The sequence below is a fragment of the Lepisma saccharinum genome, chromosome 7, assembly GCF_977018435.1.
Source record: "Lepisma saccharinum chromosome 7, izLepSacc3.1, whole genome shotgun sequence".
Lineage (NCBI taxonomy): Eukaryota > Metazoa > Arthropoda > Insecta > Zygentoma > Lepismatidae > Lepisma > Lepisma saccharinum.
The window spans coordinates 49109660-49244301 of record NC_139235.1 but is presented as its reverse complement, the minus strand read 5'-3'; the positions used below and the strand labels follow the sequence as shown (position 1 = coordinate 49244301).

The window sequence follows — 134642 nt, the reverse complement described above, 5'->3', positions numbered from 1 at the left end:
ATTCATCATCAATTTAGCTGTGTTCTGTTTGGCGTCTATTTCGAGCAGTTTGCCCGGCGGTAAAGTCTTATTGTAACAATCGGAGGTGTATATTGGCTGCACTGCATTCTGTTTATTGCAAAAATAATCCACAGTGGGTTGGATATTACAAACAATACGAGTTTGAGTTTTGAAAATGTAATGTCTGGCATCGAATACCTGGTGACTATTTCTGATACATTAAAATTTGAAATATGAGCACGAGATGCAGAAGAAAAACGCTTAATCATCAACGTGTATTCCTATACGTTGGATAAACATGTCGTGCATCCCGTCAGGATAAGCGATGTCGACGATGATGATGCTCGTGTGATTAATCTTCTTCTAATTTCAAACGACAGTGTTCACTATTACTGTCTCAGGAATGTTATGCTTTTTTTTCTCTATAAAAAAAGAGATTTGTGTTGATTGTTTGGTAAAAAAAATTTCCTAATTATTTGTTTTTTGTCACAAGAATTGTTTGAATTTCAAACATTCCTAAGTGTTTGCTTAAAGATTGATGTATTAACCTGTTAAGAATGTCATATTAATAATACCGGCTCGGAAATGTTATGTCCTCTTCCTCTATAGAAGGTCATATAAATGTGCTAATTGGTTGGTTAGGGGGGATTTTTTGATTAGTAAATTGAGGTTATAAATACGTACGTATAAAGGTTTTGCTAATATGGAATGCTAAAGCTTAGTACTTGGCTTTCTCAGGAGATTCGAATTCTATTAGGTTAAACAGCATAGAAATTTCACAGCAAGAATTGCGTATACAATGTATATATTTTGAGAGGGGGGGTTATAGTTTTTTATGCTGTACGAATACTGGAAGCTTGACAGTGACAACCAACAGAGTAGGTAAACCTACATCCAGGAACTGGCAACACTAGTTTCTGACAGTGAATTTGAAATAAAATATTAAACAAAATACGATGAGTAAGCACTGTGATTACAAATAGTACCAGTGTTGTGCCCCCAACTCCAACTGGCAACTGGGGGAAATAATTGTACAACAATTTGTACCTAATTGTACAATACTTGTACCTAATTGTACAACATATACACAGACATAAAAGAGAGAGCCTTCCCGCAACTTACTTCATGTACAATTTATATGATTTTACAACTGTGAAAAGAAGCATATGTGTTCTGTATGCACACATTTATTCTTATTTTTCGAAGTTGAATGAAAGCACATGTTTTTACGCTCTCGTAATACTAACCTTGCTCCACTGATTTTAAATTGCTTCCATCCGCTTTTTTTTCTGTGTTATTTCCGTATGCACGCAACATTTGCTTTCAATAGACAGAAGGAGTGTTAGTATAGCAGGCTCCGAGTTTACAATTTATTAAATTAAACAATAATTTATGTAAGAATATACTTGTACTTACCGAATACAAAATAATAAAAAGCACATGTGAATGTTTGCGTATTATCTGCTTTCATGTCAGATTTTGCCGACCTGTGAGCTGTAGTGTTTAGGTGACAAGCGACCTGCTCAAATATGATACTGTTGACAATATTGTACGCCCGTGAAAATTACATATAAATAAGACTTAAGCGTATTATCTGCTTTCATGTCAGATTTTACCGACCTGTGAGCTGTAGTGTTTAGGTGACAAGCGACCTGCTCAAATATGATACTGTTGACAATATTGTACGCCCGTGAAAATTACATATAAATAAGACTTAAGCGTATTATCTGCTTTCATGTCAGAATTTTACCGACCTGTGAGCTGTAGTGTTTAGGCGACAAACGACCTGCTCAAATATGATACTGTTGACAATATTGTACGTCCGTGAAAATTACATATAAATAAGACTTAAGCGTATTATCTGCTTTCATGTCAGATTTTACCGACCTGTGAGCTGTAGTGTTTAGGCGACAAACGACCTGCTCAAATATGATACTGTTGACAATATTGTACGTATATTGTATTGTATAGGAGACTAGAAGCATATAATTTGGCGAAAAAAAAAACCAAATAAGGTCATAGAAAATAGTTAAAAAAAAATTAACAATTATATTTTGCATTGCACAGCATTAGGTATTAAATAACATACCCCCCAAAAAATCTCTGCATTATGCGTTCTGAAAAAAATTGCCCTACGTGCCAAATTGCTGTGTCAAGTAAACATTTTCAAAGGCACTGTCGTACTTGTGTGCCGGGAAAGCGAATATGTGCGACCAAACTGTGCTCTAAGTGTGGAAAAAATATTTCTATTGCCAACTTCAAGTTTTTTTTTTTTGACACGTATATATATTATTATTTTTTTTAACAGAGGAAGAAAGTCCGTGCTTCGGAAAACGCGATGATGTGCGTAATGATATCTTCCGTCTCTGCATAGACTTGTACCAATCTACTGTGTACCATCTTCTTCCCTGCCTTGCCTCGTCAGTTCGTCCAACCTCTTGTTCAATTTTCCCCTGCAACCGAAACAGAATGTTGAGATTACCGCACCTCAGGCCGCTGATCTCCCGAAGATGGTCCTTGAGAACCATTTCACAAGGGATGCGAAATTCCGGCGTCGTTCTTGCTATGATTACAAGTTTCCCTACATCCTTACAATCTCCGTTTACTGCGTGTTTAAATATTTTACATAGTAGCTCGGGCGGCAAATCAGTTATACGAGACATGTTGTTATTATTATTATTTTTCATTCTATGTTATTTATATACCCTACCCCAATTTTTGTTTCGTGTTCATGGCGATGGTGGTAGAGTGCCACACACGTAAATTTGCTGTTGCGTAGAAACGAATTTTCGTTTCGTCTCCCTCTCTCTTAGCATCATGTGTTCTACCCCTGCTCGATAACCTTCGCTATTGTTGCCATATTGTTATTCTATTCCTGGACACACTCGCGCAAAACATCATTGAAAACAATTGAATAGCGCTCCAGCTCGCGGTTCCCACCGTTCGGTAGGGACGCTAATGTGGCAATATAGCACGACGTAGTGCTTGCTTTTTTATGCAGTGCATGTTCATTGGCTAGCTAGTAACTAGTGTTGCCAACTGTAATAATGAAGTACTATTTCTGTCATGGAAGGGGAAAAGGCAGGTAAAGTGGCGGTGAGTTTTGTTGGATTGGAAGCACCATATTTTTATTTTATACTAAGTATTTGACCGGTTTGATGTTGTGTGCGTGTATTGCGTGTGTGTATGTAAAAGTGTGTGTTTGCTAATGAACGTTAAATTCCATAATGCCTCCAGTTCTGTCGAAGTTGAAATCAAAAACCTTGCATAGCCAAGCTCGGGAAATTCTAAGCAACGTGCACGAGTTCATGAAGGAGGAAGCCAGTCATGGTGTTAGCATCCCAATAAAGCATTTTGGCAAGAGAGCAGCGAACAGCAGCAACAAATTGTTCATATTTCATAATTTTGGAATTATTCAAAATAAATAAATTATGTAGCTCCAACATCATTTCAACTCTGGCTCCGGCACGTGTTCTTGTCAGAAATTGCATAGAGGAGGCTGTCATTTTTGCTGCTTAATGCGATACATATTGTTTTCTGTGTTAAAATTGCCATGCTTTGATGGGTGATAAGCCTATTGAAAACTGTGATCGAGCGAGAATATTTTTTTGCGCTGAATAGTATTGAAATAACATAAGAAGTCTTATTATTTATTTTATATTTTGATGTTTTAGTTAGGAATATATTGATTTTCAATTTTCCGTTGCTGCGTAATGACCGGGGGGGGGTCGACATAGCGCGGCATCTGCCGCCACCTCCAGGGAGGCAAAATGACTAGCGCCGGCCCTGGTTCATAACAAAAAAAAAAGCCGCGCAGCTTATCGTCTAGTGGCAGTATATGTACTTGTTATTGTTGTGGAAGCCGGCATCTTTTGTAAATGTACAACAAAGGCAACCGACTGTCGCCGATCTCAGAGAGGAAATAATAATACTGCTTCAGGAGGAGTGTTATGGTGCAATTGTAGCGGTTTAAACACGTTGGCATGTTATTATCTGCCGTTGCAGTTCCATACCAGTGTATACGGGTTTTGGAAGTGAAAAGTTAGAACGCCACCAGTGCATTAATGCAATGAAAAATAATATATATATTTTTTTATTTTGTTTGAAATCACTCAAATAAGGAATCGTATGAAGAAGTCTTTTTTGCAGCATTTTTGGTAATTTTACTTATGTGTTAGTTCATATTTTGCGAATTTTTAGTCCATATGTATGTAGCTACATACAAAGTCACTTGTTAGTACATATTAATCCTAGTCCTGGTATAATGCATGACGTTTAAAACTCAACGTTAGATAGACCTGAATTCTCTAATTTTATTGTTGTACGTAACAGCTGTGCATCGGCGCACTGCAGCGATTTTTCTATCTGCTCCATTAGCAACACTGTTTTTTTAGTTGTTTCGCGTATCGCACGGTAGAATTATCTGTGCTGGACTCTACCCAGTGCGGCGACCCGTTCACCCAGCGATGCGTCTCTGCTCACGAACCTTTCGAAAGCTGCGTGCTCTAACTTTCTGTCTGCTTCGTGACGTGCATCCAGATCCGTCTGCGTGGTGTTGTAAGCGATGTCGTGATTTTTGCATGCGGCGTCCAACGGATTCACACCCTTGTCCCCTCTCTCCAATTTTTTCTCGAGTTTGGTACCCGGTCCGCAGTACTGGTAGCCAGGTAAATGCATCTCAAAAGGTAACTTGTCTGGATATTGCAACGTTCGCCTCGGAAATAAAACCACTCGACGATTGTCGTGAAAATTCAGTCGTTGTGTTCGACGACGCCATCCTGGAAAATCAAAATGAAATTCGCAACTTTTTCACGCAAGGTCGTCACACAAAAAATGGATTGCTTCTACCTAGCTCAAACGTTTTCCAAAATTCCAAAACAGTTAGTACGCGACAACGCTAATTTCATATGTTTGTTTCGTCAAGATTATACCAAGCACGCGTACGATGACTACGTAGGCGGAGACATGAACTACAATCAATTTTCGGAACGCTGCTGCCCTACTTGCTGGAACGGTGACGATTTCGGATTTGCGACGATCGACATGACGAGGAAACCCAACGACGGAAAATATAGAAACAAAATCAACGACTTTCTAAACGTTGCAACGTTGTGAGAAACGACGTATATAAATAAACGTTTATTTATATACGTCGTTTCTCACAACGTTGCAACGTTTAGAAAGTCGTTGATTTTGTTTCTATATTTTCCGTCGTTGGGTTTCCTCGTCATGTCGATCGTCGCAAATCCGAAATCGTCACCGTTCCAGCAAGTAGGGCAGCAGCGTTCCGAAAATTGATTGTAGTTCATGTCTCCGCCTACGTAGTCATCGTACGCGTGCTTGGTATAATCTTGACGAAACAAACATATGAAATTAGCGTTGTCGCGTACTAACTGTTTTGGAATTTTGGAAAACGTTTGAGCTAGGTAGAAGCAATCCATTTTTTGTGTGACGACCTTGCGTGAAAAAGTTGCGAATTTCATTTTGATTTTCCAGGATGGCGTCGTCGAACACAACGACTGAATTTTCACGACAATCGTCGAGTGGTTTTATTTCCGAGGCGAACGTTGCAATATCCAGACAAGTTACCTTTTGAGATGCATTTACCTGGCTACCAGTACTGCGGACCGGGTACCAAACTCGAGAAAAAATTGGAGAGAGGGGACAAGGGTGTGAATCCGTTGGACGCCGCATGCAAAAATCACGACATCGCTTACAACACCACGCAGACGGATCTGGATGCACGTCACGAAGCAGACAGAAAGTTAGAGCACGCAGCTTTCGAAAGGTTCGTGAGCAGAGACGCATCGCTGGGTGAACGGGTCGCCGCACTGGGTAGAGTCCAGCACAGATAATTCTACCGTGCGATACGCGAAACAACTAAAAAAACAGTGTTGCTAATGGAGCAGATAGAAAAATCGCTGCAGTGCGCCGATGCACAGCTGTTACGTACAACAATAAAATTAGAGAATTCAGGTCTATCTAACGTTGAGTTTTAAACGTCATGCATTATACCAGGACTAGGATTAATATGTACTAACAAGTGACTTTGTATGTAGCTACATACATATGGACTAAAAATTCGCAAAATATGAACTAACACATAAGTAAAATTACCAAAAATGCTGCAAAAAAGACTTCTTCATACGATTCCTTATTTGAGTGATTTCAAACAAAATAAAAAAATATATATATTATTTTTCATTGCATTAATGCACTGGTGGCGTTCTAACTTTTCACTTCCAAAACCCGTATACACTGGTATGGAACTGCAACGGCAGATAATAACATGCCAACGTGTTAAACCGCTACAATTGCACCATAACACTCCTCCTGAAGCAGTATTATTATTTCCTCTCTGAGATCGGCGACAGTCGGTTGCCTTTGTTGTACATTTACAAAAGATGCCGGCTTCCACAACAATAACAAGTACATATACTGCCACTAGACGATAAGCTGCGCGGCTTTTTTTTTTGTTATGAACCAGGGCCGGCGCTAGTCATTTTGCCTCCCTGGGAGGTGGCGGCAGATGCCGCGCTATTTCGACCCCCCCCCCGGTCATTACGCAGCAACGGAAAATTGAAAATCAATATATTCCTAACTAAAACATCAAAATATAAAATAAATAATAAGACTTCTTATGTTATTTCAATACTATTCAGCGCAAAAAAATATCTCGCTCGATCACAGTTTTCAATAGGCTTATCACCCATCAAAGCATGGCAATTTTAACACAGAAAACAATATGTATCGCATTAAGCAGCAAAAATGACAGCCTCCTCTATGCAATTTCTACAAGAACACGTGCCGGAGCCAGAGTTGAAATGATGTTGGAGCTACATAATTTATTTATTTTGAATAATTCCAAAATTATGAAATATGAACAATTTGTTGCTGCTGTTCGCTGCTCTCTTGCCAAAATGCTTTATTGGGATGCTAACACCATGACTGGCTTCCTCCTTCATGAACTCGTGCACGTTGCTTAGAATTTCCCGAGCTTGGCTATGCAAGGTTTTTGATTTCAACTTCGACAGAACTGGAGGCATTATGGAATTTAACGTTCATTAGCAAACACACACTTTTACATACACACACGCAATACACGCACACAACATCAAACCGGTCAAATACTTAGTATAAAATAAAAATATGGTGCTTCCAATCCAACAAAACTCACCGCCACTTTACCTGCCTTTTCCCCTTCCATGACAGAAATAGTACTTCATTATTACAGTTGGCAACACTAGTTACTAGCTAGCCAATGAACATGCACTGCATAAAAAAGCAAGCACTACGTCGTGCTATATTGCCACATTAGCGTCCCTACCGAACGGTGGGAACCGCGAGCTGGAGCGCTATTCAATTGTTTTCAATGATGTTTGCGCGAGTGTGTCCAGGAATAGAATAACAATATGGCAACAATAGCGAAGGTTATCGAGCAGGGTAGAACACATGATGCTAAGAGAGAGGGAGACGAAACGAAAATTCGTTTCTACGCAACAGCAAATTTACGTGTGTGGCACTCTACCACCATCGCCATGAACACGAAACAAAAATTGGGGTAGGGTATATAAATAACATAGAATGAAAAATAATAATAATAACAACATGTCTCGTATAACTGATTTGCCGCCCGAGCTACTATGTAAAATATTTAAACACGCAGTAAACGGAGATTGTAAGGATGTAGGGAAACTTGTAATCATAGCAAGAACGACGCCGGAATTTCGCATCCCTTGTGAAATGGTTCTCAAGGACCATCTTCGGGAGATCAGCGGCCTGAGGTGCGGTAATCTCAACATTCTGTTTTCGGTTGCAGGGGAAAAATTGAACAAGAGGTTGGACGAACTGGACGAGGCAAGGCAGGGAAGAAGATGGTACACAGTAGATTGGTACAAGTCTATGCAGGAGACGGAAGATATCATTACGCACATCATCGCGTTTTCCGAAGCACGGACTTTCTTCCTCTGTTAAAAAAAATAATAATATATATACGTGTCAAAAAAAAAAAAACTTGAAGTTGGCAATAGAAATATTTTTTCCACACTTAGAGCACAGTTTGGTCGCACATATTCGCTTTCCCGGCACACAAGTACGACAGTGCCTTTGAAAATGTTTACTTGACACAGCAATTTGGCACGTAGGGCAATTTTTTTTCAGAACGCATAATGCAGAGATTTTTTGGGGGGTATGTTATTTAATACCTAATGCTGTGCAATGCAAAATATAATTGTTAATTTTTTTTTAACTATTTTCTATGACCTTATTTGGTTTTTTTTTTCGCCAAATTATATGCTTCTAGTCTCCTATACAATACAATATACGTACAATATTGTCAACAGTATCATATTTGAGCAGGTCGTTTGTCGCCTAAACACTACAGCTCACAGGTCGGTAAAATCTGACATGAAAGCAGATAATACGCTTAAGTCTTATTTATATGTAATTTTCACGGACGTACAATATTGTCAACAGTATCATATTTGAGCAGGTCGTTTGTCGCCTAAACACTACAGCTCACAGGTCGGTAAAATCTGACATGAAAGCAGATAATACGCTTAAGTCTTATTTATATGTAATTTTCACGGGCGTACAATATTGTCAACAGTATCATATTTGAGCAGGTCGCTTGTCACCTAAACACTACAGCTCACAGGTCGGTAAAATCTGACATGAAAGCAGATAATACGCTTAAGTCTTATTTATATGTAATTTTCACGGGCGTACAATATTGTCAACAGTATCATATTTGAGCAGGTCGCTTGTCACCTAAACACTACAGCTCACAGGTCGGCAAAATCTGACATGAAAGCAGATAATACGCAAACATTCACATGTGCTTTTTATTATTTTGTATTCGGTAAGTACAAGTATATTCTTACATAAATTATTGTTTAATTTAATAAATTGTAAACTCGGAGCCTGCTATACTAACACTCCTTCTGTCTATTGAAAGCAAATGTTGCGTGCATACGGAAATAACACAGAAAAAAAAGCGGATGGAAGCAATTTAAAATCAGTGGAGCAAGGTTAGTATTACGAGAGCGTAAAAACATGTGCTTTCATTCAACTTCGAAAAATAAGAATAAATGTGTGCATACAGAACACATATGCTTTCTTTTCACAGTTGTAAAATCATATAAATTGTACATGAAGTAAGTTGCGGGAAGGCTCTCTCTTTTATGTCTGTGTATATGTTGTACAATTAGGTACAAGTATTGTACAATTAGGTACAAATTGTTGTACAATTATTTCCCCCCAGTTGCCCAGTTGGAGTTGGGGGCACAACACTGGTACTATTTGTAATCACAGTGCTTACTCATGTATTTTGTTTAATATTTTATTTCAAATTCACTGTCAGAAACTAGTGTTGCCAGTTCCTGGATGTAGGTTTACCTACTCTGTTGGTTGTCACTGTCAAGCTTCCAGTATTCGTACAGCATAAAAAACTATAACCCCCCCTCTCAAAATATATACATTGTATACGCCAATTCTTGCTGTGAAATTTCTATGCTGTTTAACCTAATAGAATTCGAATCTCTGAGAAAGCCAAGTACTAAGCTTTAGCATTCCATATTAGCAAAACCTTTATACGTACGTATTTATAACCTCAATTTACTAATCAAAAAATCCCCCCTAACCAACCAATTAGCACATTTATATGACCTTCTATAGAGGAAGAGGACATAACATTTCCGAGCCGGTATTATTAATATGACATTCTTAACAGGTTAATACATCAATCTTTAAGCAAACACTTAGGAATGTTTGAAATTCAAACAATTCTTGTGACAAAAAACAAATAATTAGGAAATTTTTTTTAACCAAACAATCAACACAAATCTCTTTTTTTATAGAGAAAAAAAAGCATAACATTCCTGAGACAGTAATAGTGAACACTGTCGTTTGAAATTAGAAGAAGATTAATCACACGAGCATCATCATCGTCGACATCGCTTATCCTGACGGGATGCACGACATGTTTATCCAACGTATAGGAATACACGTTGATGATTAAGCGTTTTCCTTCTGCATCTTGTGCTCATATTTCAAATTTTAATTTATCAGAAATAGTCACCAGGTATTCGATGCCAGACATTACATTTTCAAAACTCAAACTCGTATTGTTTGTAATATCCAACCCACTGTGGATTATTTTTGCAATAAACAGAATGCAGTGCAGCCAATATACACCTCCGATTGTTACAATAAGACTTTACCGCCGGGCAAACTGCTCGAAATAGACGCCAAACAGAACACAGCTAAATTGATGATGAATAGCATGTTATTTGTTTGGTTTGCGTCACAATACGGAAATAATAAGAGGCACGCGCGTGCGCGTGTGGCACATCGTTCCCCCAAGAGAGGTTTACAAAAATCACAATATATAAACATTTGGTCCCCCGGGGACTTGGAAAATTACGATAAGATGCATTCGCTCACCATTGTTGCCAGCCATAAATCTCTCTCTCTCTCTTCATCTTACAGCAACATTGGCATCTCTATTTGTTTAGTTGCAGGTGGTTTGCCAACACTCTCTAGTTAATAATACTACATATTATACACACGCACACACATACTGTGTTGCCATCCACCCATCTCTCTCTCTTTTACGGCAGTGCCGGCTATCCTTGTTTAGTGTGTGTAGGTTGGCAAAAATTGCTTTATGCACTGTAAACCAAGCCTCAAGCAAAATTGCCAGCTCCTTGCTTTAGGCTACGTTAGACCAAGAAAAAAAAAGCTGTAGGTAAATGTTGGCAGCTGTCGGTTGTTTAACTCTTCCCTCTCTCTCTCCTTTTTGTAAAAAGTTATGGCAAAAATACCAGTAGTTTGGCAACCTTGCTTTATGCACTGTAAGGCAAGTCTTAAGTAAAATTGCCAGCTCCTTGCTTTAGGCTAGGTTAGACCAAGACAAAAACCTTGGTGATTTTTTTTCGAGTAGGTGTTGGCAACACTGCGAGCCCCACTTCCGGTTGCAGAACTCTCAAGCAAAACTCTCCTTGCTTTAGGTTAGGTTAGACCAAAAAAAACCTTGGTGATTTTTTCGAGTAAAATATTGGCAACACTGCGAGCCCCACTGAGCCCCACTTCCGGTTTGTGAACTCTCAAGCAAAATTGCCAGCTTCTTGCTTTATGCTAGGTTAGACCAAAAAAACCTTGGTGATTTTTTCGAGTAAGCAGTTGGTAACACTGCGAGCCCCACCGAGCCCCATTTTCGGTTCCAGAACCGGCCAAGTACCACTACTGTTGGAATTCCACTGTTGTTCGCAGCTATATGGGACATTCTGATTGCGTCAGCCTTGTTGCCATCCTGTTTACTTCTGTTTCAAGCACCCACCCCCCTTCCCCGCTGTATAAATAAGGCCTGAGTCAGGCCTTAGGTAAAGGAAATAAGTTTGGCAACATAAACAATCCTTGTTGTCATAGTAACTGCCAGCCACCCCACGTGTTTTCAACGACTCGGGTCGGTGGTTTCCGCAATATATGGTCAAACTTGTCGTGTCGGAGTTCCGTGTGTCGCGTAAAGTGTTCAACATTGATGGGAATGCATTTTTTAAAAAAATCAGTGACCGAGGCCGTATTGTTGTGTTGTTGATATGTGCTGTGTTGTTCTGTGCTCTTGTTCCGTGTGCGTGTGAAAATAAGAACTAATATTAACAGTTCCATCGACAACTGCAACCGTCGAAAGGAGTTTTTCTTCTCTGGAGAATTAAAACATATCTCAGAGCAACACAGGGACAAGCCCGGCTTAGTATTTTGGCTATATCAATTGAAAAAGGTATTCTAATCAACCTCAGAAATTCATGTGAGGACATATTCTTCGATAAAGTGACCAAAAAATTCACGCAAAAGGAGAGAAGAATGGAGTTGACCTTCAAGAAGTAAGGTAAGAAGTTAATCATTATTTCATACTCGCATGTGCTAGGTCCTACATATTGCATGTTATAGACGGTGTTAAAGGCGGAGCTACTGCGGAGCATGCGCACTCCTCTGGTCCCCCCTCGAACATCCGGTTTCGCTTACGATGCTACGGACGTTAATATGAAAGGGCAAAGTGTAGTTCTTTTACAAGGAAATAGGGTGTCAGCTGTGTAGCATATGGTTGTACAGTTCGATCGGGAACAAATTTATTGAGTCAAGTATCACTTCGTAGGTTTCCGAAGGACGTAGAAAGACGAAACCTATTGATACAAGCAGAACGAAGAAAGGATTGGTACCCGAAAAGGATTTGTACGACTTGCATTTTGTTACAAACATGTTGATCGTTTATCTGCGTATTGTGTTGTGGTGAAAATCACGCCTCTGAGATTTGAAACCGAAGCGACAAGCGACAGCAGTGGTTCGTGCCGAAGTGACAAGCGACACAGGCCCATTTAGTCTATAAATAAGAATTTACCGCTCATGGGAAATCAAGTCTCGGGCGGCACAATACACGCAGGCACATTGGAAATCTGAGCGACACGTGCAGCTTGTCGTGTCGCTTCGGTTCGAAAAATTTCATTGATCACTGAGGATTCACTTCTAAGTGGCACGGAGATTACACACCGAAGCGACAAGCAACAACCCCCTTTAATCTGAAGGAAACAATTCACCTTGCATACGAGTACAACAGACCGAGGCGACACGATGCATGGTACTGAGAAAACGAAAGTCCAGTCCAAGCGACACGTGCATTTTCTTGTGGTGAATTGGTTCGAATGGAAGCTTTCAGACTGCAGCAATACGTGTCTCTTGGAAACCAACATTCAAAAATAAACAACACTTTCCGAATTAAAGAGACACGAAAAATTGCAGGTGTCGCTTGTCGCTGGGAATGGGCCGCTTTATCAATACCGTGCATTTTGTTGCCCCGGCCTGTTGTTTGCGCAAGCGTGACTGGTGAATGGTTTGCTTTAGATCGAATGCTTCTGTGCGAAATCCCGATATCGCTTGTCGCTTCAGTCTGAAAACTCCCTTGTTGTTTGAAGTAAATTCGTGTAAGTGAAAGTGGCATGCTATATCATAGATTTTCCCTAAATCCCTCAGGCGAAAATCGGCGTTGAAAGCACATATATTTACTAGCATTTGTTATGCGTCATTTCATTACTTCTGCAGGTTTGTTGGCAAAGATTCAACTAAGCATACTTTATAATATAATAATATCACTAGTTTCATAGAATTATATTTCCCTCACTTTTCCATTTACAAAATAATTGAATATATCTAAATATTCGTACGTTTTAAGTTCGTCGTGCGTGTACATGAGATACTTGTATGTAGTATGCTATACAACTGGCGGCCACAAAGACACGTCATATTTTAATAATCTGCTCTGCAGTTGATCATCCGTAGGATTCTAGACGTCCACTCCTTCATAGTAGAACTTTAACAAATACCTTTCTTGACTATCGTCGCACAACTGATGAAAACAAGCGCCCATTTCTTACTTCGTATGCCGGTGAATCTGCACTGGCAACAACGGAGACTGGCCTAAACCGGAAGTTACGGGGGGACCTAGCAAGACCTCACCAATGATTATGTTTACATTTTTAACACGGTCTATAGACCGCTCCTTTTTATAAATAAGCGAGAAATAGTTTATGTCCATTGCTTACTTTTGTTGTTTTTAATGGTAAGATTTCGATGTAAACAAAAAAAAAATCCAAAATGAATGAGGAAGAGCCCCCCGCCCCTCCTTTTTTTGCCGGGCAGATTTTCATGGGTGCGTTCCGAAAGTCTTAACGAAACGAACGCATTCAACGAAAATAACTGGTCTCGTGAATCTGGTGAAACCAGTTATTTTACAGACTTATGGAACACTCTAGGCGAAAGCGCAGGCGCAGCGTTTTGTTTAGAGAAAGTTTCCGCATGGCGTCAGTGGAAGGAATGCCCTTATGGCAAAAATAAACTCTACTGTGGATACTGTTAGAGTACACGTCAAATCAAAGAGAATCATCCCCATTCTCTTTGCGTCAAATCTCCTGCATATGGCGATAGCCAATAGCAGCGCACTGCAGCGTGCCATGTCGAAATCTCACACGGAGAAGAGACAGCGTGGTTAAGCGAAACGCCTTGCCAAGGAACTAGGCAACGCCGCACGTCTGTGATTCGCTGGTGCTGTTCAGCCGTTCAAGGTCATGTGCAGGAGATTTGACGCGCACTCTACTACTCATTTTAACGGTCAAGGCATACTCATCTTGTGCACGTTGCTTCATATCGGTCTCTGTTAAAATTATAATACATTTTCCGAATTAGTGCAGTTTGAATCCATCAGCAAGCGCTTTGTCTGCAAGGAGCAGACGATTCTCACGGAAAAAACCAGCCTCCTGGCCCGTGCGTTTGGTGAATCTCGTTCTTGCACGAAACGCACGGAATGCGACTTTTGGGACAGCATAATGAAACTCACGAAACGCACGGAAGCACTTATGGGACAGCCAGTTACCATAACTCGTTTAACGTGTTAAACTCGTGCGACTTTCGGAACGGGCCCAATCTTTGGAGATAGTCCTGGTATTTGTCTCAGCATACGCCACTGGGCTTAAGATATGTGAATAAAATTAGGAGAATCCACTCAATAGCATAAGAGTAGACCTTTTCTATGTTTAAATTATCTTTGATTGTTTGTTTAAGCCTATTCATTTATTTTTCAGAGCAGTTTCCGTATATAGTGGAATTGTGACTTGAACTCTAATGAAGAACAAAACTTGCTTCTGTTAACACTGTTTCTGGAAAACAATCGAAAACGTCTGTGTGTTCTCGAAGGAAAGGAAAGGAAAGCAGCAAGAAGCATTCCTGAAAGTGTGTTCCAGAACTTTTCTTTTCTTATTAATAATATTTTAGTAAGTGACGTCTAGATTTGTTAAAAATCTTCATTGAGAGAATCATTTAACATTTTTAGGTGTGAACATTCATACAAAGGTACTATAATATTAGCTTGTACACTTGTATAAAGCTTTTAGGTCATGCGTGAAGAAAGTTAATAATAGTATTTTATAATTGCTATACCTATTCGATATAAGACAGCCAAGAATTTACACTTTAAGAAGTGAAGAAAAAGGGTCGGGTACCCTATTCTACACCCTCGAATTTTGAAATTACGTAGGTAAGAAATTACTTTCCGCGCTATTTAGAAACATCGTTTATTATGAAGAACTAATTTTTGTAACGAGAATATTTGAAATGTGCGAAAAATCGGGGGTGTAGAAAAGGGTACCCGAGCCAAGAAAAATAAGGCAATGTTGAATTACTGTGCTCAATTTGCATTGCAGTTGGAATTCTCTTTATCATTGATTCTTTGTGTAAGGCATTTTGTCATTACTTCAAAATTAATTGGGCGAGGGACATTTTGTGGTCCTGGTTCCGATTGTGTAATGGTTTTCACAAGTTGTACAGTAGGATGAGAAATTGAGAATACTTGAAATTATTATGGCCGTAAATTTGAGTGCGGATAATCTAACCTGTGTGTTTCAAGTTACAGAAAGGACCTGTGCCATAAAAAATCAGTTTTCCAAGGGACCATACTTTTACGTTTCTACTGTCGGGTGCATTATTGGGCGCCTCCAGGACCACTCAGCAACCCAACATTGTTGAGTAGCAAGAACCCTGGAGGCGCTTGCTACCTGGTTGTTGAGAAGGAGCGACCGCGGCTTCACTCAACATAAAATTCTCTCGCTACCTGGGGTCAACTGTCGTGCTGTCGTCTGCAAGCCTGTTGTCTTCTGTTAGTTGCAACATGGCGCGGCGGAACTAAAAGATGCGTGGAGTAAAAAGTATTTGCAAGTTTGATTATGTAGCCCAAGCGCACGTTTAGGTCGCGCATCCAATAGCCTTAAATAGTAATAACTTTTTCGCCACTATATTCTCGGAGAATGAGTGATCTGTCAACGGATAATTATGCACTGGCTTCAACTGAAGTATATTTAAAAATACCAACAAAATAACGCAGTTAAAAAAAGTAATGAACCCAAATACTGTTCACAACATTTTTTTTTTTTTTTTGGCTAATACGGATGAGCATGCTCTTGCAAACATGTTTTCAGCTTGAGGTGGAGACCACTTTTTATCTCGCTACGTAAGTTTCGGGTTCGAGTTCCGGTATAGGCATGGATGTTATTTGATTGATTCAATTTATTTTACTTTTCATTTTTGCCACTTTTGGCTAATCGCGAAGATGAGGATGAGTGATGATATGGTGAAGGAAAACTCACATGGAACAGCATGCCCAGGCCGGGATTCGAACTCGGGACCCGACGTCGTAGCGCAATGTGTTAACCACTCCGGGATATTATTTGTGAATGTCCCTTCTTCAAGTACGTGTCCAGCTTCTTTGGAGCGAATTTACAATATAGAGAAAGTCTCCAATTTTGTTAATTTTCGGTAAACTAACTAATTTTGACCTCCTAATCACGAATCTGTTGAAAGAAACCGGGGGTCACGTCTGAAAATTTGAAAAAAAGCCGATTGAATTTTTTATATATATAGGTGTATATGCGTAGTTTTACGAACAAAAATGTAATATCCTGTCATTGTGTCCAACCACGCCGTTGTTTTACAAGAAAATGATTTATGATGTTCAATTCTAGTAGGATCCCTATTTATTCGATGAATGTAGGGGTGAAATGAGTGCTAATGGAACCTAACCTAACAGGCCTAACCTAACCTCGTGTGAATGGTTCGTGGGGCTACCCGTGGATGGTTTTTGGGGCTAACGTCAATGGTTTGTGGGGCTACCCGTGGATGGTTTTTGGGGCTAACGTCAATGGTTTGTGGGGCTATCCGTGGATGGTTTTTGGTGCTAACGAACAATTTTTCATCAAAATGTACAATTTCCAGACGTGACCCCCGGTTTTTTACAACAGATTAGTGATTAGGAGGCCAAAATTAGTTAGTATACCGAAAATTAACGAAATTGGAGACTTTCTCTATATTGTACATTCTAGCCGCTTCTTTTTGCAAGAAAAATTGGCATCAAGTATCGAGGCCATTTCTTGGGTGAAATACATATTTTTCAAGGGAGCGTGATATCAAGAAATGCACCGTGTGATATTTGAAAATCCATTGGAAGGAGGATTACAATAACTTAAACGATGATCATGCAGAGTTAATCATAAGGACAACTAAAAAATGTGGTATATTCATGTATAAACGCCAATTCGTACGTGTTTATTTATGTTGCTTTAAGTTACATTTTTTCGCAGCTACGAAAGCACAATCAGCAATTGATAATTTAAACTATATCAAACATTATTACGTGAAAACAACGTGAGAACACCGTTATACAATCTTGCACACATTTTGCAACTTATTACTCACTGTTTAACATTTCTGTTCGTAAGCTAACCTCCGTGGCTACGACGCCAGGGTCACGGGTTTGAATCCCAGCCTGGGCGTTCTTTGTTAGTGTCCTTTCATCATATCATCAATCATCCTCATCTTCGCGATTAGCCAAAAGTGGCAGAAAAGCGATGATAAAAAACAAAATTCAAATGAAACTATTGTTCATAAATCGTATTTATTATTGTCCTATCAACCAAGTTTGATTGATTGATTTGTTTTATTTTACTTCATTTTCGTGCCACTTTTGACATATTTGCGAAAATGGGAATGAGTAATGATATGATGAAATTGATGAAAGGACACTCACAAGCATTCATTTCCAGGCCGGGAACCACACCACCACGGGTGCCGACCTATTAATAATGACATGAAACTATTGAGGAATAATGATCCCATTTCAAAGCACATTCTCGAAATTTATCTTTCTTTCACTTATAGTGTAGGGTATGCGTATGTTATAAGTGTTTTAACAAAGGTTTACAACCAATAAGGTCACACACACACAAAAAGCGTTTCGGGTTCGATACCCGGTGTAGGCACATGGTGGTTCGGATTCCACTTTAAACTGTAGGTCCAGTCCCAATTAGCCTTACTGTGCATAAAGTGGACTTAAAACACCAAATCAAACAAACACACAAGAAGTAGAGTGTTGTGTCAAACTTGCACTCCTATACGAAAATAATCTTTAATTTAAACACATATATTAGAATTAGAATTAGAATTTCTTTATTCATGGGCGAAGTTCAGCCTGTGGCTGCTCTACCACTTAACCCGCAAAATCTACTACAATAAAACAGACAAAATACAATTACTACTATAACATACGAATTCCATTACATTTTCACTTCTAAATATTTCAGTAATTAACACACTAAAAAGATAAAAAAAAAAACAATTTCTCTCATTCATACACATCAAAATGTTCATCTTGGGTTCGAATCTGCTCATTTTTTGTTTTGATTTGATTTCAACGTAAGCATGCTGAATCTAGTCATGAGTACTGATGATTTGTCCTTGCTCATGTAGAAGTACTTTTGTTACTGCCCTTTTAAAGCTGTTATATGTCGCACACGAGGTAACATCTGGTGGCAGCGCATTCCAACAATATGCAGAAGCAGCTTTGAAGGATGACAGGAATATGGATTTTGAGAATCTGTCCAGATTAAGTTTCTTAGAGTGTCGAGTCGTGTAGTTGTGTATGTCGTGTCTAAATTGGAGTCTGTCGTATAAGTATGTGGGTGTTTTTGTTTGCAGAATTTTGAATATTGTGCAGGCCAGATGAAGTGTTCTGCATCGTGTCATATTCAGCCAATTAACGTCATTTAAGTAAGGCAGTATGTGATCCCTTCGTTTCAAGCTAAATGCAAAACGTATACAAGAATTCTGTACTTTTTGTGCAATTTTAGCATTCTTTTTTGTTAAATTAACACCGTAAACAACGTCACAGTAATCGAAAATTGGAAGAACTAGAGCTTGCATAAGGCGCAATTTAACATCAGTCGAAAGTAAGTGCGATGATTTATAGAGTGATCTAAGTATACCATAAGCTTTTGAACTCTGAGACGTTACGTGGTTTTGCCAGTCAAGTTTCTCATTAAATATCACACCTAAGTTCTTAACAGTTGTGCAGTGTGGGACCCTCTCATCATTAATATTAATTGATAACCCATTTATTTGAATTTTATTTAAGGCAGCGCTAGAACCAATTAATGTAAAGCAGCATTTAGAGGGGTTGATTACAAGACCATTACGTTTACACCATTTATAAATAGCATGAAGGTCACGGTTCAGGAGACCAATTGCTGGTTTTGCATTTTTGGGGTCTACTGGCATCATCAGCTGCGTGTCATCTGCATAACAATGAGGTACACTGTGTCGTACATTTAGGGGTAGGTCGGCGGTGAAGAGGGAATATAGAAAAGGGCCTAGAATACTTCCTTGCGCAACCCCTGAGGGTATCGTAAGGGGAGTCGATGTAGCTCCTGAGGGAAGTGTCACCGATTGCACTCGCCCAGTAAGGTAAGACTGGAACCATTTTATTGCTCCCGGCGAAAAACCGTAGTAACTCATTTTCGAAAGGAGTAGCTGATGAGATACAAGATTAAACGCCTTGGACAAGTCAAGCAACACCAAGACTGCAGCCTTACTTTCGTTTAGTGTTTGTAAAATGTCGTCTGTTACTTTCATGAGCGCCGTTGCGGTGCTGTGGGAAGGTCGGAAACCAGACTGTACTGCAGGCAATATTTGATTTTTGGTAACAAAACTTTCTATCTGCTTGTACACTGCTTTCTCGATAACTTTTGATAAGACAGGTAATATACTAATTGGTCGTAAGTCGTTCATGTCGGTCACGTATCGTTTCTTCGGCAAGGGCAGGATTCTAGCCTCCTTCCATGCAAGGGGAAAGGTGTTCTCATGTAACGAGAAATTTATCAAGTGAGTAAGAGGTGAAAGAATGTGTGGAAGAATTAGCTTTATCATTTTTAGGTTTATGCCGTCTGTGCCACAGGAATTGGAACGGATTTTGGACACGAGTTGTGCAATTTCTACTTCTTTGACGGGTCGAAAGAAGAAGGTGTCGCCGTTTTCAGTAAATGTAGTTGTAAGGAAGCATTCGCACTCTTCGAGGATGAGATCGGTTTCTTGGTTAGAGGGACTGGCGCTGTCAATAAAGTGAGTGTTTAACAGATGCGGATCATTTAAAAAGTGTGGGACACTCGGCTCCACCTTTCCGTAAATACCACATTTCTTTATCTCTTTCCACATTAATTTCGAATCATGGACGTTTCTATTGATGTGGAACGAGAGGTAGGCTTTCTTCTCCTGTCTTATAACCGACGTGGTGAAATTCCGCAGTTCTTTATAATAATCCCAATGTGACGGATTGTTCGTCAGTTTATATTTTCTGAGAGCATTATCTCTAAGTTTCATTAATAGTTTGGTATTGTCGGTTACCCACGGTACTTTTTTCTTGGCTATTCGTGCAGTACGTATAGGGGCATGCTTATCAAAAATAGTGTTAATACCATTATTAAGAAAGTTTACTTTTTTGTCAATACTCTCTAAGTGCTTAATATTGTCCCAGTGAAAATGTTTAGCGTCCGTTTCAAAACTCTCCATATCGAACGATGAGTAGTTTCTGTACGAAATTATTTTGAAACGTTTGTCGGGTTTCTCAAGAAGGACCGTGATGTAAGTCAAACAATGGTCTGAATTGCTGATCGGCACCGTTACGTCAGCGGAGTGTACAATGAATGGATCATCTACAATGATGACGTCCACTAATGTTTTAGAGGTTCTTGTGATTCTAGTGGGTTTACGGATGACTTGCGTCATGCCGAAAGTATCTACTATTGATTTGAGGAAAACTGTTTCTGGTTTATTAGGTGATAAATAATCGCTATTCATGTCACCGGCTACAATTAAATTATCCACAGCAGGAAACACGTGCGCAATGTAATCTTCAAGAACTGACAACCTAGTATAGGGGATATTTGGGGGTCTATATGCGGCAATTATGCCAAGTGATTTGTTATTTACTTTCAATGACGCACATAGTATTTCTATGTCCTCGCCGGGAGCAACATTTTCGCAGTCAAGCATCTGGGCAGGAATATCAGCACGACAGTAAACAACAATGCCACCGGCGCGTTTGTGGACTCGATCCTTTCGAAGTACCGTGTAGCCTTCGACGTGGAAACTGGAAGCGTCATCTTTGTCCTTCAGCCAACTTTCTGTGACGATTACTACATCATATTCGCTTTCGAGAACAATGTGTCTGAACTCGTCTATTTTCCCCGAGATGGACCTCATGTTTACTGACGCGATTGTGAGGCACTGGAGGGGAGGGGTCCGGTTGGGAAGTGTCGGGGGCGACGGGCAGCCTGTGAAACCGTTACCTCTTTTCCTAGGGGTCCGAGGGAAGGGGCGAGTTCCAGATGCGCCGTGCGCGGGCAGGTTTACCAACTGCTTAGTTTGAGACATTGTTTACTAGTGAGTGAAGGAACAGAGCAGATACGTATATTAATGATAAGAAACAGCGTACTTACGTTGAGAGAAATCCTTGTGGGTGTCCAACTGAGCAGCTCGAGCATAATTACATGTAATGAAAAATGAACACTACACACAACACACACACACACACGCACATACACGAATACAAAAGGTTAATTTTCAATGGCTGTTTCTTTAACATGGTTAAAAAGATATGAAAAAGTTTCACATAGAACACTAAAAACACACTCATAGTTTCGTCTTCGGCGACGCTCACATTACGAACGCTTGCACGTGAGGGATTTCAATTCACGCTCAGTTTCTATAAAATGTTTCCCTTCCGGCGTAACTACCACAATCTTTCCATCGATCGTGTAGCACTTGTTGTTGCCTTAAATCAAACTGGCCACAACCTTTCTACACTCAATGTCACTCCTCCATGGTTATTACGTATTATTTTGGAGAAATAAAATTGTAACCACAGAGTTTGTTGTAACCAAAGCTCTCAAATTAGGAATATAACATTTCCCCCAATTGTATCTCTATAGACAGTAGACACAGATCTAGATCTACTCATGTTTTACTTCGAGATTAACCACATACTTTAATTTGAAATAGCATCCATATATATATCATCACATCGATTCATAATCCATTAATAGTGACACCGTATTCAACAGCCCAACACGCCCTGCCATTTTCGCTGCAGACGCCACAAGGCAATGCGTTTTTCAATTGTTTTCGGCTGGAATGTCGCTACTTCTCAACTCTGCATCCAGGAAAGGCCATAAAACTGTGTGACGTAGCAGGTCAACATTTGCTACCATGTTGAGCGATCCTGGAGACGCCCATTGTTACATGAAAAATGTGCACATGTTCAGAAGATGAAGGGGTGTGTGGCAGTAATAAACAATCAAGCCTGGGGTCTTCCACAATGGCATAGTGCTAAGGTCATCATCTTGTAATTGACCCTGCATTAGATGTGTCATTTTCTGTAACATACATAGGCACATGTGGGTACACCTTTCCCCCAACTATGTTTAAGGTATGAAATGCACTGTAAATTATACTGAAGTGACATAATATTACAAAGTTAAAATCGGTAAATGTCTGTTATATTGGAGACACTTTTCTTCAAATTTACAGGAGAAACTTCTTACGGAAATGAGTTTCAGTTGCATTTATCAAACTTCGTGGAGGTATTTTGTCACTATGGAATGCTGTACAACAGAAAATAAGCACTTTTGATGTAATAAAGTAGCCTTTTGTGCAAAGCGACAACATTATGCCGTTGTTTCCATTATGAACCTGCAGATGGCGTGAGTGTCGAAAGTCACGCGGTCTCGCGAGAGGAAGAAGTGTTTCCAAACGTGCCTTGTTTTTTACCAGAATGTTTTTATTTTTATTTTTTTAACTATGCTTACCTAACCTAACCTAACCTTGCCGGAAATGGTTCGTGGGGCTAACGTGAATGGTTTTTGGGGCTATCCGTCAATGGTTTTTGGGGCTATCGTGAATGGTTTTTGGGGCTATCAGGAATGGTTTGTGATGACATAATGAACACGAAAGTAGGTATTTTTTGGTTAAGAAGGTTGCAACACTGCATGCCCACTCCAAATCGACAAAACACAAGCACGACGCGTGATGATCCACAGCTGTGCGCGAAATATTCTATGTTCCACAACGGAAGAAAGGACCCAAAAGAATTACTCGTAATGTGAAAAATCGAAGTTATTTTCGTGTAAAAAGCATAATGGCACCTTGAAATAGGTTCCGCAATACAGAATTGGTAAGTACGAACCATTTGAAACTGAAAATATGTGTTAGAAATGTGTCTCTGATATAACAGACAATTACCTTAAAATCGATCGTGACATGTGCCTAATTATATAACAATGAAACAGTGTCATGTTCCTTTTAGGTCACATGGTCACTTTCATTATTAATATATACATATGTATTCTCCCATTCTTCACGTCCGTATAACATCTGAATCTGTCTTTCAATGCGTTGATATTTTTCCTATTACATATCTCCCCCAAACATGCGACTGCCTTTAATTTTATAACCCGTGAGTGGTACACATGGGTCCTCAGGACCCAATGGAATTTGGTTCCCTCACAGATGGCAGGTCTGATTACTTTCATCTCCCCAGTAGTCTTTTGACTGGCAGTGGTGAATGTTGTGCTGAAAAGGTTAGTCCAATTGAATTGGGTCATTCCTAGAGTTTATTTATTTCGAACACACAGGCACATGCCGAATTACAGTGTTCACAGAGTATTATGTAAACAAGAAAGTAATGCAAAAAGAATATTAAATCAAGTGAGAAATATGACATTTCAATCTACAACATACTTATAAACATGACTGATTTCATATATTGCTTGAATTAATAGAGTTTATGTAATATTTGTATATAAGTTATATACATGTAAATAGTAGTAGTGTAATAGAGATATTGAATAATAATTACGTATAAGAAACAATGACAGTGAAATTGAAACTGGATTTTATATTAAATAAGGTTAAACAAAAATATAGATAATGTCTAATTTAGGGTGAGATTATGAACATAACAATTTTCATTGTGTCCTGTTGGAAGTGGTTGGTAAAAAACCGAAGTTTTTTTCTGCAGCTTTTTTGCTTGTGATTTTTTTGGCCTTTTTTTCACAAAAGTGTGTGAAATCAATGAAAATACAGGAGTTGGCAATATTTTTTCTGTTCCATGGTTTGCGTTTATCTCCCTACTGTAAAATAGACACTCATTTCTAAATATAAAATACAATTTACAATATGAAATATGTAATTTTTATAAACCTGTTTTTTTTTCTTATCTTCATATATCAGTAGGCTTATTAAATACATTTAGGTAACACTTTACTATACCAGAGACGGATTTCTTCAAATTTACAGGAGAAAGTACTTATGCAAATCATTTTCTGTAGTGTTGTTAATGTTCGGGAATGTAGTTGTGATCCATTTTAATGCGAATGCATGTGGTTTTCTACGAAAATCTATTTCCGACGTGCTATTGCTGCTGCTGCCATTTGCTTTCTGCATGAGAGCACAATACGCTCTCCTATTGTCTGTATATGCTAAATTGAACGAAATGACTGCTAATGGAACCTAACCTAGTAGGCATACCTCGTCCCCGTGATGGTTCGTGCGGCTATCGTGAATTTTTGGGCTAACGTCAATGGTTTTTGGGGCTACCCGTGGATGGTTTGTGGGAAATAAGGAACAACAGTAAGTACTCATTAATGTAAGAAATATACATTATTTTCGTTAGAAATTCATTATTTCACCTAAAGAAATGTTCCGCAATGCAGAATAGTACATTAGCAATGTAAAAAATTGCGAAATAAATCATTGATAGGTGTCTCTGGTATAGTAAAGTAGTACCTACATTTATGTGGTATAAACATATTCACACAAATAGAGTAGTTTGGTATGTGTTTTTAACAGAACCTAGTATTATATGATATGATTTTCAATGTTGGATCATTTCATGTCAAATCATCAAGAATTTTGTGATAATGACACCCACCATCCCCAATTTTGAAGAACTTTTGATGATGGTTACAAAAATTGCAATTTTTTTTAGAACAGTCAAGGGGTTCAGAAGTTACGTGCTTTTTAAAATCTCTGTGTATGCCACTTCCGGCTCCACTTTGAATGGCATGCATTAGGTTAACCTAACTATAAATTATCATAACTTCCCTCAGGTTTGACACAGAACCTTCAAGTTTATTTTTGTTCAGAATAGTGCAAGCTTTAATTTAAATAAGTTTCAGAGGAGTGTATCAATAAACATGTATTTTTATGTATAGTTTCATGTATTTATTTTAGAAAAATGTATGACTAACTTCAAGAGCGAATTTCATGCAATGCCTCCCCTTCAATTTCCCCCCAATTTTATATGTAGGCAGCTCACAGCGTGTACTAATGTCTGATGGAAAAATTGGAATGGACAGTTCAGAGATAGGGTGATAATGGTCCCAACATTGCAAATTGTTAAGAAAGTTTCCTCGGTTTTTACGTTTTCCCGCATTTTAAGTTTTATCAGCTTGTTCCCGTGAATATTGTAAAATCAAGGTTCCACTGTATCTGAGTTAGTTTCAACTATCTTCATTTTTTAAAAAAAATATAATCATCACTATCAGCATTCCCCAGTTTAGCAAACTTGTCTTCGAGAACATTCTTTTTATGCATTTTATCTCAATATGCAAGTTCTGTTTTTGGCTACGGGGATACGTAATATGAAGTAAGAATTAATAATACACATTTGTGCTGACTGAAGTTTTTCCAAATGGAGCTTTTATGCCACATACCACAGAAAATCTCCTTGTGAGGGGTGGTTGGAACAGTTAGACTTGTACTACAATATCACGTAACAGGTGTGGCCATGATGTAGAAATAGTATTCAAGCCATAAATTTCTTATTAATCACAGAAGGTGAAATCACAACAACCCACGGTACCAGTTAAGTTTGCACTATTTGCTTACAGGTTATTTCCAGTGTTCGGTAGGTTACTTTTCACAAGTAACAGAGTAATTTAAAAAATAACGTAGTTACAGTTACTTGTACTTTGAACGTAACTGTGAGTTACTTTGCACTGTAAAAGTAACATTACTAGTTTGATCTAGTCAAAACAGCTGTAACTAATTTATTTCGTCCTTTTTAACATTGCTACTTACTTATTCTGCATTGCGGAACATTCTATAAGGTGTAATTATGAATTTCTCACGGAAATAATTTCAATTTTTCATGTTAAGAGTAATTATTGTTGTTCGTTTTCTTCGCTTGCATGACACACAATGTGGCGCGAGCATTCTGGATCATCGCACGTCGTGCTTGTATTTTGTGGATTTGGAGTGGTTATGCAGTGTTTCCAACCTTCGAAACCCAAAAATACCTACTAATAACTAAACTTTGTGGTCGTAAAGCTATTCACGGAAAGCCCCCGCGAACCATTCACGGTAAGGTTAGGTTAGGCAAACATAGTTAAAATTTGGGGTCTTACCAGAAAAACGCCCCAAAAACCATTCACGCATAGCCCCAGAAACCATTCACGGTTAGTTAAGGTTCAGTTAGGTTAAGCAAACATCGTTAAAATTTGGGGTCGTATTTGGTTTTTCATCTTGCAAAACAACAGCATGGTTGGAAACACTGACAGGGGGTTACGTCATGAAACGCACGGAACATCCGCTTCATATACAGGATGTGCATGGAAGCAACAGCAATTGCAATATTTTTATACATAAAAACATGAATTTCCACTAAAAAAGATGAAACTATGACAGAAAATACATTCAGGAACATCAATAATGCTACAGAAAGTGATTCGCATAAGTAGTTTCTTCTGTAAAAATGAAGAAATCTGTTTTGACTAGTTCAAATTGTTACCAAAGTAACTTACAGTTGATGATCATTGATTTTTGTAAAATGTACACAGAGTCAATGATCATGAAGACTTGCATTTGTTACTTATGTTTCTAGTACATAAAATGTCTTCGGACCTCATGTTAAATCTGCCGTAGTAAATGGTCTATCACTTTGTAGCCTTGTATCTAGTGTTGTTTTGTTTCGAACACAGAATTGATTCTGCATGAACGTATCTGGCAACAGTGTATTACTGCTGATAAGCGAGTTCATTTAATTTCGTATTGTTAGTTGACACAGGAAAGGTGACTTTCTGCTGTAGTGTGTGCGATAAATTGCTGTTGTCATGTGGTGCACTTTGTGTTGGATATTTTCCTACTGTATTTGTCTTGGATACTTGACTACTGTACAGGTGTATTTGTGATATGCCAGTAGTAGTGTGGAAAAAGCCATCATTATTGCATGGCGAAGTGCAAACGTCCTGATAAAGATATGTAAACAAACAGGTCATGCAAAGTCAACCACAATGAAGGTACTGGCAGCCACCAGAGGACTGCCTCCGACTGTCAATCCAAAGCACAAATTTGGTGGTGGGAGGTGATAAATGAGGCAGCTAAAGAAGTTATACCAAAAGAAAGAAAAATCCCCTAAAATGAATGGTGGGATGAAGATTGCAGAAGGATTATTCAAGAAAGAGAGGAATACAAGTAAAGACCAGGGCCAGCCAAGAAATATATAATATAAAAAAGAAAGAAGCTAATAAAATGTGAAGAGAGGAGAAGAAGAAGAAATGGTTGACTGATAAAATAAGACAAATAGAAATGAATTATAAGAAAAATGAGACAAGAAAATTTTTCAAAGAGATACAATCCTTTAAACAACAGCAAACAGTATCGCCAATGATGTGTAAAGATACAGAAGGTAACATCATCTCAGAAAAAGCACTAGTCCTAAATAAATGGAAGGAATACTTTAGAAAGATTCTTAATAATAATAATAATAATAATGTAACAACAAGTATGCAGGCACCAATAGAACAGAATGACAATAATCAACAAGAACTACATCCTTCATCGTGGAATGAAATAACCCACATAATACAAAATCTAAAAACAAATAAAGCTGCAGGATCAGATAGCATCCCTCCAGAATTAATTAAAAATGGAGGGTGAACATTGAAACAGAAGTTGCACAAGCTGATATTAAGTGTATGGAATGACGAAAAGTTACAAACTCAATGGAATTAAGGTATAGTGTGCCCAATTTTCAAAAAGGGAGATAAATTAAATTGTGATAATTACAGGCCAATTACACTCCTAAACATTGCATATAAAATACTGGCTATAATACTAAATAAAAGGCTATTGCAAAGCACTGAATACAAATTTGACGAATATCAAATGGGATTCCGAGCCAACAGATCAACCATAGATAATATATTCATAATAAGACAGATTTTTGAAAAAAGCTATGAATTTAATATTGGACTGTATAATTTATTTATAGATTTTACCCATGCATTTGACTCAGTGCACAGGAACAAAGTAATAGAAGCTTTAAAATCATATGAAGTACCATCTAAACTAATTAGACTAATTATGTTAACCTTAACCAACAATAAAGGAAGAGTCAAAATTAACAGGGAATTGAGTGAAGAATTCGAAGTAGAATGTGGAGTCAAGCAAGGTGATCCCTTATCTGAGACTCTGTTTGGTATAGTGATATACTCTGTATTGAAACAGATGGAATTGAGAGGAAACATATCAACAAGATTAAAACAATGTATTGCATATGCCGATGACATCCTTATAACAGCAAGGACAAAAAAGACAACTAAAAAGTGAAGCTTTGAAAATGGGTCTCGTAACTAATATGCAGAAAACTAAATATCTCAGATGTGTAAAAGGTAAAAACAGATTACAAGACCTAATTATAAATGAAGAAAGGATAGAAGAAGTGAGATCTTTCAAATATCTTGGATCAGTTGTAAATGGCGACAACACAATTGAAGAGGAAATTAGAGAGAATTATTCTAGGTAATAAAGCATATTTTGCCAACTTAGCTCTATTTAAGATTAAACTAATATCTAAATCTGTGAAACTGACAGTTATATTTCATGATTTTTTTTAACATTACTTACTTACTTACTCCTTGGCTGCTACAGCCCCTAAAGGGCCTTGGCCTATCTCACAATGATAGCCCATTCTCTTCTGTCTTCTGCTCGACGTCTCCACCGTCTTACTCCCATCCTCCTAAGGTCCCCCTCAACGTCCTCCAACCATCTTTTCCTTGGCCTTCTTCTTAATCTTCTCCCTCCTGGTGTCCCTTTATAGACCTTTTTAACCGCTCTGTCTTCAGGCATTCTTTCCACATGTCCTAGTCACCTCAGTCTCATGCTTCTTATATCGGAAACTATATCTGGTTTTTTGTAGAGTGCTCTAATTTTTTTAACATTGATTTTTACAAATTTTTAAATATTTCTGAAATTGTCCAGCCAATCACGAGAAGAGCGATGTTATTGTGCAATATGTAATTCAGCATTTGATAATCTGACAAAATCGCTCAAAACATAGAAATACCGATCTACAATATCAATACTATTGTCGTTTGCAAAATATTTCATAAAAACTTCCTCCTCCACTCTGCTGATATTAACGAACAAGGAGAATAATAACATTGGCGTACACCAAAGAAGCCGATCCAACTACCACATGGAGGAAATCAATTGTAATCTATCTAGCTGTTGTTTATTTCTAATGACAGACTGATCGAACCAAGCGAAATCAAGAGAATAATAAATCTTAAAAGAAATTTACAGTACTCACTCAGTCCACACTGCCCTGCTTCGTACTTCAGAATTTTGCCTTCCCTTCTGCCATATCCATATATTGCTGCAGTTGCTACAGGCTTTGTAGCTAACTTCCCTCCAAAGATTCAACAACGTTAAATATTAAGTCTCTACTTTCGCTATGTACAGTTTCGCTATTCATCATGAAATCAAACACTTTGCGCTGAAACAGGAACGAGCTTTTGACAGTGCTAAACAATTTTGCAACGCAATGTAAAACAGCTGGCTGATTGATGTTCGCTCCCTCCACGCAGGTTTATAATTCGGCTACTGTGCCATAGAGACAGTTTATTTTGGCCAAGATGCACTAAGCAAAGGCAATATCAGGCATGTTTAAAACACCGGTCTCGCTTTCAGTTGCCCTCCTTACCTTCCCCCTTTTCTTCTCCTGTCATGCTCGGGACAGAATTGGAAAGACAATATACCATCGAAATTTCCCATTTTCTTAATAATGAAGAAAAAAAATCTTCAATTTGCAATGATGTATGGGTTGCGTCAACTCTGTCACACGATCTCTAATGGAGTGGGTTTGCAACATTATATTTACTAGCACAACGATCGCTGCGTTCACAGCTTTCCTACATGATGCAACTGCTGTAACTGCATCAGAGGGAACGAAACTGGCATTGTGTGAGCGCAGAGCATGGATCTGTCGACGTGCACGCTTCTCCACGACCTCTCTTGGTGAAGCGGCGTGGGAACACTTGTTCTTTCGAAGGAGATAGAGTTCAATGAATAAGTATAATAATAATGTTTTGCATTACAGATTTATTTGGTTGTGCACGTGCGAATAGGCAGCAGCCGCTACTGGTGCTATGTACATGTTGAGACGGTTCTACCGTGCTCTGTTGACACGGAGCAATATCTCAGGCATGATTTGTGTACAGGCATCCAGTATCCATTGCTCCAAGTGACTCACATCCCAAATCTTTTCGGCATACACGATTGACTTCACATTCACATGACCCCACAGGTAAAAATCGAGTGGGGCACAAATCTGGTGATCGGGGAGGCCATTCCACTGGCCCACGTCGACTAATCCATCGACCAGGGAACTGGAGGTCCAGATAGTGACCAACCTGTTGCCCATAATGAGCTGGTGCTCCATCCTGCTGAAAATATTGGGGGAAGCTGCCATCTTCCATCAAAACTGACTGTAAAATGTCTTCTTGTAACAACTGCAAATAGTCCTCTGCATTTAAATTGTCATGAATGAAGAATGGGCCTATGACGCATCCCCCAGATCCCGGCCCACACCATAACCTTTCCAGCACCAACCATATTGGTCGGATCTCTCCACAACAGGTTCTCAGAAGACCAATACCGCATGTTCCGTTTATTCACTTCGCCATTCACATAATAATTTGCTTCATCAGAATGCAGAATATGCAATGCAAAGTGCAGGTCATGTGCGACACTGTTTTCCGTTGAGGGTTCCGTTCGTTGAAATCACTAGCTACAGCGTGGGCACTTCTGCCCCCCTCCCAACAGCTTGATGATCAAAATTCATTCGGCCTTAGTCAATGGCATGGTTCAGCACCTGCAAATGATACGTAATTATCACTTTCATATGCCCATAACATCCTTATCATTAAAGTTGTCATAAATCTGACTTCACCACTGAATTCCTGGTCAAGTGCTATCCCAAAACCATACCCCACATGCCCCCTTCCTATTTAAAGAAATGAAGTTGGGTCCAAGATGGCGGACGTTGTCATGACGTGCACCAAAATGTTTCCCCCCTAGGCCTAACATATTGCTACCATGTCCAATTGCTGCAATCTACACTCCCTTTCATTTTAAAAGTCAGGGACTTTTAACTCACCCTGTATATTTAACTTCTAAATTTTCAAGGGGATAAATGTTTCCCTTGCCCCGTCAGGTTACACCTTTGCTTACCTTCACACATAGTGAACAGAACTTTTGAATATTATACCTTAAAACATTGTACTTCAGGCTTTGTTAATAAGATTAACTTTTAATATAATTTGATGCAAATGATTTTTATCACCCTGTTAGCTGTCTACATATGAAATTGAAGGGGGAGGGCATTGCATGAAATTCGCTGTTGATGTTAGTCAATTATTTTTCTAAAACAAAATACATGTTTTTTGATACACTCGTCTGAAACTTGTTTAAATGAAAGCTTACACTATTCTCAACAAAAAAAAAACTTGAAGGTTCTGCTTCAAACCTGAGGGAAGATGCGATAATTTATAACCTAATGTGTGTCATTCAAAGTGGAACCAGAAGCAACATACACCGAGATTTTAAAAAGCGCATAACTTTTGAACCCCTTGACTGATCTCAAGAAAGTTCTCATTTTTGTAACCAGCATCAAAACTATAGGTATACTGAATTTCATCAAAATCGGGGATGGTTTGTAACCTGACCTGGATGAATTGACATAGCTAATAATATAAAATAATCATAGTTCCATTATGTATATACTTGCTGTCAAATATAAAATTATATTTAAATTAGTTTGTTTGAATTTGTTATACGAACACACACATGAAGCAAAAAAGAAAATGCTGCTCTACCTTTTGAAAATCTAGTATCAAATCTCTTTACATTAAATTTTGTGTTCTGTAAAATATATTTGTATTGAGACTCTCCAGTACATCATGTTAAATGGCCACTCAACTTGGTCATGGAGCAACTAGTTATGTATTTTGGCTGATTATTGCAGTGGTTCTCAACCACAGCCCAGTACATTTATTTATTACAAGTTGATGCCGTGATCTCAACAGTTTCACTCATAAATACTCGTACATTTGTGATCTGTAAAGTTTATATGGAAATTAATATGCACCATCAATTAATATTAATATATCAACTGTGGCATAATTATAGTTCCATGTATAGACTTGCTGTCAAATATAAAATTAGATTTAGATTAGTAGTCAACCCCTGGGTGCAACGGACCTTTTCAGGCCCGGCTGTTTAAGAGCTCTGGCACTAAACTGAAGCAGAGGACTGGCCACAAATGGCAAAAGAAAAATCTATTTAAGAAATCTGGACTGGACCTACAGTTTGAAATTTCATCCAAAGGACTCTACCTCCACTGATGATTGAACCTAAGACCCCTTCTTATTACAAGGCAAGACCGTTACTTTATTCCACTCATGATTATAAAAGGAACCTTCTTTCAAAAAGCAGCAGGCCTTTTTCCAACAACAGTACTTGCAATTTGTTCTCTGTGATTTGCAGGCTAAATTAAATCTTCATGTCTGATGAAATAGCTAACAATCTTGTTAAGTATAGAGAACATTCAAACCGAAGTGGGATAGTGTCACATTGAAGTGACTAATGCACACATGCACCACACATGCACAAAGAAGACCGAGACGACATGATGCACCATTGAAGGAGCTTTCAGACAGAAGTCACAGACGACAAACGACACAGTCTCCTTCAGTATAAAGCAAGATATTCACTGTGCATGCAAAAATAACAGACCGAAGCAGCACGATGCACACCATTGAGAAAACAGTATAGTCCAAGCAACATGCAAGTGACATGTTTAGCTTGTTGAAGAATGGATTACTGAGAGTCTCCTTCCAAGTGACAAACAACACTTTCTCGGTTCGAAAGGTTACATTTACTTCTAAAGGTTGGTTTCCAAGAGTCACATGTCGCTATCGTCTCAATGCTCCGTTAAACAGAATATACACATTCATGTGTACTGCTGCATATGTGTTGTGAACAGTAAAGATTTTTAATTGTCCCGAAACATCGAATACTTTGATATTAACATTCGTTTCATATTTTATGACAACATTTAAATTAAGAAACGAGCATGTAAAAGCTTATTTGAAGTCCATTTCATTGTCAGATGTGCTCAGCAGGCCTACACTTTTTCTTGTCACTAAAATTCGAGAAACCATTTTATTATTGAATCACTTTCTTTGCTGATTATATATATATGCAGTTATTTATTAATTATAATAATAATTACAAAAATAACTGTCATTAATAAAAAAATAATAGCCAATTATTGTAAGTGTGTCTCATATATTTTATCATTAACTTTAAACTCACAAAATCCATTATAATTTTTGATTAATGCTTTTTTGTTTATAGCAGTGCAGTTGTTTATTAAAATAATTATTATAATAATTACCATCATCACAAACAAATTGTACACTGTCACTGGCATGAGCATCTCAAATGAGATGCATTCAAAGATGGTGCCTGATATACTCACGAAGTGCATTTTGACTTCTAATTACATGGCATTTATGATTTTATGAACAAAAGTAATGCAGAAAAAAAATTGGGGACATCCTAGGGAACAATGTAATTTATTTTAAAACAGTTAAAAAATCTAAAAAACAGAGGTGGTGGGCCCCCTCTACCTCGGTACACTAGGGTTAAAATTGTCTCTTAACCACTATACAATCAATATGTGTCCACTGGGATTGGCCAATATCTGTCTCTTGGCTGCTACGTCATGTAATATTTTAGCTATATGTAAAATACAACCTGTAAACTCATAACAGTAACTTCAAGTGACATAGGTTAGCTGTAATTGGTAAACAGCCAAAATTTCCTCTTTTTTGTCGGAAAAAAGCCAGCTTTTTTGCAACTCTAGTCTTTCCATACCAAATCATCCGATGGCGGTTGAAGACCAGTGTAGAAAAAGATCATTTTTAGTACATACGTTTGTACATGTTTCTAGATATCAAAACCAATGTTCAAAAAAATGTTCTGTACTTAGTTCTCCTGGGGTGGCCATTTTTCCAACATGGTGCATGGCTTTCTTTTTGCTCATGTAGCAGTTTTCAGAAACCTTAATATCTCAAGCACTATTAGAGCTAGGGACCTGGAACGAAATTCATTTTATAGTTAATGAAGTATACTTTCTATGATATTTAGATATGTTTCGCTCAAAATTGCATCATAAGTATGAAAATTATGGTGGAAATTTGGGTAAGAATTGTTATAAAATTGGATTTTTAAGCCCAATTTTATTAATGAAGGGCTTCAGTCTTAAGGCTTTTTTTTATGTGTAGACTTACCTGCAGGGTATCTGCAAATAAAATATCAGTGCTTTGAAATGCAACCCTTTTTTACAGCAAGGGCTCAAACATGGCTGTTCATGGAATTTTGACCATTTTCGGGTTTAAATATCTCAGATGGGTCCATTATTATAAGGCTTCATTATTCTAGGTATGCATGTAGCTTAGCCATACTCTGCAACATCACAAATTAGGTCACATATACTACCTCGTATTGACCGAACGAGTTGAGATTTTTACTGTGAGTCAGGTTCATGCAGGGTTTCTTTTATGCCAAATTTCAGATATTTCCACGAGGACCCATCTGAGATGTTTAACCCAAAAAACTGGCAAAATTCCTTGAACGACCATGTTTGAGCCCTTGCTGTAAAAAAGGGTTGCATTTGTAAGTAATGATATTTTATTTGCAGATACCCTGCAAGTAGGCCTACACATAAAAAGATCAAGCCATTAGACTAGAGCCCTTCATTAAAAATATCGGGCTGAAAAATCCAATTTTTTTAAGAATTGTTACCCAAATTTCCACCATAATTTTCATACGAGGGTCGTTCAAGTCAATCGGGGACTTTTTTTTTAAAACAAATAGAAGAACAAATTTCAAAGTGTGGTAACTTGATTTATTTTTCCACATAACCTCCTGCTACAGTTATACACTTATCCCAGCGTTTAACTAACGACTGGAATGCTTCGGCATAGAAAGATTTATCATTACAGCGGAACCATTGTAGGACAGCATTCTTCACTTCATCACCAGTGTTGAAATGTTTTCCTCTAAGGAATTCCTTCAGGGTTCCAAACAGGTGAAAATCACTTGGCGCTAAGTCAGGACTATAGGGGGGTGTGGTGATATCTCCCAGCTGATTTCTTGGAATGTTTGGAATGTGCGTTGAGCGGTATGCTGTCGTGCATTGTCTTGCAAAAAGAGCACACCCTTTGTGATGAAACCCGGATGTTTCTTCCATAAACTCTTATGCACATCACGCAGAACACTGCAGTAATACTCACTGTTGATAGTATAGTATTGATACTTGCAATTTCACGACAGGTTATGCGACGATTGTCCAGGATCAGCTGCTCCACGCGCTGAATGTTCCCAGGAATGACTGGCGTGGGCTGTGATCCACCACGACCGGGATCGTCAGTAATAAAGATACGGCCATCTTTGAAGCGCTTACACCATTCAAATGTCTTACTGCGACAGAGTGTCTCATCACCGCACTGAGCCTGAAGTCTTCTGTAAATTTCAGCAGGTTTTCTGTCCTCGTTCACTAAAAAACTTCATCACAACATGCTGTTCCATGTAGACGTCCACACTGTTGTCCGCCATCTTGAATAACGGTCTATGCAAAAGCGCGGGAAATAAGCGCCGCCTACCAGTAACAGCACACAGTTGCCAGTTCCTACTGCATACAAAACCTCCAGCCTAGGCGTCTATTTAAACCTGTAAAAAAAATAAGTCCCCGATTGACTTGAACGCAGTCCCCGATTGACTTGAACGCCCCTCGTACTTATAATGCAATTTTGAACAAAAACTTATTTAGATATGATAGAAAGTATACTTCATTAGCTACAAAATGAATTTTGTTCCAGGTCTCTAGCTCTAATGGTTTTTGAGATTAAACTGCCAGATGAGTAAAAACAGCCGTGCACATGTTGGAAAAATAGCCGTCCCAGGAGAGCTAAGGATAGGATTTTTTTTTAACATTGGTTTTGATGTCTAGAAACGTGTACAAAACTATGTACTAAACATGAAATTTTTCTGAAATGGTCATGTAACCTATTATTTTAAAATTGGTTGATTTGGCATGGAATGACCCAATTCCACAGAAATTACAATCAATTTATTAAGACTCATGTTAAGTTGTAAAATTACACATGTTTCATCAATAATAATTGGTCTTTACCCTCCAACAGATTGTGATAAGAAAGAATTAAAATATATAGAAAAAAATAGAAATAGAAAATGTCAGAAATTGCAGAGTAGTTAGTTCTAAGTGCATAATGAAGGACATTTAGAGTAATTTTAAATATTAAATATGGAATATCAAGTTGTGCATTAAGTAAGTGCAAATAAAGTTATCATAAGTTCTTCCATCTAAGAGGCTCTCAATATTAAATTTATCTAACAAATTATAATAATAATTCAATAATTATCCTTATATTGCAGAAAAATGGCTAAATGGGGAGAAGGTGATCCTCGCTGGATTGTGGAAGAACGGCCTGATGCTACTAATGTTAATAACTGGCATTGGTACGTATATGCATATTGAAGACTCCTTAGTTTGGAGATTGTTTTTATACATTTGGTATTCTCTGTACTGTCAAAGTAGTTTTTACTGTTGTAGAGCTGTCCCAAAGTGTGCACCATGAAACATCTTCAAGTGCACCACAAAGAGATTGGAAGGAAAATACAAGACTCATTCAATATACAGTGTGTCCGAGAAAAAATATACCAATAAAGAATTTAAATAACTCGACAATCGTTAACGACAGAAATGTCAAATAACGTTTATTTGGAAGAGAAAATCATAGATTTTTTTTTTAACCAAAGAACAAGAAAAAAGTTTCACCTTAGTAGATCTCAATGTGTGCTTCTTTGGTGGCGCGACAAACTTCAAGGCGGTACTCAACCTCCATCCAAGTGTTCTTCAACATTTGATGAGTGACGGAGCCACATGCATCGATAATTCTTTCACTGAGATCATTGAGGTCTTGCACAGGTGTTTGGTAAACCATAGTCTTCACATAACCCCAAAGGAAAAAGTCCAAAGGAGGCAAGTCTGGTGACCATGGTGGCCATTTAATGGGTCCACCCCTCCCAATCCAATTACCAGTGGAATTGTTATTAAGGAAGTTAGTAACACAACGGACATAATGTGGGGGGCCCCATTCTGCTGAAACATGTACCCATGAGGCATACGAGGTACAGCATACTGTTGCAACATTTGCAGGTAACTTGCACCTGTAACTGTAGCTTCCTCAAATAAAAAGGGCCCAATTACGGAATCTCGTGTCAAACCACCACACATTCAACTTGGGGCTGTCGCGTTCATGTTCAACAACTGCATGGGGATTCTGCTCACCCCATATTCTACAGTTATGCCTATGCACTTTTCCGGAAATGTGGAAGGTAGCCTCATCTGAAAATGTTACGCGTGTCAGGAAATCATTGCCATCATCAATGCATGATAGCACTTCACTAGCATAATCAAACCTAGCGGGTTTATCACTGCACTTTAGTTTCTGAACAAGCTGTAACTTGTAGGCTCTAAGCCTTAACCTTTTATGTACAATATCATGCACAGTAGAACGTGGAACTTGAAGTTGAGAACTAGCACGTCTCACAGATTTACACGGGCTTCTCTGGAAAGCTTCCTGAACCACAACCACTTTATCCTCGCTCACACGCTTCCGACCACTACCTTTCTTCCTCAACAAAGACCCTGTTTCCAGCAATTGTTTATGCATTTAACAATGTAATGACTTTCTGGTGCTTCCTGTCCATATTGTTACCGGAATCTTCTTTGTACCGTTACAGGAGACTTCAATTCTGCAAATCAAAAGCAGCACTCAACTTTCTGATGAACAGTAAATGGCGTCATTGTACAGACTACTCACGAACAAAGCCGCGCATGCGCTTAATTATGTTATGATTTTTTCCCATCTGGTGGTACAAAAATTCTTTCTTCCCTCTTCCAAATAAACGTTATTTGACATTTCTATCGTTAACGATTGTTGAGTTATATAAATTCTTTATTGGATGTATTTTTTCTCGGACATACTGTATAACCGGAAATATGTTGTAACAAATATTTATTACAAGCACCAAAAAAAAAACAACCTACAGTACTATGCGTGCGTAACCTCTCATGCACCGCTGATTAAACTTCGTGGTCATTCTGGAACCTCGATCCACTTAGTCCATCTTTCATTGGGCCAAACGTGTGGAAATCTGAAGGATCGGGCAGATATGGAGGGTGGGGTAAGCACTCAAACTTTAGGTCCTCGATGGTAGACAATGTGCACTGGCAGTGTGTGGTCTCGCATTCTCATGGAGCAAGAGCACACCAGTGGACACCAGACCACGTCGTTTCTGCAGAATGGCTGGTTCCAGTTTTTCATGCAAAAGGTTGGAGTAGGTGGTACTGTTTACATTATGACCTCTGGGCATGTAATGTTCCAAGAATTGTCACCTTGTGGTCCCAAAACAAAGTTAGCGTGACCTTTCCAGCAAGTCCTCCACTTGACCAAAGTTGCTTTCCTTGACTGCAGTGACAGAGTGACCTGGATGCGGAGAATCTTCAACGCTGGTTGTGCCCTGTTTGAACTTCTCAGCCCACTCATACACTTGTGATCGACTCGTACAGTTGTCACCGTACTGAACTGTCATGCGGTGATGAATTTCTGTTGGTTTCATGCCTTCGCTCAACAAAAATCTCACGGACATGTCGCTGCTCCAGCTCGGAGCACTCTTGTAAGGGTGCCGCCATCTTGTGTAACTGTTTCCCTGCATCCCGTGCACGAGACAGGCGTGCCAGCCCCAGCTATGAATAGTTTACAGATGTCTTCACAAAATAACAAACATATAATAATCACGGTCGTATTTTAGATTTTTTATGGTACTTTTCTGGTTATTTATTGATTGCATCTTGACAGTGTTGTCACTTTTAAATTTACAGCCCACATAGATCATGCAATATGCTGTGAAGCCGTGTATTACACCAAGGTGCATGTCAACTTTGGCTGCCTGTATCATCTCAGAATGACCTGAAACCCTGCAAGAACCAGATATTTAACATCCCTAAGTGCTTAAAAATGCTTCCCATCATAGTACATATAGGTGCTAGGTGAAAATATCAACACCAAAGACAACACATGTATTTCACAAACTACCAAACGAAACTTAATCAACCGACTGTCTGCACTGTCCCCTCCAATTTTGACCAGATTTGGAAGCATTTTTTCCCTCAGGTCCACTAAACGTGCAATATTAATGTTTTTGCAATAACAAGTTGCAGCATTTTGAAAATTTCAGTTTTTATAAAATGTTGTACATTCTTACAAATGAGTTACAGACCGTGGAATGCACTCATTCTCCAGCTCTTGGGATTGTGTATATTATGTGCAAGTTAAATATGTAGAATTTCAATACTTTCAAAATTTTAAACTTTTTTTCCAGAAAATTCCCTCTCATGGAATTGTCATTTTTTTATTATTTTCTAAGTAGGTACCTCATCAATAGACACATGCGTATTTCTTTTTTGAAAAAAAAGAAGAAATGTGAAATGAGACATTGTAATGTTAAAAAAAAAAAGTAAAGTGCTCCCCTGTGCATAGCACCATGCCATGAAGGCGTATAGGGGGTGTGGGGGTAACGCCCCACACTTTCTTGATCCGGTCGTGAGTGGGGGTGATGTGATCAGCATCACGCCCCTGACCGCCTTTACCCCCCAGGGTTTCCCCCAGGTACCCATGTTATTCGACGCTGGGTGGGCGCCGGGGCCGCTTCCATCGTTAGAAAAGTTCCCGGATTTGAACCGGCCGGGGATCGAACCCTGGACCTTTAGCATGGTAGTCAAACACGTTAATTTTTCATTTTTCTGAAAGGTGTGAGGTGCATTTTCCTACCATGTATTGTCATGAAATGATGCAAAGTGCAAAATAGACTCTTAAACACACAACTTTCTGAAGTTTTTAAAGTCAAATTTACGATTATATTCACAATTTTAAAACCAAAATGTAATAACAGTCTGTGGTAATTTGAATGGATACAGGGAGTTGAACCATTACCCTCAACCCTCTGCACTGCAAGTGAAAATTTTTGCTTCGTTTGTGAAAATTATGTTACATACAAATGATTTCTGTTGGTTTTAGCTCATGGAGATGTATTATAGCCGAGTATTGAGAGTTTCTTGGTATTGGCCAATTCCTTGATGACCTGTGTGAGTTTTGTACGAATAGTATGAAAGTAATTTGTTTCTAATTCATATATTTGCGAATAAAATTACTTGCTTTTTTTTCCTAAATAATTTTGGAGCAAGGTGATTTAAATCACTTTAAATAAATAATTTATAGAATAATGTACATTAGGATTTTGCAGATATCAGAATCACTTTTGGTGATAGTACATTAATCTCGTAATCATAAAAAGTAAAAGAAATAGTGTTCCCCTGTGCTTAGCATCATGCCATGAAGGCATATATGGGGTGTGGGGGTAACGCCCCACACTTTCTTGATCCGGTCGTGAGTGGGGGTAATGTGATCAGCACCATGATCTTGACCCCCTATACCCCCCAGGGTTTCCCCCAGGTACCCATGTTATTCAATGCTGGGTGGGTGCCGGGGCCGCTTCCGTTAGAAAAGTTCCCGGCCTTGAACCGGCTGGGGATCGAACCCAGGACCTTTAGCATGGTAGTCAGACACGTTACCGACTAAGCCACCGCGGCCACTCTCGTAATAATTTAATAGTGCTTATTAGGCTCTAAGATAGAAAATAAAATATATGTACTGATGGTGTGAAGCTCATATGAAGAGAAATGTAAACACACATTTATCTTGATTTAAAATTGAATAATTTTTATAGGCAAAAGTAGCAAACATTTTGTTTAGACTCAGCACATGCTCAGTCGTCTGCTGTAACGTCACCACTAATATGGTCCATTGTTTCATTTGTTGGTGATAGGTCTTTTTTTTTATTCATAGGATATGTGATTCACTTTGGGCAGAAAACAGATTGTAATAAGACTTGTAAAAACATGTTTTTAATTGTAGGGCAAGATATTTTCAATCCTAATGTTTCTTTTCAGGACTGAAAAAAATGCCTGTGCCTGGTCTATTGATACAATAAAAAAAATATTTTCTGATGTGTCAATAGAAGGAGATATAGGTAAGTAAAGATATTATTAGCCTACTTTATTTTCTGTATTTTGTAACTAAACTTTAATTTGACATCCTAAAATTTGTCACATAGTATGCACATGAGTGTCAATCTGTCCCATAACTTTTATTAATATATTCGTCGGGTTTTTGTGTCTTATTAATTTTAACATACTGTAACTTGTATAATGATCAGAGATACATGTTTTGAGTTCTGCATGAGTCTACAGGTATGTAATTAACAATTAGTAAAGTTTAATTTCATTGTTACTATTTGGGGGGGGAGCGTTCTCCGAAAAGTTGATTTTTTTTCTTTTTGCTATTTATTTTCATTGGTTTTGAAAACATCGCTTCTTTCTCAATTTTCATGTTTCAAAACACACTTTTGGCAATAGACATTCCGACATTCTTGGTGCCAAAAGCATGGGTGGGGGTGGTGGGCAGCAGGGAAAGAAAGTCAAAAGCCACCAACAAAGGGTCGGAAAACAGCTGACTGCTCTTTGCTGTTGTATCATTTGTACCTCCAACATTCTTCGTCCCGGAAATATAAAACTTCATTTAGAAGCATGCAGAATTTCAATAACATATTGTGATGTGCGTATTACTCACAGCTAAATAATGAAGAACTTTAAAAAGATCTAAGATCAATTACTTACGTGTGTGAGTACGATTTGTCGATCAAAACAACGTTTCAGAGGTCAAGACTGCCTCCTTCTTCAGGTTAATGCGTATTCTTAGGCACCAAACATGGTGTCACATTAAGAAAGTGTTAGTTGATGATACTGGTTAAAGGTTATGGTGAAAAAGACACTTACTGAAGAACCCGCATTGTAGCTATAAAAACAGTAATTCTGTCCACACACAAATCTAAAACCGCGCATATCACAATCTAAAACCACATAAAAGAAACATCAGAAGCGGCAGTTAGAAGCCACCCGGCCAGTGCTTGGGAGAAGCGAATGTGCAGTGTATGCTCAATACGGAGTAGGAAGCAAACTTCCCCTCCTTTGTTTTCCCCTCATGAAACCTGTGCGTCACCAGTCCAAGGTGAACTCGATTTCCACCTCAGCGGCCCTCCTGACCTCGGACGTAACATAGAAACCCAACTTGGCGTCATTATTCACAGCTTTATCTCATTTTTTGAAAAATACAATCCATCCATCTTCCAAATTGCTTTCATCTATATTAAGTTTATTCCAATTATCCATGCATATATAGGCTGTTTCCTTAACATTCCTATCCAATTTGTTGTTCACTTTTCTGATAACTTCCCTTGTTGCGATCTTATGCCCGCTAACTAATATGTGCTCTGATAGTCCTGTTTTGGGTATCCCCTCCTTTATATCCTTGTCGTGTTCACCCCACCTGATGCGCATGCTCCTTCCTGTCTGTCCCACGTATTCCTTCCCACATTCGCATCTAATCCTATAAACTCCCTTTTTCCCTTCCGGGTCATCTTGCCGATCCCCCCCCCCCCTTCGGAGCATTGAAAAGCATTCACCGGATATTAAGGTAAACATTATATTTGACATCAGGGCGGAGAGATTGTGTAATGACAAAAATGAGAAGGAGAAAGAAATGGCTTGGATAAGGCGAGTGGGGTTAAAGAATGGGTATACGACCTTGGAGATGGATAGGATTGCAAGGAAAGTGAGGAGAATTGTAGGGAAGGAACTGATTAATATTGCTGATAGGGACGTTAAAAATGAGGAACAGGATAGGGGAACATGCTTTGTCGGTGTTCCCTACTATAAAGGAATTTCTGAAAAAATAGAAAAACAAGGAAAGGATACGGTGTGAAATGTGGAATGAATGTAGCATTGAAATATGTTTTACGGAATATAAGAAAGGTGGAAGGGGGAGCAAAGAAGACCCTGAAGAACAGAAAGGTGTCTACAAAATTGTATGCAAATGCGGGAGGGAATATGTAGGACAAAATGGGAAGGAGCATGCGAATCTGATGGAGTGAGCATGATATAGATATCAGAGAAGAGGTTCCAAAAACCGGCCTCGCTGAACACATTATTGAGAGCAAGCATAGAATTATAAAAAGGGAAGTTATTAGGAAAAGTAGTAATAAATTGGACCGAAACATATATGAAGCAGCATATATATGCACAGTTGGAATAAGCTTAATAGGGACGACGGTAAGAAGAGCGATGGATAAATTCCCGTAGAAAATGGGATAATGCCAGTAAAAATTACGCTAAGTTGGGTTTTCATGTCACCGCCGAAGTTTTGAGAGTTGTAGGGGAAGAACATGAATTCTCATTGGATTGGTGACGTTGCGGTTGAGGGGAATCAGTCCCATGGAGAGGAGATAATATCCAACTCTGCGCGTGTAGACCATTGCCCACGCGCTTCACTTTACTGCTGGACGGGAGTTCCTCGTCTGCCAAGTGCACACCTGGATTTTAGTCTTATAGTTTTGGATATGAGTATTTTTTTAGAATGTTTTACCTGGATAGGGATTTTGACAATTTTAATAACTAGGATTTTTAAGTGTTTTTTACCAATTCCTTCAATCATATCCCTATTTAACACTATTTCATGTGACACCATGTCCGGTGTCTAGAATCTATACTTTTTTCGCGCGTAGAAGGGACTGCACTGTAAACACAAGAGCAAAGGTATTACTCTGCCAGGCTTCAGCGATTGGATGATCGTAAAGCTTCTGCTGCTTCCACCACGTGTGAGAGAAAGTTGGCGCGAAAGCAATGTTACAAGCTACGAGAAATTAAATAAAAAGGAAAACTATAACTATTCACAAGATAAGCTGAACTTCTGTACTTAAGAATTTAATTTGAAGATATAAAAGTGTTTACTTGCCTAAGCAGGGTCAGATAGAAAGTTGATTCCTTCCATAGATTCCTCCCCTTCACTGCTGGTGCTGCCGCGACTGCTATCAGCTGGATTGATAACAAGTCGGTCAACAACCATGTCGCACATGTAATCTGATTCCCAGAAGTGTTCCTCTTCTTTCTCCACATGGCGTATAAACGATTTCCACATTTCAGCAGTTACCAGCCTAACACCATCATGAAGCAAAGTTCTGACATCACTTAATTTGAATGTTTTATTGTTCCGAGCAACATGACCCCTTACCTGGCTCCAAACTTGCTGTATAGGATTCAGGACACAATGATAAGGGGGGAGTCTTAACACCTTGTGGCCTTCCTGCTCAGCCATTGAATCCACAACAAACTTATCATAAACGTGGTGAATATTAGCCTCTTTTATCTCGTTTATGAGTTAATCTTTCACCATGTTTGGCCGGCGTTTGATACCATTTGCATCCATCCATTCAATAATATCATGTTTAAGCCACTGCTTGTTAGGAATATGTTCCAACTTAACACAGTGATAGGATGCATTATCTAATATGACCACATTGTTCTGTGAAAGGAGAGATAAAATTTTCTTTAACCAGTTTTTAAAAATGTCACCTGTCATTTCTTCATGGTAATCTACAGTTTTTTAGATTCCATAATGAATTCCCCACCCTCTAAAAATCCATCTTCACTTCCAATATGCAATACAATAAGGCCTTTGCCGGTCGGGTTTCTTAGCCCTGTGGTTAATCCTGAGAGGAAAGCCTGTTTTATAGATTTTACGGCAGAATCTACCAACACCTTAGAAACAGTATGACCTTCATTCACCCACGTTTCATCAAGGAAATACAACTTTTGCCCCTCCAGCCTGTATTCGCGTATTTTCCTCAGGTAGTTCCGGTGCCACAACAATATGTCTTCTTGGTCAACAATAATATTTTTTCTGTTGTGTTGCACAAACTTAAAGCCAATTTCTTTCAGAAGTGTGTGGAAACTTGTTATCTTAAGGTTCGGCAGATCCGGATCACTATTCACACTCACCAACACTTTATTTATTGTTGGCGCTTCGTTCCTCTCAAAAAAGTGATGAACATTACGACGGATGGCACTTCTTGCAACTCATCGCACTGAACTTGTAACACAGGCTTTTGACGTTGACGCTTTTTCCCTGGTGTTGTTAAAATGCCCTTATTTAGAACCTCACTGCACGCAGATTTTACACTCTTAACAGACACACCAGTAAACTCAGATGTCAATTTCATCACATCCTGAATAACCATAGTTGGATATTTCTTGCAAAATTTTGCGAACACATTCAATACAATTTGTTTCTCGCCGCTTTTCAATGGTTTCCGGCTCCAGTGTTTAACGTAGCCAATGCGCACATCCATCTCGCACAAACTGAAATTCCCTCCTGCCTGCCCAGCCTTTACGCATGCATGTTGTACCCAGAGTAAAAATTGTCACGTCTTGTGTATTTATGACAACCTGGAGTTCATTTACGTACTAAATATTGGTTATGATAATTCTAGAGTACGATAATTACAATTATGTTGAAGGAATGTTCTATTTTTGCAAGTTAGAAAGTAGACTATATTTTGTTGCACGTGGCAGGGTCTGTTGTTCAAGCAGACTCAACGAGAAGTGTTGCCAATCCGCCTACTCTTTTGCTAAAATTAGCTCTTTTGAACTTTTTGGCCCTGCATTGGTGACAATAATGGCTTTCAGATATTTGCACAGTAGTATCATACTTATTTGACTTCATTCGAAAATAGACACGGAAGTGACCTATTTTTTGTTTGTTTATTTATTTTCTTTAACAGTAGTGTTAATCCTTGTTGTATTGTTGCAGATGTTCCTATTCGAACGTTCTCTACATCGCTGTTTGCAAATATGATGCTAGATTTTCAAAATTTTGAAAAATGGAAGAAATAAAGTGGCTGAACTTCCATTTCGTTGGTAATTTTCGATTCGTCATACCTCTTACGATTTTTGAGTAAATTAGACGAAATTCTGCACATCTATTCCCTACGTCCATTGCAAAACAGGGTCTACTTCATTTTTTGATAGCATAAAAAAAGAAAATCACAGATCCACGATATTAATTTTTTTTTCAAATTATCTTACAATTTTTGTCCAATTTGCATGAAATTTGGAAAACTCTAAAAATGTATGCAAAACTACTCTAGTTATGTGAATATGTTTATACTACATATATATATTTAATAAACCTATGGATATACAAAGATAACACTCGGAAAGAACTGACCATTCTAAAAATGGCTTTTATTGTGAGGGAAGTGAGGAGGAAAGTTTGTATTCTTTATTCTATGAAAAGTAGCAACAAATAGGGTATGACATGTCCACATTGTGATTATGGAGATTATCCACACAAAGCATTTCTACAATATAATGTAGAACCGTACACACTGTGAGAATTCGCTTTTTTCTATATTCTGCAGTTATTGGTTGACAACACTGTATTCATACACGTGCATTTGTTTACAGTACAGTTCCTTCTAAGTCATAAAAAGCATTTCTACAATATAATGTAGAACCCTACACACTGTGAGAATTCGTTTTTCGATATATTCTGCAGTTATTGGTTGGCAACACTGTATTCATACATGTGAATTTGTTTACAGTACAGTTCCTTCTCAGTCATAAAAAGCATTTCTACAATATAATGTAGAACCCTACACACTGTGAGAATTCGCTTTTCGCTATATTCTGCAGTTATTGGTTGGCAACACTGTATTCATACACGTGCATTTGTTTACTGTACAGTTCCTTCTAAGCACGCATCCAGTATAGTTAGACCTGAAGAAGGAGGAAGTATTTACCTCCGAAACGTCGTGCGGATTAACATATACTCACTCATGTAAGTTTGAAAAGTTTTAATACTATTTTACGTATTTATTTTGCATTTTACAGGGGTAAATACAGTTGAGACTGTTTTATATACTTAACTCAGTTCTGCAAAATTCTGTTTTATATGTAAATTACTGTAGGTTCCTGCAAAATATAATATAAAAATGTGTTAATGAAACTTTATTTGCATTAATGCATTTGCACGTAATTCGGTGTTATACGTACTAATGTTCATAAGATACAGTTAATTTGTACATAGCAGTGTCACAGAAGTGACAGTGTTCAGTTGCTACTGGTCATCCATGGAGAACAGAAAGTGGAAAAGTTACAATCTTGACCAGAAAGTAAAATTTATACGGCAAATGGATACTAATCCACATAAAACTAAAACTGATATAGCTGCAGATTTAGGCATCACTTATACCACACTTTGCACAGTCATTTCTATAAGAAAAGCTATTTTAGACTAGATGTAAAATTAATAAAACTATAGTGTCTACTGTAGTATTTCAGTATCAGTGTGTTCACTAATAAAGTGGCAATTTTAATGTATTTGGGAATCAAACTTTTAGATTCGTTAATTTACCACTTGATGACAGAAATAACCTGTATGTATTACAAGGGTCGTTCAAGGTTGACCAGGACTTTTATTTCTAGACAGGAAATATACATACATAGAAGCACCAAACTATGTCAGTTTTTCAAAGTATTCCCCCTGAACATCCAAACACCGTTGCCGTCGTTGTGGAAGTTCCTTGATGCCTTTGGCCTAGAAAAAAGTAGGTTGGTGTCGTAACCACTGCAGGACAGCGTTCTTGACTTCCTCATCTGTCTGGAAGTGCATCTCGCCCAAATGCTCTTTAAGTGCCCCAAACAAGTGGAAATCACTGAGGCATAAATCTGGACTGTAAGGACTGTGTGGTAAAACCTCCCAGTGCACGCTGGCCAGTGTTGTTTGAGTCAAATGGACCGTGTGGGGCCTGGCATTGTCATGGAGAAGAATGACGTGTTTCGCCACCATTCCAGATCTTTTCTTCCGAACAGCCCCACGTACAGCACCATAAAGCAGTGTTGAGTAATACTTGGCATTAATTGTGGCACCCTTCTCCACAAAATCCACATGGATAACACCTTTCATGTTCCAGAAGACTGTTCCGAAAATCTTACCGGCAGACGGCAGCGCTTTGCTTTTCTTGGGTGGAGGGGAACTTTTATGACACCATTCGTACACTCTTTCCCGTGACAGTGTTTGTTCACCATAGTGTGCTTGCAGTCTACGCCAAATTTGAGCAGGTTTCACCTTCTCCTTCACGAGAAATTTCATTATACACCGCTGTTCCACAGCAACAGATACAGTACTTGCCGCCATCTTTGTTTACACTACTGCGCATGCGCCAAATGTGTTGCAAAGGATCATGGTTACTCGCAAGGAATCATGGTCTTTCCTGCCCTAGTAATGCAGCGCTACATTGATTCATTAATATTTTACGCACGAAAGTCCTGGTCAACCTTGAACGACCCTTGTACATATATCTTGTTCCTCAAAATAGATACAATTACATTATTTTAATAATCATATGACATGCTATCTAAATCTGGTTTGAAAGTAATTCTCAGTTATACTTATTTTTTTCTCTTCACCTTGACACACGTATATATCAGGTTCAACTGTATCCCCTTATCTAATTTCAAAAATTCACTTACTTAAACTTTTTCTGTGAGGTATTTCATAAGGTTACAGTGTTCTTAACCAAATAAAGGATTAGTATATTTAAGGAGAAATTTTTCATTGGCATTTGAACATTGTCACTAAGTTGTTTAAGATTAAATATTTGACTACTATCCTACAGAATACTTCATTTCCAGTTATACACAAATAACAAACATTCACAAGACACTACCTCTCGGCACATTAGGCAAAGGAAGACAGCACAGATCAACTCCAGGCTTGCCTCATATCCTGTCAAAACATTCTTTGAATCTTCTGCTGTGCATGACATATATTTTTCCACTAATGTCTTTCCTTGAAAAAAAATAATTGAAAAGTACAGACAACATACGAGCTTTGACTTGACCCTCCAAAAAAAAATAGCCTACTTTTAAGCTGCATGCACTGCTACATTTATAAAAAATCACCTCGTGACACTTGGGTTCCAGTAAGTAAAATATTGATGAAATTCACAGTTTTGGAGATGACAACATTAACTGGATGTGGCTACTGAATAAATCAAACCCTTTGCAATGATATTTCGCAGATCTTCAGTTGTCATACCTTGTAATTTCAATTTCTCCGAAGTCAAGAATTACAATTCTATGTTACTATATTTTCTGAGGCTTTTTTAACTCAATTTCAAGAAAGAAAAATAAAATTCTTCATTATTCTAGGTATGCATGTAGCTTAACGTTACATAGCAATGTCACAAATTAAGTCACATACACTACCTCATATTGACCAAACAAGTCGAGTCTAAAAGTTGAGTTTTTTACTGAGAGTTAGGTTCACGTAGTGCTTCCTTTCTGCCAAACACTGACAAAATTCCATGCACGGCCATGTTTGAGCCCATGCTGAAAAAAAAGGTTGCATTTCTAAGCACTGATACTTTATTTGCAGACATCCTGCCGGTAGGTCTACACATAGAAAAATTCAAGCCTCAGACTAAATGCCTTCATTATAAAAACCTGGCTTAAAAATCTAATTTTTTAACTATTGTTACGCAAATTTCCACCATAATTTTCGTTCTTAGAATGCAATTTTGAGCAAATCATACTTGACTTGCTTGGGTAAAGCAGTTCAGTGTACATATATAATTATGCAGACAATTACTTTGTTTGGTATTTATTTTGGTTGCATTTTTCAGCATTCAGAAATAAAGGTTTGTATACTGCTGGACAAAAAAAACCGGACACCTTAATATTTGACATCTGAATTGCAATTACTTATGAATTACGCTCTCGGTTAAGTATTGAACAATTGAACATTCATTATTGAACATTTTCCACAGTTTTCCGTTTATTATTTATCTATTTATTTATTTATTTACTCGTATTTACTTATTTGGAACACTTAGTAGGCTCAAAATTAATTTCATGCAATTTTGTTTTAATTTATTGATTTTCAATTCCTGTTGATGTTATTTTGTTTAATGTCTAGAGAGGCATGAATTTTGGTTCTTAGTAACCATAGTAACATATATTATTGACATTGTCATTGCTGGTATTTTTCTTGCAAGTGTATTGTAAGTTTGCTGCTAGCTTGAAAATGAGACGTGAAGAGGTAGTGTAAAAGCAGTAGCTCTTCGCGATGATGGTCGTAGTGTACACTATATTGCTAAGGTGCTAAATATAGCACGAAGTACTATCCATGAAGGTCTCAGACGGTATGACGCAACCGGTTCCTATGGTAGAAGACCGGGTTCTGGTCAGAAACGATGCACAACAGCACGGGAAGATCGTTTAATGCGTATCATAGTCTTAAGAGACTGTCGTACGACTTCAAATATTGTGGCACAGCATTTGAGAAATGTTCATAGAACTGTGGTTTCTTCACGAACAGTTCGTAGAAGACTGAATGAAAGTGGTTTATCATCTCGGAGGCCGGCTGCAGGTCCCAGGTTGTTAGCACGTCACCGGAAGCGAAGACTGGAATTTTCTACAAAACACTTACGTTGGAATGTGGAGCAGTGGGAAAAGGTTTTATTCTCTGATGAGTCAGAATTCAACCTACGTTCATCAGACGGGCTTGAACATGTGTATAGAAGACCTAATGAGCGTTATGCACAATGTTGTTTCGTTGAAATAACACCCTTTGGAGGTGGTGGTGTCATGGTCTGGGGAGGTATCTCTTTACAAGGACGTACAGAGTTGGTTCTTGTAGATAATGAGGCAATGGCAGCTTGCAGGTATATTACAGAATGTGTGGCAGATCATGTAGTACCATATGCACCATTCATAGGCCCGGACTTTGTTTTTATGCATGACAATGTGCGTCCTCACGTTGCGAATATTGTCACGGAGTACTTGGACGAAGTTGCGATTACGCGATTAGAATGGCCACCACAAAGTCCGGACCTAAATCCGATAGAGCACGTCTGGGATCAACTGAAACGACATATCAGAAACCGCGCAATAGTTCCAGAAACAATTGAAGAGCTAAGATGTGCTATTCAAGAAGAATGGGAGCAATTGGACCAAGAAGTGATTGCCAACCTTATTCGAAGTATGCCACGGCGGTTACAAGCTGTAATTGATGGCAGGGGAGGTAACACCCGCTATTAGACCCCACCAGTACCAGTTAACAATATTAAAAAAAAAATATTGCTAAGATTTTTTTTGGTAGTTTTCTGTAACTTTCGTTTATGTTCTAATTTAACTTATTAACAATAAATTTTAATTTGCTTTCTGTTGAATATATTCAGGATTTCTTATTTCCAATAATTTCTGCAACATTTACTTAGCCTTCAAATCAGAATTTATACGTTATCACAAAAAATGCAAGTGTCCGGGTTTTTTTGTCCAGCAGTATATATAATAGATCATCCATGTAATCTAAAATAATAATTCAGTTGCAGTTCTGCCAGCTGAAAAGTTTAGGTTCAGTACATGTAAGATAAGTTTGGCTACCTGTCAATAAGAATTCATGCTGAAAAGAATTTTCCATCAATTCAATACTGCTAGATTACCATGGACAAAATATATGTCCAATGTTCTCATTTGTTTTAAACAAGGAGCATTGATTAAATTGGATTATTTTTTTTTTAATCACTTTAAAGAAATTATTTATAGAACAATGTATGTATATAAGGAATTTGTAAATATCACTTTTTGTGAAAGTACATTAATCTCATAATCATTGAATGGTGTTAGAAAGGAAACAATATATATATATATATATTTTGAATTTTTCAACTGTCCGGTGAGTGTTTCCTTTTACCTACTTTGATTTTTACTTAGCCCTTTTGGCCCTCCTTGCTTTATATATATGTGTGTGTGTGTGTGTGTGTGTGTGTGTGTGTGGGTGTGCGTGTGCATGTGCCTGCCTGCGTGCGTGCGTGTGTGTGCGCGCGCGTGGGGGATGAGAAAAATTACCAGCATTAAGAGGGACTTTTTCGTTCCGAGGTAATTTTGGTGGTTCCTCGGAACGAGAGAGCACATTATTTAATATTATGGCCGAACGGGCAAAGGAAAATTTAATGTCGTGGTATTAATCGACGAAGGGGACGAAGATCTATATTTTGATAAAAGATAGAACAATGTCCGACAATTGTACTCGGAGTTATGCTACAAAACAGTGCATATTTCTGGTTCCTCTTTTCGGGGCATTGTACCTGTACGTGTGTATCAGGTGTTTATCGGTTCCTCTCAACGGGGCTCTGTGCTTATCACCTACACACAATGTGTGTGTCGTCCATGCGATGCCAGAGACATCTGCAGTGTGTGAAAAATTGCGGAACTACATCAGCGGTGACGTCAAGGCGGAGCGAGGAAGGTCGTAGGGGGTGGGGCCTGCGGTTGCAGAGAACAGCGTTGTCGGATCTCCCCCTCAACTTACATGACTCAGCATTTTTCACTGACGGCTCTGAACGTTGCATTGTTCGCAATGCTGCATAAGTTGCAACGCTGGAGAATGCAGCGTTGCTACATCATTGCCTACATGGGAAATGTTAACGGTGCTTCACGATTGCGTTCTAAGAGGTTTCGTTGTGTGATAGTAGCCGTATTTAATATATCGGTTTGAGCTAGGGCAATTATGTCTCGTATTTCTCGGAAAAGATACATATAAAGCAAGAATTGTAGCTATCTGCCAGAGGGCGCGTGTGAGCGAGCAAAGAATATTGTAGGAAATGCTTGTGTATTTCCTCATCAAGAAAGCAAACTAGTAGGATTTCTTCATGTATTAATTAACAAAATATTCAACCAGAGTTCCTATGCTAGAATACTGGAAATGATTGCGCTTAATCTAACTAAAGCACAAAAGCCAGATACAGGACAGTATAGTACAAAAACAACATACATATTTACGTTCTTAATTGTGGTCTAACTATTCATTTTCTCCGTCTACTCCACTCGTTAAAAATTTGCATCTCCTCCTCTGTGGTGACAGTGGCGTATTTAAGAGTACGACTTCAATCTCCTTCCCGAAATACCTTCCACCATTAAAATGTTTCATTCGTCACTAGAATGCAGATGCATATCTTCAAAAATGGCAAAATACGTAGTTAAACATTAATAAGAATACGTTCTTCACTAACATTTCAATATTTTTCTTAATACATGTCTCTAAAGTAAGGTTGAATTCACACCGAACTTACAGGCGACACATGTTGCTTGAGGATTTCACCAATCCAACGCAAGTTTCTGAGCTCTATCATGCCTGCCGCTACGTTATGAAACGTTGCTGCGGATTGACGCGTTTCCAATCGACATATGTAATTTGCACTTGCTGGTTCAGAGTGAAATCCACGTGTTGCTTGACGTTTCGGTCTGAAAGTTACAGGCGACAAACAACACGGAGATGTCAAACAGCTTTCAGACCAAAGCAACACACAACACATGTTGCTTCGGAACTAGTGAATCAATATCAACGTTTCACACCTTAGCGGTAGCCCCAGAAGACTGAGTTCGACTGGTGACATTCTCAAGCAGCACGTGTCTCTTCAATGTGAAATCTCTCAATGAGAGAAGAGCCCAGTTCGAGCGACATGCAAAAGCTCACTAAAGCAACACATACACCGCGCACAAGCAACAGACCAAGTCAATTTGATGCACGACCCGAGTGACATGGTGATTTCACACCCAAGCGACAAGCGACACGAGACCCTTCAATCTAATGCAAAAGATTCATTGCATATGCGGGAACAACAGAAACAGGTGACACAAAGCACCGTAGTGAGAGCATAGTCCAGTCCAAGCTACAAATTCAGCTTGTGTCGCTTCAGTTCAATTTTTTTCTTTTCAAGAAGCACGTTACAGGGGGATTTCACACTGAAACGACACGACACGCATGATTTTATGCGATCAATAAAGGTTTCGATTTCCTGTGGGGCATAGCACCTTGCACTGGCGTACGCAGGGGGTAGCTGATGGGGTTACTGCCCTCCAGAAATTTTTAGATGAAAATTTGTTAAGAACTCAAAGAAAGGAAAGATGTAAACGCAAACCTCCCTTAAAGTTAAAATGACACCCGATAACCATTTCTGTCTTCGAGTACAATTTTAACAGAGTGAAAAGTTCAAAATGTACGATAGCCTATATATTTTATTCGGTATCCCACAATTCTAGAACAAAGCTATATACTATACACCTTTACAATTTCAGCCCCTCCAGAACAAAAATCCTTACGCCAGTGGCACCGTGAGAACAATTGGAGCAGACTATGATATCGAAAACCAGAAAACTACGGCGACTCAATTGTATTTAACTTAGTATATGGCACATGTTTTCCCTCTTCTCGAGTGGCAGCAACGAATCGTCCCCTAGGTATGGCCAGTGCATCGCCCAGTGGCATATACATGAGGGAGGGATGAAAGATAGGCCTGTGGCAAGGAGTAGCAAGTCTCCATTTTCACTTCACAGCCTAACAAAGAAAACTAAAGGTGGCCAGGAGGGGAAATTTCCTTTGGGCTCAGGATTGTGGTGTGTGTTGCAAGGCGTGCTGTCGACAGTGGCGGCGATTGGGTTCCAAAACTGGGTTGGGCAAAGGAACTTTACTTTTCCTTTATAGATAAGCTTTAGCATAGTGTCGGAGCAAAAGTGGCTAAAAGTGGGGGGGGGCAACTGCCACCCGACGCTCCCTCAGTCAGTAATGATTATTCGACTGTGAAATCAGTTGAAATATTGGAATCAGATTCTTTCCTCATTCATCCATACACATTCTATTTCATTTCGCTTTGTAATAAAAATAAGCACTTGATAAATTTTAAAAAATATATATTTTTAAAATTGTTTTTAAAATCAAAGAAATTAGACAGAAATATGACTGACACATTTTAAGAAAGAAGTTACAGTCCGTGAATTACTTTTTCACAGTGTTCAATAATTTTATTAGGAAGCGCTTTTCTGCCATTTTATTTAACCGCAACGGTGCGGATGTGTGGTGTTTAGAAGAAATTTAGGAAGGGACACGTCATGCCCAGGCCAGGATTCAAACCCGGAAACCCTGGCATCGTATTACACTGAACTAACCTCTCCCCCAGATTTTGGAGGACAGAAAGTAAGTTATTAATATAATATACAAGATGTAATATTCGACCCAGTGTATAGGGGCCTCCCCGATGGCGCAGTGGTAGCGCCGTTGCCTTGTAATCAAGGGGTCCCGGGTTCGATACCCGGTGGAGGCACATAGTGGTTCGGATCCCACTTTAAACTGTAGGTCCAGTCCCGATTAGCCTTACTGTGCATAAAGTGGACTTAAAACACCAAATCAAACCAAACCAGTGTATAGTGCACCTCCACTGCATATCGCCAGTTTACAAGGCGAATCTCATATTCTCTATACCCTGTACTATTCACAGTTACAATACAAGTGTTAACCCATTGAGAAACCTAAGTTTGCCATTTTGGAATCTCTCTCTCCAGGACGTAGTGTAATCAAGGGGTCCAGACTTCGTTACCCGGTTGAGGCAATTGTGGTTCCGATCCCACTTTAAACTGTAGGTTCAATCCCGATTACCCTTTCTAGGCATAAAGTGTACTTGAAAACAATCTTACGTTGAACTTGATTGAAATTACATTTTTGCTTGCAAGTTTGAATATGTATATTAATAATAATAATATTAACAATAATTACTTTAGTTAATAGAGTACGTAATGAAGTACGAAAACATTGGGATCTGATCAAATTGTCCTTTGCTTATAGAGATGTTACTGACGCAAGTATTGATGGAATGAACTGCAATGAGTTATTTGCTACCCATGAAAAAAAACGAACCAAAGGAAAACGCCGCCCGCCTCCCCCCTCCCTGTCCTGTTTAAGGGGGGAGAGTGGTCAGACGTTCAGACCAGACGCTTGGCAACTCTGAACTACCCTTTCTTTGTCAGTGCCAGGGGGGAGGGTGCGAAGAAGTGTTTGCGCACCTTTTAATTTTCTTCCGCACCCATTTTTCAACCAATAACACCAACTCTTAGAGTGCCATACCCGGTGGAGGCACATAGTGGTTCGGATCCCACTTTAAACTGTAGGTCCAGTCTCGATTAGCCTTACTGTGCATAAAGTGGACTTAAAATACCAACTCAACAACAACTATTAGAGTGCCATGCTGTCTCATGTCATATTCAGCGCCGAATGTTACGTTCTAAAGTGAGACCGCTGTTATTGTTTACAACAGGCAAACACTGATCACCGATTTCTTTACTGTCGGCAGTTTATCAAGGCAAGCCGCCATTGTCTTTCTTTCGTCAGCATTATTGTTAAGAATTGTTTCTTCTTATGTTTCACGTAGTCTGTGTTTGTCGATAAATGCCTATAGCTCAGTGTCAGGTGTTTTATGTTATCCTTTGCGTTGTTGATACACCGTTTTGTTGTCTGTCTACTGTCGGATCAAAAATTATGTATACTCGAGTTTTGGACTCCAATTAAAAATTAATCAGTAGACCTACATAAAAACGAGTTACATCAAAATTTGACTGTTTCAATTCTGTATTAAGCTATAGTAACCAATTCTTTTCCGAGTATGATTCGATTTTTAGTCGTCTTGAGAATAAAAAAAAGTGCCGTTTCTTGCATTTTCCAAACAAGAAATCCAAAAAATTAAAAAAAATCGTCCGATCGTGATCAAATTTAAATATGCAGGTAGAAAGGTTGTAAATAGAATTCTTAATTCTCAATTTTTTTTATTGGCTAAAAAGTCAAATGTGTCTTATCAATTTTCTGAAACATATTCCCTCCCATCCCGTGGGAAAATACCTTGCTTGCCTTTCCTTGGAAAAAATCTTCCAATTTTTCATGTATGTCATTGGCCTCCCTTCAACAAGCTGTTCTTTTCAAATTTTTGGCCTCTCCGATGGCGCAGTGGTAGCATCGTCTCCTTGTAATGAAGGGGTTCCGGGTTCGATTCCCGGTGGAGGCATATAGTGGTTCGAATCCCACTTTAAACTAGATCCAGTCCCGATTAGCCTCACTGTGCACAAAGTGTACTTAAACACCAACTAAATCAATCAATCAATCAATCAAATTTCTAAACATGTCTTGTACTAAAACCGAGCAAGAGTGAAGCAGTTGGAGTTTTAAAATCCACTTTATGCACAGTTAGTCTGGACCTATAGTTTAAAGTGGGATCCAAACCACTGTGTGCCTCCATCGGGTATCGAACCCGGGACACCTTTCGCTAGTTTTATCCACTTTCATTGGCATATTATTGGAATATTAATTAGTGGCTAAAACATGCATGTATGTTTGATGTTTTCTTTATTTTCAACACCGCGCCCCTAAAATTTCACTCCACACCCTCTCAGCACTACTACAGAGCATTCATTCCCCGACATTCGCTACGAGACTCGGCAGCATGCTGCCCGGCGTCAGCGCTTGTCTTTCCCAGTGAACGGGTCCGCGACAGTCGCACGCTACAGTCTGTTTTTTTCGCTCTCCCTGCCTTTGCTCTCTTTCCCTTTCTGTTGACGTTGCAGACTGACGCCAGTATAATCCTCCGTCGGAAGTTGTGTTGTGTCGTGTCCGTTTGTTGAAGATTGTGGCTTAATATGGCACCACAAAAGTTTACATTGCAACAAAGAATTTACATTGTCGAGTGTTACTTCGGAAAGAGGAATTGTGGAGAAGTGCGACGACGTTTTGCAACGAAATTTCCTGGTGTTCCCTTTCCACATAGAACCACTATATTAAACCTCGTAAAAAAGTTTAGAGTAACAGGGTCAGTTCTGAATAAAAGTGGAAAGAAAAATGGGGAAATATAAAAAATCAAGTATACAAAGACAATCCGCACACCATCAGTGAGTTAAAAGAGAGTATTGTACGAGAAATCGGGACAATTACAGTAGACGAACTTGCACGTGTAAATGCCAATTTCTTTCGGAGATGCCAGGAATGTGTTGCAGCAGAGGGACATCATTTTCAACACCTTCTGTAGTCAAGGTTAGTACACAATATGAAAACTGTAATTTTAATAGCCGACTCTAGCGACTGTCGCGGACCCCGTTCACAGGGAAAGACGAGCGCTGCTACAGGGCCGCTTGCCGCCGAGTCTCGTAGCGAATGTAAGGAATGCTCTGTATATAATTAATTCTGGCAACGCACAAAGATTTACGATTGTGGTTTTCTCTCCGTTGGGGACAACGAGGACGTTTAAGTAAGCAAATAAATAAAATAATAATAATAAACAGTTGTGTTTATATACGTACGTATACGTATATAATTTGTATCCCCTCCTCCACATTCACCTGAAAGTGGCAACAGTTGTGATTCGTGGGACCGTATGTTCAGTTGATATCTATGTTTTGGCTTTTTGAGTGTGTGCAATATTCCCCAAGGCCCTCTTCTCTTGTTGTTGCTGTGCAGAAACACAATAATCCTGAAATCGCTTGTATAGCTAGGAATTAAGTACAATGTAAGTGACAGCGTTGAAGAGATTAGAGGGAAGAAATGGTATGGCAATGAGCGAAGTTGCCAAACGAAGAATGTGTGTATGAGAAATTACTATTGTTTTTGCATGCTTAGTTCGTCATTAACTACTTTCCTTTTGTTGCAACATATGATTTTTACTTCAAGACTTATAATAGGTCTGTGTGGGCCTCCCTGATGGCGCAGTGGCAGCGTCGTCACCTTGTAATCGGGGGTCCATGGTTCGATACCCTGTGGAAACACATAGTTGTTCGGATTCCACTTTAAAATGTAGTTCCAGTCCCGATTAGTCTTTCTGTGCATAAAGTCGACTTAAAACAACAAATAAACAACAAATCAATTCAATTATAATGAATGCTTTCATTATACTTTAATAATCCTAATTATTATGCATTGAAATATATATTGATACAATCAACTCCATAAAATATTAATAGATTGAAGAAACAGGTGTATATAACTTTACTCTTCTTGTTTAAAGTAATCGAATTTTGAAGGAAAATGTAACTCACTTCCCCTTTTGTTATTTAGTGTCTAGTGGAGTGAACTACTAATTCTGACAGCAAATTCAATGAGTCATGATATTCATCCTGGTCAGGCAGGGTGTGGCTGTCTTTAGATTGTGTTTCTTATCACATATTTAATAGTTCATCCTCATGCCGCAATTAACCTGTATACATATAATTTTGACTATAAATAGCAAAATGCAAGTAAAAACTTCTTGATATTTACGATTTTCTTCGCATCAAAATTGTGGACATACGCCTAGTAGGCTCCTGTTGTCTGCAAGAAAAAATCTGGAATTTTATGAAATTTCTTGCCGCGTCTCATCGGGCTTGAAATGTATTACTTCACAAGAAAATTTTGAACAACTGTACTATCTTGCATTACGAGTTATAAAAGTAAGTAAATTCATCAAAAACTTTCACAAATCGTGTTTTAATACTGTCATAAACAGAATAGTGGTTGAAAGTGCTTGGGTATGGTTTGTGGAGGATTCTTTTAAAAGGAATCATTATCGTAAAATCTGATAATTTTCGCCAAAGTCATGTAAATGTTTTTAGTGAAAGAATAGCCTCACAGTTTCCATACGTCTGAATTATTGGCTCTACAATGGCTTTTGTGATAGTTCAACGGTTTGAGAGCTTTGATAAGGATTGATTGTGCCAAGCTCGCACTGGCGTACCCATGTAGTTGATAGGAGTTATGGCCCCGTATTTGACCCAGGTTTAAACAAAATAGAAGTCGAATAAATGAGAAGATGGCAAAATTTTAGACTGTGTGCTAAGAAGAATAAGCCATAACCAGTGGCGTAAATAACACCCCCGCAACCCCATCGTGCGGGGGAAGGGGACGAGCTTCGGGGGTGCATTAAGTTTTGTTGATTTGGAGTTTCAAAGTCCACTTTATGCACATTAAGGCTAATCGGGAATGGACCTACAGTTTAAAGTGGAATCCGAACCACTATGTGCCTCCATCGGGTATCGAACCCCGAACCCCTTGATTGCAAGGCGACGACGCTACCACTGCACCATCGGGGAGGCCCTGGGGACGCATTAAGAATGACCGATAGTTCACGAGTTTTATTTTTGGCGTTAAAATATATTTTCAACCAAACATGTATTTTTATGCACCTGCAACTGCAACATAAAATGTTAATCACTAGAAAAGTAGAAAGCGAATTACCAGATTAGAAGAAAAATCTTCATTAGCTGAATATTTCAACCTCCGATTATTATACCCTACTACTTAACCGGACAGAAACGTCGTCGCCTTGTAATCAAGGGGTTCCTGGTTCGATACCCGGTGGAGGCACACAGTGGTTCGGATCCCACTTTAAACTGTAGGTCCAGTCCCGATTAGCCTTTCTGTGCATAAAGTGAACTTAAAACACCAAATCAATCAATTAAACCGGACAGAAAAGAGAGAGATTTTGGTTATGCTACTCCTCTATTTTAGACGCTGTTTATTGTGTTGGTTGGTTTCTTGTGTTTATTAGCTGTTTACCAATAGGTTCGATAAACACTTTAATGGTGCTTGGTGTAAAGGTAAAATTAATGATTGGATAGGTTTAAGTAAAAAAGAAATCAAAGAACACCAAACCGATATCACATGGTATATTTGGTGTTGCGATATTTTCGAAACTATTAGTTACAAGTACGAAATTTGGTGATTTGAATTAACTGTGAATTATCAAGTTGATACAATATGATATCCTATTCTTTGTTTGGGTGTTTTACTCTGCCCAACAATCGAACGTAATCTGAACGTAGCTGTCACGATCCACATTCGTTCATACGTAACTCAGTTCTGCGTAATTCGGTTTTATACGTCATTTACTGCAGGTCTCGGGAAAATATAATTTCAAAACGTGTTAATTAACCTTTACTTGTATGTAATGCATTTATAGGAAAGGTAATTCTGTGTTATACCTATAACATAAAATACAGTTGATTTGTACGTAACCAAGCTACAACAATGTCACACCAAAACACAAATACGCAACAGGATAGGTGGATATGGCGGCGGTCGGTCTGCGAGAAACGGGAGTGCGGCGCGGCGGTGTCAAAGAGAATACAACAAACAGAGGCGGCACGCGGCATGAAATCAGAGGAGATTTGACGCAGTTGTTCAGAACAAGATACCAATTTTATTTTGTACGTACACTAAGGTTGACCACGTTTTCTGAACAGAAAATCAGGACATCCATGAATGCGTACGGGAGGGGGGGGGTTGTAGTTATAACCAAAAGAGCACGGTCCAGTACACCCTGCCCCCCTCTTTGGAAAAGAAAAAGTCATGCTGCTTATATGTTTCCTGAAATATTACATAATTCTCTGTAATCTATTTTCCTTTTGATTTTATTTGATTTTTGTTATTTAACACCGTCTTATTGTCACTTTTGGCTAATTGCAACAATGAATATCTATGATATGATTAAATTCATGAGAGGGGAAAAGTTACATGCTTGACCAGAAAGTAAATTGTATACGGGAAGTAGACGCTAATCGACATAAAACTATTAAAGTGGCAAATGTAATGTACTTAAGAATCAAACTGTTAACTTTTAAATTCGTTAATTTAGCACTTTATGACAGAAATGACCTGTATTATACTGTATGTTGTAACTCAAAATATATGCACTTATTTTAATAATGGCGTGTTATGTAAATCTGATTTGAAAGTAATTCTCAGTTATACGCAGGGGCTCTGATCACTGAAAAAAATTAATGAATGTCTCACTTTCTCCCTTTTTTAAGTTTTGGCCTCAGCGTTCGGAATCTCGTAAAAGCTAGGGGTGTGCGGGATTTCGAAAAGTCGGGACCAGGATCGGGGAAAAAATTTCTCGTCCCGATCCCGGCAGTCGGGAAATACCGAATGCTCATTTTAAAATGTCGTTATTTCTCGACGTTTTCTGCATTGTCAATTTCTGGAACTTATCGTAAATTGTTAGTATTTAATTCACAGTTCGAATGCAGAATATTAATATACCACAGATGGACATGTCACAAGTTTCGTCAACCATAATAGCAAAATATTCCCGACTTTTAATATCTGCTACCACGGAGCGCAAAACAGATCTCCCTAATATATCAATGACCTCGTTCAAAATGTCATGTGAGAGCCATTTGTAGCCTGAACGTCCCATCCACTACCCTAGTTCATGCACATCGTCTTTTGAAACTCTTTTTTAGTAAAAATTTTAACAATACTCAGACTGTCTCTGGTCATAGCCTCCTCAGAGTTGATGGTTTAGCGGTCTCAGCCCCTCCCCCCCCAAAGTTGATGGTCTAGAAAATTTTAAATGTTTACTAAAGTTAAGTTCATGTGGCACAATTCAGAGTAAACTTTACAAGAGAAGCAAAATAATACATTAGATCCTCTTAAGCAAAATTATTTGGGTGCTCTGCCCCCACATAGTTAATATTGAGGGGGCTCGAGCCCCCCCCCCCCCAAGCCCTATGGAGTCGGCGCCTATGGTTATACGTATTATTTTCTCTTCACCTTGACATACATATAACTCAGGTTCAACTGCATAACCATTTTGTTTTTCAACTCCCGTCAATAGTAGCATCATGTATCTGTTGGGATCACAAAAAAGTATGTTTTGTTAACTGTTCATCCCCTCTAATATATTTAATTTTTGCGACCTTCCATCATTTTTTCTAGCTGTATAGATTTAATGGCGATAAGTAGCTAACGAGCTTATGGAAGTGATTGCACGAGGGACAATCATAAACGGAGAACTCTGGACTCCTGATTTCACAGTGCCCTGCAGATGCACTGGGAGGAAATTATTTGTATTTTCTTTTCCTTTCTTTAGCGTTGCTTTTCCATCACTTTACCTAACTTCTGCCATGACGATGAACGTTGATTAAATTAAACGGATGAAAAGTGGTTACAAAGGAACACTCATGCACAGGCCAGGGCTCGAGATCGTGAGATGGAGAAATTAGGGAAATCAAACAATGCAATTTTTTTGGAAAAACGTTAATCATATACAAATACGGTGTTTCAAAAATCCAATTGAAATTTACGTACCACTGAGTAAATACGTAGTTTGCTTTACCGATACCCAAGTATCCGAATAGTTAGAGCTTTCCACTCATCCTTGTTGTCGGCGGACCTCCGTGGAGAAGTCCAAGTGCCCCGGATCGGTACCAGGTTGAGGAACATAGTGGTTCGGATCCCACTTTAAACTGTGGGTCCAGTCCCGATTAGCTTTTATGTACATAAAGTGGACTTAAACACCAAATCAACCAACCGCGGGGGAGTGGTTATCACTGCACACTATGACACCAGGAGTGACGGGTTCGAACCCCTACCTCGGCATGGGTGTTTTATGTGTTTGTCTCTTCATTAATTGTATTGTACCATCTTCGCGATTAACCAAATGTGACAGCCACGCTAAGTAGCATAAATCAAATCATTGATTGATTGTTTAATTTGGTTTGTTTTACTTCGCTTTTCCTACACTTTTGGCTAATCGTGAAGATGGTACGATAAAATTGATGAAGGAACAAACACAAATAACACCCATGGCAAAGTAAGGGTTCGAACCCGGGATCTCTGGCTTAATAGTCAAATCAACATGTTTTGGATTTTCGAGAGTGGGTGGGATTAACATGCGCTTCTTTTCAGTAGTCCTTCCTCATTTTGCAATCCTTTCCTTTCTTTGACGTTCTAGTTTTAGGAATACTGGGCCCTAAAGGGGGGAGGGGGGTTATGACCCACATCAACCTCCCTGGGCACGCCACTGATTGCTACCCCAAGTGTCGATATCACCGCAGGACACTGGTATACACACTGGCTCCAACGAAAAATATCTTGAAACTCCTGTACTCGATTGCCGATAGAGAAGAGGCTGTAATGTACAGAATACTATTTTTGCTTTTGACTGATTGTTGTGAGAAGCGAAAAAAAGGTAACCGAACGAGAACAATTGACACTTGTTTACTGTGAGTCTTCTGCATGCACAACAATGACAGAGTATTATTGTTCTGTATTAGTTGGTAAGAAAAAACCGCATCTTCTTTTAATTTCTTTGTCCTTAATTTAATTATACTACCATCGATAATATAAACTATCCGTTGCGTTAAAGGTACGAAGAATAAATTATAAAATAACCGATTATGTGCAAGACATTTACGAAATTATACAGAAATATGTCTTATTATGAGAAAATTGAAGAAATACGTTGTAAAGACGCGAAATTGGTAAAATATGTTAAAATATGCCTTGTAAAGTTTGTCTATTTCGGCTGATTTTCATCAGATAATCGTAGATAAGTATTCGATTCGATGCCAAATGAAAAATATGTTATAACAATAAAGTCCCGGGCCCTAGTTATGTGTTGTATAAATTTGTAAAACAAATCTCAAGAGTACAGCCCACCATAGGCGTGGGCAGGGGGGGGGGGTATTGCCCCTTAATACTGCCGATTAGAAATTTAGTGTAGAGGAATCTTATCGACAATATTATAGTACTAAAGAAAAATGAAATATCTTCATGTCAATGAGAGTTCCAAGCAATTACGTTATTTACTATGTAATTGGACTTTCCCACTTTATCCTCTAACAAATTTATTGTCATTAACATTCCGGAAAATTTCTTGTTTTTAGCACTCCTTCATACTTAGGTGGTTGAATGATTCTGATACTACGTCAAATGCGACATGTACATTTTTTTTCTAAAATTCTGCAGATTAGTGGCAACGATTAGTGGACAAGGGGCAGTTGCCCCTCTACTTTTTGCACCCGGAACATTGCCTCTTGGAGCTAAGCCTTGTCTACTAAGAGAAAGTAAACTTTCCTTGCACCCCCAAGTTTTGGCATCCAATCACCGGTACCATTGACATCCGGAAGGAGGACCAAGGGAGGCCAACACCCCACTGTAAAATGAATGTCCACCTTAAATTATATGTATTTCACACATAATTTCATTCAGACACACTAATTTTTGTTAATTATTATAATGGCATTGAAGAATCATTGCTAATGCGCATAATTAAATTTATAAATATATTATTATCTAAACCTAGAATTATCATGGTTGTTCAATGGTGCTGATGTAAGAAAATTAATGGAAAATTGAAAACACAGTTTACGGAGGAAAGTACTATAAGAATACTTCTGAGAATTGAGTGCAAAAATAATCACTCAGTTGTACGCTGTGTGACAGACTTTGTATGTGAGCGACTGTGCTGTTTATTGTCAGGTTGGGAGAGGGGGTGTCTATCGATGAATCAATTTTTTCCCGTTACTTTGGATCATAATTGCAACTCTACAATTATATATCTCCTTGCAACACCACCATAGCATTGCTGGTCACATCTAATACTCCAACAGCTTTTCGCCTACCACCGTGGCAGAGTGGCTAGCGTATCACGCTCTGACGCCAGGTTTGAATCCCGGTCTGGACATGTGTGTTCTTTGTAAGTGTTTTTCATCAATTTCATCATATCATCAATCATCCGCATCGTCACGATTACATGATTAGCCAAAAGTGGCAGAAAAGTGACGTAAATAATCTAACAACTAATACAACTGCATTTTCGGCTCTTCTCTTTGTTCCACATTTTGGGATATCCCCCACCCTAAAAATCCTGGGTATGGGCCTTTGATATGGAATGAGGTTTTAATTTCCCCGACTGGATTTTCATCAAGGCTTTTGCCCCCCTCCTCCTCATTCGGAGTGTCTGCGCACTCCTATGCAGCCCACAGACGAAGTACCCGTAACGAAAAACAAACACCGCTTCAAATGCCCTGGCTGTAGCTTGAGCAGATAAAACAAGGGAGGGGGACTTTCAGATGGCAAGGCTCTGATCAAAGGTGAGAAGCCGTGATGGAAACAACCAGCCAAACTCTTCAATAACAGTAAAGGTGGGGGGTTATGTTACGATTGTTGTGTGGCAGCTAATGTCTCCCGAGAAATCTAGTTACAAAGGAAGCCTGCCGATTTACTTTGTCAGTAATCCATGAATCATTGTCACTGTAGTGCGGTGCAAATGTTTGCGTCTTTCTACGTATTTCATGCAATATCTCAAAACCCAGAGTATTTGAGTAGTGCAAAAGGTGTGACGAAGTTTAGCATTAATATGGCAGTTAATTAAATAAGGAGAGGACGTTTCACGAAAAAACACCTTGCGACGCCAAGGAGTGCACATTTAAGCTGATTTTATGCATCTGTTGGGAAGGTGGGGGGAGGGGGGGCTAGTGCTGCATTCATAACTCTTACGAGTTTAACTCCATGAGTACATATAATTTGTCCACTTAATTTTCCCTGGAAATTATTTCTTTGTTTAAGTTTGATTTTAAGCCCACTTTAAGTAAAAACTATTGAAATTAAGAAATTAATGTATTTTCACCAAAAGTGATTCTGATATCCACAAATTACTTATGTGCATTATTGTATATTTCTTTTATTTTAAAAGTGACATGAAACACTGATTTTTGTCAATCACACAATTTAAATAAATCAAACTGATTTATACAACCTTGAAATTTTGTAAGCATATCATGCAATTTGTCATGTAAAGGCTTGCTCTAAATTGTAAATGACTATTTACGTTAATGGTTTTTATATTTTTCTTCACGAGTAGCTTGTAGAGAGAAAAGGAAACATCGGGAACTTCTCTGTACTTACATTTAAATTGCGCACATAGGCATGGACATGAAAACTTGAAAGAGAGAATGTTTCCTTTACCAAGGAATCTTTCGATTTTTAAGCCAAGACCTCTCCCCGATGGCGCAGTGGTAACGTCGTCACCTTGTAATCAGGGGGTTCTGAGTTCGATACATGCTGTTTCGGATACCACTTTAAACTGTAAGACTAGACCTGATTAGACTTTCTGTGCATAAAGTGGACTGAAAACAAAAACTCAAACTCATTTTAAGCTGATAACCGCGATGATGGGAACACGAGCACTCGGATTTCATTACATTATTAATCACGGAACTCCGTAAATTGTTACTTAGAATGCATTTACGAGTGTACAATGGGACAGACACAACTATACACTCTCATGTCTCGCACAAAATAAAAAACAAAATTAAAAGGGATTCTTCTTTCTCGTCAATAAGTGCTCCTTGATAGCTTTGTAACGACTGGGGCAGCCTAGGAGACTAACTTTCCATTTTAGACCGTCAATTTAGGTTTTAATCTTGCAAAAATTGTGTGAATCTGAAAATTTATACATCTGTTCTATTTGATGTCAAAACAACATATCAACAGTCCTGAAGCCCTTTCCGCATCCTGAAATTCCAGGCGGTGGTCAACTTGGGATGCTGAATGCTGGAGAAGTGCAAGTTATCACTGGAATGGATGTTACGTGCAAGCAGCTAAACCCACGGATTTGAAATAGGGCTCCACCGAAAGAGAAATAAGCAGGCTTTAACTATGACTGAACATATTGTCTTCCAGGACCGCACAAAAGGAACAAAAGCTACCAAAGTCGTTTTTTTTTCTTCTATTTATCATTCTTGACGCTTTGATATCGCAGATGTAGAGAAGACACTCCTATAAAAGGTTTTCATCAAGCTTTAAACTTTCCGTTGACATCTTTGTAGACCATGTGCAGAATTGTTACGCCACGGGATGTATTAAGCTCGTGTATTATTCTGGAAAAAAAATCAAGAGGCTTCTTCTCTGATATATGCAGCAATAACGCTAGTGAAATAAAAATCAAGTGCAGAGAAACAAGAGGGAATATTCTTTTCTGGGTATTACGTCGCATTAAAACAGTGAAATTCATTTAATTAACATTTTTGTCGTGCCTATTTGTGGCGCGGTAGCTCAGTCGGTAACGCGTCTGACTACCATGCTCAACGTCCCGGCTTCGATCCCCGGCCGGTTCATATCCGGGAAGCGGCCCCGTCGCCCACCCAGCGTCGAATAACATGGGTACCTGGGGGAAAACCTGGGGGGGTAAAGGCAGTCAGGGGCGTGATGCTGATCACATCCTCCCACTCACGACCGGATCAAGAAAGTGTGGGGTGTTACACCTTCATGGGGTGGTGCTAAGCACCGGGGAGCACTTTACCTTTTTTACTTATTTGTGGCGAAGAGTTTTGACAGCAGGGAATCTAAATTGTGAACACTTTTCATGCAAAATATAAATGGATTGTCAATAATTCAGGCATTTATATACATCGATAATACAGCCTGTAATTCTTGTTTACAAAGAAAGTTACTTCATCATTGTTTGAACAACTAATTTTTTAGGTATTCATGAATTCTAAATGAGTGATATTACACTTTACTAAAGCTGACGCCAATTATAGTCTAGTCAAGGACACTCGCTTTCGGAGTTTCCCCTTGCCTCCTCCACACCCCTGGCCCTCTAGGGTTGCCTCGCTTGTTCTAAGCTGCTCAGTTGACACTTTGCACGTTGTACAGTCAGGGACATTTCTCGATTATAACAATACCATTGACTTTCAATTAAATCAGTACAACCTACAAGTGTCCGTGACCGTACGTTTGCGGTTGGTTTCGTTTTCGATGTTGTTTTGTGAAAGGGCTATTTGGTTATCTATTTAGTATTAGTACAGTAGCTGTGATTAGGAGGGGGCGAGGGGGGGGCAGTCGCCCCCCTCGCTTCTCGCCACTCTTGCCCTCACACTATGCTAAATCTTATCTACAAAGGGAAATATACTGTTTTACCCCCCCCCCCCCCCGTTTTGGTATCTTGCCCCCTGGTTTTGGAACCCAATCGTCGCCACTGAGTATTGAGGTGAGGAGCTGCATCTTACGTGTGGAACATTAGCCGGTGGAAGTGAAGCGTCCCGAAAGGACACTAGAAAGCAAAATAAAATAATCATTGCAAAGGTTAACAAGATTTTCAAGAATCTTGCAGACAACGAAAAATTTAGAAAGCTACATTTACTTTAATGCGGTCCCTACAAAGATCAGTGGCTGCTGTATCTTTTCCGTCAGCATTGTTGTTAAGAATTGTTTCTTCTTTTGTTTGTCGCTTTCGATAATTATCTGTAGCTTAGTGTGAGTATATTTTCTTTTTTGAGTATTGTTGATAAAAACAACACTTAGTTCTTTATGATTGTAACTTATAGCGTTGTACACAATATAGTATACCATGGCCAGCCTTGAACAAGCTTTGTTCGTTTCGAATTTCATAGCATATGGTTTTTGGCTGTGGTAAAAATAACAAAAACTTGCAAAAATTAAGTGCCTCCTCGATGGCACAGTCCAATAAGTGGTGGACTTTTTGATATTGTCACTGAAGTTCAATGGTTAGAGCCCCGGCTTTGAGTTCCCTTTCATCAATGTCATCTAATCATAATTCATCCTCACCGGATCAAGAAAGTGTGGGGCGTTACCCCCACACCCCCTATACGCCTTCATGGTGTAGTGCTATGCACAGGGGAGCACTTTACCTTTTTTCTTCCTGTTTGGTCTAAAGTGGCAGAAAAGCGATGCTAAATAACACATATATACAAAAATTAAGTTAGTTCCTACAGAAGTATGCACTTTCATTGACATATTTTCATAGAAACATACTAAAAGTTGATTAGTATTTGATGTAATGGCTAAAGGTTTCATGCATTCTATATTTTTAACATCGTACTCCATACATTTCATTCCGTACCCCTTCCGCACTCCTAGATGACTAATCGTCTGCTGCCGTTGTTACAGAGATAGAGAGAGAGAGAGAGAGAGTGTGTGTGTTGATTCTTACTGTGGAAGAGACAAATATAATGTTTTGTAGAGTTACGGGAAATATTTGCATCCCCAGTAAGTAAATGAAGCCTGGCAAAAGCCACAGGTAGCGAGCGAGCAAGATCAATGCGCAGCAAAATTTGTTCAAATGAACCATAAAATATAGCTGACATCTTACGCTAAAAACGTTGTAGCCTATTTGTTTTCAAAATTAATTTGAATATTTTATTACAAACTTTTGTCACTGAAAGTGTATAGGTGATCAATTAGAATGCAAGTTATAGTTCTTGTCTAATGTTACGGCGGGCGCTCTACATTCTGCCAAGAGAAGTGGGGATCGGGGAAGCGACCAACCCAGCGCGATAAGAAACGCAGCAGCAGTGTTGTTAACTCTAGCGAGAAGTCGCTAAACCTAGTGGATTTGTAATGCTAGTTAGCGACAAAATACGTGAAAAAGTAACGAGCGAATTTTCTGGCTACTTCGTGTGCTCTTTAGCAACTAATCTGGAGAATTCACAAAATATATGCGTAGGTACGTCTAAATACAGTTTCATAGTTATTAAATAAGTAAACACCCTCGCAATTCTCTTCTGATGCGCAAAGAGAAACCGAAGCAAAGCGTATCCCCTTTTAAACATCACTGCTCACAGCTCATTGTTTCCGATACTCCTCCTGGCTCCGTTGAGGCTGAGTTATTATAAAACAGAACGTTTGACTTCGCGGTCGCATCGTGTGTGGGTTCAGATTGGAGTTTTTTGTGTAGTGTGTGGTGACAAAGGAAGTGCTAATGTAAATTTTAAAGTTTGTGTGTGGATTTGTGCGCAGGCCAGGACAGGGTGGTGTCCAGTATGAGAAAACCGCTATACAAGCAATATTACCGGAAGGAGTGGGGAAAACTCTACAAATGGTTGACCCCTGTCGATAGTGACACGGCGAAAACGTACTGTAAGTACTCCTAGAGTCGACGAGCCATATGAAAGCGGCTGACCTTGAACAAGCCTCGATGCGCAGTAGCAAAAGGAGGTGGTGGAGACTGCCGTGCAAAACGCGCGATGTCGTTCTTTTGTTTTACGAGCGGCAAGAATCGGTTTGGTTTTCGTTGTGACTGTTCGTGTTTCTTCAGCGTGATCACAACAATTTGTCAATATACGTGTGCAAGATGGCTACAGAAACGCCTAAGCGTCGTATTCTACACAAGCAAGCGCGAGATATGGTGTACAAAGTGTATCAGTTCTTCCAAAGTGAATCTCGCAGTGCAGACAGTGCCTCGTGTTCGTCAGGGAGCAGTGCTGCCAAATGTCAGGAGCGTACAGCGGCTGCATGTGGGATAGGTCTGCGTACAGTTCAGACGATTGCGAAGGAAGCCAGGTCGTCGATCGGCGATACAGGGTCGGTTTCTTTTCGCTCGCCTGGCAAACGTCGTAATCGGCGAAAGAATGTTACGCACTTGGACGATTTTGATAAAGGGGTATTGCGTAATATTATATTTGATATGTACGCAAATGGCGAATTTCCTACTGCAGTGAAACTTAGGGCTAAATTGAAGGAAGCTATCGGGTTTGCAGGCAGTACGTGGTCAGTGTTAAAAATTTTGAAAAACATGGGGTTCAGATATAGGAAAGGCAACGACGGGAGGAAATTTTTAATGGAGAGGGGTGATGTTGTAGCTGCGAGAGTGATCTTCCTCAGAACCATGCACGAAATCAGGAAAGCTGGTACTGCAAATATATACTATTTAGATGAAACCTGGGTCAACCAGAATCACAGGAAGACGAGCTGCTGGAGAATGAGTGATGGTTCTGGTGGGTTAAAGGTGCCATTAGGAAAAGGTGCTCGTCTTATAGTGTGTCATGCTGGTTCAGCTGCTACAGGCTTTGTGCCCCAAAGTAAATTGGTTTTCCGCTCCAAAACAAACAGTACTGACTATCATTCAGAAATGACGTCTGCCGTGTTTCGAAAGTGGTTTTGCGAGCAGTTCTTGCCGTTTCTCGCTCCCGAATCCGTGATTGTAATGGACAACGCGAGCATACATTCCTTGCAAGTGGATAAAACGCCTTGTTCGAATACAAGGAAGGCGGATATTATGGCATGGATCTGTAACAAGAACATTCCCCATACAAGCACGCAAACCCGAGCAGAATTGTTGCAGTTGGTGAAACATCATACACCAACTCACAAAAGTTACGAAATCGATATAATAGCAAGAGAATATGGTCACAGAGTTGTTCGTCTCCCACCTTATCATTGTCAGTACAACCCGATTGAAATAATTTGGGCAAAGGTGAAGGGGTACGTAGCTGACAAGAACAAGACTTTCAAAATTGCCGACGTACAGAAACTGACTCACGAAGCAATAGACAGAATAGGTGTTTCCGAGTGGGCAGATTGTGTGGCTCACGCAGAAAAAATACAAGAAGATGACTTCCAGCGTGAAATAGTCAGAGATGATGTCATCGAGAAGGTCATTATAAATTTGCAAGACACGGATTCCGAAGAACTTGAATCAAGTGACGAGGTTGACAGCAGTACGGAATGAGCGTTATGTAAGTAAATGGCATTTTATTTTTTATTTTCAGTTCATGTTATGCATGCCAGACAGTTGTTTTGTTATTGCGAGTGGCACAAGACTGGCGCATGATATCTGCGGTAAACGAAGTTGCCTTTGGCGCGCCGCGAAAGAATGAATCAAGTTCTTCTCTCGTTTTCTCAGTAACCAAATAACATATCGCTGTAAATATTATACGAACTTAAAATTTGGAGTTTTCTTTGTAACTTTCTCACTGGAAGTTATTTCAAATCTAATTTAATAAAAATCGGCTCGCAAGAGAACTTTTTCTCTATATAATAATGGTCAATAAAATATTTAATTTCTTTCACGTACTTTCAAGATTCTACACATTTAATTTACAGCACAATACGATTGTCTAAATCTTTCTGGTAATACTCGTGCAGGATTGGTATCGATTGTTGCAATAATAGCCGTGCAGCGGCAATTTACAATTGTTCGAATGTAAGCCATTGTTTTTTTTATTTTGAAAGAATGGCGAGAACCTCGAACGGTGAGTAGGTGGCAACAGCGGAAATGTATCTCCCTCTCTCTCTGCGCGGACTTGTCAAGGTCAGCCGCTTTCATATCGCTCGTCGACTCTAAGTAGAACTAACTGTATGCCAAAGCTACTCATCTGGAAAAAAAAAATATCGGAAAACACAAAAACATAAAGTCACATCTGGTTACTTCTGTTCTGCAAAACAGCAGAAAATACAGTTCTAACCGGAAAATTTAAATACTTCTAGTGCTGAAGCTGGTGTAGCTTTATTCATTGCCGAACACTGTTCTTTGCTAACCGTGAATCACTTGTCCGAATTATGTATGAAAAGGTTTGGTGACAGCTGCAGTGCAGCATGCATTCGTCTGTATAAAACCAGAAATAATAAACAACGTTCTTGCAATGCATTTTTACGTTGATTTAGTATCTGACATCGGTAATCAGTGTGAAGTGCAGTGTTCAGAGGAAGAGGAAAGTAACGAGGAAATATTGTTTTTATAGGCAAGTACTAGATTTTTTCACCTTTTTGCTATTTTTTAAAAGTACATTTGATTTAGCGACTTTTTCTAGAGCATTTACATTTCATTTAGAGACTTTCTAGCGGATTTTCTAAGGACTTTTAGCGACTTTTACGTTCAAATTGTTGGCAACACTGCGCAGCAGCCTTGTGTTAAGCTGCTGTTGTATGAGTTGCGTGAAGCACCTTCTCCCGCGACGTCGTAAGTCTAGGCGCATACGCTGTGGCCAGGTTCGTCTGCTGAATTTTCCTCGCTTCCCACCTTTCTTGCCAGCATATAGATCGTCCGCCATAAGAGTAGACAACAGCTATAATTTACGTTCTATTTGATCGCGTATAAATCTATCAGTTGAAATTGTTGCTTATTTGAAAAAAAAACTGTAGGTAGATGGTGTGACCTTGACTGGACTATTTTCGTGGCGTCGGCTTTAGGATAATGTTTTACTTTTATTAATTTCATCATATCATCACTCATCCCTATCTTCTCAAATGAGCCAAAAGTGGCACAAAAAACGAAGTAAAATAAAGCAAATCAATCAATCAATGTGTCGAGACCACCTCTCCATCGTTCGACAAGAGTTTGTGTAATACCCAGACACAGGGCGATACTGTCTCGAACCCTTGAAAATATTGCTCACATGCACAGTTTCGGATTCAAAAACTATCTTGAATCAAATCGCTCTAAGTGGCAGCTTACAAATGGTTGGTGGTTATGCAGAAAAAGAGAAATTGGAAATTAGGTTTCTGTCCGAAATCAGGATTCTCCGGGGCCGAGACCGAGTGAAACACCCTGTATTTTATATATACTTTTCATTCATTCTCTCATCTGATCATCTTCTAGGTCAACGTGACGGTACACATATTTTATGTTAAATAAATAAATATAAGTAAATATAAATATGACTTAACGGTGTTCCAATGTTAGTTAAGAAAATTCAAACCATGGCTTTAATGGCCAGAATTAAGATATATTTTAAAACAGTTTTATCTAGACCCAACTGACAATACTAACAGCGATCAGCCTCCAATGCATCACAATATCCATCGAAATAATAGTATCTGATGCCATGCAATGGTGGTGGTAGATGGACATTGCAAGGTGGTTCGATTTCCACTTTAAACTGTAGGTCCAGTCCCGATTAGCCTTTCTGTGCATAAAGCGGTGTTAAGAACTAACCCAAACAAGTAACAAGTCCATGTGATGAAAATTCAAATATATTCTTTTTTATAAAAATAATTTTTCATTCTACCACAATTTAGTCTATCTCCCTAAGATACAACTCCCCATTTATTTCCTTTTATTTCCCACACACCTCATTAAATCACAAAATCAATAAGTGTCTTTGTTATGTTTCTAAAGTAATACATGATATAATTGTAAAGATTAGTGAGAATACCAGGTAGGAATGTGTTCTGTACATTTCGCAGGGGGAGTTGCCCCCCTCTAGCTACGGGCCTGCATGCATTTATTTCCTTTCACCTTACGTCGACTAATTGCGCGAGGTAGAAAATGGCCACCGTACGTTCCTTGCCTGTCGTTCCGCTTGCACCGTTACTAACCCATCCGAAACCAGCTTGTTCCACCCCTTTTGGCGCGGAGATTCTCTCGCACATTGTTGCAACATTTATTCCCATATGTTTTGCTATGGAGGGCGGTGCTTGGGTTGCCGCGTGATGGACGGCAGATTACTGACAGCTAGCGCAGCCAATGGGGGCCGAGTTATGACCGTCAAACACCAGCGCGCGCTTCGAATCAACCGCCAATCATCATGTAGTTCCTCTCTATTCACGTTTTACGAACACTATTGTGTTTAGTTGGTTCCTCGCTTCGGGGTTTGGTGCTTGTAGATTCCTCTTACATAACGTTTCGTCAACACAGTGTGTGACCTAAGAAAGAACAAATGAATAACGATTCCTCGCAATATTCTTAAGTTTGCACGTTCCTCTCTTGGGGGTGCTGTGCTTGTCCGCACATTCTTTGTCAATATCTCAACTTCCGTGGAGTGTATAGCAGCCACACCCAGATTCCCGGTATCCTCGGGAGTAGCTCTATTACGTGTAAAAATCTCAGTCCAATCAGAGCACTTTTAAAACTTCCTCACTTTGGCGTGAAAAGTCCAGCTTCCTCTTAATGGAGGGTGGGAAAACAGGAGGGTGTGTGTGTCTGTGTGTGTGTGTGTGTGTGTGTGTGTGTGTGTGTGTGTGTACACACACACCTGATGTAGTGAAGCTCGTAAGGAAGGAAATGTAAACAATAAACACACTTCAATTTATCTTTATTTAAACGCAAAAAAAAATTGTGCAAACTATTATTAAAAATATCTCCAAAATTCTGCTGCAAAGACAATAAAATATTTTAAGCTATGTAGTACATCCAGTAGTAGTACAATATACATTTTCACTAGAATAAAAGTTACTGAAATTATTATAGTTTCATTAACACACTGAACAAACATTTCCACAGTAGGTTCATATAACAGTATCAGAAACAGAAAAATGTATATTGAAATATTTTTTTTTGCTTAATTCAAACTGCTAAAATATTTTCAGGGCTGTTTACTAGAAAAAGCCTTTCTATAAAAATATATATATGTATGGTGCCAAAAGACAAACAAGCCATTTTTAGCATATTTAAAAAAGAACTATTTAAATAAGAAATCTGATTTAAATTTAAGAAATCATAAAAATTGATTTTTTAAATAAAAATCACGATTTTTATCCACTCTGGTTTTAAATGCAAATGATTTACTTAGCAAACATGTTGAAGGCCATAATATTTTTTTGCTGGCAAACATGGTAATTTTCAATAAATTACATTACATGGCCAATCATTTTGCTTTCTTGAGATACCGTAATTACTCATGTATAATGTGCACTTTTTTCAAAATTTTTGCTCACAAAAACAGTGATGCATATTATGCATGGACTAATTCGGACAGCCAACATGAAACAGTACAGGGTCATTTCATGATTTTGTTACACTTGCGTTGTTTTTTCATGTTTATGGAATCCTATCATGTTATACGAGGGCTGCTGGGAAAGTTTCTGCAAACTACCACCAACAGTGGCGCTTGTGTTCCGCTATTATAAAAATCGGAAGAATGGACCTTTTTTATGTTTAAATTATCTTTTATTGTTTGTTTAAGCCTATTAGTTTATTTTTTCGCAGCAGTTTGAAGAAGTAGTTTCATGTGAGAAATGGAAATTTCTCATGAACAATTTCGGGCAATTATTTATAATTTCAAATGTAGTTTAACACTGAAACAATGCATCAAACAACTTCATTTTGCGTTTGGGGATGGTGCAACATCCAGTAGGACTGTGTACAATTGGTTTTCTGAAGTCCAGCGTGGTCTCACATTTCTCAGTGATGAATTTTGTGAAGTTCGTCCATCCACGTCTGTTGTTGCCAGTAATGTTGATGCTCTGCGTGAAATGATTAAGAGAGATCGGCATGTGACATACATTGAGATTCAGGCATCCTTGAACATTGACATGAAATCAATACATACGATTTTGCATGGTCATCTGAATGTACAGAAACTTTCAAGCCGTTGAATCCCACACAACTTGACTGAAGCTCAAAAACAGGCTCATGTAAATTGGGGTAGAGAAATGCTTAAAAAATTCAACCAAGGCAAGTCAAATTTGGTGTACTACACAAGATCGAAGGTCTGTAAATGCTGAGTGGTATACAACAATTTGTTTGCCAAAGGTCATCAATGAATTGCGTAAAACAAACCAAATCATCGCGTTATTCTTCACCACGACAACGCCAGTTCCCACTCAGCATACCAAACTGTCGATCTTTTGTCCAGTAAAAATGTCGAATTATTGACACATTGTCCGTACTCACCTGATTTATCACCTAATGACTTCTTTTTGTTCCCACACATGAAAAATAAGATGCGTGGTGAGTGATTTGTGTCGCCTGAAGCAGCTGTTGACGCATTCCGAACAGCAGTTTCTGAGGTATCAGGTGCAGAGTGGAAAAAATGCTTTCAAAATTGGTTTGAATGTATGCAAAAGTGTATCGATCTTAAGGGTGAATACTTTGAAAAACAATAAAGCCAATCCCAGAATTTCACGTCTTTTTTCATATTGATTGCAGAAACTTTTCCAGCAGCCCTCGTATATTATTGTAAAGCTTAAATTGTGCAGTTTCTGAATTTGGCAACAGTTTTATATTCAAGATGGTGACACTAATGTGAAATGCAGATGGAATAAACTTATCACAAAATGACGGAGCATTCCGATTTTTATGGTACTTTGGATGAAAGAAAAGATAAAAAAGAAATAATATGATATGGAGTGTGTATATGTGTTCATGGAAGAAATCTTGTGCTGCTAACTGCTAGTTTGAGGGTCCTGAATTTGCCTCGTATAAATGATATGTTAATCATTGATATTGTTTTTTTTTTTAAAAAAGTAAGGAAGAAATTAGCAAAACCATGTATAAAAGTTTAAAGGCCATTTACACGATTGTTCACTTATCGGTGACACCAAGAAAAGCACTGGTGACTTATTGTTTACACAAGAGGATATTCTCTTCTTGGTCCACATAGCAACAGCTTTACAACCTACAACTAAGAAAGCTATTTCTTGAACCTGGATTGTACTGCGCATTATATATTAGATATAATTGTTTTGTTGCTTTTCCCCATCAAAAAACAAGGTGTGCATTATATACGCACGTGCATTATACATGCGTAAGTACGGTAACACTCAAAACCAGTCAGGCGGCCTCCGTGGCAGAGTGGTTAGCATATCGTGCTCTGCATCAGGGGTTCCAGGTTCGAATCCCAGCCTAGACATGGATGTTTGTGAGTGTTCATTCTTCAATTTCATCATATCATCACTCATCCCCATCTTAGCAAATTAGCCAAAAGTAGCACAAAAAGCGAAGTAAAATAAAGGAAATCAATCAATCAATCAAAACCAGTCAATATCTACTTATTACTAGTAGCAAGTGCAAGGTGTGGCTATTTCAAAGCAAGACTGGGCATCTGCTGGTGATGTTAAGTAGGGTAGGAGGAGTGAGAGGTGGAAAAAGTTGACTTCGAAGTGTGATGATGCGCAAGAGGTGCTCTTGTCATGCCCTAACCAACCATTAGTGTGCTCGTGAGCTCTGTAAAAGTGAGTGTTGCATGGTGAGGTAGAAGAATCATGTCAAGTGGAAAGATTGAGCAGCATAAATGCCAACAGTGTCTTCAAAATTGGGGCATTTCAGCGTTACGTGTGTGACATTTCACACACAAAATTGTAATGTTCTAGGCTTGAGATTGGATTAAATATTCATAATGAAGTGTACAACCTCTGCACAATCTATGGATCCTCTCCCACACTCCTTGTACCAGCGCCTCTTGATATAACCACATTCAGTACACCAGGTGACTAACTTTTTGTCCAGTTAGCTTGTATTGAAGTTTAATAATTGTCATCCTTGTACAATTATTTTTCTTCTTTCCGTCATTATGATTAGCCAAAAGTGGCAGAAATGTGATGCAAATTTTAAAGAAGTACAAGATATCAATGCTTAGTTGGTATTGTGAGCAGTAACTGCTGCATTATGTCCTGTTTTGAATTAATACAATAAAATCGCTTTTTTTCCATCTTGTGTTGAAACAGCCTATATAAACAAACTAAAACCATTATTATAAATTGCTAGAAAATTTTGTTAAATAAACATGTAATTCCCCCCAAAAAAGAATAGAACTTATAATACAAAAAGTGCAATTATTTTTCCACCAACCTGGTCAGAGATATGATTAGCCTGAATTTCACTTGTGAATTGTATGATGAAGTTTGTATTTCTTTTTCAGGGCATTGTAACATAAGTGAAGTAGAGAAATGTGAAGGAGAAGCAGTAGTAAATAACAGGAAAGGAAAACTTATATTTTTTTATGAATGGGATGTTGTACTAAAATGGACTGGAAAAGTAAAAGATAGTGACAAGGAAATAAATGGGACAATTTCTGTTCCAAATCTAAGTGAAGAAAATGATGTTAGTGAGCTTGATGTAAGTACAAAACATTATGTGTCAATAATCGATAATATCCTATTGTTATTTTGACACAGATAAAAAGAATGAATCAGATGTTAATTGGATGTGCCAAAATACTATTTTTAGGCCAGCCGCACACCAGATCCGACACGACACAATGCAACACAACACAACATGATGCTATAGAATGCAACACGACGGGTCACAAAGCGACAGGACACAGTGAGTCATTTTATTTGTTGCTAAAATCCGATGGCAGATTTCATCCGTGTACGCAATATGTCTAGGTCTATCTTTTAGTTCATCCGTGTATGCAATATGTCTAGGTCTATCTTTTATAATTTGGGAAGCAGGTAATGATGCATCAGAATCAATGTGTATGTAGAATTAATGTACCAATTTATATGTTTTGAATTGAATCTATATAATACTGCTAATGCCCTTGCACTGCGGCAATGTTTATTGCTGTGGCCGCAGGGGCTATTCAAATATGATTTTTTTACCCCCATTTCCAGTCTGAAATTAGAGGTATGTGGCTGAAGTGAATGGACTCACGCATGCACAGATCATTTTGTCGAAATCTGCTCCACGTGATACCAAATTCCACAAACTTCATTGTTTTGTCTCAAACTGCTCAAACTATTGCAACATGACTTGAGTTAAATGTTTCGTCCAGTGCGTGGCCACCCATAAGAGACGGTTTGCAACAAAAATGACATGTCGCGTCATGTCGGATCTGGTGTTTGGCTGGCCGTAGTAAACAACTTTGCTTATTGTATATTTTGTGCAAGATTGTGTCAAATTACTATGATGCCTAAACTTTTGCACATACAGTTGAATTTAATGTTTTTGAAATTGTAGAATAAGAACTAGTTGATATTTGTTTTATTTTGGATGGAATGACCAGAACTTTGACATGAAGTAAAATGTTGATATTCGGTCTTGAGACTAGGGATGGCCAGATCCGGATCCGGTTGGTTCTGGATCCTAAGGATCCGGTACTTTCGGATCCGGATACAAAACTTTGGGATCCGGTACTTTTGGATCCAGATCCGGAATATTCGGATCCGGATCCGTTTTGTCATCCCACATGCGCTTCTTTGGAAAGTAAGAATGTGCTTATACCATATTGCTACCTGCTAATATACATACATATATATGTATGTATGTATATCTAATATACATACATACACATATATATGGTGTGTGTGCGCGCGTGCGCGATTTGTAATTAATTAATACACTTACAAGGGAGGTCTAAGTCTCTCCCTCCGATTTCCATGAAACTTGGCAGGTGTATAGAGCCCCCCCCCCTCCTCAAATGTGAAGATGAGGAGAAATTGAAGTGGGGATCTGACCCCGAAACCACGTAATTATGGCATAGGAAGAAACAGGGAGCATAGGGCCTCTCTATACACCTGTCAAATTTCATGGGAATCGGAGGGGGACACAGGGGTCAGATGATCCCCACGTCAATTTGTCCTCATCTTGACATTTGAGGCAGGTTTTGCCCCCTAAAACTGTTTTGGAAACAAACAAACACGTATTTCTTCCTTTGGGCCCCTCTATACACCTGCGAAGTTTCATGAAAATCGGAGGGGGACACAGGGGTCAGATCCTTACTTCAATTTGTCCTCATCTTGACATTTGAGGGGATTTTGCCCCCTAAAACAGTTTTTAGCTGAAACAAAAAACACGTATTTCTTCCTTTGGGCCCCTCTATACACCTGCCACGTTTCATGGAAATCGGAGGCGAACACAGGGGTCAGATCCCCACTTCAATTTGTCCTCATCTTGACATTTGAGGGGAGGGTGCCCCCTAGAACAGATTTTTAGCCGAAACAAAATAAAACACGTAGTTCTTCATTTGGGCCCGTTTATACACACACCTGGAAAGTTTCATGGAAATAGGAGGGGGAGACAGGGGTCAGATCCCCACTTCAATTTGTCCTCATCTTGACAATTGAGTGGGTTTTGCCCTGTAAAAACGTTTTTTGCTGAAACAAAAAAAAAACACGTATTTCTTCCTTTGGGCCTCCCTATACACCTGCCAAGTTTCATGAAAATCGGAGGGGGACACATAGGTCAAATTGCCACTTAAATTTGTCCTCATATTGACATTTGAGGGGGGGTGCCCCCTAAAACAGTTTTTTAGCCGAAGCAAAAAAAACACATATTTCTTCCTTTGGGCCCGTTTATACACACCTGCCAAGTATCATGAAAGTCGGAGGGGGACACAGGTGTCAGATCCTCACTTCAATTTGTCCTCATCTTGACATTTGAGGGGGTTTTTAACCCTAAAACCGTTTCTTAGCTGAAACCAAAAAAACACGTATTTCTTCCTTTGGGCCCGTTTATACACACACCTGCCAAGTATCATGGAAATCGGAGGGGGACACAGGGGTCAGATCCTCACTTAAATTTGTCCTCATCATGACATTTGAGGGGTTTTTGCCCCCTAAAACCGTTTTTAGCTGAAACAAAAGAAACACTTATTTCTTCCTTTCGACCCGTTTATACACACACCTGCCAAGTATCATGTAAAACGGAGGGGGACACAGGGGTCAGATCCTCACTTCAATTTGTCTTCATCTTGACATTTCAGGGGGTTTTGCCCCCTAAAACCGTTTCTTTAGCTGAAACAAAATAAACACGTATTTCTTCGATTGGGCCCCACTATACACCTGCCAAGTTTCATGGAAATCGGAGGGACACAGGGGTCAGATCCTTACTTCAATTTGTCCTCATCTTGACATTTGAGGGGGTTTTAACCCTAAAACCGTTTTTTTAGCTGAAACAAAAAAACACGTATTTCTTCCTTTGGGCCCGACTATACGCCTGCCAAGTTTCGTGGAAATCGGAGGGGGACACTTAGATAACCTCCCTTGTTAGTCTTACACTTTGTAATTATATAACACTGCATATATTATAATGTTTTATTTTAATTTGCAAAGCTGTAACTGTAGAACAATTATATAATTTTTGTATAACATTTCTATCTTCTTATGTGTGTTAAAGGTTTCATCCTGGAATGGAATGTCTCACATTTATGTGTGTTTTCATTTCCAATACATTCGAATGAATACATATTCGTTTCAATGGCATTTACAAAATCACCTCTAGACATTTTATGTTAAACAAGTAAGATTATTTTTGTGCACGAGTGTGTTAGCCGATGCGTAGCAAAGTATTTAAGGAACAACACTTGAAAAAAATTCTTGTAGGACTAACTAATGAAAAATTTCTTTCTAATCGAAGATCATAATACCTTTTAAGGTGTGGTAATATTATAATGGGATTGAGATAGTTCCGGATTCGGATACAGATCCGAAACTTTCGGATCCGGATCCAGATCCGTAACTTTCGGATCCGGATCCGTTTGGCCATCCCTACTTGAGACATGTGTAATCAGGAGAAGGAAGAAGAAAGGGGAAATTTAGTGAAGAAATTTCTTTTCAGGGAGCCCCTTGGCCCCTACAATAAGAGAAAGTGACTAGAAAAAAGTTTAATAACATCCACAAAAGACCAATTTTTGAGAAAAATATTAGTTGTCTTGGAAAAATCCTACAAAAATGAAACTTTTCTTCACAAATTTGCCTTGCATTATAAATGCAGTACCTTTATTTATGTGCCTACTTGAGTACTGATTTTTTACTAAATTAATATTATTTCCTCGGTTCTCTCTCCCTTATGTTCAGCCGCATTCTCAACATTTTTCTTCAGTACACTTGCAGGTATTCACAAATAGTAAAATAAAGGTGTCTTGATGTGTGTGAGTTGAAAATTGTTTTTGTTACTTTGAAAGAGAAAAAAGTCAGTTTTGAGGGTAGGTACAGTTTAAATTTGCTTTCCCTTCTATAATAAGCCCTTTATTAAAATTTGGCAAATGATGATATTTACACCTTGATAATTGTCGTTCTGTATCATTCAGCAGACAATAAAGATTTTAATCTCATCTCCTGACCAAAAATTGAAAAAATATTGTGAAATGAGAATTTGAAAATTCTTAACTATACAACCAGAGGCTTGCACAAGACCTGGAGCAGACCCGTTCGCGAGACATCGCTCCTGAAATACCATGCAACCTGCGCAACACCCTTGCTTCAGCATCTTGCCTGACCATCTGCCCAGATTGTTCTTGGCAGGTATTGAAAACCCGCCGGGTACCCGCAGTCGTAAGATACCTAGTAGGTCTCAGTGCGTTCATTCAATCAACTGCATGCCCCTCCCTCTGCATGACGTAGTTGCTTCGAGCAGAAACTGCACTGGGCGCACACCTGCGTGCAGTGTTGCCAACTGCAATAGATTTTTACTACTTAAAAAAGGGAACTCAAAGCTTAGTAAGCCACATGGCCAATGAAATGAGATTTACGAATGTTGCTAATCCCCTGCCCTCACACACACATTGAAATAGGTTTTCCGTGGCACAGGATCCATAAGTATATGTCATAAACAACCAATATATATATATATAGGGATATAAGGCAGAACCGAAACATGTCACGTTCGACGCTGAGGTCGCGAGTCGAACAACACACTGTTCTACTGCGAACACTACGGCCATAGCCAGCCAGAGGCCAGGGGCATTGCCGTTACCCTCATTTGGGGGAGCAAGTACCTGGATAAGGTTCTCATGCATTTGTGTTGAAACAGAGGATTATAAATATTTTTTTCAACACGTCAATTTCACATTAGCTAATAATGGAAAACAAGCACACAAACTATTTTTGAAAGAAAGAAAGTGCGTGATAAATGCATTCCGAATGTACATACATATGGCATGTAAATTTCCATCTGCAATATTTTCTCTTCACATGGAAGGACGTAAGATAAGAAATATATATGCTAACACAAAATTGTGTACATATTCAAAATTTCATTAAAGCATATATATTATTTAAATACATTACATAATCAATTCATCCAACTCGTAACAAACCAACATTAATATCAAATAATATCACGGGCCGCCATGGCATTCTCTGTTTTAAAACTTTTGTCACTTAGATCATTCGGCACCCAGGGCTGACTCCCGCTACCTCCTTGCTATGGCATTGAACTTGATGAGACTGTATAATATATTATAATATATTTCTACTTTCATAAAATTTGAAATCAAGGGGTTGCAATTGCCCCTCCGTTCCCACTCTGCAGCTGCCCTTGGCCGTCTGGAAGGAAAATTCAAGAACAATATGAAAATTAATTTCATCTTGAGTATCCTTTAGCCCTGCTACTCTTAAATTCTGCTAGCCTGGTTTTTCTTGTGCTTTAATGTTTTACCCCCACCCTGGCCCCTCTGCTAGACTTAATTTCCATCCAAGGTTGTGAGCAATGCCCCCTGCCCCCCTCTGGTTGCGCCACTGCGTGCCTGGTTAAGGCACCATGCAATGAAAAACAATTAGTTTTCAGTAAGGAGATTTTTGTTTGCTCGATCATTCATTTAGCTAAATGAAGCTGTAATATTACGTGCATTTCCTGGCAATAAGATAAAAACTGCTTACGCTGAACTGAAATCGCTAAGTATATAAATTCTCCTTGGAGCAGAGAGCTCCTCCTAGGATTTCGTAGGATTTAGGAGCTACGTAAGTAGGCAACACTGGCTGCAGCTGTCCACGTGGTGATGAAACGCCTGGAGCGACGCACTGCCGGAGGGCTGTTTCCTTCCAGCAGGTTTTGCAGAGGCCCGGGTCTTGTTTAATGCCCAGTTACCTTGTAAGCGCAGAGTGCCTTGAAGACAAAGAACCGGGGTAAAGATGCAAGTCGGCTCGTTGCTGTGGGCAGGCAAGCAGGTATACCTGTTCTCGCAGGCAAGCGGGCAGTGGGTAGGCAAAAGCCAGACTATGCAACCCTCTATATACAACCAGCAGGGCTACATAACTTGTTTATGGTGTAATCAGTCTTGCCCCCTCCTTTCCATTCCTGCGTATGGATGAGCCAACTTATGTTCTGCCCACTTCCATCTGCAGGGTGGTGACAGACCTGGAAAACTGGGAAAAGTCAGGGAATATAAGAGGTCAAAAAAAGTCTGGGAATTTTGTCTTGATTGACTTTTTATATGCGATGGAATGAATGACAGGCATTTGCTTTGTCATTATGAAGCACTACATGGGAACAGGAAAACTTGTTGGTAAGTCTGAGCATCAACTTTTAGGTCTCTTTTATGCAGAACACAATTACAGTGCCAGAAAATAGTGATGGAAGAGAGTAAGGGAGGGGGGGGGGAGAGAGAGAGAGATTTATTTCCGAAGGGGCAGAAAAAATTATAAACCTCTAAATATTAGGTGGAAAATGCATTGAATTATCATTTTTTCTTGTCTGTATGGGAGTAGTAAGGGGACAGGACTGTCAACAAATAGAGGGGATGGAAAGGGGGGAGCATTTCACTGTGGCACCGTCTGATTGTTGTAGGACGTCACAGTATGGCATTTTGTGGGGCATTCTGAAGGAACATGGAAACAAAAAAGGGTACTATGCAACCCTGTAATTTGTCAAATGTCGTGGTACAGCATTTGTCAGATGAACATTTTAGGCTCAAATGATGCATGTGATTTTTGTCGGATATCGCCATCCAACTGACATTGAACTTCGACAAAATGTCTCTCTACTACATGCAACAAAAGTCGCATGCATGGCACTCTTACGGAATTGATTGTTTTTGGATGTCTTCAGACTGCAACATCAGACGAAAATGGCATGCATAAACGGAACCTTGTGCATCCAAGTTTGTCTGCTGTGATACCACATTTCATTGAACAAACTTCTTGGCTCTGTTTAAGCATGCAATTTTTGTCGAACGTAGCAGTTCGATATTTGTCATTATGTGACATCCGACAAAAATTGCATGTATTGCTCTCTTATGAATCTGATGTTTCTTGGATGTTCCAGTATGACATTTGTTGTCGTTTACGATGTTTGTCAGATGGAACATTCAACAAAAATCGCATGCATAAATGGAGCCTTAGTGTGCTGCATCACTGCAAATATGCTGCTGGGATTTTATTACTCTTCTGGCTCACTTAACCTTATTTAATGTAGCAATCCCTACAAATGTTTTCTTTCTTCCCCTTGGCTTGCACAAGTTACGATGCGTTTACAACGACATTTAACTATTCTTCGATATCAAGAAGAATCCAACATATCAAGATACATATATGTTGAATAGTATCACAAAAATGTGAAACAGAAATCTGCATTGCTAAATGTTATAAAAATTTGACAAGCACATGCTCCCAACATCAAGTTTTTTACAACATTCGTATTGCAATTAACAACCCCCTCTGTCCTGTCAGTTTAAACTCGTGAGAGATGGATATTAATCTGTCACCGAGTCAAGTTAATGTGCAATGTTATGAAATAAAATACTAATAATATATATGTAAATATTTTAATATTATAATTACACAAATCATTCAGTCCTAAAAGCATATCCTTTCTTCAGTGATTGACGTTTCTCTGCCAGCCCTGCTAAATTTTTACATTTCATCTACTGATTTATACGAGGGGCATCCAGAAAGTAAGTTCCAATTAGCAGGGACCTTAATTTTTTGCAAACTTGATAACAGTGTAAAATGTTAATTACTGTGAAGTAGTGTTTATGAATGTGCAGAGATGTCTGGACACATTTTTCACCCGTTCAAAATAGTGAAATAACGCAAATATGGCATAAAATATGAATTGTTGGCATTTTTCTCCAATTTAACTACTTAAACAATGAAAAAATACCTTGAAAACTGACATTCTTGTATTTTTTAAGACTTATAGAAACAAAATGTGTCACATTTGTGTGTGTATAGAACGTGCAAGTTTTCCAACATTTTTATCCAAGAGAAAACTATAATGCATGTTATACATGAAAAAATTCTAATATACACATTACGTCACATATTTCCCACAATTTTTTTAACTTCCAATTTGCACCACAGAGCAAAATGGCTGGGTTCTGACAGGAGATCGAGTATGTATCTACCATCACACGGGAACCGCATCATCAGTATTTGTGGTGCCAGAAGTATTTTAAATTACCGAGCTAAGTGGTGTGATTTTTGGCAGGGATTAAGTGCTCACCTACTGACCTACCGCCACAGGGGAGTCGTAACATCGACATTTGTAGAGCGAGAAATAATGGAAAATAACTTCCTTAAAAATTGATTCAAACATATCAAACTCACGAAAATGCGTAGACAATGTGACCTACTATTGAAAATGATAGTTTTAAAGCACAATGGAAGTGTATGTTTTGATATATTTGGCAGGAAAATGTTCTAAAATAAAAGCACAAATTTAAAAAAATATAATACTAAAAAGTAAAAAAAAATTTGGTGCCGTAATATATCTGTATCTGTCATGTGAGATTGATTGATTGATTTAGAATTTGTGGATGGGATGCCAAGTATAGCCATTATGCACCCTTCAGTATATATGGGGAAAAATCCCCTTATCTAAAACCCTTACCTTAAAATTAAAAAGGGGTATGGAAAATAACTTTCCCAAAATATCTTCCAAGGTATCAAACTCTCACAAAGAGGCATAGCCCATGAGACCTAAAATTTGAAACAGTACTTTAAAAACACCATGAAAGTATAAATTTAGGTATATTCCCCAGAAATGCACTAAAATGAAAATGTGAATTGGGGGGGGGGGGGAGAATGGCATCAATTTAGAAAAAAAGACAAAATATCAAGATCCCTACCGATTAGGCATAAACGAAACAAGAATATCAGTAGTAATTTAGTTTATAATTGTCAGGGAAAAATGGAAATTTTATCCTTGAAAAGTCAGGGAATTTCATTTCTGCTTGTTTGTAGCCACCCTGATCTGGCAACATTGTTTGTAAAGTTTTCAGCTTTCATAGCTTTTAAGGCTTGTAAACCAGGAAAAAGAAAATATGTCAAAGCTAAAGTATATTTACAACAACAATATAAAAATATAGCTACTTAACAATAAATTATAACAAGGGATATAAAATTTCAGTCTACCATATGTAAAAATAGTCTATTTGCATCCAGAGCTTCAAAGAATACAATATGAAATGGATGAACTAATATTTACAATCTGAACCACCAGATACAAAACAGAGAATGTAAGAAAATATTAATACAGGGTCAGGCATGAAAAACTGGCCTGCCTCATCTCACTTGGTCTGAAACAAAATTTTCTCCTAAATTGATGCAATACATATATGTATAATGAACTATATGCTGGAGAGGGAGGGTGAGGTGATGTATCTGCATGGAGAAGGGCCAAGTGAAGGAGAAGAATGAGGTGGGCCAGTGTTTCATGCCCAACCCAGCCAGCCCATCATAAATTACAAAAAATAGGGAAGTTAAAACGAAATGAAATTCGAACTTGTACATTCTCTTGTGGGGACAAATAAATTGAATTACATCTGACCTGAGTTCTGCCAGGATTCAATCGCAAGTTGCACAGTTTCACATGTTTCTGTAACTTGGTGATGGTTTGAAAGTTACTTTTGTTTGATACACGTGGAGGATGAAAATGAAGGCTCTAAAAGGGGTGGGGGAATAGGTAAGTCAGCACTCATAAAACTCCAGATAAAAAAGACTTAATTGCAAAACCTTATTGAACATGTAAATGAAAAGGTACAAAACCATACACTCTGTTGAATGAAAGTGTCAAATGTATGAAACTAAAAAAAAGCATGTAATTTCCAGTATAGCATTATCTTGGCAGGAAATGACACCACTATGAAAATTGATTTACCTGTTTTTCCCCCCTACCTCTTCAAATGATAAAATGAAAAAAAAAAACATGCTGTAAAATTCACCACTAAATACAATATACGTAAATTTTCTGCACAATAACTTGAATGTTAGAGAGAGTGAATCTGGCATAAATTTCACATTTTTGTTAAAGCAAACCTAGCTAAGAATATCTTTTACATACAATTGTCTTTAGATTGGAAATCCAAACGAATATATTCTATTGTGTAACATGTAACACTTCTACTAAAAATGTTGTTTTGGAATTAATATTATGCCATATACAACATATTGGGTAATGAGGATATAGTTTGGATAATTTTATGCACTTATGCATTCATACATACATCGGTAGATATTTAGTTTTGTGTATATACTTCTTATATACTGCCAAAACCTTCACAATTCAAATAGTGCATTTTTCTTTTAGGTTAATATTCATGTAAAGAATTCGGGCATAGAAGGAGAGAAATTAAAAGAATTTCTATACAAAGAAGGGAGACAGAAAATTCTAGATCAATTAGGCAAATATATTGATGCACTGAAGAAAGGTATGTCATGCACTTGGTACCCTTTTTGAAACATTAGCTATGGGCTAAGTTCCTGCACTATATATATATATGTATGTGTGTATGCATGCATTTTGCACTATTAACTGCAAATAAGTTGATTACAATTCAGTGTCAGTTACTAATTGAATGTAGGAAGTAGATATACAAACGCAACTAACATCACTTTGAATAATTGCTGTTTCATTAAACATACAGGAACAGGGCCTTCAGGAAATTATAAATTTTACTTTTAATAATCTTGCATTGGCATATTTCTTAACTACCTCAAGTTTAGAATAACAAAATGAAAATAAATGTTGTCAAGTTTTTAATTCCAATCCTGTTACATGTATGCAAACATAACATGAGTATGGAGTATTAGATCTATTATTGCACTATTATGTTGTGCACATGAAGTGATTGTTTTATTGAACTTTTTTAGAATTCTGTCAAGGAATGATCCTTCCTAAAAAAGGAGATGACGACGACAAGCAACCAAAATCATCAGGTCCAGTTGCAAAGGAAAAACCCCTGAAGCAGGTGAGTTTTCTCTTTATACTGTAAGGCCCACTTTAGACGAGAAAAATTTCCTTAGCATTTTTCTTAACATTTATTCCATGACCCAAATGCTAGTGAAAAATCTTATGGCATTTCAGATGGCATGGCATATTTTATGACATTTCTCAAGGATAGAACCCGTCCTATTTCCTTAGCATTTTTCGTAGCATAACCAATCAGAAACAACCTCTGGGTCACGAGTGCAGATGTAATGGTGGCCGCGTGATATGTAAACAATGTATGACTTCATATTTTTGAAAGCCGATAACTACTGTATTTACGCGTGTATAATGTGCGTGCGTGTATAATACGCACCCTCGTTTTTGATGGGGAAAAGCAACAAAAAAATATATCTCTTATATAATGCGCAGTACAATTCAGGTTCCAGAAATGGCTTTCTTAGCGTCGGACTAACATTTACGTATTTCATTTAAAAGTAATCAGTAGATCATAAAAACGATCTTTTCCTTGCTTTCGTAGCTGATGCATTCACCACGCGACCTTGAACTTCCAGATGTTGGGCTTTTCATAGGAGAGGAGGGAGCAAAGTTATCAACCACCCGTTCAAGGTCGCAGTGCGTGATGCTTACAATAGATGGATGACATCAAGGCAGCATGAACTCGCATCAAGCGGGAGGGTGAAACGTGCGTCGCTGCCGATTGTTTGTGAATGGGTTCGTGAGGCATGGAACTCCCATCTCCCTTGAAATGATGATCAAAAGTTTTAAGGTAACGGGAATATTGAACAAGATGGATGGAAGTGAGGACATTTCAGACTGCTTGTATTAGTAACTGGGAGTGAATGACGAAATTAAGTGTAAACGTTATTTATTTATTTACGTGAGTCAAGCCGCAATAGCGCAGTAAATATACAGTAATTGTTTCTGTTTGGTAAGTGTTGACGTAATTATTTTACCTTCATATTTGTTACAGTCAACTCTCGATACAACGACCTTTCATAGTTCCCAGGAAAAAGGTAGTTATTTCGAAGGGGTTGTTATTGGAATTTGCACCAAAAACGATTATTAGGAGATAATCGGGCAGAATGAATGTTGGATTTCATACGGGTGTACTAGAGCATTGTCTGTTACAAGATGAACTGGTAAGATATGATATCTCGGAAGATCTCACCTTTCTAGGCACAAAAAATAGGGGCTGTAAATTTAGTTTTGGTTCGGCTGTGTAAAATACGTCGTAAAAATGTCACGTTTTCCTTCCTTCGACCAACTTCTAATTCACCCCCTCCCCCATTCCAGGGAGCAGTCCTTCCTCTTCCTCGAATTGCATTGTAAGCCAGCCTGAAAAAGGAAACGGGCAACTTGCGATCTATTTGCACCCAATGCTTATTCTAAGACACATTGAACAGTGTCGCACTCGATAATCATTTTGGTTTGGAATTAGATTTCACTAAAGTGAAACTGTATATTTAGTCCCGATTAACCCAAAAGCATAACATGAACTCAAAACAAGCTTTATGAAACCTGCGCATTTTCAGATATCAAAATGGGAGATCTTTATTTACTCTCACGTTAATCGACGATAATCGGTGTCCGCTTATACATTGAACATTTTTTTAGAAATCGTACGCAGCTTACACATTGAGGTTCTGAAGATAAAGGTGCAGAACATGAAGTTGTTTTAACTCTTCTTTTTCTTTCTGAAGATCGAATTTCGTTATCGTCAAATCAGCTTTGCGAGATACAAAACAATGACTTGCCTTCGCGCTGGATGAGTCATTGCTGTTATCCACAAGCGACAACTTCGCAGACGCTAGACAAAACACTGGCGCCATAAGGCGACCGGCTGGAAGTTCGAGCAACAGGTGGTCAGGGAAAATCCTCCGTATTTTAAAGATAACGCAACTGTCGAAGGCTGAACTTTTATCAGCTGTGTGAAGAAGAAAGAATAAACCCTTTCTTTACGTTTTACCATGCAACAGACAATAATACGGGCAATATTTCAATACAATAGCATTAAAAAAAGAAAAAAATAGGACCTGAATTCTGCAATTATTACATTGTCGTGCAGACCAGTGGCGGAGAAAGCTGGGTAGGGGGGCATTTTTTTTATACTTGTCCTATGGTTTTTGTTTGTTTTCAAGAATGCATCCAGAACTGGTTGACCATTTTAAAAGTCAAAGGAAAGAAAGAGCTGTCCACTTCCACCCTTGCCTGTAATCAGCCTGTGTGCACACACGAGCAAGAAGACAATCTGCATTGCCCCCTCCCCCCCCTTAAACGTTTGCTGAGAAGAAAAGAGGGAGAAGTCACTCTGCCAACGGAACACTTTTGGCAAATATTAGGACATCGGCACAGTCATGAAAATGTAGAAAGTGGTAAACGGGAGTTATGATGCAAGTAAGATCGAAGTGAACTTTTGCGGAAACCTGGATGAAAATGCATTAAGAGTGTTGACGATCTTTAGTTGGCCTATGTGGCTTTGATTATCTATAGCAGTTTCACTTCTTTATGAAGTGTTACAGGGAACAAAGAATACGTTTTGAATGAAAGTGATTACCGGAAGTTGTACGCTACAAAGTCGATTTAAAATAACATCAAAGCATATTCGATCTCTTCTCATGTATCCAAGAGCAAACAAAATCACAATGGCAAAACAAGCCTGGCATGTTGGGTAGCAGCCGTCGGCTGCGGTTAACATTGCTACGCCTGGGGGAGGGGAGGGCAGAGGTCAAGTGCTATTGGATATAACTGAAGCGTGGTCTGGTGTTTATTTTTAGATCAGACCCACTTGCGAGCAGTAGAGTGCTTCTGAAGGGAATGAGTGTAAAAAACGTATTTTTTGCCCGATCTCTGTTCATGACCATGTCTAAGGCGAAAACAATTTTTGTGGAAGTTATTTCTCCCACGAAAAATACTGCTTGATACGTCTCCCGTGTGACGGGAGGTACGTGCTTGAATGCCGCCAGAACGGGTGCTGCTTTTCTTGATGTCGCAAAACTTTCCATTACTAAGTGACAACTCATGGAAAACTGCCATTTCGCATTAAAAAGTTATTTTTTTTTAAATTATTATTGCTAAAGAAAGGCAATCTGTAGATATATACATGTTATACGCAGTGACATAGTGAAAAAAAAATGCGTGATTTCATTTTAGCTGTCTGAATTATTCCGTGCATAATACGCACCACAGTTTAGAAGGGCAAAAATTTTGGAAAAAAGTGTGCATTATACATGCGTAAATACGGTATTCAACCAAGAGGAATAACATTTCATTTGAAATGGTATTGCATATAAATCAATGGCACTGCTTACTTTACAATGTTTACTGTACATGTATGAAAGAATATTTTATTTGTTTCAATTGTAAACACCTTGCACTCATCATAGATGGTGTAACTCGACGTGACTTTCATGCTGTATATGTTATACATTGTAATCTCAAAAGCTAACCGAAACATTACATGAAATGCTTCCATATAAAGTACTATGCTGTAATATGTTTGGAAGCATTTACATAGCATTTATGCTAGCAAAAATGTTAATGCTTCCATTTAAAGCCAGCTTAAAACAATAATGCGGAACTGATTTCAGTCTTGCAGTTTCATTCTTTGCTTGTATTTTTCAAATTAATATATTATTTTTTTGTGAAGTTTTTCACCATGAGCCTAACTTTGAAAATGGATGAAAATTCCTAGTGATATTACCAAAATCCATAATGGAAAAACAAAACTACACTTTGTTAACCTTCCTCCAATGTTACAAGTGGAGAACGGAACATGGAGCTCCCAAAGTGGCACCAACTATTTACCTTATCCCCATGTTTGATTTATTTGTGTTACTGTATTTTACTCCTTTGTAAATCTGTTTGTACACAATCAAATGAATCATCAACAAGTTGTTGAATTGAACACTCAAGAGGAAATGACGTTAGAGACCACATGCTATTGAAATTGGTTATTGAAAAGAAGCATCAAGCTACAGAATGCTATTTATTTCTATTCTGTGGTGAAGAGAAAGCATTCAGAAAGTAACGTAGGAAGGGATGTGTGTACAGTTAAATCTTCCTACCTCCATGGTTTGTGACTTGCGAGAAAGGAAAGAAGAAGCTGTTGAACATTCTGTATTTATTTAATCGCAATTATACAAAATAGAATGATGAATATATGATAATAAAACCGTAAAATGTAATATTTTGTGTTGATCTTAAATTGAAGTTGTGATAAACTATGAAAACAACTACTGTATCTGTATAACTGTGGATATGAGATTTTTATAAAATTATTTTGTTGTGTTCACATTGTGTTTCTGGTGTCTCAGATTATGTTTAGACCAGTGGTTCCCAAAGTGTGTGCCACGGTGCCCTGGGGAGCCGTGGCTGGCTTACAGTGGCACCACAAAATGTTGCAATATATTCACTGAATTGATATGATTGTTCCAAATATGGGTTTACTTTTTACAAATGAAATGTTTCTGAATTTGAAATATATGTTTATTTTTTAAGTTAATTAAAGCAACCTAACCACCCTAACTGAGCATTGCAAGTGTCAGTTAAGCCTACATTCTGACTTGGGTTATACGGAAAATTCTTGAAACACTGAGGGTGCCATGAAACTAAAAAGAACAACCCTGAGTTTGTAATATGCCATACTTTTTCCTTTGGAAAGAAAATTATGGCTAAAACACTAGTCTATTTCTTTTCATGCCATACACACTGCCACATTTTGGTAAAATCTGAACTTGTCCAATTTTTCTTTGCGCATGTACATGTGCAATTTCAGACCATTCAAGATTTTGCACATTTCAATGACTTTCACTTGTTTTCAATTCAATGACTTGTTCATGATTCATTTGATAGTGAATGTATGAATAGAATGAATTATTTTAGTTGCCAAAAATTAAACTTATATACAGGGTGATTCAGACGTTCAGCACCTCTGTTAGTAGTGTAGATAGTAAAAATTGGAAAGAGGGGAAGGTTGTTGTAAATATGTGATTTTCAATCTAAGATGCTTGAATTTTCAATATGGAATGCCCCTTTGAAGTTGTACTCTGGTATGAGCTCCCTATGAGAAATGAAAAGGCCTTGTTACCATGTGCAATATATTTAAAATGGGCATTTACTTTAGTGCAAAATTGTACCTTATGAGGTAGAAGAGCTCTATTTATCATCATCAAGTCTTCATTTACGTAATACTGCAATTGATGATTTGGGTTGGAGTGCTAAAACAACATGTTACAATATGGGATCCAGCGGGATACGTCCAGTTTTCTAGAGTACTCAAAAATTATGATTTTTCTAAAATTTTGCATATTTTCCGTTTTTCCTTTTTTTCTCAAAAGGGGGGGTGCCGGAGATTTACATGTCCTCAAATAGTTATCTTTTGTTGTTGTTCTCTGCAAATTTGGTCCATCCAGCATCCATAGTGCTGACTCAAGAAATTATTTTGTTGATTTTTTTTTCTCATTTACTGGCAATACTGCTTTCCCCATACATTATTATTTTTTCCCCACAAATATCTCCCTATTTTGGTTTTGAAGGAAACACGATATCTGAAAGAGCACACTGTAATGTTCATATTTAATGTTTTTGGAAGGTGCGAGGTTTACTTTCTTACCATGTTTTGTCATGTAATAACAATGAAATGAACTGCAAAATGCAAAAAAACAGTTATGCAAATCATGGAAAATTCTGCTGTAAATATTTGAGAAGCAAAAATAGAATCCTTTACCGCAGGAATAAACTTATTAATCTGATAACTACTAGAGTTGAGCCTATAACACTTTGACCCGATGCCGATACTCTTACCGATTTCCACCGATACCTGAAAATTGCAATAATTATTTTTTTATTTTAAAGTATTGATCAATATTCGTGTCTAAATATTCTTCTCCAATTATATGCATCAATTTACCAAAAAAATTGCTTTAGAATATTTAAGACTTATACCAGAATATTAAAATAGATGTTATGTAATCACAAATTATAGTTATTGGTGCAAAATAAAAAGAAAGTCTGTATAAGTTATAATTTCCAGGATAATTACACTCGGCGCAAGTGTCGCGCACCATTTATGTGGACACCGTGAAAGACCAAAATGCCGGGAAAGTATCAGCTGGTATCCAACTGATACTTTCCGATACCAACGCCACTCGTATCGGCCAATACCGATACATCGGCATTGGTATCGGCTCAGCCCTAATAACTACTGAAATGTACTATTAGAAGGGAAATGTTCATTTTGTAAAATAAGTGTAGTTTTTAAGTCAAATCTTGGGTTATAACACCGAAATGCCATTTCATATACTGCTTTTGATCCTGAATGTTTTTTTTAATACCAAAATTTTGATCTTTTATTCACCATATGTATGTGGCTCTAAATGTACCACTGCTACTTACTACATTTTTCATGCATTTTTAGTCTATTTTGGTGGCAACAGGGGCATGCTGAATACAAATTATTGGGTAAATTTCTTCTTGTTCTTCCTTTAACTTTCATTATTATTCGGAGGTATAAATTTCACCTTTGCTAATAGTCCTGTCATTCCAGGAAGAAAACCAAAACCGATTTCATTTGTATGACAATTTGTTATCTTCCTAAGTTCCCATCCCTAGAGGCTAACGTGCAGGTTAACTAGTATTATTATTTGGCCCTATAAACATTTAAAATATTATGGAAAAAAGTTTGTTTTAGTCTCACTTTATCCTTAGACTCGCGCACTGACATATTAATTGTCTCTGTACCTGCAGTATAAGGTTGGGTACAAATCGTGGTGCAATGTGCTCCACCAAGGATCAAACCCCGAATCCTTCAATTACAAAGTGACTACATTACCAGTCAGTAGAGGAATAGCTTTAATATCTTCCTGCCTATTAAAACTTATAGCAAGGCCATGCATATTTTGTTTCTGAAAGGTGTGAGGTGCACTATATTACCTCATTTTGTCATGAAATGATCCGAAATGAACTGCTAAATGCGAAATAGACTCCTAAACATGAAATTTAGAGTTTATTTACTGAAGCGACATGTTCTGTGAGTTTATGCAATTTACGGAAAATTGATTAATTCTGCTGTAAATATTTGAGAAGCAAAAATGGACCAATTTATACAGGAATAAACTTAATAGTCTGGTAACTACATCAATGTGCTATTAGAAGCGATATATTTATTTTTAAATCAAACCAAAATATCATATTTACAAAGGCTGTCCCAGAGAAGGTGAGACTAATTCCTGTATATGAAAACAGCGACCTCCATTGGCTAGCGAATGTACTAGGGTGAAAATTTTGTTCATTAGCTGCCGATTGACACCAAAATGAGCACAATAGGTCAAAAAGTCGTGACTGCGTAGCAGTTAAAAGACAAGCATGTACATGGACCCCTCCAAGAATCATTAAAATGAAACAAAAATTACAAACCACAAAATTTTTATTCAGAATCAGCCATATCGAGTAGACATACATCTTTTTCAAAATAGTCACCATTGACAGCTAAGCAAGCATCCATACGCTCCTGCCACTTTGTGAATGTCTTTGAAACTGAAGAAAACTTGCACTGCGGGATCGCTTCTTTGTTCGTCATGAAATGACAACCACGTAAAGCGGCCTTTAAAAGTGGAAATAGCCAAAAGTCGCAGGGTGCAAGGTCCAGGCTGTATGCTGGATGTGGGAAAATTTATATTTTTCTCTTCGTCGCATAATCCTGAAAAGCCTGCGCGATATGCGGGTGTGCATTGTCGTGGTGCAATATGAAGGAGTTCTTCAAATGCGGCCTCTTTTTTGCTACGTGCTGGTGCAGAGTCTCAATGACTCCTTGGTAATACTGTGGCTCTACTCAGTCTGTCTTGATCGGCATATGCCTATTGAAACATTGCATATGTTTCCGCAGCACTTTTCCCTAAACACCAACAAAATTTTATGGCATGTCGCTGTTCATCTTGAATACTCATCGCGAAAAGCAATGTTATACACAAAAACCTGGAGAGGTAAACGAAACACTTTCAACGTAAATCAACACAGCTGCTCACTAACATGGTTTCGCAACTTGTGACAACTTGCTACGGAAACAGAATGAGTCATCCTACACGATGTGACTAGTGCCGAAACCATAGGCAGTGTTGCCAAGCCAGGAAAAAACATGTTTCACCTTCTCTGCAACAGCCTTTGTACATACTGCTTTTGATTCGATTTTTCACCATATAACACCGAAATTTTATTTTATTTACCAAAAATATGTGCCTCTACCCTTCAAATATTGCTAGGAACATTTAATAAATTTTAATTTGTCACACATTCCATAGAAACGATGCAACCTAACATTCTAAGCCTTTATATTGAAGAAAATGTGCAAATTTTAGTATTTTCATGAGGAAAATATTTCACATATTTCATTCATGGTGCAATTCATATTCTTTCAGGTCCATGTGAATAGTTCGGATATTACTGGAGAGATTAAAGGCCTAAAAATCGACACAACAAAATTGGAGTTGAAACAGAGTTTTCAGTGCACGGCAATAGAAGTATATAATGCATTGACAGTTAAAGAGGTACAGTACTGTTTTTTTATTTCTGTTACATATTTTTTATCCTACAGAGTTACTTCTCCTGTAGTCATTTGCAGTTATTTGTATTGTATGTAGAATTTGTATTCCGGAATATTTTTTATTTGGTTGTGTAGTTTGATACCATCCTTCTATCCACTATGCCAGGGTGTCTACTCACCCGGAATTCTACGTGAAGTTTTCTCGTTACTTCTAGTAATCCAAATCAAATTGAATTTATATATAGTATTTATGAATACGCTGTTTCAAGTTTTTCACAGTTTATATTATTTTTATCAAGGAAGGAAAAGGGAAAATGAAACAGAATTCTCTCAATCTGTTTACTTTATTAGTGTCCTCTGCAGAACAATCTAGGTGAGAGACGTAAGATTATTGCGAGATATGTCTTAAAGTTGTTGAGGTAAATTGAATTATGAAATTCTTATACAAATAACATTTTTTCGTAGATTAGTATATCCCGTAACATTCATGACTTTGTTTGTAGATTTATTTTGTGTCTGAATATGTGAAATGGCAAATGAAAGCTCCATGCCTTAAATTAAATATTATATATATATATATATATATATAACTTTTTGTTGAAGTTGAAAAAGAGTTCCTGGAGACCCAATCTCTCAAACCTCTCCTCTGGCTACGTTTCATCGATGACATCTTCATGCTTTGGATGCATGGAGAACCTTCCCTGACCACCTTCCTAGACAAACTTAACCACTTCAGCTCCATCAATTTCACCTGGACTCACTCCACCAACCAAATCACCTTCCTGGATGTGGACGTGCACATGAAGGAAGGACATTTGGAAACCTCCATCCACATCAAACCTACCAACCATATGCAATACCTACACTTCTCCAGCTCCCATCCGTTCCACACCAAGAAAGCCATCCCATTCTCCCTGGCCCTCAGAGGTCAACGCCTCAACACCTCAGCCACCTCCCGACAGAACTATAACCTCCGCTTACACCAAGCCTTGACCAACCGTGGATATCCTTCCACCCTGGTCACCAAACAAATATCCCGAGCTGCTTCATACACTCCCACCAAGAAACCTGCCACCAATCCCCCTGCACTTGTCACCCAATATCACCCCCACCTCAACAAAATCAGACACACTCTACGTTCCCTCCTTCCCATCCTGCACAGTGATCCTGACACCAGAAATATCTTCCCCGACAAGCCCAGAGTTGTCTTCAAACGCCCTCCCAATCTCCAAAACATCCTGGTCCACCACAATCCACCTACTCACAATCAACTCGCACCTGCCCACAAATGCAACCACCCAAGGTGCAAAACCTGCCCCATATTTGTCACTTCCCGCACCCTCCAGATCCACACTGCCACCGACAAATTCACCCTCTACCCCAAAGGAACCTGCAACAGCTCTAACCTAATTTATATCCTCACGTGCAACATCTGTGGGAGCTTCTACCTGGGGGAAACATCCACAGCCCTGAACCTCCGCATCAACAACCACCGTTCCTCTACCCAAAACCTGGACTTTGCTGTTGCCATTCACACCAATCACCACAATATTCCTTTTAATGACTGCTTCCAGGTAGCGATCGTCCACTCCTTGCCCCAATCCACCAACACCTCAATACGTAGAAGATGGGAGAGGGCCTACATATCGACCATGAATGCCACCACACCTCCAGGCCTGAACAAGGCCACCCAGTAACTCCCCTATCCTCACCCTCACCACCACCTTTTCCCAACCAACCCCCCCCCCCCACCACTCACAGTTTTCGACAAGCCAGGCAAAAGAACCATTTTTTTTGTGTGGTACTGTCAACCCTTTTTTTTTCTTCGGTACCTGGCAACACTGCAGGTCATGCTTACTCTTCCCTCTAGTCGCTTAGTTATACAACGTCTCTCTACTCCTGAAGATGTGATACACCATCACGAAAATTTGAATTTTTTCTTTGTCCGGTGAGTGTTTCCTCTCTCCTCATTCACTTTTTATTTATATATATATATATATATATATATATATATATATATATATATATATATATTTATATATATATATATATATATATATATATATATATACTGTTTAATTGAATGGCATTACAATTTTTTTTACATTGGGATCACACAGGCCCTTTATATTGTAAATATATATTTGTGTGTGTAGGGGGAGGGGGTTGAGAATCTGTACCCTTGAATTTTGGAAAGTTCGTGTTAAAAACTGGGAATTATACTTGAATTTTATGATGGTTCCAGAGTGCTCACCCTGTATGCTGTGCAATCCAGTGATTCCTGTTTCATATGGATGTTAGGAAAGTACCAATACATTTTTACCCATACTGGTAAAGTAGCGATATTAAAATCTACCAATACCAAAAAATTCTACCAATCTGATTTCAAATTGCAAATGTTCGTTGAAGAACATGAATGTTCCATAACCTTCTTAATACATAACCAGGTATCTTCAACGGGTTTTGTTGAAACATTTCAACATTTACTTCACAAAACTATGAATTATATGTTTATATCCATTCAAATATAACAAAATTACAAGTTTGCACTATATGACAGGCATTTTCCAGCTTGCTCCTAAAACACCCCCATGGTTGGACAATAATTTATCAGGCTGGCCCTGTAGGTAGAAACAAACCTCATCACATCGCATGAGGTCACAGGTGCAAACTTCAGAATGACATTTTCCAGGACAGTTGTCCATCGAGTAAAGTAATATCTCGGATATAGTCTTAACCCTTAAACAACGAGCCGTGACATGGGTGTCACAAGCAGCTTTTTCTTGTAGTATTTTCAGGGTGGCTACTCACCGGGAATTACTTGAATTTTTCTGCGTAGACGTGAAAAATTACAACTTTTATTAATCCAAATCCTATTCAAATTATATACGTGTATTTATAAATGCCCTGAGGCAAGTTTTTCAAAGTTGGGCTTTCATTTTTATCTAGGAAGTCAACGAAAGCTGTGTGAAAAATAAAACAATTCTCTCAATCCGTTTACCTTGTTACTGTCCTTCCCAGAACAATCTGACAGAAGCAAAATTATTACAACATATCTTGAGGTTGATTAGGTAAATTTGAGTTTGACAATTAACAATGTTTTGTAGATTAGTACATCTCGTAACATCTGTAACTTGCGTTTATAGATATATTTCAAGTCTGATTATGTGAAATTGTCACAGATATAATCAAATAAAAATCACTAAAATAAACTGTTCGATTATTTTGCATGTACAAAAAGTGCGAACCTTCAAGAAGAATGCTATGTAATTGACACAAATCAACTCGTACGCACTTCCAAAAGGGCAATGACTGCAGTGGAAGACTTTACCCCTGTCCCCTGCCCTCGTCGCCCCTCATTTGGGGATGATCTTGTGAGCTGACTGCTGTACCTGTTTCTCTGTTTTGGTGACCGTGGATATCCCTCCGTCCTGGTCACCAAAAAAATATCGCAAGCTGCCTCACACACCAGTACCACCAAGAAACCTGCTGCCACCAATCCACCTGCACTCATCACCCAATATCATCCCCATCTCACAAAATCAGGCACACACTACACTCTCGTCTCCCCATTCTCCACAGTGTTCCTGAAACCAAAAATATATTTCCTGAGTGGTTTTCAAACGTGCCCCCCCCCCCCCCAACCTCCAAAACATCCTGGTCCACAACATCCCTTCACCACACAACCAACACCACCCTGCCCATAAATGCAACCACCCTAGGTGCAAAACCTGCCCCATCCTCATTACCTCTCATACCCTCCAGGTGCACACAGCCACTGGGAAATTTACCCTCCATCCCAAAGGGACCTGCCATGCCTCAAACCTGATCTATGTCCTCACCTGCAATATCTGTGGTGATTTTTTACCTGGGGGAAACATCAACACCCCTCAACCTCCACATCAATAACCACCCCTCCTCCACCCACAAGCTGGACTTCACTGTCGCCGTCTACACCAACCACCACAACATCCATTTTAACGACTGCTTCCGGGTAACGATCATCCATCTCCTACCCCAACCAGCCAACACCGCTGTTCGCAAAAGATGGAAGAGGGCCTATATATCGGCCATGAGTGCAACCACTCCACCTGGCCTGAACAAGGCCACCCAGTAAGGTCCCCACCTCACCCCACCCTCCCTCCCTCCCAACCCATCCCATCCCATCCCTCCCTCCCAACCCAACTCACCCCACCCCACCCCAACCACTCACAGTTTTCCACGAGCCTGGTGATGAAACAGTGTTTTTTCGTTCTACGCACCGCTTCCTCTTCGATGGGGACCTGCCTACTCTGCAGGGCCCCAACTTCCGGTTCCGTCTCTTTCTTCTCACACTGAGGTTGCTACTAAGTTAGCGAAAATTTTGAATTTTTCCACTGTCCGATGAGTGTTTCCTTTCTCCTCCTTTGATTTTTTTCACCCTTCTTGCTTTTATCCTAGATATATAACCAATATTTCGGGCTTGGCCCTCCCCCTCAAAAAAATCCTGAGTACGGGCCCATGAAGGTGGTATGGCTATGAGGGAAAATGGAAGCCAGTGTAAAATAAATTTAAAATAGTATTGCACTCTGAAAAAAAATTGAAGATTCTGGAAATCTCAGGGGAAATACACTTCAAGTTCACTTTGGAACCCTGGATAGCTATGTATTTCAGCAATTGGTCGCTTGCTATATTACATGATATTTTATTAATGCCTCAAAATAAAATAAGTATTAAGGCAGGCTACATGAGGCAACCATGCACACAGTGCAGTCAAAGGGCCATAGATTGGGCACCCTTGCATACAGTATATGTCCTAATCCCACATTTTCATTTGCGCTGACATATTCCTAGTGTTTGAACTGAAAGCAGCCAAATTAGTCATCGCTACCACCAAAACTACAGAGATCCAGAATCTGAACGTGCTACTTTTGGGGCACCCTGTACCATACACGACAACCCCTCATCCAGTGTAAATTCAGACAAAAATTATCTTTTTCATCTAAGAATCCAGATAACCTTGCATAACAGGTAAATTTCACTCACAAAGCTTACATTAGCTATATTACTGTAAATTTTCTACATAATTTTTATTTTTAAAATTTCTAGCATTACCGTTGATTTTAACGAAAAAATATGAGAATAACAATTGAATCGATCATTTTTTCTGCATACTAGGACCATCAATTAAAAGCCTGTGAAGTCAAACTTAGGGTACATTTCAGTGCACACAAAAGTGGAACTAGCTCCTAGACTATTTATAAAAATACATATAACCACTAATGTTTCCATTGACAGTATTTTTTTATTCAGATTTTTGTGATTTTGACAGCCTAATAATCACATAGTTACTTCGATTATCATTTTCTTGTAGTAAGTTGGAAGAAATTAATCCTGATTGATATATTACTTTTTCAGATGGTTGAAGCATTTACGAATGGCCCAGTCAAATTAGATGTCCAGAAAGGTGGAAAGTTTGAATTTTTTGGAGGAAATGTTCATGGTGAATTTATTGAGTTGGTATGTATTCAGAGCACAGCTCTTTTCATCATTAATATTACAAATGTAAAGTTTATTAAAAATTGTAAGTTTTCATGATTAAAGAAAAACATAAAGGGGAAAGTGTAACATAACTCATACTTCAGGTTTGTGCGACTTACTTCTTTCGTATTTCTAAAAATTAAAAATACAAAATTATTTATTACTTACGTAAAATGAGTACCAATTTTGTACACCGACAACGTATAATATATACAAGGTGTGTCCCAAAAGTTGAGACTAATTCTGGAAAAATCGTTTTATTGAAACTGGGTTCAAATGCACTTACTTAATATTCTTCAAAGTAGGACCCTTGAGTATCAATACAGCGGTTCCAGCATTTCTGCCAATCTTCGTAGCCAAGCGGGAAGTCTTGACCTGAGATGTCGTGTCTTTCAGCAGCTTGGACCCTTTCAATAGTCCCAAAACGATGTCCTTAAAGGCCGAATTTGAGCCTTGGGAACAAAGAAGTCGTTCGGGGCCTGGTACTGGATGTACGGTGGTTGGGGAAGCGTTGCCATATCTTTCTTAGCCAAAAATCCCCTAACTTGCAGCAATGAGTGAGATGGCGTGTTGTCGTATTGGAGACATCAGGTGAATTTAAATTATTTAAGTAGTTTAAGTAGAATATTAAGTGTGTCTGGGCAGACACATGTGACTCTCTACCTCAAGCGATCGAGCACCTTCGTGTAAAATTTGGCTGTCCCACCTTATCTGCAATTAACCACACACTCAAACATCGGTCCGAGTCCAAGACAGACTTCACTTGAGTCACATGGTTGGCAGTTCTGGACGTTTTGGAGCGTCTGGAGCATTGTTAATCCTCCGTGTCTTCTCTTCATTCTTTGAACGCCTTGTGCCACCTGAACACTTGTGTTTTCGACAAAGTCTCATCTCAATAAGCTTGTCTTAACATTTCAAGTGTGTCAGTAGCGGATTTACCTAGTTTGATGCAAAATTTTCTCTCGTACAGCTGCTCCGAACTGTGCTGCATTTTCGACCGTAAAGCGACACTAAAACAACTTCTCACTTTGCTGGCGATCCCAATGCTGGAACTACTCTGAGACAACGGAGTTACATCAGACTGTATACCTAACATTCCCCACCAACCACCCTGTCCAATAGATCCATCCTCCGACCCTTCTGACTGGTTCGCCAAAAATAGTAGCATTACTTTTGGAAAAGACGTTGTATTGAGAGAAATGCAATGCATAACAGTAATATTGCAGATGGCTGGATATTAATGGCAGCAAGTGAAGATGATCTACAAAGGTCTGTTTTGAAACTTCAATCAATTCTTACAATTATAACTGAAACCATTTCAGAGGATAAAACAAAGTCAATGGCAATAAATGCTAAAAACTTCTGGAGTGAAAATAGGGAACAATGATAAAATAATTGAACAGGTAACAGACTTTGTATATTTGGAAAATCATATTTCACTGTTCAAACATCAAAAGGTGTTGAAAAAACTTAATAAAACATAATATATGAAATGGAATTTTAAAAAGAAATTTGGTGGAAAAAATGAGAAAAGAAATTCGAATTATGTACCATAACATCATTTCAAAACCACAACATGGTGGACTCTCTCATCAACATGTTAAAAGTAGAATAAATTGTTCGCAAGTGAGATTTTTGCTGTCTTCAAGTGGAGTAACCTTACGAGATAAAATTAGAAGTGAAGAAGTCCAAAATAAATTAAAGGATGAAGCAATGGTGGAGGAAATTCAAAAGTATGAGTTAAAGTGGAATTAACTTAATTGTGAGTAGTACATTGAAATTTGCAAATTTCCTGTTTTATAACAAGAAAAATTGTGCTTTTATAAAGTTTTTAAAACCTTGTTTATTTGCAATTGCAGGTTCCAAATGAAAAAATAGTCCAGAGATGGAGGTTTCGACAATGGCCTGCAAACCATTTCTCTGTTGTTACTTTCGTGATTGACCAAAAGGATGATCACACTGAAATCAAGCTAACACAAACTGGGGTACCTGCCAGGTAAGTACTGTGTAATCATGTGACATCTATAGTGGTAGATTTTTCTTAAGTTCTTACATAGAGGGTGAGAACATGAATGATAATGTTGCACATTGTGCAGTGTTCATAACAATTTGAAAAATGTAGAGCGGAACTTGGAGCTTACATTCAAAATATAGACTCACTACATGAAGTTCTTATGTTGACATCTCACCAAAGTGATTTTTCTAAATTTGGAAACAACTGAAGTTCATACTATGTTTTCAAGAGAACATGGCTGCATAGAGGGAAGCTAAGTTGGTTGTAGTTCTTGTATTGTTCTTCAGTAAATATGGTACATAAATGGCTGAGAGGTGCCCAAATGAGGTGACAACTCCAGGAACATACCTCCATATATTTTATGCATTGCACCAAAAAATACCGCATCTATGGTGTGGTCAAGCACTTGCAATGTTTCATTGTTCAGCCTGTTCTAATGGTTGATGAAATTGTTTCACCATTACTCACCTGAAACCAATGCGAAGTCAATTTCGTAAGCTGGCAAGATAATGTTGACAGTGTTTTGTGCCTTGGAGAAGGTAAAGGGGGGTTTCACCTGTATGTCAGTAAGTAATAGGATAACTTATTACAATGTTTAAGAAGATCACAGCCAAGCAACCACATTTGTCCAAGGAAAAACATCCTTTTCATACAAAACAGTGCACCAGCAAACAGCAAAAATTCATGATTTGTGCTTTGAATTACTGCTTGAGATGATACAATGACTATTTATACAGGGTGGCTCAAAAAGTCACTTAACACCCCTGGTACAAGGCCACTGCAGCGTGCAACATGGAAATGGTGATGACCAATCGTTATCAGGCCAAGAGGGAACCTCATTGATGCCACCCGCGCGATCGGCGGCCATCTTGAATTCATCTTCAGAATTTTAAATGGGAAGGGGATCATATGATATATGAAATCAGGCTAGAATTTCACGAGAAATGCAAGGGTGAAGGTTTTCTCGACGTATCTTTAACCAGTAAAAAGTTATGACTGAATTCTTGTACTAATTTGCTCCTTTTCGAGGTGTTAGAAAAATGCCTTAAAATTTGTTATGCATCGGTAATGCATCGAGATCAAAGTGATGTATGCCATTGCACACAATTTTAATCGGATACATCCATGAAGAGCTGCACATTATGAATGGTTGTCGCGAACAATTTACAGCGTGACGCTTCCATTGAATTAAAAGTCCTTCACAGTGACAAGGCTAATGTTTATGTTCATAAGGAAGGTCATAAACAGAATATGCGACCCTTGTCATCTGATAACTAACATTCGACAGAAACTGCTTCACAACGTTGCCATAGTGTTCTGGTGTTCCTCCTTATTGAAAAAAAAAACTGTAAAAAGTACCTTCTTCCATAAGCAAGGATGAAAAAACATCTTTATTTAACAAATCCAAGTAGCCCTAAGCATTTAAGGTTCCGTTGATGGAAAATTGAGTAACCAATCGTGTTCCACACACCACACCACACCATTAACTTACCAGCACCAACCATTCAGCTTTGATCTGTCGAAAATGGGTTAAGCACATCGAAACAAATGGTCGCCTGTTTTTTTCGGGAAAACTGGTCATGTGGCAACTGTGCCTTTAGAGGAACGTAGAACGGTCAACTCTGAATGGTACACAACAATTTGTTTGCCACAGGTCTTCGGTCAAATACGGAAAACAAACAAACGCCGTCGGATCATTCTTCATCAAGACAATGCCAGCTGTCACACATCTCGTCTAACAACCGACTTTAAGAACAGTCAAAAAATCGAATTGATGGGTCATCCGCCGTACAGTCCTGATTTGGCACCCAATGACTTCTTCTTGTTCCCGAATGTCGAGAATAAATTGCGTGGACAACGATTTTCGTCGGCGGAAGATGCCGTTGATGCGTTCAAAAACCATATTATGGAGGTGTCTCAAGAAGATTGGAAAAACTGCTTTGACAAATGTTTCGAACGAATGCAAAAGTGTATTGACCATAAAGGAGAATACTTCGAAAAACAATAAAGCAGTTTTCAATATCAAATTCCTGTTTTTTCATTATTAGGCTCAAAATATAAATAGTGACCCTCGTAAAAACATTAGCCTTGTCACTGCGAAGGAATTTTCATTTAATGGAAGCGTTACTCTGTGATTATTCGCGACAACCATTCATAATGCGCAGCTCTTTGTGGATGTATCCCATTAAAATCTTGTGCAATGGCATGCGAACTTCTCTCCCTAGATGTCACTTTGATCTCTATGCATTACCGATGTGCTAAACAAATTTTAAGGCATTTTTCTAACACCTCGAAAAAGGAGCAAATTGGTACAAGAATTCAGTCATAATTTTTTACTGGTTGAAGATACGTCAAGAAAACCTTCACCATTGCATTTCTTGTGAAATTCTAGCCTGATTTCATATATCATATCACCCCCTTCCCATTTAAAATTCTGAAGTTGAATTCAAGATGGCCACCGACCATGAGGGTGGCGTCAATGTGGTTCCCCCTTGGCCTGCAACGATTGGTCATCACCATTTCCATGTTGCGCTCTGCAGTGGCCTTGTACCGAGGGTGTTAAGTAACTTTTTGAGCCACCCTGTATAGCTCAACAAATGATTCTGTCAAAATGATATGACTGTTCTTGAGAAGTGCAGGACAAAGTGTATTGACCAATAGAATATATTAAAACAAATTGTTTTTGAACTTAAAATTTTTGAATTGTTGTAGTGCCAGAGGTTGGCTTGGTAGGAAGTGGCAGAGCATTTTCATGAAATGCCATAGACCTAAGTCCAATTAATGCCATTTGCTTGGAAGCTAACGTCGATTTAACCTGGCTGGTAACCTGAGAACACATGTTCGAATCACGTCGCCAGAAAAGCTACAATTCCTATTTTCAATGTACATTTGTGATATCCAACTTTTTAACCATATATTTACTTGCTCATAATCAGGGCTAGGATTTACATGTAAATACATACAGGGTGTTCATAAACTCCTGGTACCATTTCAAAAAACATAGCTCGGAATCTACTTGCAATAGAATAATGCTGTTATTAGATGGCTGCAGAACTTCAGAGAAATTGCTAGTGTTAAGGACTTGCCTCAGAGTAGACGACCAAGTGTATCTGATGAAACTGTCGACAAAATCCAAACCGCATTTCACTTTTAGTTTGACAAATCTGAGAATGGATTTTCAACAATTTATACCAACGTAGAAATTTTCAGCGAAAAATGCAGGTTTGATCATTACTTGAACACTGGTCGCTGATATACCATGCCATTACTCTAACCACTGAGCTACTGAGCTGGCCTGGTCTCGCCTGATTTTTTGCTGTCTCTGTTTACCTGCGTGGAATCTTCTCTGCCAGTGCTACCGTAACGGGATCTGTTGCCTTTGAAATACAGTAGACTTCAATGTTGCCTGGTTCCTCCCAGTGTAGAGATGTTAATTATTGAAGATCAGGCACACACAGGAAATGTACTACGTAGAAATTTTCAGCGAAAAATGCATTAACATCTCTACGATGGGAGGAACCAGACAATGTCGAAGTCTACTGTGTTTCAAAGGCAACAGATCCCGTTGCGGTAGCACTGGCAGAGACTATTCCACACAGGTAAAACAGCAACAGCGAGAAATCAGGCGAGGCCAGGCCTGCTCAGTAGCTAGAGAAATCGTAAGGTATGCCAGAGACCCAGTTTCGAGTCCTGGTCGAGGCTGCATTTGTCGTTGAAAATTTCTACGTAGTACATCTCCTGCGTGTGCCTCATCTTCAATAATAATACCAACTCTTAACAATTTGTGTGATCATTTGTTGGTGTTTGACTAGTCGTAAAACAGTTGCTTTGTGAGGTACAGCAGAAGCAGGGATTTTTCTTGGAAAACATGAGTGTAAGAATGAGTAGTAAAATACTCTTCAGCAATGCACACGTGCTGCTCCAAAGAATATGCCATGCTGAATCAATTAAAAGAACAGGCATAGTAACGTCGAAAGTGAGCGAAGAGAATTCAGTGTAACCAGAGGCAGACTAGGATTCTCTCAAGAGTCCAATTTCGGCACAAAAACTTGGTTTATGATTTACACGTAAATGTATAGCCAATACTTAGGCACATGTGGCGTGCGTCTGTTGACAATATTTCGACCTGCTAGCATTGCCATATATGTCCCAAAAATGGCACTTTTTCACTCAACCCACAAAATCGCCAATAAAAAATCCATCAAATGTTGCACATGACCAATATTGGTCGCGAATGACAGATTGACATGGCATCAGTCATCAGACATCTAATTATGACCCTTCGATAATTTCTTACGTATTTTTCTCATTCAAAAGTGCATTTCTGGAAAAATTTTAACGCTGCATTCTGCCAGTTATTAATTTATCGAAATTTTCTGTATGGAGAAAACTGATAATTTTAAGCATTGAAAAATATATCAATGGATGAGACTTTATAGTGCAGAAAACCCAGTGTAAAAATCTCTTACAGTTTTTATGATATACATTTTCAAAGTTTGGATTGTGCAACTTTTAAAAAAACACTGTATAAGAAGCTGAGCATCACGGTATTTAAAACATCGCTAAATCATTCGAGAAAACAGGAAATGAGGTGTCGGGGGGCAAAGAGTAAGAAATTATTACTGACACTCTGGAATGTTCACAATGTTGATTTAAAAAAAAAACTTTGCTAACTTACACTGTACTGCAATTTGAACTTAGAATCATCAAAATTTCGTACATATTAAAGCATAAGATCACAGTCGCCAAGCTGAAATTTTTAGTCGCCATGGTGACCTGGCGACCGGGATTTTTCAAGCCCTGTATATAGGTATTTGTTAAGGCAGTTAGCAACTCTGACCTCAGTGGAATTCTCGCATCATTGGGCTGAGCTACAGGCTTCTGCTCATCTGAAGGCCAGAGCTCAAGCTAAACTGAATGGCTTGTACTTGTTGTTGCAGTTGCAGTACCAGTGTAGACAGGCTTATTGGGAGTGAACATGGGAAATTAAAATAATAAATTGTTTATTTTATTTGAAATCACACAAGTGAGGAAATCACTATGAAGTAGTTTTCTTTGCATCATTTTGGGTCATTTTATGCATGTGTTAGTCCAGATTTTTTCAATTTTTAGTCCCATATGTTTGTACATATAAAGTCACTTGTTAGTACATATTAATCACAGCCCTGCTCATAATGAATATATATAAATATGAGAGCTTTATATACTTTAATGTCACATAATATTATAACTGTTGATTAAAGGGACGAAAGATTACTACACTATTTGAAGTAAGTTTGTGATTGTTGAATGAATCCAGCTAGTTAAAGACCAACACAAAAGTAATATAGTTTGAATTCAGATTACTGAGATATTTTTAATATGATGCACCAATGTTAAAATGCCAGACTTTACTGATAGTGCACTAATACTATATGAAATGGTGATCTTTTTGCACTAAAATCATGAAAACAACTAAGCATAATACACAAAAACAAACAGAAATACAACAAGAATAAGTCCAAGATTGCATAATTTCCTTTTTTCTGTTTAGGGAAAATATATCAACACTTGTTGGGAGGTTTGTAGAAGAATTTTTGAATTGGAATTTTTTTAATTTCCAGTCTATTTTTTTCTGCGTAAAAGAGGTTTGTGTTTTATGTTGTGTTGATAGGCACTTGAAAGCAGAATTGAAATAATTCAACAAGTTGTACTGACAGGAAGTCTGTAAATTTAGAAAGGACAAGAAATGCATTGTTGAAAAAACAGCGTAATGAGGAAACCATTTAATGAACTACAGCTAGCAAGGGTGCTTGCAAAGGGGGTAGGGAGCCATACGGGCCACTTGCCTCCCTGAGATATCTAGAAAGTATATGCAATTCGAAAATTTACAGCGATAAACTGTCATGTCGAACAAAATAACGAGAGAACGTTTTTACCAGAGATATTAGAATCATGTTCACTGCCATACCTAGGGGTGTGTGGGATGAAAAATGTTTGGTTGGGACAGAATTACGAAGAGAAATTTCCTGATGAGTTCAGCCAATACGCAGCCAATGCTCTTGCGCTGTTGCCAAACCAACTGCTAGCTGAAGGGAAACACAGAGAATTCATTGTGTCCAATATACAATGAAATATATAGTGAAGAATTTTACACAGGATTATATAATACTGCAGCATATAAGAGAAACTCGTACCTGAAAGTAGTTTGAAGGTATTTATTATAGAGGAAGTGCAAGGTCATCATCATCGCTCTTGTTTCTGTTTTCTGGCATCTTTCCCAGGAGATTTGAATAGGGGTTCACCGATTTCTATGGTAGATTTACCCTGTTTTATAATAAGCAACACAGTATGCACACATACACCACACGATTTAGCCGTAAGTTCTCGACTATGAGAAAACACTGTTTCAGCACGCACATCTTCTCCCGGTGCCAATTTCTTGAAGTAAGAATACACTTTAAAACTAAGATTTCTGTCTTGTGAACGTAATATTTTACCCTTGGTGCCTGTACTACTGGTACTAGGTTTCGAGAGGGACATTATTAATTTGATTTGATTTGCTTTATTTTACTTCGCTTTTCTGTCACTTTTGGCTAATTGCGAAGATGGGAATGACTGGTGATATAATGAAATTGATGAATGGACATTCATAAACATCCATGTCCAGGCCGGGATTCAAATCCGAGAACCCTGGTGTCGTAGCGTGATTTGCTACCTACTCCACCATGGGGGTCGGAGCGACATTATTAAGTAACATTCACGGAACACACACTACTGCATAACTATCGAACATAAGGGCTGTATTGCACAGCATGCTAGGATGCCAGGGGTCGTGGGTTTGAAACCCAGCCCGGGCATAGGTGTTTGTAAGTGTCCCTTCATCAATTTCATCATATCACCACCCATCCTAATCTTCGCGATTAGCCATAAGTGGCAAAAAAGCGAAGTAAAAAAACAATCGATCAATAAGGGCTGTTTTGAATCCTCTCACAACTGTTCTTCGTGGTGTACGAGTAAAATCATCTTACACCGCCCTTGTTACGAAAATGCTGAACTCAAACTGACTTAACTGACTCGTGATGTTCATGATCGGCCACAACAATGAAGGGTCATTGTGCATATTCAGCCAAATTTAACATCCATAGCTTTACCAAGATGCAAGAACTCAACACGGTGGGAACAAAAGAAATAGACAGAACATGGAAGGAAAATGAAAGGGTCATTGTGTGTGTGTATAGATGTGTTGTTTCTCGTGCTTCTTCGAGAAACGATAACTCCGGCTGTAGGCGACGGAAATTCATGGGGCTTGGACAGTCAGGTTCAAAATGTCGTGCCCCATCTTATGATGAACCTCAAAGTGGCGAGTTTTATGAAAACTTCTTGCGCACGAGAAAAATACAGAACACGGGGTTTAACTTGCACACAGCAGTTTCATAGCTGTACAATGTTGCACTCATGCCATTGGCTGGTCGCCAAGGATCAGTGGCGAAGCGTGACATTTTTTACGTACTCATCGCAAGACTTGCCAAACGTTAGGTCAATCTTCCAATCGTGGAGGGGGGAATTCCTTCATTGATAATGATGATGACAGTGTTCATACAGACATGTGAAGTAGAGATGGCTAAATTCATTTTTTTCTATGGAGTATATGATCATAAAATATGGAAAAGTAAACTTTCTTAAATTCTACCTGGAAATTGTTAAACCTCTCTCTCCGAAATTCAGATTGCCTCCGAAATCCAGGTAGTAAAATTTCCGAATAGAGATTTTTAATTTTCCAGAATCCTGATGTTTTTTGTCGTTCCTGGTGTGAAAGTAAGATATGTTAGGGAAAAGGTTCTGTCTAAGTATGTATGTCTGTCACCTCGTGAACAAAAATCTTGATCAGTCTTGTCATTCGTAAGCATAGTAAACACAAAACAACATGAAGTACTTCGTGTTTTGTGAAGCAAGAACATTACGAGGGTCACTATTTATATTTTGAGCCTTGGCAACACTGATTGAAGTTAGGCTCGATTTGACGTTTGCACGGAATCGTCTGGCATTATTGACCATAACGTACTTCAAATGTTTTGTCAATAGCTTCATTTGTGTTGTTTATTTTGCCTTGGAGATTGCGCGACAACAATAAAATGGAATTAACTCGTGAACATTTTCGTGCGAGGATTTTTTATGATTTTCGACGTGGATTATCAAGACAAGAGTGCATCGATCAACTTACTTCCACATTTGGCGATGAAGCCCCATCCTTTGCCACTGTGAAACGCTGGTATAACGAATTTAATCGTGGCCGCCATTCGCTTACCGACGAGATTCGCGAAGGTCGTCCAAAATCAGTTGTTGTTCAAGAAAACATTGATGCTGTGCAAAACCTAATACTGCAAGATCGTCATGTGACATACTGTGAGATTTAGGCAACCATAGGCATTAGTTCCACCAGCATATATAAAATATTACATGATCATTTAGCTGTGAGAAAGGTATGTTCTCGTTGGATCCCACACAATTTGACAAAAACTCAAAAAGACGCTCGCGTCAATTGGTGCAAACAAATCCTCAATAAATACAATCGTGGTGCTTCAAAAGACGTATATAAGATTGTAACAGGTGACGAATCATGGATATATGCATATGAGCCAGAACGTAAACAGCAGTCGACTGTATGGGTGTTTCAAGATGAACCCAATCCAACAAAAGTTGTTCGTGCTCGAAGCACATCGAAACAAATGGTTGCCTGGTTTTTCGGGAAAACTGGTCATGTGGCAACTGTGCCTTTAGAGGAACGTAGAACGGTCAACCCTGAATGGTACACAGCAATTTGTTTGCCAGAGGTCTTCGGTCAAATACGGAAAACAAACAAACGCCGTCGGATCATTCTTCATCAAGACAATGCCAGCTGTCACACATCTCGTCTAACAACCGACTTTATGAAAAGTCAAAAAATCGAATTGATGGGTCATCCACCGTACAGTCCTGATTTGGCACCCATTGATGACTTCTTGTTCCCGAATGTCAAGAATAAATTGCGTGGACAACGATTTTCGTCGGCGGAAGATGCCGTTGATGCGTTCAAAAACCATATTATGGAGGTGTCTCAAGAAGATTGGAAAAACTGCTTTGACAAATGGTTTGAAAGAATGCAAAAGTGTATTGACTATAAAGGAGAATACTTCGAAAAACAATAAAGCAGTTTTCAATGCCAAATTCCTGTTTTTTCATTGTTAGGCTCAAAATATAAATAGTGACCCTCGTATTTTCCGAAATCGATATTTGAACCACAGGATCAAAAATAAAAGTGAAGAGGAGAAATACTGTGAAGGAAATACAATGGATCCAGAACTGCTTTTTTCCCCCAGTTCTTTCTAGCAACATGGCATATCGCCTGTTTTGAATAGCTCGTCACAATTTCTTCAAGGTTTCACAATGCACTTAGGCGTTGATTGTTGTGCCTCATTCACCTTGGGGAAATTTATGCTTTTGCTTACTTATATATTTTTTTGTCATCGCCGTATCTCCCAATGACCGGATGCCAAGGACATGCTCTCTGTAGCTCTGCCCGATATCGCTTCTAAAACCGTGCGTCGTATAACCACTTCTAAATCCTTTGAAATTTCTCGACTGTTCGGGATTCGAAAAGTCTATTTGATATCTTTGCATCATGATGAAATACAAAATGACAATAAAATAACATCACAAACAATTTATAGATGTTATAGAAAGGAAACAAGGTGGAACCAGTTTCTATTTAAATAGTTGACTAAAGTCTGGACATGTCAATAGTGCCAAAGTATTTTCAGTTTTAAAAGGAGGGTGGAGGTAAGGCTCCACACATTCACAATCTCCTCCATTTGTGGGTAATGTGATCAGCACCATTCTTACCCCCCCCCCCTTTTCCTAGGGTTACCCCAGGTATTCATTTATTAGAGCCACTACATGCAGGAACATTTGCTGAAAAATCCACACCTGAAATTGAACTTGGGTCACCCACGTGGCAGTCAGACATCCTACAGTCACCCAGGTACTAGGGTCATTCGGAAAGTAACTTCCATTTGGGTATAAAAGATACACCAGGACGTTGTGAGAGTTTTTATTATATACAACTAAAAGAGAGAACTCTAAGCTATTTTTCTCCATAAGCACCGTTTCTGTTGAGACACTTATCATATCGGCTAACAAGGTTTACAATTCCCATGTCAAAGAAATGTGCCACCTGTGCATTCAACCATAGCCACGCAATAACACTGTCCTTGAGCAACTGTGTTTTGGGACAGAAAAGGGATACTGTTGGTGGAGTTCCTGGAATGAGGCACAACAATCAACGCCCAAGTGTATTGTGAAACCTTGAAGAAATTGTGATGAGCAATTCAAAACAGGCGATGTGCCATGTTGAGTTCTCGCATTGTTCGTCTTCATACTGCTGCTTGAAGCAAGGACCTTTTCCAACATTTTCAGTGGGAATTGTTTGACCACCCTCTGTACAGGCCAGATTTGGCCCCTAGCGATTATCACCTCTTTCCACAAATGAAGAAGTGACTAGGGGCACAGCGCTTCAACAATGACCAGGAGCTCAAGAACAGAATTACTCCATGGCTGAATGCACAGGCGGCAGATTTCTTTGACATGGGTATTGTAAACCTTGTTCGCCGATATGATAAATGTCGCAACAGAAATGGTGCTTATGTAGAAAAATAGCTTCGAGTTGTCTCTTTCAGTTGTATGCAGGGTGACTGGTAATTAGATGTATTCCCTGAAAGGGGTTAAAGTAGAGACAATTTGCAATAAATTTGACCTTATGATAGATACTCCGTCCAAAAATTAGTAGTTTTCGAGATAATCGAATTTCAATTGTTTTTTTAAAACATGACAATTTTCCACATAAAAAGATGAATTGAGAAAAAACTGCTCATTGTATGGAACTTATTTCAGCATTTTCTGATAGCTAACAAATAAGTGGTTCGTTGAAAAAAAAAAGTTTTTCCCAAATAACAATCCCATGTAAGTAACGGGTGGGTCTAAACTTACAAGTGATGATGAAAAAATGCACTCTTAGTTTACTTGGCAACGTATTAATAACAAAAATGGTATGACACGAAGCGTACAAATAATTTAAATTTTTTCCTTGTGACATCTGCTATCCAACAAGGTACAAATGTTGCTAACATTCACATTTGTGTACAAGAAATAATACTTCACTCATCTTCATGTGAATGGAATCAAAGAACATTACACGTCTTGCTCAAAGTGGGCACCTCCGTTACGAATGCAGGCACGCAGGTTTTTACGGATATTTGGTCTCTTAACTCGTAATGTGATGGTGTCCTTCATGTGTTGACCAGCTGTTGAGATCCTCTCCCTGAGCTCTTCTTGCGAGTTTACCGGTGGCTTGTCATGTGGCTCCAAATGTAAAAGTCGCAAGGCGTCAAATCGATCGGGGGATCGAGCTGGGCAGTCATCATGCTGATAAATCATGTCATGTCTTTTAGCTAGAGGCACATCCTCCAACAACATTGCCATCTTGTTCCTCAAAAATGTTCATAAGTGATGTCATTTAAAATTTCGGGCAGGAAAAATGGCTTGATCAAATGATTGTTGATTACACCCATCCATACTTCTGCCTGGGCGTGCGACAGTGGCTGGATGAAAATTACCCAAAGAAATGGATTGGCCGAGGCGGCCCGATTCCCTGGCCGGCTCAATCCCCCGATTGAAGCCTTGCGACTTTTACATTTGGAGCCACATGACAAGACACCGGTAAACTTGCAAGAAGAGCTCAGGGAGAGGATCTTAACAGCTGGTCAGCACATGAAGGACACCATCACATTACGAGTTAAGAGACCAAATATCCGTAAAAACCTGCGTGCCTGCATTTGTAACGGAGCTGCCCACTTTGAGCAAGACGTGTAATGTTCTTTAATTGTATTGTTCATTGATTCCATTCACATGAAGATGAATGAAGTATTATTTCTTGTACACAAATGTAAATGTTAGCAACATTTGTACCTTTTTGGATAGCAGATGTCACAAGGAAGTAATTTAAGTAATTTGTCAATAAGGTCAAATTTATTGCAAATTGTCTCTACTTTAACCCCTTTCAGGGAATACATCTAATTACCAGTCACCCTGTATAATAACTCACAATGTCCTGCTGTTTCCTTTATACCCAAATGGAAGTTACTTTCCGAATTACCCTCATACATAAATTAATCAAGAATGTTCTTCAAGGAACATTTGCAATCATTTGGGGGGGTGGGTGATCAGTGGAATATCTGTTATCTATATATTTTGTATTGGTGCTTGTATCATATTTATTCATTCCTATTTTTTTTTCTTTAGTGAAGCAGACTCAACAAGGGAAGGATGGGAGAGGTACTATTGGGCAGCTCTAAAGAGAACATTTGGTTTTGGAGCCTTCATCGTGTGATGTCATTGAAGAATAGTTTGACTCTTTATAAGCATATTTATTTGGCCCATTTGAGACATTGCCATCTCATGCTGTTTGATTGACAAAGCTGTTGATTGTCCAAGAGTGTGTGCATTGTGTAGATGCCAAGGGGGATGCATTCAAGAAAATGAGTGTCACCAGATCCAGATGAACTAAAATTATTTTTAATTTTAGAAATATAGAATAAACAAAAAAATGTTTTGTTATAAATGCATTTTGTAGTTTTTAAGCTGCCTTTACAACAAATTATGCAATAAATCATACAAAAGCACATATCAGGTTTTCAGTAGACAAAATGAATCTGTTATGGAGAATTTGAACTTTGTACTTATTTTTTTTTTTTTCAAGTTGATAGAATACTTTGTTCCCTAATTCTTGGCATTGCAAAATATTGCAATTTGTGTTTGTAAAGTGATAAATAGTATGTACATGATTTGTTATATTTTCCGTTATTGTATTATCTGACTGCCATGTAATTGCTGCTCTTTTGGCCAAATGCTTTTTCTAAAATCATTTTTATGTAAATAAAAAACATGCTGACTTAGTTGTTACCTTACTCAGTATAATTCATTGAAGAGAAACATTAACATACAATATACCTCTTTAAAAAACACTAATATTAGTATCTACTCATCAAACTATTCAACTAATTGAGTAGTTTGTACCTAGTCATATCACAAATACTGTCACAAGGTTTGCAGAAAATAGACACAAGATGGTTAGGGATAGTGTAATATCAATATAGTATGTGGTACATGCATATGTGAGGAACACAAAACACCTATAGCTACTCAAAATGACCACTTTTCGCACGCACACAGTCCTTTAGTCTTTGTGGCCACACATCACTTGCATTACACACAATATCTACAGAGAAATTTGCCACTGCCTTCACGAGAGAGTGCTTCATATTGGCCATGTTGGGATGTATTTTCTGGCATGCCATTTCCTGAAGCACAGCCCACAATTTGTAGTCCAGAGGGTTAAGATCAGGACTACCAGAGGGCCAATCAGAAGTGGAAATGAAGTCCGGCACATTCGTCTGGAGTCACTGCTGGGTCATCTTAGCCTTATGGGCTGGTGCCGAATCCTGCTTTAAACCCCAGGCCCGACTGCTAGAGCAGGTGTTCATGAGACACTTGACCACTCCCTCAACAGCAATCTCTTGGTACACCTTGGCTGATGTTTTGATGCCTTGCTCACAGAAATGCAGCTCAGTTGTGTCCTCGTAGCTCACCCTCCACCACACCATAACTGACACTGGATGATGAACCCTCTGGACCTTCGGAGCCTTGTTGGCAGCTTCTCGTGAACTCCTTGCATGTACCCTGTCATTTTGGGCATTGAATGCCTCCTCAAGATTGAACAGTTTTTGATCGGTGAAAAGGATTCATCTGCCCATTTGCTGCTTGGACATCTTGTGGTCCTGAGAAAGCACTGACTGTCTCCTGACAGGATTTCGTCGCTCACACGCTGCCACTGTTTTCACAACCTCTGGCGGCCATACTGTTGGAGGCCACCCTGCCCTAGGTTGTTCGTTCACAGTTCCAGTTTCAGTGTATCGCTGGAGAGTGCGATAAACGAACCTCTTTGAGATTTGAAGCTTCTGGAGAAATTTGAAAATCTCACCTGCTGCTTTTCCTACCTTCTCGTATAGTGCAATGACAGCCACTCAATGTTCATACTCTCCTCATTTCATCCTGACCTGTAACACAATCGCCTTCAGCCGTCCACAGCACACCACACAATGACTCAGGACTTACAGCTCCCCGTGGTACCCTGAAGGTGTCCAGCCAGCCTCCAAAGTTGTGACAGTATTTATGATATGACTAGTTACATGTATATAATGACTAGCCTAAGAAATTGTAATAGAACTCTGGGAGAAAATAAAATAGTGCTATAACAGAAAAAAGTCTAAGAACATTTTAGGGAAGAGTATAAAATTCTCAAATTATGCTCAAGTGAAAAGTATCCATTTAACCACTTGCCTTACTAACCCGAATTATCTCGGATGTGGTACTCTTCCGGCAAAATATTATCCCGAGTTATCTCGGAAACCTGAAGAGTTTGAATGTAATTTTTTTACCGGCCCGTACTAAGTCGGGCGGAACTTTCATGATGAATTGGGTAGGTGGAGTTAGTTGCAAGTCCAGCCAACAGATGTCTCGAGCGTGCACTAATTTTTGTGCCTGCCTTGAGGCACCAAGAAGTGAAGAAAGACAACAGCTTTTCTGCATTGCGTGACATTCGGTTGCTTGCAAGAACGCATTGTTCGGAAGCGTTGATTCGGTTGGAACTTTCTCGTCCTTTTGGCAGCAAAATGAGTGATATAAGCACAGACATAAGTGCATCAGAGTGTAGTGTAAGTGCTAGTGAAACAACGCAGTGAAACAACGCTAACTGACTGTGATGATATTTCAATCGAAAGTTCGCATTCTGATGTTAGTGTGACGTCTGTACGAGTGTGGCAAGAACTTGATCCTGAATCTCCAGCACCAGCTCCACCATGCTTTCCGTTTTCTGATCAACCACGTGCCAAGTATGATGTAGACGAAAGTAAGGGCTTGATACAATTTTTCGAACAGTACATTGATAATGATATTGTGACTCTAATAGTGAATGAAAGGAACACATTTGCAGTGCAAGAAGGGAATGCAACTTGGAATCAAGTAAGTGTGAACGAAATGCGAATTTTCCGTGCTCTTACAATACTACAAAGCATTGTAAAGAAACCCGACCTACAGTTTTATTGGACAAAAAATCCATTGTTGCTAACTCCATTTTTTTCACAAACAATGAGCTACCGTCATTTCCTTGAGATCAAAAGGTACCTTCATTTTTCAAACAAATCAAACCTATGATGCAGCAACCCATCCAAATCCAAAGCTAAATAAAATATGGCCCGTTATTGAACATCTGCGGCAGAAATTTCAAACACTTGTTGCACCAGAAAGAGAACTATCTATTGACGAAAGTCTTCTTATGTTCAAGGGAAGGTTGGGTTGGATTCAGTACATACCACTAAAAAGAGCGAGGTTTGGGATAAAGTCGTATATGCTTTGTGAATCAAAAAGTGGCTATGTTTGGGATATAATTGTTTACACTGGGAAAGATACACACTTCATGGAAGAATACAAAGATTTGCCGGTGTCTTCCCGTGTTGTTATGTCTCTCTTACATCCTCTTCTAAACCAGGGATTCAGCGTAACAATGGACAATTATTACAATTCACCCCAGCTGGCAGATATTCTTATATCAAACAAGACAGACGTTTATGGTACACTAAATACAAACAGAAAAGACTTACCAAAGGAACTGAAAGATACACGAGTTGAAAAGGGAGGAATGATAGGTTTCAGGAGGGGTAAAGTAACAGTTATGAAGTGGAACGACAAAAAATATGTTGGTCTATTGTCGAGTGTACACACAGTTGATATGGTGAAAGTAGAGAGGCGGGGAGAAGCAAAATATAGACCTCGGGTTGTTATTGACTATAATGACACTATGGGTGGGGTGGATAGGGTAGATCAGTATCTTGCTGATTATGCAACACCCAGAAAGTGTGGCAAAAAATACTATAAGAAGATTTTCCTACACCTTCTTGATCTGGCCATATGGAACTCGTTTGTTTTGTACACAAAATGTGGTGGAACAAAAACACACCTGGAATTCCATCTGGAACTTGTGAATGACCTGATCAAGCAGAACCACACACCATCACTGTCACCAAGATTTGGACGACCAAGCATACATCCCAAGTCCACTGCGACTTTCAGGTCGTCATTTCCTCGAGTATTTGCCACCCACTCCGAAGAAATCAAATCCTATGAAGCAGTGTTATACGTGTTCAAGAGTACGTGATGCCCGGGGGAAAAAAATCAGGGAATCCCATTTCTACTGTCCTGACTGTAATGTGGCTTTGTGTGTAGTGCCCTGTTTCCGTGTATACCACACAGCACCTAGTGTCTGGAGTGAAATGCTACAGGTAGCAGAACACCTAAACATTGGTAAAACGAACATTTTCAAATGAAAAAGAAAATTGTTGCTCCGAGTTTACTCGGGCTAGTAATTATGTGAGTGGTTTGTGAAAATAATAATTACTTCTTTTGTCTTTTGAAATCAATATTATATCATTTATAACATAAACATTAAAACTTACAGGAAGGGAGGGAGAAGCATCTTAAGAATAGCGAAGAATGCAAACAAGAAAAAGGAAAACGGAAGAGGAAGGGATTATCTATGAAGTGAAATGTAAAGAATGTCAGTGTGTGTACATAGGAGAAATGAAAAAGAGGCTGAAAGACAGGTTGAAACAACATAGGGATGATGTATGACTTAAGAGAGAGAGAAATGCGATATTTAAACACATTAGAGAAACAGGACATGACGTAGGGTGGGATGAGGCTAAGCAGATACGAAGGGAGAAGAGAATACTAGTGAGAAAATAGAAGGAGTCCAAAGAAATAGAGAAGAAAGGTGAGAAGACAATGAACTGGAATGGGGGACTGAAGTTAAATAAAGAATGGAAGAAGGTGTTAGCAAGAGTGGAAAGGACAAGAGAGAAAGAGGAGAGAAGAATGAAAGAAATAGAGCGTGAGATAAAAGAGTCCAGCGACATTCTCTTTCAGGTGAAAGTACAGTTGACAAGGGAAAGCCACCTGCTAGATTGTTCCAGAACTACTTTCTAATAGTCTGGAGGGGAGTATTTTTGTGTGTATATATATTTCGTCCTGTTGTGTACCTGGTTACATTTGTACTTGGTACAGAGTCTGAAGAAGACCTTGCTAGAAGGTTGAAACGTTACATTTAGTTTATTTTTTATAATAAAATAAATTTCTGCCTTGGTCAGCATATTTAGTTTTTACAATATTAGGGAATTTCTTGAATTCTGGGAATTATACATGAGTTATGCGTGAATTATTGTCTCTGGGAATTATGCATGAAGTTTGGTAAACATGAAAAAAAGGTACAAGTAGATGATTTCTGTATTCCAATTTTTATCCATAGATGTGAAGAATTGCAACTTTTATTAATCTAAATCCCATTATATTTATACATATTTATAAGTGGGTAAGTTTCTCTCCGATCAGCTTTTATTTTTATTTATATCGAGGAAGAAAAAGAAAGCTGCATGGAAAATATAACAGAATTTTCTCAATCCATTTACTTTGTTAGTGTCTTTTGCAGAACAATCTATCTGACAGACATAATATTATTGCAACTGGGTACATTGGAATCACACAGACCCTTAATATTGTTAATACATTTGTGTGGGGGTTGGTAAGAGTCAGTAAAACGTAAGGTTAAAATAGAGAAAACATCTGTTGTACCCTTGAATTTTTTTTAAAGTTTGCCTTGATAACCGGAAATTATACTTAACTTTTATCATGATCCTACTGACCACTCTGAATCTCTTTCATCTTATCCACATTCAAACTCCACCTGTTGTCTGCGAGGATCATTTTACATGCTGAAAATTATCTTTCAACAGAAACATAGTGGTGCAAGTTTGAATGCTGAAACATTACTTTGCAAGGTGTGAATGCCACAAGGGGACCGAACTGATGTGAAAGTGAGCAAGACCACACCGAGCAGAAGTTTGCACTTTGGACTTTGCAGCAGTAGAGGCGATTGGGTTCCAAAAGTGGGAAAGGGTGGGGGTGGGGTGCAAGGACAGTTTACTTTCTCTTAGTAGACAAGGCTTAGCATTAAGAGTCCAAAATTGGGGGGTGGGGGCAAAAAGTATGTGGAAACTGCCCCCTTTAATCGCCACTGTGTGCAGGTAACAGTGGCATCAAACAGTTTGTTTTGTTTAGAGCTTTGAAAAACCTCATGGACTTGGAGGGATGAAAATTGACTGAAAACATGTTTCAAACACGTCAGTCATTGAATTGCTTCGTCACCAAACCAAGTAAATACCTCTGTAAGAATTAAAAATCCTGTAAAACCTAAAAAAAAATTATAAAAACCTAAAAAGAGGTTTAATTTAGGCACATAAACCTAAAATTGGTTATTTTAGGCACTATAAAACTCTGTCAGTTGTGTTTTTAATGAAACTCGTACATAACTTATTTCTTATTTACCTGCGAAGGAAAAAAAAAGGTTAAAAACCTAAGATCTGAGGTCTAGTGGTGATGATATGAAATTGATGAATGGAGACACACAACCATCCATGACCAAGCTGGGATTCGAATCCGGGACACCTGGCATCGAAGCATATGCTAACTACTCCACCATGGGAACCGGCGATTGTCCTTTCATCCACTAAATTTAATCATCATTATCTTCATGATTAGCCAAAAGTAGCTGAAAGGCAAATATCAAATCATCAATACTTCCTGAACCTGATCCAAAAATTCATATTTTTTTTATTGTTTTGGTAATATAAGTTATTCGTAATAATGCTGGTACACTCATGGACACTTCTAACTTGTAATGTGGCCCCATATAATGTTATGCAATCGCTACAACCCAGAAGTGTCCATGACTACATGAATTGTTACAAACACACAAAAAATATGTACGAAAAATCTTTTTTATCCCAAGTGCACTTGCAGTACATGGAGCTACATGAAATGTTTACATCTGACAATGTAAGAAAACCTAATTTTTAAAACAATATTATGTACTATATGTGCATAGTGCTTTTAGGTTTTAACATTTTTAAAACTTCAGTGTTCCAACTAAAATAGGGTGACCATAATATTTTGACCCAAAAATGGGACATCCCAAGATCAGTATACCCCTCCTCTGTCCTGAAAAATCGGTTAGGCCTAATTTTAAAATTGTTATAATTAACATTATTATTATTACTATTTGAAATATGATCTCCCGTTGTCAAAAGATATTAATATTATAATCTCGGAATGACTTGCACAGTATTTCTGGTCCCTTCTGATCAACCTGAACTTGAGGAGAGCCAAAAGTATTTATCAGAAAAACCAATCTTCTTCAGAACAACTTTATTTTTCACCAACCGTTTATAAATGTCCCCGAAAACCTTACCCCACGTATCAGACACACAATGTGAGATTTGTCTTTTGAGTTTGTGTCAAGAACTTTAAATTCTTGTTGCAATTCCGTATTGAAACTGCATGCACACTTCTTGGCCACGCTTATTCACTACTGTACAAATAACAGAAGCTACAAAACAATACAATATATTTTTTTAGCATGAAATGTGTGTCAAATTTAGACTTTGTTTTTAAGATAACTCCTAGACTTTTATAAAACGGGACAATTTGTGGCTTTTCAATAATATCGATGGGACAATCGAGACATGCCTTTGAAACGGGACTGTCCTGGTCAAAATGGAATGTATGATCACCCTAAACTAAAAACACTGAAAATATAAAGAACACTGGTTTTATTATCCTAAGTTAATCTTAACAATATATTTTTTATCCAAATAAGTTGCATTTAAAAAGCAATATACTCTGCACCCTTGAAAGTTAATTCTGTATTTTCATAATGTTTCAAAACTACAGTTATTCCCAGTGGCATAGATTTTGAAGCATGTAGCTATGTGTAGGAAAACATTGGTATTTGGAAAGTGGGCTATTTCACAGAAAATCTTTTACCATGGGTGCTAAACTTGATTTATTAACTGTATTCTAGTACAAAGAGAATTGGCAAATAAAATTTAGCACTTACAGTCAATCGTCGGCTTCCTTCTTCGACATGTAGTGTTGCAATCCCTTTCTTGCTGAGTGACTGAGTTGCTGAGTTGAGAGCAACCCACACATCATTGCAAATTGAGGGATTTTTTTTAGAAAGGGAAATTTCAATAATATTTCTCTCACCTCACACTGTTCCTAGCATGGCATAGAAAATGCAAGCATTTGATGCCTTGCCTTGAAGGAGGGTAGAGGCAAACAGCTGAGAGCGAAAGGGGAGTTGTAACAACAATGAACTGCCTTTGCTTAGTATCAAGAAAGAATGTCGTAGAACAAGAACAAAGAAACTCTCCTCAAGAAACAGAAGTCTGATGTTTCGCAGTCAACGTTGGAAAAAAGAGCAGAGAGAAATTATTTTTTCAGTGGTATTTGAGAGTGGGATTACAGGTTGCAAATAGCAATAGAGCTTTGATATATGCCCATTCGTCGTGTGTAGTGACAAGATACTTCATGAAAGTGATTGCACGTTTGAATGCCATTTGAGGTGGCATATTGAAAGAGTGAAGGTTGAAAATAACTCACAATTCTTTGTGTGGTTTTGAGTACACATGTGTGATAAACTTGAGAGTTAGCATGGTGGCTAATTTCCACAAAAGGGCATAGGAGGTGAGATCTGATGCTTTCTGTATGAGAGGGAAGGAATCCTGTATTTGAAATGGATGCACTCATCTTTGTGTGTAGTATGGTATCATAATGCAGGTAAAGTCTCAATTTTCATTATGGAGACTACATATTTAATGATGCAAGGCCAGATGTGATGGGTGGAAAACATTGATACAAGCGCTGGAATAACAGGTGTATCTAAGAGTTACTTTAAAAAATGTCAGCAGTTTGAATTGAATGCTGATTTGAGAATTTTTCTGAAGGTACTGGCCAGAACTAGTTGCATTTGTTTAGGGTTTTGAGGATCATCATGACAATGACTAAATTGAATAAGTACATTAACAATGGTAATTAACTGAAGTGTACACTGAAATGTTTGTGACATTAAACTTTGGTTTCGGATGAAACATATTTATATTGAAGAGATATAATATGCATTATTAAGACATGATAATTACACAAAATACTGGCGATATTAGTATCCCTTACAAACCATAGCAGTTTATCGATATAGCATTGTGAGTGATTTTATCAAGTCATCGAATGCTGAATTTTCTACAGGTCACCAAAGAGACCAAACAACATATCTTCTCTCGTGATTGATTGAAGAAATCACTGGGTATTTCGAATTTATAATGAATCTTATTTTTACAAATTTTCATGAAATGTAACTCGGCTATCATCTCATTATCAGTGAAAGGTACGTCATAATTTGGATTGCCAATACAATTAGCAGAAATGGGTGGGATGACAACACTTCATCTGAATACGAGGCTGAGGTGCACACCCATAGACCCAGACCAACAGCTGCCACTGCCTGGAACCAGACTATATAATAAGGAAAGCATTAATGTATATAAAGAGTGTGTGGTACTCTGAAAGTCAACGATGTGCTGTGAGGAGTAAAAACTCCCCCTTATGGAATTTCCAAGACTGATGTTAAAATTTTCCATACGCAATATAACCTGTAAAAAAAATAGTGAATGCAGTTTTTTCTTTGCTTCACATTCAATAAATCTGCCAGCATTACCCTACAAAAAGTGCCTTGTATATAACCACGTAACTTCAATGTATTTCACATTATAGAATAAACTACATGTTGAGAAATATATTTGACAAAACAATAGAGAGGGAGAGATTGTGTGTCTGAGAAAGAGAGAGAGAGAATAAGTTTGTGTGTGTGTGAGAGAGAGAATTAAACCCGTATATTAAGAAAAGAGAACAAAACTGGAGAACTGTGTACTTATTTACAGGTTATTTACTGAAATATCAGATCAGCAGGTCCGTAGCCAAGCCCCCCTTGGCACTGCCGCCAGCTCCCTTGACATTAGGTAAAACTATTATGTATTCTAATTTGTTTGAGGTGAAAAGTGAAAATGTAGACACAATATATTATTTTGTTCACAACTTCGTTCGTTCATCTTGTTTATGAGCAGAAGTCTAAGCAGCGGCAAGTGTTTAGAAGATTCTCTAGACTTTAGAAAGTTCTTTCATAGGGAGCCTTCTTTATCTATACCTTCCCTGCCCCTGTTGCACTTCTTGTTTGACAGAAATCTGTGACTTTGATGTCATTATCCACATTCCTTCCACATCTGTGTCAAATGTCAACAGATCCCAAGTTTTATTGCTTTGGCTGGGGGTGGAATGTACAGTAGGCACTATGATTGAAGTGAATATTGTACATTTTAACATGCATGACATAAATGTCTGTCAAAAATAGTATGGAGTGTGTATTAAGGGATGGTGTCAGTAGCAGTCATTAGCACTTTAAGAGATGTTTTAGAAGATATAAAAAAACTGTAGTATTTGCATGATATTTCTAAATTTTAAATTAACTTAATAACCCCCGACACACACAATTTACTTTCATTTAATACTATTAAACTTTTGAAAAATGGACTTGGTTTTCAAAGCCCCCCTGATAAATCGTGAGCCTCCTCTATTGTTATTATTATTATTAAAGTAGGGTTCTAGCTACGGGCCTGCAGATCAGTAAAAATATGCATCAATAACTTGTCTAAACACAAATACAAGAAGATAATTGGTTGGGAGTACTGGTTCAAACAATATTGTTACTTTATCTAATCGATGAACTCTGATTACTGTAAACCACTTTATAATTTGCATTTATTTACAATTCTTTGTCAAAACAAGACAAGTACTTTACATTTATTAGATTAGACCCCCTTCCTATATGGTTTAACACAAACGGGCCAATGCACCTTTAAGTATTTTTGGTGTATGCACTGGAATCAGGGGATTGTCCAGAATTTTCCATCTGCTGGGGGTGGGGGTAAGTTCGTTATTAGGGGTGCAAATTTAGAGCCAAAGTGGCCATGAATTTGGTTTTTGAGAAAAAATTTGTTTGTATATCACTGACTGGAATTGCAGATTCTAATAACACTGTGCGACAATGAAAATTGCCGCAGAAGAAAAACATGTGATTCCTATGGAGTTTAGCGCAATGATGACGATAGTTGAAACAGTTTTTCACTATCACCTAAATTTTTCTCTGGAAACACAATTTTATCAGCGCATGACTGCATGTTATTGTTGTCTCGGCACTTATCAGCCCAGCCTGTTACTAGGGCTCGACATTGCATAGGAGAAGGGGTGGAGAGGGAAGGGATAGATGCCACTTGGTTGAGGAATAGTGGAGTTGCAGTTATTTGCATCAGTCAGTTACTAGTGTTGCTAGTGTCCTGCAGTGTGTGTAGTGCAAAACCCCTAACGTGCAGAATACTGTTTGTGCATGTTCGCGTGTTTTTTATGTGTTCAGCGATGTCTAGGAAGTGTGTTAATTCACCAAACCTTTTCTGTTATGTGTGTGGTGAGTTTACGACAAAGTCCCAAAGACATCCCATTTTTCCACTCGTCAAAAAGGCACACGAGTTGTATTTTGAATTAAAGGTATATGAGGGTAAGTGTTGGGCACCACAGAACTGTTGCTCCCGCTTTTTAAGAGGCTGGTTGCATGGAACCCACCCATCTATGCCATTTGCCATACCACAGTTGTGGAGGGAACCTAGAGACCACGTAACAGATTGCCACTTTTGTTTAACGAAAGTAACAGGAATTTCAAGTAAATCAAAACACACAGTTTCATATCCAAATTTGGAATCTGCAATGCGCCCAGTTCTGCATTCTGATTCTCTCCCAGTTCCAAAACCACCAGTGGAATGGACACTGGAAGATGAAACAGACGACGGTAGTGATCATGAAGATCTTGATTACACGCCATCTACATCACAGACCCAACCACAGCCATTGTCACAGGTAGAATTGAACGATCTTGTAAGAGATCTAAATCTTTCAAAAAGGCAAGCAGAATTACTTGGGTCTCGTCTTCAAGAAAAAAAAAACTGCTACAACCAAACACTAGCATATCATTCCGTACACGACAGCTTGGTCTTTCCACTTTCTTCTCAATGGCAGAGAGTCTGGTATATTGTAATGACATAAATGGGCTGTTTACAGAATTTGGAATGATTCACAATCCGGAAGAAATGGCGCCTATTCATAGATTCCTCAAAAACTAGTCTCAAAGTTGTTCTCTTGCATAACGGAAACGAGAAACCTTCGATAGCAGTGGCCCATTCCGTTCAGTTAAAAGAAACCTACAAGAACATGAGACTACTTCTGAAGTATATTGGCTATTCGAACCGCAAATGGAAAATCTGTGGTGATCACGAAGTTCTGGGACTTGTGCTGGGAATGCAGACTGGTTACACAAAATATTGCTGTTTCTTGTATCACTGGGACAGTAGGACAAGGAAAGACCATTATGTAGTGAAACAGTGGCCATTGAAAGCTTCAATCTGGGTGAAAAAAATGGGTCGCATGAACCCCTTGTTGACAAATACAGTGTGCTGTACCTCCGCTCCATCTGAAATTGAGCTTCATGAAGAATTTTGTTTAAGCAATGGACAAAGTTGGCAGGGGTTTTCAATTTTTACTGTCCAAATTTCCTGCGACTAGTACTACAAAAATCAAAGAAGGTATTTTCAATGGGTCTCAGATTCCTGACCTGATGAAATTGAAGAGTTGCTGACAGATACTGAGAAGGCAGCTTGTCTTCAAAGATGTATGCAACAATTTCTTGGGTAACGTCAAGTCTGACAATTACAGGGAACTGACAGAACATATGCTGGACTGTTACAAGGCTATGGAGTGCAACATGTCTTTGAAAATACATTTCCAATACATTTCCTGCATTCTCATTTGGATTTTTTCCCGCCTAATCTCGGAGATGTGAGTGACCAACATGGTGAGCGATTTCACAAATATATCACTGACATGGAAAGACGATATATGGGAAGGTGGTTACCAAACCGTTTGGCAGATTACTGCTGGACACTCCTACAAGAAGTTTCACCATCCACCAACAAACGGAAAGTTTCCAGGACACATTTCTAACTTGTAGGTACATTTCAAGCTTTTTGCAGCTTTCTCGTACCTTTTTTTATGTTTTGTAATACAAACAATTAATTTTGTTCCATGATCTGTATTTAATCCAGCTACAGGATCCTCCTGTATTGTAATGGAGTAGTTTCCAAGGGTCACGAAAGTTGCTACTTTGTTTTTCATGAATTACAATATATTGCTAACTACATGAAATATAGGCTAAGTGGTACATGTGGCATATCTTTTCCAGAAAAATTGGTACGTGATGGAACATTTCTGATTTCATTTTTGTAATCAGAGTATTTGATTTATGAAAGAACACTTTCTTTCATCTCACGACAAGACACAAAGTTCAAATTTGTTGCACTGTGTAATCTGTGCAGTGCTGTTCAACTTTACAATTACTCTCGGCAGCAGAAATGATTTCACAACCTTTGATAATATGGTGGTTTTAAAAATCCAGTTACTTTCTTTGCCAAAGTAGACCTGTATTGTTCAGGCCTTGTCTGAAAGGCACAAAAAAACTTTTCTAAACTTACATTATAACCAGTTTGAAACAGGCAATTAAAACCAGGAATCTAAAAAGCAACATGCAGCTCCAATGTTGTACAATTTCACTCTTTTTTGTCTGTTTTTGATTGCTTATTTGATGAAATAAGACACCTGGCTGATTAGTTCTTTTCCTAGAGATGAAGAGTGTCTAAAGGTTTATCCAGATGCTGGGGGAAAGAGTGCAAAGTTAGGACGACTTGGAATTATGCTGAATATCATTGACAACATGATGTATATTTGTAACATTAGTTTGGACGTTTAGATTTTGTAAAGCATACATTGCTACACTGTACTCAGCATCTTCTTAACAATCCTGCGTATGCTAGTGTTCGGGAGAACACAATACATCCTTCGTTTTTATAGAAAATAAATGGTGATTCCAAACTCTTTTGAAGGAATTCTTATATTCTTTCAAGTGCACTAATAATGTTGGGAATGGCAGTCTTACCGTACAGAACTGACATGAAAGAATTTAAGTGCCACAAATATGCCTTCGTTAAAGCATTTTCCGAAGAAAAAAAATCCTCAAAATTTTGGCGGACTAGAAGAAATACATAAAAAGTAAACTGATGTAATTCAAATTACGTGTTGCTCATATGAAGATTTATGTTGTTTTTTTCCAAATTCCTCTCACCCCAAACATAAGGCTAAAGTGTAAGACATGTCTGGGGAAAAGAGAATGTATTGTTACCCTATTGGGTTTATATAGTGGGTCAGTTAGTTATAAACAAATCCTTATTTTTATGTGATGGAAAACTTTTTGATTAGGGTGACCAGATATTTGTTGACCAAAAAGAGTATAGTCTATAGGTTGAAGCAAAAAGTATGCATGGAAAGAGTGCCCAGTCTGCCTAAAAATGGAAATTACGCCGCGCATGCACACTTCATCTCTCGAGGTCTGCGACACTAGCGACGTCGCACCTTAGGTACAGTGAACTAACATGAGCTCTACTGTTAACAAATGAATGCAGCATCGCGTGAGTGTATTAGAATTTGATATAACGATTGTCCGGTTGGTCCGGTCTGGTTTCGTTGAGTGTAGGCTGGCTGCTACCGTTGACGTCGAACTAGAGTATCATAGTTCATTCTAGTTTGGGTTAAAATTGTCAAAAATTGAAACTATGAAGATAGATAATTATTTGAAGCAGTTTGTAATGATGTTTGACCGAATATCTGGAAAAAGCTATGGATATACATACTATATAAGAGAGAGGTGTGTGTAGTTGCTTACTTCACGTGTATTTTAGTTCCCATGTAACAATAAATTAAGCAAATATATGAAATGGGGAGATATATATATACTTTCATGGGTGGAAAATAAAATGATGCTATGCTTTGGTGTGTGCACAGACAAGTGAGACCAAATTTATCATTGAAAGAAATGGGAAACCAAATAAACATTACAACGCACACATGGTATTTAGATAAATTGACCACATATTTGTACTAAAATTAAAAGTGCTGGTATTATTTTGAATCTTTCTATATCTTTAATTATTTTTTTTGCTTTTATTGCCCAAATTTTTTTTCTTTTAAAAGTTCAAGCTTGTGAAAGAGTGGTTTGATGGTCATTCACTAAATACATAGAGATATAAAATGTTATTTAATTTATATTATAGTATATACTGTGATTGTAAATGTATTTTTCTCTTTATAAAAATACTAAGATTTCGGTTTTTTATTATTACAGATATGCTTATCACGTAGAAATGGCCAAATATGCCCTTAAAAAGCACCTTAATTTTATTAGTTTCTTCATAATATGAATGTCTACATGTTTAGGGAACATATCACCCTTACCCTAAAAAAATATGCTGTGTCATGAAAATGATCCTAGCCCTAGCATAGAATAGTTAGGGTATAGAAGATTACCCTAAATTTAAACCTTGGAAATTGCAGTTCCGTCGGTGGCCAATAGATGGCGCGGCCGTCTTCTTTTGCTGCTCGCAGTAAATAGGGGGGGGGGAGATTCATTGTCCCACTGGAGTTTCCTTCACCACAGAAAGGACAGGGGTGGGTTGTGAAACAGGTTTTCTGAAATCGAGGGGGGAATATATTTCGTTTTCTGATTTCATGCAGTTCATGAATTTACGGAATGAGGACTTTGCCAGGCAGCTACATACCCTATCAGGGTGCGAAATCATTGAAAATTGATGTGTTTTTTTTGGGGGGGGCAAGAAGATTGTGGTCTACACAGACATACACAAACTATACATATATATTATGTATGTGCATGAAATTTTTCAAATTTTCTACCAAGCAACTGAGAAGAAAGAGCCTATATGATTAATATTTATAATGTTATTAAATATAAAAGTAAATTACTAAATATGTAAAAATACTTTAGTATTAAATACATATAAGGGAATTTATTTGATATTTTTTTATGTATCAGATATTTATAATTGCCTTCTCGATTGCGCAGTGAATACGTTTTCGCCTTGTAATCAAGGAGTCCCGGGTTCGATACTGGTGGAGGCACATAGTGGTTCGGATCCCACTTTAAACTATCGTTTGATTGACTTGTTATTGATTTTTAGTTTTGGTTATTATGTATAGGTTTTCTACCTACCTGTGGGTGATCGCGGCGATAGGGTTGAAATAAAACATTATCTCTTATGCCTTTAGAATCAGTTTGGATGAAAGGGGGAAGGGTGTGGGGTATTC

General features: G+C 38.5%; 1 protein-coding gene across 4 annotated transcripts; it reads left to right on the top strand.

Annotated features, from left to right (window-relative positions):
- Positions 1-14655: 14655 nt before the first annotated feature.
- On the top strand, positions 14656-119296 carry LOC145989850 (activator of 90 kDa heat shock protein ATPase homolog 1). 4 transcript variants are annotated; one of them, XM_083125304.1, is made up of 10 exons: positions 14656-14778; positions 36733-36816; positions 41372-41451; positions 79274-79470; positions 89605-89725; positions 90168-90265; positions 98658-98786; positions 104180-104281; positions 106162-106298; positions 118632-119296. In XM_083125304.1, exons 2-10 carry the CDS (start codon positions 36737-36739, stop codon positions 118717-118719), a joined length of 1032 nt encoding a protein of 343 aa, XP_082981430.1. In that variant the 5' UTR covers positions 14656-14778; positions 36733-36736; the 3' UTR covers positions 118720-119296. The 4 variants fall into 4 exon arrangements, with proteins under 4 accessions (XP_082981430.1, XP_082981429.1, XP_082981431.1 ...); XM_083125303.1 differs by having other exon boundaries at positions 14720-14898; XM_083125305.1 differs by having other exon boundaries at positions 14722-14819.
- The last annotated feature ends 15346 nt before the right edge of the window (positions 119297-134642 follow it).

Excerpts from the sequence above, each read along its gene's own strand:
- LOC145989850 (XM_083125304.1), top strand. The coding sequence starts at position 36,737 with ATGGCTAAATGGGGAGAAGGTGATCCTCGCTGGATTGTGGAAGAACGG. Across the intron at positions 36,817-41,371 it reads AATGTTAATAACTGGCATTG|GACTGAAAAAAATGCCTGTG; the intron begins GTACGTATATGC and ends GTTTCTTTTCAG. Across the intron at positions 90,266-98,657 it reads AGGAAAAACCCCTGAAGCAG|GTCCATGTGAATAGTTCGGA; the intron begins GTGAGTTTTCTC and ends ATATTCTTTCAG.